The sequence below is a fragment of the Mastigoproctus giganteus genome, chromosome 5, assembly GCF_048544385.1.
Source record: "Mastigoproctus giganteus isolate SK-2022 chromosome 5, ASM4854438v1, whole genome shotgun sequence".
Lineage (NCBI taxonomy): Eukaryota > Metazoa > Arthropoda > Arachnida > Uropygi > Thelyphonidae > Mastigoproctus > Mastigoproctus giganteus.
In genome coordinates, this window is record NC_143579.1 from 17722750 (window position 1) to 17864398 (window position 141649).

The 141649-nt window shown below is 37.5% G+C and overlaps 1 protein-coding gene across 1 annotated transcript; it reads left to right on the forward strand.

Moving 5' to 3' along the window:
- The first annotated feature begins 21675 nt into the window (after positions 1-21675).
- Positions 21676-114316, forward strand: LOC150085211 (dnaJ homolog subfamily C member 1). Its single transcript, XM_090373100.1, has 11 exons — positions 21676-21870; positions 35581-35682; positions 52675-52721; positions 67101-67272; positions 76059-76177; positions 77994-78139; positions 79159-79304; positions 92135-92275; positions 98984-99047; positions 109304-109581; positions 114193-114316. Exons 1-11 carry the CDS (start codon positions 21718-21720, stop codon positions 114262-114264), a joined length of 1440 nt encoding a protein of 479 aa, XP_090229226.1. The 5' UTR covers positions 21676-21717; the 3' UTR covers positions 114265-114316.
- The last annotated feature ends 27333 nt before the right edge of the window (positions 114317-141649 follow it).

The following is a 141649-nucleotide window of genomic DNA, read 5'->3' on the forward strand; positions in this document are numbered from 1 at the left end:
ATTTTTCAAGGTTTAGGCCAAAATGGATGTCAGATGAACTAATGAGGCATATGGCACAGAAGAAAAATGCATGGGATACATACAAATTAACACATGACACAGAAGCCTATGATAGATACAAGTTGATATGCAACCAAGTTACAAAGGAGGTTAGGCAGGCGAAGGCAGATTACGAGAAATCCTTGGCAAGGGATGCAAAGAAAAACAGCAAAGAGTTCTTTACTTATGTAAACTCTAGAAGGAAGGGGATGAATCAGATTGGTCCACTTGATATTGATGGGTCAAGTGTTGATGATCCTGCTCAGGTAGCTAACAAACTAAATGAATATTTTGCATCGACATTCATACATGAGGAGTTATTCAGCGAGGGGAATGCCAGAGGTGTATTCAACTCTAGCAGTAAGCTACAGAATCTTGAAATAACTGGGAGTAAAGTGGAGGAGAAACTGTTGAAGATAAACACAAGAAAGGCACCCGGGGTGGATGGGATCTATCCAGTTATATTAAAGGAGGCAGCAAAGGAAGTAAGCAAACCCTTAGCCATAATTATGAGAGCTTCCTTGGACTCAGGGGAGGTACCCATAGACTGGAAATGTGCAAATGTGACCCCAATTCACAAAGGAGGATCAAAGGCTGACACAAGTAATTATAGACCTGTGAGCTTAACTTCTGTTCCAGGAAAATTAATGGAGGCACTGGTTAAAGAAGCACTGCAGGATCATTTAGACAAGACTTCAGTTATAGCTCAGACACAGCATGGTTTTGTTAAGGGGAAGTCTTGCCTGACCAACTTGATTGGATACTATGATGCAGTCACAAAAGAACTGGATGCAGGGAATAACTTTGATATTATATACTTGGATCTTAGAAAGGCTTTTGATACTGTTGCATATGGAAGACTGCTACACAAATTGGAGCAGTGTGACATTGGAGGCAAATTGCTGCTATGGATAAAGGGGTGGTTGAGGGGGAGAAGACAGAGAGTGGTAATCAATGGACACTGCTCATCATGGACTGATGTTATTAGTGGAGTCCCTCAGGGCTCAGTGTTGGGTCCATTATTGTTTTCTGTATTTATAAATGATATTGATGATGGTATATTGGGCTTAATGTCCAAGTTTGCAGACGATACAAAGGTTGGCAGGGTTGTCAAGGACACTACTGACACTATGCTGCTGCAACAGGATCTGGAAAGGTTGAGCAGATGGGCTGAGAGGTGGCAAATGAAGTTTAACATTGATAAATGTAAAGTACTATACATGGGAAAACAGCAACCCCAGAGCAACGTATCAACTCTGTGGTACTACACTGACAGTGGTAGAGAATGAAAGGGACTTGGGGGTGGTTGTGCAGGCAGATATGAAGTTCTCTGAGCAGTGCAGACGGGCTGCAAGAGTAGCTCATGGAGTATTGTCAATGATATACAGGAATTTTTCCAGCAGGGATAAGGAGGTGATTATTCCATTGTATAAGGCGATGGTCAGGCCACACCTAGAGTACTGTATACAGGTCTGGAGGCCTCATTTCAAGAAGGATGTAGAGCTGCTGGAACGAGTACAGAGAAGGGCAACAAGATTAATGAATGGAACAAAGGGGTGCTCTTATGAAGAAAGGCTTAAGTTTTGCAAATTACAGTGTCTGGAGACTAGGCACCAGCGAGGTGATCTGATAGAGGTGTATAAAGCCTTGAATGGTTTGAGCATGCTCAATGCTGATGGGATTCTTCCTCTAGCTCAGAAAAATCACCTGAGAGGGCATAAATTCAAATTGAGGAAAGACAGATGTAGGATAGACGTGCGGAAATTTGCCTTTAGCCAGCGGGTGGTTGGTTGGTGGAACAGACTTCCATCCCTTGTGGTGGAGGTTGATAGCCTAAATAAGTTTAAGGCTCAGCTGGACAGGTATTTTGAACAAACAGAGGGGTGAAGTGGAAGTGGGTTTTTTTTTTTTTTTTTTGGCTGATGCTGCATAAGCTTGCTTTCTTGCATCAAATGCCTCTACTAATGCTAATGCTAATACTTGGGTGAGGAGGGGGGGTTAATTTGCAGAGCTAAGGTTGACAGATTCCTTAGTTTCTTTTTTTACTTTTTATGATTTCATTTTATTTTGAATATTATGCTGGTAAAATTTCAGAAAAGAAAGTGACTTAAAAAATTAAATTCTCACATCACTAATTTGTTTGCTCTCATTCAGTTAGCATTAGTAGAGGCATATTCTGCAAGAAAGCAAGCTTATACAGCATCAAAAAAAAAAAAAAAAACTAAATTTCACCCATCCATTTGCTCCAAAAGTTTGTTCTGGTCTTCCTTGAAAATTATTTAAGCTATCAATTTCCACAATGACTGATGGAAGTTTGTTCCAGAGATCAACCACCTGCTAGCTAAAGGCAAATTTCCACACATCTATTTGACAACTGTCTTTCCTCAACTTGAATTTATGCTTCCTCAGGTGTGCAGGCTGGGCAAGAGAAGATTCCCATCAGCATTGAGCTTACTCAAACAATTCAAGGCCTTATACACCTCAATCAAATCACCTTGCTGGTGCCTAGTCTCCAGATGTTGCAATTTGCAGGACAAGTTGTTCTTGGTAAGAGAAACCCTTTGCTCACCAATGTTTTGCCCTTCTCTGTACCTGTTCCAGTAGTTGTACATCCTTCCTAAAATGATGCCTCCAGACCTGTATGCAGTATTCAAGGTGTGGCCAGACCATTGCCTTATAGAAGGGAATAATGACCGCCTTATCTCTTCTAGCAAAATTCCTGTATATCATTGAAAAAACCCCATGAGTTGCTCTGGAAACCTGTCTGCACTGCTCAGAAAATTTTATATCTGACTGCAAAATTACCCCCAGATCCTTTTCATTCTCCACTACCCTGAGTATAATACCACACAGTTACTCTGGGGTTACTGCTACCCATATGCAGTACTTTGTATTTGCATTTTTTATTTTACTCTGCCACAATTCAACTTAAACAATTTTAATATGTTAATGAATTGATGCATCTCCAAGTGAGATATTAATGCAATTGAACCGATGAGCTAGAAATTTATCATGTGTATCACTTAAATATGCTACTGTATATTGAAATCGCAGTTTTGTAAACTTGTATGCACTGGTGCTATGCCTTGCCTCAATGTTCAGCACTTTTTCAATCAGAAATTTGGTTATGGATTGTGATATAACCATTAGGCATAATTTGTACAGAAAAGTGAGAATTTCATTTCGGTTGCGTTAAAATCCCAATCTGCAAAATACATTATGTTATGAGGCAGAAGAAAAAAAAAAAAAAAGACTTTTTTTTACATATCATCATCATCAGCCATTTTCAATCCACTGCAGGATGAAGGCCTCTCCAGCAACTTTCCGGTTCCTTCTGTTTTGAGCATTGGCCATCCATTTACTACTCACAAACTCATGAATTTCATCTATCGATCTCTGCCTTTGTCTTGCAGATTTTCTTCTAGCTCCTGTTGGGTACAATTCTGTTATTTTCTTAGTCCATCTGTCATCATGTCTTCGAGCTATGTATCCTGCCCAAGACCATTTTAGTTCTTTAGTTTTGATAAGAATGTCCTTTACTTGAGTTTGCTGCCTAATCCATGTTTCTCTTCTTATCTAATAGTCTAATTCCCAATATAATTTGTTCCATTCTTCGCTGTGTAGTTCTCAGCTCTTCCATTCTTTTGGTGAATGCCCAAGTTTCACTTCCATAAGTCCTCGTGAGGAGTATACATTGGTTCATTATTTTGGATATTGCTCTTCAGTATGTGACTATATTTCCTGAATGCTATCCGTCCAAAATTTATTCTTCTCTTGACTTCCAGCCATTTATCATTATTACAGCTAATAACTTGTCCCAGATAAGTATATGACTCCACCTTTTCAATTACTGCTCCTTCAATCATTATTTCCCTTTCTGTGGCATACTTGTTCATCATTACTTCTATTTTAGCCATATTCATCTTTTGTCCAAAATCCTTACCAATTGTGCATAACTGATTAAGATTTTCTTCTAATTCTTTTGGATCGTGGCTTATGACCACAATGTCATCTGCAAATCGTAAATGGTTTAGGTACTCTCCGTTCACATTGACTCCTTTCTGCGACCAGTCTAATCTTCTGAAATCTTCCTCAAGGGCAGCAGTACACAGCTTCAGAGATATTGTATCTCCTTGTCGAACTCCTTTCTCGATTTTAAATTTCCTACTGTCTTTGTGTAGTCTAATAAAGGAGGTAGCATTCTCATATATTTTCTTCAAAATCATAATATGTGGGGTATCTATGCCCTGTCTTTCCAGTGCCCGAAACATTCCCTTATGCTGTATGGAGTCAAATGCCTTTTCATAATCCACAAGTGCCAGGCATAATGGTGTTTTATATTCATTTGCTTTCTCCATTAGCTGTGATATTACGTGAAGGTGATCCATAGTTGAGAATCCTGTCCTAAAGCCAGCTTGCTCTTTCGGTTGATTCTCATCAAGTATTCTTTCTAATCTGTTAGTAATGACCCTTGCGAACAACTTGTAGATGTGGGATAACAAGCTATTTGGTCTATAATTTACAATTTCTGATTTATCTCCTTTCTTATGCAGCAAAACTATGATTGCATTATTCCACTGCTTAGATGTCACACCTTTTCTAATGCACTTTGTGAAGAGCCTTGCCAGTTTTTGTGTTATGTCTCTTCCTCCCAATTTTAACAACTCTACAGTAACTTCATCTTTACCCCGGGCTTTCTGATTCTTCATTTTCTTCAGTGCATGTTCTATCTCACAGGTAGAATTTCGGATATGTCGTATGCGTTGCTAATTTGCAATCCATCTTCCCCCACTGCTGGCATCATTCCCTCACTCCTTGTATAATTCTCTGTAGTAGTCTTCTGCTATTTGAATTATGCCTTCTCTGCTGTTTATAAGTACACCATCGCTATTCTTCAGTTTCAGTATCATTTGTCTTTCAGCATTACTGCTCATTGCTGCTGATTTAAATCCTTTGTTTTCCCTTAATGCTTGTTCTACTTTTCTTGTGTTAAATCTTCTTATATCCTGTCTGAGTCTCTTTCTAATGGCTTTGCATAACTCAGTATACTCAATTTTCTCCATGTCAGTGTTTATCTTGCTCTTCGGTTCATCATAAGTTTTTTGCATAATGGTTGATCAACTTAAAGATTTTGTAAAATGAAATTTAACTTCCTGTGTGTGTGTGTGTGTAAAAGTTAATTTGAAAATATTGTTCTATAACATAAAAATTTGAAGAATAAGGCATTATTTGTGTTTTATAGAACCCTTATGCCTCTGCTAAGAAAGGTAAGCGGGTGGAAAAGATTAGGTTCGTAATCTGAACAAGTGGAAGGATCCCATCAGAATTCAACGTTCTCAACCCATTCAAGGCCTTATACACCTCAATCAGTCCATCGCGCAGGTGCCTAGTCTTCAGCCACTGCAGTTTGCAGAATTTAAGCCTCTCTTGGTAAGAGGATCCCTTCATTCCCCTCACCAATCTTGTTGCCCTTCTCTGTACACACGCTCAAGCAAATCTACATCCTAAAATGAGGCCACCAGACCTGTTCGCAGTACTCAAGGCTTGGCTGGACCATTTCCTTATACAGAGGGATAATCACCTCCTTTTCCCTGCTAGCAAAATGCCTATAAATCATTGCCAAAACCCCATGACCTGCCCTGGCAGCCTGTCTGCATTGCTCAGAAAACTTCATATATGACTGCACAATTACTCCCAGGTCTTTTTCATTTTCTACCACAAGTGTAGTACCTCACAGTTGGTACGTTTCTCTGTGGTTACTTCTATCCATATGAAGTACTTTGCATTTGTCAAGATTAAACTTTAGTTGCCACTTCTTAGCCCATCTGCCCAAATTATCTAGATCTTGTTGAAGTAGCACACTGCCATTACTGTCATTAACAACCCTGCCAACTTTTGTATCATCTGCAAACTTCGACACTAAGCCTGATATACCTTCATCAATATCATTGATAAATATACAAAATAACAGAGGACCCAACACCGAACCCTGTGGGACTCCACTAATAACATTACTCCATGAAGAGCAGCACCCATTAATTACCACCCTCTGTCTTCTCCCACTCAACCATCCTTTTATCCATTATAGCAACTTACCCTTAATACCATTCTACTCCAATTTGTACAATAGTGTTCCAAGTGCAACAGTGTCAAAAGTTTTCCTGAAATCGAAATATATAATATCAAAATTATTTTTTGCATCCAGTTCCTTTGTAACTACATCATAATATCCTATCAAATTTGTAAGACAAGACTTTCCCTTGACAAACCCATGCTGTGTCTGAATTTGTTGCAGTCTTGTCTAGATGATCCTGCAATGCATCTTTAACCAGTGACTCCATTATTTTACCCTGTATTTACAAGTAAATACATGAGCTGTGTTAGTGTAAGAGTAGGAAGACGTGCATGTATACTTGCAAGTACAGCAATGCTAGGTATATAGTTAAATTTGATGAGCTTGCAGTGCTAGTCAAGACATCAAAGGCATATATTGTTGGGATATCAGAGATGTAGTGTCACACAGATATAAGCAGTGCTAAATTGGAATTTGGGCATTACAATGTGTACAGGAAGGATACACAGGACAGGAAGGGAGGGGGAGTTATTCTGTTAGTTAAAAAAACACAAAATCTAATGAAGTGTATCCAGTTGATGTTAGTGGACAATGCAGTGTTCAGTCTGTTTGGTGTGAAATAAGCACTGGGAAGGGTAAAACGAGAGTAAGGGTGTGTTATAAGCCTAATGAATCTGATGAGTATAAATAGTAATTGTGGAGAGAAATAGAGTGGACCAGTAAATCAGAATGTCTTATAATGGGGGATTTTAACTTTCCAGATAATGACTGGAATTTTCGTTTGGTCACTTGCACAATAGCAAGACTTGTGGACTTATTGGATGACTGTTTTCTACCCTAACATGTTCGAGAGACAACCAGAGGAAGTAATCCTCTTGATCTGATTATCAGCAGTGTGATTATTCGTGCATTAAGAATTTGCAGATAAAGGAACCACTGGTGAGACTAATCACAATGTACTGATGTGGGAATTACTTAAAGATGTAACTACCATCAAGGCTAAAGGGAAGGGCTTTTGCTTTCGTAAAGGTGACTACAGAGGTATCAGACAGTTTTTAAATTCTGTACAGTGGGATCAACTGATGATGTTACCAACGTTGAATTCTAAATGAGAAGACTTCAGCGACTAAATTTCGGAGGCTACTAGGCTTTTCATTCCAAATATGAAACACTGTTCAAGGTTTAGGTTTAAATGGATGTCAGATGAATTATGAGGCTCGTGGCAAAGAAGAAGGGTGCATATGAAGTATCAGGTGACACAGAAGCTGATAGCAGGTATAAACTAGTCTATAATCAAGTCACAAATGTGATTAGGCAGGCGAAGGTAGATTATGAGAAATCTTTGGCAAAGGACGCAAAGAAAAACAGCAAAAAGTTCTTTACTTATGTAAACTCTAGAAGGAAAGGGATGAATCAGATTTTAACCACTTAACATAGATGGGTTGACTACTGATGATCATGCTCAGGTAGCTGATAAACTGAATGAGTATTTTGCATCTACATTAACACATAAGGAATTATTCAATGAGAGGAGTGCCAGAAGTTTATCCAACTCTAACAGGAAGTTAAGTGATTTTGTAATAATTGAGAGCAAAGTAGAAGAGAAATTGTTGAAGTTAACCATAACGAAGGCACCTGGGGTGGACGGGATCTATCCATTTATATTAAAGGAGGCAGCAAACCATTAGTCATAATTATGAGAGCTTCCTTGGTCTCGGCAGAGGTCCCCATAGACTGAAGGTGTGCAAATGTAACACCAATTGACAAAGGGGGTTCAAAAGGTGACACAAGTAACTACAGACCCATTAGTTTATTATTATTTTTTATTATTAGCTACATGGTGCAAGGAAACCTGAGGCTTCTGCTGCACCAGCCAAAAAAAATTTCTGAATTACCTGGGTGTGTGTGAGTGTGTGTGAGAGAGAGATAGATCCATACTCACGAGATGTGAGCCCATGGGGTTAAACTCGTGTTCCGGCGGGAAATAATGGAATCACTGGTTAAAGAAGCATTGCAGGATCATCTAGACAAGACTACAGTAATAGTTAGGACACAGCATGGGTTTGTTAAAGGGAGGTCTTGCCTGACCAATTTTTATTGGATACTATGATGTGGTCACAAAGGAATTGAATGTCAAAAATCATTTTGATAATATATACTTGGATTTCAGGAAAGTTTTGATACTGTTGCATATAAAAGACTGCTATACAAATTGGAGAGGTATGGCATTAAGGGTAACTTACTATAATGGATAACGGGATGGTTGAGTGGGAGACAACAGAGAGTGGTAATTAATGGACACTGCTCTTTGTGGACAAATGTTATTAGCGAAGTTCCCCAGGTTTCGGTGTTGGGTTCATTGCTGTTTTGTATATTTATCAATGATATTGATGAAGGTATATCAGGTTTAATGTCTAAGTTAGCAGATGATACAAAGGTTAGCAGGGTTGTTAACGACAGTAAAGACAGTATACTGCTCCAAATGCATCTAGATAAGTTTGGAAAATGGGCTGAGAAGTGGCAACTGAAGTTTAACATTGACAAATGCAAAGTACTGCATATGGGTAACAATAACCGAAGAGAAATGTACCAACAATGTGGTACTACACTCAGGGAAGTGGAAAGTGAAAGAGATCTGGGGATAACTGTGCATGCAAATATGTAGTTCGCTGAGCAGTGCAGACGGGTTGCCAGTGTAGGTCATGGAGCCTTGTCAATGATATATAGGAATTTTGCTACTAGGGACTGGGAGGTGATTATCCCGTTATACAAGGCAATGGTCAGGCCACACCTAGAGTACTATGCACAGATCTGGAGGCCTCATTTTAGGAAGCATGTAGAGTTGCTTGAACGAGTACAAAGAAGGGCAACAAGATTGGTAAGTGGAACAAAGGGGTGCTCTTACCAACAAAGGTTTAACTTCTGTAAATTGCAGCACCTGGAGAGTAGGCTGCTGTGAGATGATGTGATTGAAGTGTATAAGGCCTTGAATGGGTTGAGTAAGCTGAATGCTGATGGGATTTTTCCTCTAGCTCAGACTAAGAACCTGTGGGGCACAGTTTCAAATTGAGGAAAGATAGTTGTAGAAGAGGTGTGCGGAAGTTTGCCTTTAGCCAGCAGGTAGTTTTTTGGTGGAACAGGTTTCCATATTTTGTTGTGGAAGCTTATAACCTAAATAAATTTAAGCCTGAGCTAGACAGGTATTTGGAACGAATGGAGGGATGAAATTGGAGGGGGTTTTTTTGTCAGATGCTGCATAAGCTTGCTTTCTTGCATCGTATGCCTCTACTAATGCTAATGCATTACGTTTTTAACCATTGACTCCATCAGTGGCGTAATCAGGTAATCCAAGTATCATCGTAAGGGGGGGGGAGACATGGCGACCAGGTTTCTGAATTTTTCTTAGAATGCCTCCTGCGTTCTTCTTCTTTAATTTCAAAATTTTGGTTACTGGAGGGCCTTCTGCCCGCCCCTGAATACGTCCCTTGCCTCCTTGTGGCAGAAGTTAAGCTAACAGGTTCTTAATTAATCATGTCAATTTTTGATAGACTTTGTGAATTGGCAATACATGCGCATACCTCCAGTGCAGAAACTTCCCCTGAATCTAAGAATGCTGTCATAATTATTGCTAAGGGTTTCCTTATCTCCTTTTTTGCCTCTCTTATTATAATAGATAAATCCCAGCTACCCTAAATGATTATGGATTTTTATCGACACGTCTTCAATAGTGGAACAGGACTTATTGCATATGATAGGTTAGATAGGTTAGAATATTTGATGCTGTGGTTGCTTTTGTTGGACATCTGGTCATGCAGAAATAGCAATCATCAGTGTGGACGAGTGGTTCATGCTACACTACAGGAACAGCAATCTGTCCGCACACGTAGAAAATTGTTTGGTGTTTCATACACTTCCTTGGATTCTGCTTTGACATTTCACAATGTGATTCTAATCAAAACACTGACTAAACAAACAATATGCAAAAGATACACAGATAAACTGTGCATGTACGTATAGTAAAATTGTCTTTCTTTTATTGAGGAAGGAGGTTGAAGGCTCACAGATAAATTTGAACTTGTTAGCTTTCCACCATTTGTAACGTCTATGAATACCGTTACTGCAGTCTATGAGCACATGCAAACGTTATCACTTGCGGGTAATTCATTATATCAGTGTCGTATTCACTTTTCAGTAGATCAGTGTCGTACCTTCACTAAATTTTAGTAAGATAAAAGTTAGGGATAGCTCCATTAATATCCAGAAACTTTTGCTAGTTGACCATTTCCTAACTATACCTTGAACATTACTTCTTGTTGTAATAGGGGTTTTAGGAGCATCAGCAACTAATGCCATACTGCTCCGTATATACTGTCTGTAAATTGCGTGTGTTCTGTGGTCAATTTTCTGTTTTTATGGACGAAAAACCCAATATTCCGGGAGAAAAACTATGATTACCCTCGCCTGAGACCGATTAACTCAGCCACGTGGTGAAAAAGGCCCACAAAAATTCTTCGCATCATCGAAAGGACTTGAACTCAGGTTTTTTCCACGCAGTGTGGAGAGGACGGCGATTCTACCAACTGTGCTAACAACTAGAGTACTAATGTATCACGAGGGCTAGACAACTACTAATATTCTTTTAGGCTTTCGAGGAGGCAGTAGCACGATTATGAATGCAAGACGCGCGATCGATGGAATTAACGGTCTTCCAGTGCCAAATGATAATAGTGTGTCACATCTGGTGAGTATGGACTTGGCACACACAGGGTTCTGAGCTGGATATCATCATCATCATCATTTTTCTTTTTCTTGGTGATTCTCTCTCTCGATAATTCAGAAAAAAAATTTTTGGCTGGTGCACCATATGGCTAATAATAATATTAATATAATATAACATAAGCAATCAGTTTGTACGTGGCATTCAAAGGCACTGAAAATTGATAAGTCTACGTTTAGTTATTTGAACTGCAAATGGAAGAGGACTTGTGTTGAAACAGTTGCGAAATTACCCGGAAAAACCTCCAAGGCTGAAGAAAAGTGACAGGAAGGCACTGCTTAGTATCGCTCGTTAGAATGCAAGTCAACGTTGTCGCAGCACTCAAAAAAATTTCGTATTAGGGCTCCCCAAAAACTAAATCATCTGCCCATGTGTATTATGTCCCTGAATTACATGTATTTTTTTGTCGATTTGGCTGCTTTGCTGGATGAAATACCCGATTTTTCGGGTTATGTGAATCTTGCTAAGCACTTGAGACTGAACAACTGAGCCTGGAATGAAAAAAGCCCATAAAAATTCCATGTGCCATTAGCATTAGCATTAGTAAAGGCATATGATGCAAGAAAGCAAGTTTATGCAGCATCAGACAAAAAAAAAAAAAAACCGCTCCCATTTTACCCCTCCATTCGTTCCAAATACCTGTCCAGCTCAGCCTTAAATTAATTTAGGCTATCAACTTCCACAACAAAGGATGGAAGTCTATTCCACCAACCAACTACCCACTGGGTGAAGGCAAATTTCCGCACATCTATCCTACATCTGTCTTGAATTTATGCCCTCTCAGGTGATTATTCTGAGCAAAAAATTATCAAATTATTATTTTAGGGTTGCCGATAATTAAATACATTAACCCGTATTTGTGTCTATAAATTCCGCATGTTCTATGGTTGATTTGCCTGTTTTGCTGGACGAAAAAACCCCAGTTACCTGGGAGAAAAACCTTGCTATCTACACCTGAGACCAACTAACTCAGAGTGAAAAAAGCCTTAAAGTTCCTCGCGTCATGGACGAGATTCGAACGCAGGCCTTTTCCACCCGGTGTGGGGAGGACGGTGACGATACCACTGTGCTACCCGCGCAGACATTATTCTGAGCAAGCGGAAGAATCCTCTTGCTCAATACATCAGCATTGAGCATGCTCAAACCATTCAAGGCTTTATACACCTGAATCAGATCACCTCGCAGGTGCCTAGTCTCCAGACGCTATAAGTTACAAAATTTAAGCCTTTCTTCGTAAGAGCAACCCTTTGTTCCATTCACTAATCTTGTGGTCTTTCTCTGTACTCGTTCTAACAGCTCTACATCCCTCTTAAAATGAGGCCTCCAGACCTGTATACAATACTCAAGGTGTGGCCTGACCATTGCCTTATACAAGGGGACAATCACATCCCTGCTAGAAAAATTCCTGTATATCATTGACAAGACACTATGAGCTACTCTTGCAGACAGTCTGCACTGTTCACAAAACTTCATATCTGCCTGCACACTTACCCCCAGATCCTTTTCGTTCTGTACCACTGTCAGTGTAGTACCGAAGTGTCGCTGTGATCGCGGAAGTGTTCGGACGCATCTGCACGAAGCTCCACTTGATGTAAACGGCGGACGACATATTGCGCGATCTTCGATTTAGGCAAGTATTAGAACATGGATTTTTCAGGTTTGAAGAATATCACATATGAAGGTAAGTAAATTAAGTCGGGCAAGAATAGTTTTTGTGATTGTATTTGCCTATTTTTGCTCTTTTGAGAGTGATTTTGTCCAGCGCGATCGTTGCAGCTTCAACGGTAGTGAGCCCACTGGCATAGCCACTGATTTGAATACGTCTCAAAAGTTGAGAAATTTGAATATATTATACTTGAAACGGCTCGTGATAAGGTTATTTTGTATGGAAAATATAATACTCCCGATAGAATTAACTTATACTTAGTTTATAAAATAGTTTTCTTTGTCTACAGGCGTTTCCCGCCAAAACCTGAAAATCGCGATTTCTGATTTCTAGTGGGCCTACACTGGAAATAAGTACCTCAAACCACTACTTAAAACGTCAGAAAATTGCTAAAAGTGAATTTAATGCAGAAATTATGGCTGAAAAATCAAATAATGACAAAATTCTGGACAATGACCTAAAAGACTCCTCTGAAAATGAAGCTAGAGTGCTCAGGGAGAAAGCCCCTGTTAATGAGGAAAACGGTAACGAACTGGATAGCTGGCCTCCTGAACCCCTCAGTATTAAGAAGGGCAGGAAAGGAAAAAATCAAGAAACTATAGAAATTCCACAGATGCAACAAAAGACAGAAGAAGAACTAAAACTAGACTACCTAACAAATTTGACTGACCCTATCAAACAGGCAAAGGAAACCACAGTGTATCTAGAAGAATATATGCACAAGCAAACCAACAGGATTACTTCTGCAATGAGGCTGCAGATAGTGAACTGTTGGTCACTGCTTGAGCAGCGCCTGATTGAATTAAACACAGAGAACCAAGTGTTAAAATCAAAATTAGAGGTTACAACTGAGGAGAAGAACAACTATAAAACAATTAATACACTAACCTATGCCCAATGTGCAAAGGTTAATAGCAAACAGGACATAACTAAAGCAAAACAAATAGCTACTAAGCAACCTAATATAAACAAGGAAAGCAACATTGTTATTCTGAAAGCAAAAAGTGACTTTACCCATAAAACCAGTGAGGCAGTTAAGGACACAGTGGTAACAAAGCTGAGGCCTCATCTGAGAGAAATAAAGATAAACAACATGCGGAAAATCAGGAATAATGGAGTCCTGATCGAGGTAGCAAGCAAAGAAGATCTAAGAAAAATAGAAAACCATCCTGAAATTGAAAAACTGGGCTTGCTCCCTGAAAAACCAAAAGGGAAAAACCCTAATATTATAATCTTTGATGTACCTGTGTCAGTAATAGAAAAAGAATTCATGATGGATATCTACTTCAAAAACTTTAACAATGAAATGACAATAGATGAATTTGCTGCTGAATTCCTGCTGAAAAGAGCAACAAAAAACAAGAGGAATGGACAACTCAACATAATTGCAGAAATTACACCAAAAATTTGGAAGGTATTGCAGGGACAACAGAGAATCTATGCTGGCTGGACCAGTCATAGATTTAGAGAACATTTCCCTATCCAAAGTTGCTTTAACTGCCATAAATATGGTCACATTGCCAGAGACTGCACTCAGAAAGAACCTGTCTGTGGTCACTGTGCAGTCACTGGCCACGATTGCAAAAATAAGTCTCAGCAGCCAAAATGTGCTACCTGCAAGGCAGCACGGCTGACTTGTATAGGTTTTATAGTATCAGGGATGATAAATGCCCCAGTTATAAAAAAATGGCAAAACTTATACAATCTAGGACCAACTATGGGCCAGATTGAAAACATAAATGTGACTAGGGCTCTAAATCTTGTCCAATTGAATGCTCAAAGAGCAAGAGCCGTTGTAGATCAGATCAAACTCCAATTGGAAGAAAATAATATAGATATCTTGGTACTCCAGGAGCCCTACGCACATATGGGTAGAGTTCAGGGATACCCAAGAGACTATAAAATAATAGAATACACCTCAGGTCTCCCTTCCACAGCAATAGTAGTTAAAAATACTGACCTTACAGTCACAAAGGTGGGTCACCTCTGCTCCCCAGTGGGAGTGTGTGCCCATATTACCAGTGCTGTAGGACAGTTTTACATTATTTCACTATATTCCAGACCAGGTGAAGATATAAATCCAACTATTGAATACCTACAAGTAGTCACAAACTTGCTACCTACTGCAAATATCATAGTGTGTGCTGATGTCAACTGCCGGTCAGCCTTATGGCATAGCCGTACAGAAGACAGAGCAGGCACACACAACGGCCAGATACTTTCAGACTATATAGCCACCTCACCCTTTCAAGTGCTAAACCAACCAAATAACCTCCCAACTTTTAGCAGTACCATGTGGGATAGTGACATTGATATCACTCTTGCCACCAATTCAATAGCTCATAAAATCACAGACAGGTGTGTCCAGCCAGCCTGGACCACATCAGATCACAGAGCCATTTCCTTCAAACTAAACAGGCAATTACAAACAACCCAACACTCTCTGTTGGATATCAAAAGGTATAACCTTAAAAAGGCAAACTGGCAGATTTTTGCAGAACATACAGCAGCTGAGCTGCAAAAACAGGAAAATGAGTGGTCTAGATCAGGCAACTGTAGCCCGGACGAGCAAGCACTGACTATGACAAACATTTTAACAAAAACAGCAACCCTGTCTATCCCACGGAAAAAACCAAGGAAGCAGACAGTTCCCTGGTGGTGCCCCGAACTGACTATACTCAGAAGTAGGGTACACCAGGCACGGAGACATTTTCAAAGAGCCAGAACATCTTGGTCACAAAATGAGGTGGATGCACTGAGAGATTCTTATAAAACTCTCAGGAATCAGTATACAGCCCTCATAAGAGATAAGAAAAAGGAATGCTGGAAGCACTTGGTGGGAACTACTGGAAACAATAACCATTGGGGAGTTGTCTACAGAATAGTGACCAACAAGCTGCCAAGAGGAGATGTCTTAGAAACTACTGTCAAACCAGGTGGAACCCCAACCCTGTGTTGGGTGGATTCTGTAAATAACATCCTAAACAGTATCATTCAGACTGAAACTGGAAATCATTCCCCCACCCAGCTCGACATTATAAAAGAAAACACTGAATATGACAATGCCAATATTGAACCTCTGTTCACTATACAAGACTTAGAAATAGCACTATCTAAAACCAAAAACAATAAATGCCCAGGTTTTGACCTCTTAGAGGTTGAGATTATCAAAAAATTAGCAGAAATAGCACCAGATAAATTAATAGCACTATATAATAACTGTACGACAGAAGGTATATTCCCAAAAATATGGAAACAAGCTGTGTTAAGGTTAATCCTGAAAAACTCCCTACTGATCCCAAATCATATAGACCAATAGCCCTACTCCCTGTACTAGGGAAAATATACGAAAGATTAATATACAGCAGATTAGCTCAATATTACACAGAAGCAGGCTTGCATTCCAACAATCAGTATGGTTTTAAGCAGGGCAATTCTACGGAGGATGCCATGCACCACCTACTGACAACAGTTAAAAACACATGTGTTGTTGTGGCGGACCCCAGGGTTTCCCCCATTAGCCAGTTAAAAACACAGAGGAGAAATATATGCTGGCAATCTCCATTGACTTTGCTGGGGCATTTGACTCACTGTGGTGGCCTAGTGTCCTTAGGAGACTTCGCCAGGCAAATGCCCCACAAAACCTCTATAAGGTAATAAACAGCTACCTTACAGACAGAAGTGTCTCAGTACGCACAAGGTTCCAGGAATTGACACGCCCTGTGAATAAAGGCTGCCAGCAGGGATCAATCCTTGGCCCTTTCTTTTGGAACATTGTTCTGGATGAATTTCTGGGCCCCGTGGAAAGCCTGGCCTTTGCAGATGACATGATTTTCCTTGTAAAAGGCAACTCACGAGTGGTTGTAGAGCAAAGATCAAATGCCGCTCTCTTGCAGCTGCAGGAGTGGGCACAAATGCACATGCTCAAAATATCGCCTGAAAAAACCAAACAAATACTTCTAAAAGGTAATTTGGACATAAGAAGACGTCCACAAATCAAAATTAACACAATCACTATAAAAATGGTAACAGAACTAAAATATCTTGGAGTGGTCTTTGATTCAAAATTAACTTTTTACCCCCATTTGATCTACTTGGCGAAGAAAGTGTGAAATTATGCAGGTATGATTGCCAGGATCAGTCGAGCAGACTGGGGACTCAAAAGAAAGACCTTGGCAATCCTATACCGTGCAATGTTCCTACCTGTTATCACCTATGGAGCCGGTGCGTGGTTCATCCGCTCGGCCATAGTAAGAAATAGGAATAAATTAGAATCGATACAAAGGACAATACTACTCACTATTACCAGAGCATGTCGCACAGTAAGCACACCTGCACTACAGTTGCTGGCCGGAACTCTCCCACTTTACCTGGAAATAGCCAAAAGAGGCTTATATTATTAAAAAAAAGGGCATACCCACAGAATTTCTGGGGATAGCCCTTGATACAACCAATACCTTCAATGATGAAAGAAAAAGAATAGCCACAAAGCTCCACGAGTTATGGCAAACAAAGTGGGAGCAGGAAACCAGAGGTCAGGTCACCAAACGGTGTCAATAGTTAGCCCAAAGCCACCTAAGTGGTATGCCCCTGGACTTTTTACAACATTTATATTGACAGGGCACGGCTCCCTAAAGGCGAAACTAACCTCCATAGGCCTGACCGATGACCCAAACTGCACCTGTGGCGAAAGTGAAGACTGGGCACACATTCTCTATGAATGTATAATATATGACATCCCCAGAATAGAGCTAATAGCACAGATTGGTCCCCTTCCCAGGGGAGAAGAACATCTCTTCATCATAGAAGAGCAAAATTATAAAGCTTTTACATCTTTCACACAGAAAGTTTTCGAAATGCGCAGAGCAATGCAAAGAATGGCAATTCAGCCCCCCAGCAATTAAACAATTATCAATAGTAAAATTGCCCAAGTTTCCCACCACGCCCAGATGATGACTTAAAAACTGTTAGGATAGCAGTATTCTGCACCCTGACATAACAAAACTCCCCATGACTACCATGCCATGCGTAGGAACCTGGGGCCCCAAACCAATGTAGGGGAGGGGGATGGGAATGCATGCAGAGAAAGTGAATGGGAATGAGCAGAAGAGCAAATGTAATTGGCCGAAAGAATACAAAGTTAAAAATAACTTACATTACTTTATATATATTGCACCAACAAACATTTACAAACCACATAAACACTATCACTGCATTCTCCCCTGGCCTGCAAAAAAAAAAAAAAAAAAAAAACCCTTGCAGCTAGGCCTGCACCACAACTGAAGAATAACAGTAAGTTGCGGTGCCCAGAGAGTGCAGTGCAGAAAGAAAGAGTCAAATAAATGAGATGAGAGCTAGAAGAATGAATAAAAGTGCAAGCGTGAGAGAAAAGAACACAAACCACAAAAGCTAAGTACACACTGACCCTGGTTTCAATTAGTATTTAAATTTACGCTACCCATCATTGCATCCCCTCCTGGTGTGTGAGAAAAAGATGAATGAGTTGAGTGAAATAAAAAAAAAAAAAAAATATATATATATATATAAAAAATTATAAAATAAGAAAAAAAGTATAAAAAAATAAATAAATAAAAAAAATGCAAGTAGAGTGAGAATGCACATTACGAATGAAGTAAATGTGTGTGTCCCCCCCCCCTTCACCTGGTAGGTTCCCCACTGCCAGCTAACATATCCAACCCCCAAAGCGGGATGGGCAGCTTGACTTTCATACCGGATTCGACACTCCTTGGACATGACACCGACGAAGACATTCTGCGGCTTTGCTGCCAACACGCCATTGGCGATCCGAACTGGGTACTCTAACCTGGTTCCCTTTAAAACCCCAACCCCAGGCAGGGAATGGAGGAGACGGATCTCTGTCTCCTCTCCTCCCTGCCTATCCCCCATATTTCGCTTGGTGGGGCTCGTCTCCACTGACCTCTTTGGGGATGCCTACTCTATCCATCCCTATTCTTCTATCTGTTTGCTCCCCAGTCTTCAATCTCCCCCCCCTCTCTCACTAAATCGACCGAGTACACCCCTTAACAATGCCGCCAAATTATAACCAACGTCTAAATTCTACCGGTTTTGTGCAAATCTCTAAGATATCTAACACTATCAGCTTTTATCTAGCATTACATGTCTAAATTTAATAACATCAAAATTTTGCCCGACCTATTTGGCCTTTAACACATCTCTTTAGTGTTCAACCCTGACCAGCGATTTCCTAACAGCAATCCCATTAAGCATTAATGTCAAATGCATAAACTTTTTTTTTTTTTTTTTTTTAAATAGGCCCTAGCCACTGAAATCCCAGGAAACTAGGTGGCAGGACCTGCCAGAGCAAATTGTTGTGATACTGGATACACCCGGCTAGCCTCCACGTGGCAGGGTATGGGCAAGTCGGGCCCCACTGGGGGCCTGGCGGCCAATAAGCCGGATAAACAATGGGCACAACATATCACACTGCACAGACACGACCCACACACTTTCAAGTCTCTGGCTTGACAGTGTACTGTCCTCGATACAGCAAAACACACGCGGAGATGGGAGAAATCCCAGGTGCCGTCTGACACGAACATACCTTATACCTTGTCAGTGTAGTACCACAGAGTTGATACATCACTCTGGGGTTACTGCTTCCCATATGTAGCACTTTACATTTGTCAATGTTAAATTTGATTTGCCACCTCTCAGCCCATCTGCTCAACTTTTCTAGATCCTGTTGCAGCAGCATAGTGTTATTAGTGTCCTCATCAACCCTGCCACCCTTCGTATCGTCTGCAAACTTGGACATTAAGATTGATATACCATCATCAATATCATTTATAAATACAAAAAACGACAATGGACCCAACACTGAACACTGAGCAACTCCACTAATAACATTAGTCGACGATGAGCAGTGTCCATCGATTACCACTCTCTGTGTTCTCTCACTCAACCATCCCTTTATCCATAGCAGCAATTTGCCTCCAATGCCACACTGATCTAATTTGTTCAGCAGTCTTCCATGTGTAACAGTATGAAAATCTTTTCTAAGGTACAAATATATGATATCAAAGTTATTTCCTGCATCCAGTTGCTTTGTGACCACATCATAGTATCCAATCAAATTGGTCAGACAAGACTTTCCCTTAACAAAATCATTTTGTGTCCGAACTATAATTCAAGTCTTGTCTAGATGATCCTGCAGTGCTTCTTTAACCAGCGCCTCCATTAACTTTCCTGGAACAAAAGTTAAACTAGAGGTCTATAATTACTTGTGTTGTCCTTTAATCCTCCTTGGACCCTAGGAAAAAACCAAACCATTGATTGGTTTGGTTTTTTCTTAAGGTCCAAGAACGGCCTACCGTTCTTCGACCATAGAGCAACGTACGCTTTGCTTTGTAGTGAAGAGTCATGTTATGTGGTCTACCAGTCTGAGGATATGCCTGCCTGTGGCCGTTACTTGGAGAAAGCTAAGTGACGGTCTGTATCGTCCCAACAATCAAGTTTGTCAGTGGGAACGTGATGATGGTCTGTGGCTGTTTTTAATGTGGATGGAACCGGTTCCATTAGATGTTTTGGACAAAACTCTGAATGCTAAGATCTGGAAAATAATGTATTACCTATGTTGTGGCAGTACGTACTGGAATGCCCATACCTCAATCAGCTGGACAACTCTTCATGTCATACTCTCTTTGTGACTGACTGGCCTGAGAATATGAGCGTTGTAAGGATGGACTGGCAAGCTCAGATCCTTGATACGAATCTTAAAGAGAACCTCTGGGACAAATTGGATTTTTGGGTGCTTGTGAGCGGAGACTGTTCAAAGAACAGAGCGGAACTGGTCTCCGCTTTGAAGGCCGAATGCTGGAAAATATCGGACGGCATTTACAAAATCTAGTGAGAGTGTTTAAAGGAGACCAGATACACATTGTCATAAATGCTAAAGGCACACTTATTAGTTTTCCTGTAATTAAAGATTACTTTTTGATATGCAAGATATTAATGGTTGATCAATGTTCGTATTATGGATAAACACACAGTCCTGTATGTATTGAAATTGTGTGGTTAGATGAAATTTTGGGGATTATTTTCGAAAAGTATATATAAAAATTGATTAAAAACTGCTGATATATATATATATATATATATATATATATATATATATATATATATATATATATATATATATATATATATATATATATATATATATATATATATATGATATAATAAAATTATGTCGGCTTTTGGTATCATTCTTTAATTTGAATCTATGGTTGCTTGTTCTCAACGTTTCAGCTAGAGAAAATATTCCTTCATAGCTTTTGTTAGAGGTTCTGCTTATTGAGGAATGGAAGATGCCTTAATGGATCAATTTTATTTAGTGGCTCAGTATATTCAATATTATGTGAAGGTAGCACGCAGTCCTCTTCACCTGAATAGTAGTCTTCAATTTTGGAGAACTGCGGAAATGACTGAAGCCATTTTATCTACTTTTATTTTCGATATAATTGATTCCCTTCGACTTTTGACTCTCTCTCTCTCTCTCTCTCTCTCTCTCAGGGTAACTCGGGAATTTTTTTTTTTTTGGCTGGTGCAGCATAAGCCTCAGGCTTCCTTGCACCATGTAGTTAATAATAATAATAATAATAATAATAATAATAATAATAATAATAATAATAATACAATGGCCAACTTAGTCGGTTTCGGGAAAAATCACGGCTTTCTTCCCTTGAAATTCAACTTTTTATCCGGAAAACAATAAATTGATCACAATCTATATCCAGTTACAGACACAATACGCTAATGCCCGACAGGTTTATTCGCTTTGGCTCAAAAACAAACAAACGGCATCTTTTTTTGCACATGATGAATAAAGATTGTAACGACTGGGCTAGCCAGGAAGAATGTAGCTTTAAAAATTTAAAAATAATTTTAAAATGTAGCATAATGTCTTTCTTTGACTTAAAAATAATTCCTTTCTTTATATTTAAATATGTATTTAAAACGAAATTCTAATTTTTAATCTATAATCATTTGGATAGTTTTTTTATTTTATTTTTTTAACGTAGTGAGGGTTTGAATGGATGGTAGTGTCATTGACAACTGCAACCGTGTTTCCTGGTGATGTGCTGCACCCATCACCAGGTGTTTTCATGAATTAAGACAGTAATGTACATAATTTGTAACGTGCTGGTCGTTCAATATGTTATTATTTTGTGTACCTTTGGCTTTGCAGAATGTTGGGATAACGATGATCTAGAAATTTTTGATTTAGTAGAGGAAGTTAAACAAAATTTTTATGAACTTTTAGGATTGAATGAGGTAATGGAATAATCATTATTTTTTATTTATACATGATATGTGGTGAAGTCTAATGTATTACTATCTAAAATGTTTGTTTACAGTGAACAGGATGCTTCATTCGTTATTATGGAACGAACAGGTAAGGTATAGGTGGAATGCTTTTATATTTTCGGGCAGTGGTAAGCTGCTATTTTGTGACCAATGGATTTGCTAATATCTTCTTCGAGCAAAAAATGTCTGAATTAAGTAGGATATTTTATCAACGGGTTCTACCGAATCCTCTGCAGCTCAGCACTGTTATCATGTCTTTTACGTGCTCATTCATAAAATAAATGGTGCCTAATAATATTCATATTAGATCATAGGGCAAGTGTTGATTCGTGGGTACGCACATTGCGAGGTCCAGCCTGTTTGCTGAGCAGTAGGGGTTCAAGAATATTTTCTAACGCTGGCGAGGCATTGTTAGCGAATTCAGAAAATTTCGTGAGTAGGCAGGAGCGGTACTACGATTTTCCAAAAGAGAAAGGGGGACTAAAGCTTAGTGTTCTGGGGAGCAGCTTTAATCATTAGGTAGTAGTAAAAACAAAAACTACATTATGATTATAAGGGGAATGGGCTATTGACCTTTAGACCTACCTACAGTCACACCTGGTTAGGAGGAATATATAGGCAGTTAATTTAACAGAGTGCAGTTGATTCTTGCATTGTTTTTACTGGAATGTGCTGTGACCTGAAAAGCAGCAAGTAGGATTACAAGACCTGCCAGGGGAAGAGGGCAGTTCTTGTGGGACATGCAATTATATGGGCTGAGTTGAAGTTACTGAGGTAACTCCATCTGGGCCCATATAATACTTAATTCCAACTCAGCCCTTAGTACTTTTAAGTACAAACAATCGGATGCATACTTGGTTGTACCCTAATGCTAGGAGCATAGTAAATAAATTTGAAGTATTGGTCAAGTCATAAAATGCTGACATAATGATCATTTATGGATTTACTGTGATATTTGTGATACACAACTTGAATATGTGAGCAGGAACATTGGAAGAAAGGAAGCAGGCCAGTTATCCTGTCTATCCCAAACATTGCAGGGGGGGGAGCAGAATCAGTCTGGGTTCCCTGTGGGGAAAAGTAAGCTGGCTTACCCAGGCTATTTCCTCTGTGACCCATTATAGCTTTTAAAGCCCTTATATGTGAGTAAAACGTGTACAGAAAAGATAGATGTGACAGGAGAGATGGGGAGAAGTTATGTTTTGGTTAAGAAGTGCTTTGATTTTAAAACAGTACACTCAGTAGACATGAATTAATATAATACTGTTTGGTTGTGACATAAGCTTTTGGAAAATAAAAATGAGAGTAGGAGAATGTCATAGGCCAAATGACTGTGATGAATACAACAAACAGCTATAAATAATTAAAATAGGGTGTGGCAACAAATCCAAATGTCTTATTGTGAGGGATTTAGATTTTCCAGATGATTGGAACTTGTGGGATGGTTATTCATTTCAGCAGAATATTTCTGGATGGCTTCCTCCTGTCTGTTATTATTATTATTGTTATTAGCCATATGGTGCAAGGAAGCTTGCGGCTTTTGTAACAGCCAAAAAAAAAAAAAAAATTCTGAGTTACCCTGAGAGAGACAGGGGGACGAGAGAGAGAAAAAGGAAAAACGAGTCAGAAGTAGAAGGAAATCAACAAGAAAGAGAAGAATGATGATATTGAGCTCAGGATCCTGGGTGTGCCAAGCCCATACTTACCAGATATGAGCCCCTGGGGTCAATGTTCATATTCTAGAGAAGTTATGAGAGAAATAATTTTGATTTGGATATCAGCAGCATTTCATCATTTAGAATCTTCAGGTAAAGGAACCTAGGTAGTAGCCATTGATGTGGGATTTATTCAAAGAAATAATTACTGATAAGGGTTTGTTTTTATAAAAATTAGCATTAGTAGAGGCATTTGATGCAAGAAAGCAAGCTTATGCAGCATCAGCCAAAAAAAAAACAAAAAAAAAACCACTTACACTTCACCCCTCTGTTCGTTCGAAATACCTGTTCAACTGAGCCTTAAACTTATTTAGGCTATCAACTTCCACGACAAGGGATGGAAGTCTGTTCCACCAACCAATCACCCGCTGGCTAAAGGCAAATTTCCGCACGTCTATCCTACATCTGTCTTTCCTCAATTTGAATTTATGCCCTCTCAGGTGATTATTATGAGCAAGAGGAAGAATCCCATCAGCATTGAGCATGCTCAAACCATTCAAGGCTTTATACACCTCTATCAGATCACCTCGCTGATGCCTAGTCTCCAGACACTGTAATTTGCAAAACTTAAGCCTTTCTTCGCAAGAGCACCCCTTTGTTCCATTCACTAATCTTGTTGCCCTTCTCTGTACTCGTTCCAGCATCTCTACATCCTTCTTGAAATGAGGCTTCGAGACCTGTATACAGTACTCTAGGTGTGGCCTGACCATTGCCTTATACAAGGGAATAATCACCTCCTTATCCCTGCTAGAAAAATTCCTATATATCATTGACAATACACCATGAGCTACTCTTGCAACCCGTCTGCACTGCTCAGAGAACTTCATATCTGCCTGCACAACCACCCCCAGGTCCCTTTCATTCTCTACCACAGTCAGTGTAGTACCACAGAGTTGATACGTTGCTCTGGAATTGCTGTTGCCCATATATAGTACTTTACATTTGTCAATGTTAAACTTCATTTGCCACCTCTCAGCCCATCTGCTCAACCTTTCCAGATCCTGTTGCAGTAGCATAGTCTCAGTAGTGTCCTTGACAACCCTGCCAACCATTGTATCGCCTGCAGACTTGGACATTAAGCTTGATATACCATCATCAATATCATTTATAAATACAGAAAACAATAATGGACCCAATACTGAACCCTGAGGGACTCCACTAATAATATTAGTCCACGATGAGCAGTGTCCATTGATTACCACTCTCTGTCATCTCCCCCTCAACCACCCCTTTATCCATAGCAGTAATTTGCCTCCAATGCCACACTGCTCCAATTTGTGCAGCAGTCTTCCATGTGCAACAGTATCAAAAGCCTTTCTAAGATCCAAGTATATAATATCAAAGTTATTCCTTGCATCCAGTTCTTTTGTGACTGCATCATAGTATCCAATCAAATTGGTCAGGCAAGACTTCCCCTTAACAAAACCATGCTGTGTCTGAACTATAACTGAAGTCTTGTCTAGATGATCCTGCAGTGCTTCTTTAACCAGTGCCTCCATTAATTTTCCGGGAACAGAAGTTAAACTCACAGGTCTATAATTACTTGTGTCGCCCTTTGATCCTCCTTTGTGAATTGGGGTCACATTTGTGCATCTCCAGTCCATGGGTACTTCCCCTGAGTCCAAGGAAGCTCTCATAATTATGGCTAAGGGTTTGCTTACTTCTTTTGCTGCCTCCTTTAATATAACTGGATAGATCCCATCCACCCCAGGTGCCTTTCTTGTGTTTATCTTCAACAATTTCTCCTCAACTTTACTCTCAGTTATTACAAGATTATCTAGCTTACTGCCAGAGTTGAATACACTGCTGGCATTCCCCTCGCTGAATAACTCCTCATGTGTGAATGTCGATACAAAATATTCATTTAGTTTGTTAGCTACCTGAGCAGGATCATCAGCAGTTGACCCATCAATATCAAGTGGACCAATCTGATTCATCCCCTTCCTAGAGTTTACATAAGTAAAGAACTCTTTGCTGTTTTTCTTTGCATCCCTTGCCAGAGATTTCTCGTAATCTGCCTTCGCCTGCCTAACCTCCTTTGTAACTTGGTTACAGATCAAATTGTATCTATCATAGGCTTCTGTGTCACGTGTTAATTTGTATGTATCCCATGCATTTTTCTTCTCTGCCATATGTCTCATTAGTTCATCTGACATCCACTTAGGCCTAAACCTTGAACAATATTTCTTAGTTGGTATGTAAAACCTAGTAGCTTCCAATATAAGTTCTTTGAATGCTTCCCATTTTGAATTTGCTGTTGGTAACATCATAAGTTGGTCCCACTGTATAGAATTTAAATACTTTCTTAGTCCATCATAGTCACCTTTACGAAAGCAATAATCCTTCCCTTTACCCCTAATGGTAGTTACCTCTTTGAGTAAATCCCACTTCAGCACACTGTGATCACTGCCACCTAGTGGTTCATTTAACTGCAGATTCTTAATGCATGAAGAATCACTACTGATAATCAAATCAAGAGTATTGCCTCTAGTTGCCTCCCGAACAAGCTGATGTAGAAAACAATCATCCAATAAATTCACAAAAGCCTTGCTAGTGTGTGTGTGTGTGTGTGTGTGTGTGTGTGTGTGTGTGTGTGTGTGAGTGAGTGAGTGAGTGAGTGACCAGCCCCCAAATTCCAGTCAATATCTGGGAAAATAAAATCCAACATTATAAGACTCTCTGATTTACTGGCCCACTCTATTTCCCTGTACAGTTTCTTATTATACTCATCAGAGTCATTAGGCCTATAGCACACTCCTACTCTCAATTTTGATCTCCCAATGCTTATGTCACACCAAACTGACTCGACACTGCACTGTCCAGCGATGTCGACTGGCTTCACTTCCTTGGAGTTTATATATTTCTTAACTAATAGCATAACCCCTCCTCCCTTCCTATCCTTTCTATAGACATTGTACTCCCCAAAATCCAGTTCTGCATTCCTTAAAACTGTGTGACACCATCTCTCTGAAATACCCACAATATCTGCCTTTGATGTTTTGAGCAATACCTCAAATTCATCAAATTTATTTACTAAACTCCTAGCATTGGTGTACACGCAAGTATACATGCACCTGTTCTTTTTCTTAGCTACCCTAACACAACCCATGTGTTTACTTGTACCGCACTGACTCCCAGCAGTCTGAAATATCATGCATCTTATCTTCCAGTCTGCGGCTCATTCCAATAGAAGCAGTGCAAGAATCATTTTCACCTCTGCCAGTGGCTACTGTTAATCTATTATTCCTTGTATCCCCGCAATCTAGCAGTTTTCCGACCCACCAAACACTGCCTCGATAGCATCAGCAAACATTCTTGCAACCTTTCTATTTAAGTGTATCTCATCCCTGTAGAAACAGTCTCTCCTGTTAACAAGTACAGACCAGGCTGAAAAAAATTCTACCACTTGAGCCTTGCACAATCTTTCCAGGGCCGAATTGATCGACAGGGCTCTCATCATATACTCCCTCCTGTCGTGTCTGGGCAGAATTGCAGACTTTCAAATTCAACCCTAATTCACGGCTTTTTTTCAACAGTGACCTGTACTTGTTAAGTAATTCCGCCGGTCTCCTACTCTTAATATCATTAGTGCCAATGTGTACAACTATATCACCTTTTGTGTGCCCTTAAAAGATGATATCCGCTCTAAAACGTCATCAACCTTTGCCTCTGGCAGACATACCCTGGTCCTGTTCCACCTATCGATTATTCCACCACCACCACCAAATGATTACAGTGGTCTTAGACATTTTAAAATTCTTTTCTGTGGGACCATATAATGTTAATAAATATTATTGCCAAATGAGAAGTGCTCAGGGAAGTAATCATAGGAGCTACAAATTTTTTTATATCAATTATGATGGCACCTCCGTAGCCAGGTGTGCAGTAGCAGTGCATAGCACACGCTTTTTGATTAGACCAGGATTCGAGCTCGTGACCACCAAATACGGAAGATGCGGAGAGGTCAGGGAATGACCACCGCATATTTCCAGAGCAATATGGCCTTAGTTGCTAATGCTCCTAAAAAAAAACCCCAAATAATAAATATCAATTATGAGATGTTGAAGGTTTAGACCAAAGATGTAAGGTGACCTGATGAGACTTGTAGCAAGGAAGCCGACCGGGCTAGCCGAGTGGGTAAAGTACCTGCCCAGCAACCCAAAGGTCGCGGGTTAGATTCCCGCCTCGGGCTTGGATCAAAGTACTGCAAAAACCTTGGGAGGTGCAATATGGCCACAGAAGCCGATGCGCCAACAACTACCAAATCAAAAAAAAAAAAAAAAGTAGCAAGGAAGAAAAATGCATGGGATGATTACAAACTGTCGGAGATACAAAAGTCTACAGTAAATATAAATCTGTCTGTTACCAAGTTACTGAGGGTGTTAGGTATGCTAAGGATGCAAAGAAAAGTTACATAGAACTCTATGCTTATGTTAACAGCAGAAGGAAAGGGATGAACCATGTTGGTCCACTTAACATGAATGGTATAACTATTGATGAACCTGTACAAGCTGCTGACAAACCAAATAAGTACTTTGCATCTGAATTCACAGATGAAGTTTTAGAGTTAGGCATACCAGATGTCTGATTATGACTGGGAGTTAATTGGTCCAATGATAACTGAAAGAAAGCTGAAAGATAAATGTAGCTAAAGTAAACAACAATCCAAGTGCCAATAGAATCTGTCCAATTATATTTTAAAAAAAATACAGCAGGAGAAATGTTCAACCTTGGATTGGATACTATGATGTAGTCACAAAAGAACTGGATGCAGGGAATAACTTTGATATTATATATTTGGATCTTAGAAAGGCTTTTGATACTGTTGCACATGGAAGACTGCTGCACAAATTGGAGCAGTGTGGCATTGGAGGCAAATTGCTGCTATGGATAAGGGGATGGTTGAGTGGCAGAAGACAGAGAGTGGTAATCAATGGACACTGCTCAACGTGGACTAATGTTATTAGTGGAGTTCCTCAGGGTTCAGTGTTGGGTCCGTTGTTGTTTTCGGTGTTTATGAATGATATTGATGATGGGATATCAAGTTGTCTAAGTTTGCAGATGATACAAAGGTTGGCAGGGTCGTTAAGGACACTACTGACGCTATGCTGCTGCAACAGGATCTGGAAAGGTTGAACAGATGGGCTGAGAGGTGGCAAATGAAGTTTAACATTGACAAATGTAAAGTACTACATATGGGTAACAGTAACCCCAGAGCAATGTATCAACTCTGCGGTACTACACTGACAGTGGTGGAGAATGAAAAGGACCTGGGGGTAATTGTGCAGGCAGATATGAAGTTCTCTGAGCAGTGCAGACGAGCTGCAAGAGTAGCTCATGGTGTCTTGTCAATGATATACAGGAATTTTTCTAGCAGGGATAAGGAGGTGATTATTCCCTTGTATAAGGCAATGGTTAGGCCACATCTTGAGTACTGTATACAGGTCTGGAGGCCTCATTTCAAGAAGGATGTAGAGCTGCTGGAACGGGTACAGAGAAGGGCAACAAGATTAGTAAATGGAACAAAGGGTTGCTCTTACGAAGAAAGGCTTAAGTTTTGCAAATTACAGAGTCTGGAGACTAGGCACCGGCGAGGTGATCTGATAGAGGTGTATAAGGCTTTGAATGGTTTGAGCATGCTCAGTGCCAATGGGATTCTTCATCTTTCTCAGAATAATCACCTCAGAGGGCATAAATTCAAATTGAGGAAGGACGGATGTCGGATAGATGTGCGGAAATTTGCCTTTGGCCAGCGGGTGGTTGGTTGGTGGAACCGACTTCCATCACTTGTTGTTGAAGTTGATAGCCTAAACAAATTTAAAGCTCAACTGGATAGGTATTTCGAACGAACGGAGGGGTGAAATGGGAGAGGGTTTTTTTTTTTTTTTTTTTTTTTGGCTGATGCTGAATAAGCTTGCTTTCTTGCATCATATGCCTCTACTAATGCTAATGCTAACCCTTTATCTATAATAATAAGAGCAACTTTGAATTCAGGAAAAAGTCCCTTTAGATTGGAAATATCTCACCCATTCGATAAAGATGGTTTTAATTAGGTTATAAAGAATTTGAATATGAAAGTTGAAATAGTGAAACTGACTAATCTGGGTATACTACTTGACCATGATTTATATAAATTATTTGGACAGGCTGAAAAAAAGCCAGTGAGTTACAGAATTGCTTTCCTACACACACCAGACAGCATTTATTTTAATTTTTTCATTTCCTGTGTAATAAACTTTAATTATATTACCAATAGCATGGTTTGAGAGTTGAGAAGTGAGAGGTAACTTGTAGACACATAGGGTAGAAGTAAAGAAACTAAATTAAGACTGGGAAGTTAAAAGTGGTACAGGAGAAAGAATAAAGTTTAGCAATTACAGTAAAGTCAGACAAGACATTTACCACATAATGCAGACAGGCAGCCAAGAAAGCCTATAGTGCCCTATCAGAGTTTTATTGAACCATTTCAATGAAAAAAGAGGACATCATTATTCTTCCATATAGTATGCTGTGAGCTGCATTCAAAATATTTCATTCGTGCGTGGAGAGCACATATACAGATAGACCGGGGTTCAAGCCCATGAGTCACCAAATATGGAGGATGCGGAAAGGTCAGGGAATGACCACCGCATATCCCCGGAGCAATATGGCCTTAGTTGCTAATGCTCCTAAAAAAAAAAACCAAATAACAATAACACATATACAGAACCTTAGAACTTCTAGAGATTATTCAAATGTGTGTAACCAGATCAGAGAGCAGTACTAATCATTCTCCCTGTAAGGAATAGATTAGAACAGGAGTTCTCAGAATGGTCTATATGGATCCCCAGGGGTCGATTGCATTGTGCGGTGAGGGTCAATAATGATCTAGTGATTTGAAAGAGGGTTAATGGGCAATGATTCACAACTTAAGGTAAACTTATATTTGAGATGGTCAATTGACAAGCCATAGATCAACTTGAGAACTTGGATATAACTGTTTTCAACCTCCTCTATCCCTCATATTTTGCATCTATGACAGAACAAGTGTAGGCTGTCTGCATAACTTTTAATACTCCCATCATAGTGAAAATATCAGATCAGTGACTTCTGTCTTTCAGTGCTTGAAGAATGCTTTGTATTATAATAGATTTGCTTTCCTTGGGTGTAATTGATTAATACTTTTCTTAGCTCAAGGAGCAGTATAAATATTTTCTTTCTTGATGTGATCAAAGGACGTTCTTCAGCCTGAGAGTTTCCAAGTCCCTTTTAATTAGAAAGTAAGTAGATATATATTTTTTTATTGATTTAATTAATTTACATTCTGGTCCTTGATTTACATCAGGAATACTTTCCAGGAGACATAACGTTTCCATTATTCATAAAATTTTACTGTAAATATAATAGAGAAAGAATATATATATAATGTGATTCTTAATTACTGGCTACTTGATTAGGGTCAATGACACCTCAGTAACTTATGATTCTTATGAATTCTCAAGAACCTTGGATTAAAAGGTATTAGCAGTGCAACTTAGCCTTGTTGGAGATACCCATTTGAGGTATAAGGCTGTGAAAGGGGTCAGTAAAATGAACAAGGGAGATATATTCTTACTGTTAGGAGAGACATGAACCAAGAGACATGTTACACATTATTCCAGTTTAAAATCTGAGAAAAAACAGTAGGAGAATCACCTGCAGTTTGCCTTTTGGCAGTATACTGTAGATCATTGGAATAAGCTACTTCAAACATGGCTGAGGAAGAGAGCTTGATGAAGTTTAAAGTGGAATTGGTCACTTTTTGGCATGTGTGATTAGGTAATTTTCCCCCCCTTTGGCAGATGGAAAAAAAAGGACACTTCCTTCTGTCATTTAGCCATTCTGATATTAATGCTAAGATGAAAAAGTTAACTTATTTTTTTTAAGGAAGGTTGCTGAAAACTATGCTACTCAAATAGCATAGATTATTGAGGGTTGGGAATCCAGAAAAAACTTGTTAACAGGACACTAGGTGTAAGTGAAGACAATTACTGATTTCTTATGGAAAGCTGAAACTCCTGGTAGATTACCACCATGAATGACTTGAAGGATGGAAAGCTAGATTCAATTTCATTACAGACCACACATAAAATAAATGCAGTTACTTTTTTTTTTTGCTGCTCAACCTTCCGTGTTACCATAGTACTACTAGTTTTGAGACTCGCAGAGACCTATCTCTGTGTTGAATACCGAGACCATTTATGTTAAGGTGTAGTATAATGATGGATGAAATTGCCAGTACATCAAAACTACTTATATAGTAATCTTTATTTGTTACAATAGCATATATAAAGCAAGCAATAATCCTTGCCACAGCTTACAGAATTTAACATATGATAATAAAATAAGACATTTAGTAATATGTTAGTAAAGTAAACACATCTAAAGATATATTTATTTTAATGATATACTAGGGGGCTTTGCTCGCCAACCCCCACACAACTTTTCGACGTAAAATGTAGAGCAGCTTTTCTCAAATTGTGTGCCACAGCACATTAGTGTACCGCAAGTATGCTTCAGGTGTGCCGCGGAAAATGCAAATAAAAAAAATTAATAAATCCGAGTTTTATAATAAAAATTAATTCAAGTAAAAAAAATTTGTTTATTTACCCTGCACCAATCCCAGCCCCTTCCAGCGGTCAGTGTGACATGTTTTGATTGCTAGTACTAGATCTGTTCACCTTTTGATTCCTAGTAGTAGATCTGTTCACCTTTATTCAGCTATTCTTATAATTTCAGAGACTTTCCTAGACACCTTGCAGTTGTATAAGTGCAACTTGTAGCAGCATAGTAAGAAATTTCCTTTGTGTTTTTATATCTCTAAACCATCATATTCAGTTAATTCGTATAGAACAGGTACTTTTAATTAATTGTATTAGTACATTCTAGAAGTAACTTTAATTGTTTTAGAAAATATTAGCGATGGATAAATTTTTAGTGAAGGAAAATCAGAAGAGGCAACTTGATAACAATGAGCTTGGAGAAAATGACAAACAAAAATGATCAACATGAAAAAAGAAGAAAACATGTTGTCGTATATCACCCCAGGGACTCACATCTGGTGAGTATGGGCTTGGCACACCCAAGGTCCTGAGCTGGATATCATCATTCTTCACTTTCTTGTTGGACAGACAACTTGAGGAGCCAAGACCCACTAATCTCGACTACTCAAGTTGTCTGTCCAACTGTCTAATAAAGTTTCGAGACTTTAGGACCTCCACATATTTTTTTTCTCTTTCTTGGTGATTCCTTTCTACTTCTGACATTCTCTCTCTGTCTCTCAGGGTAACTTGGGAATTTTTTTTTTTTTTTTGCTGGTGCTGTATAAGCCTCAGGCTTCCTTGCACCATATGGCTAATAATAATAATAATAATAATAATGATAATAATAAATATGGTGATTATTTGGCAATGGGATTTTCATATACCGGTACCCAAGATTGTCCTCTACCTCTATGTGTGGTACATGGTTTAAAATTGTCGAATGAATCAATGGCACCAAGTAAATTGCAGCGTCATTTTTCTAAGAAACACGAGAATTTATCGTCCAAAACTGTGGAGTATTTTAAAAGACTGCTGGCCTTTACTAGAAAACGGGGCACAGAATTTTATAATATGGCTAAAATATCTGATAAAGTGCAAGAAGCCAGCTATTTAGTAGCCAAACTGATGGCAAAAAAAAAAAGAAAGACAGAAAGAAAGAAATCTCACCTGATTTCAGAAAGTCTGATTTTACCAGCATGTCGGGTAATTGTGAAAAGTATTTTGGGGGAGGAAGCTGGAATAAAAATAATGACCATACCATTCACGAAGAGCACAATTAGCAGGCGTATAAAAGAAATGTCCAATAATATTGAAGAATAAGTTGTTCAAAATATTAATAATTTGCAATTGTTAGCATTGCAAGTAGATAATTCTACAGATTTTAGGGGTAAAGCCCAATTAATAGCATTTGTCAGGTTTATTAAAAAAGACATAATTATTCTTTTTTATTTATTTATTTATTTTTTGTTGTAAAGAACTCGCCGAAAGAACAACCGGCCAAGTTATTTTCGAAGTAATGAATAATTATTTGCAAAAATGTGGTATGTTATGGAAGTCATTTGTTGGCATTTGTACCAAAGGTGCTCCCGCGATGACAGGAGCACTAAAAGGATTTGTAAACTTAGTCAAACAACACAATTCAAATATTATTACAACACACTGTTTTATACACAGAGAAGTTCTAGAAGCGAAGACAGTCGTACCCGATTTAAAACTTGTAATCGATCAAGTGGTTAAAATGGCCATTTATATCAAAACTAGACCACAAAAATTACGTATTTTCGGAAAATTATGCGAGTAACTGGAACCTGATTATTTCTGTTTAATAATGCAATCGGGCTTGGTGGCTATCAAAAACAAATGTAATTATGCGTATGTACTAATTGCTTGGGGAAATGCTCATTTTTTTTTTCATTGGAGCGATCAGAATTTTGTGATTATTAAAATTAAGATTTAAGATTTAAATTATAAAATTAAGAGAATTAGCTTATATCTGTTAAAATAAATCAGTTTGTCATACATTACTGGCTAGATTATTATTATTAGCTACATGGTGCAAGGAAGCCTGAGGCTTATGCTGCACCAGCCAAAAAAAAAAAAAAATTCCCGAGTTACCCTGAGAGAGAGAGAGAGAGAGAGAGAGAGAGAGAGAGAGAGAGAGAGAGAGAGAGAGAGAGAGAGTCAAAAGTAGAAGGGAATCACCAAGAAGAGAAGAATGATGATATCCAGCTCAGGACCCTGGGTGTGCCAAGCCCATACTCACCAGATGTGAGCCCCTGGGGTTGTGCGAAATTGCATATTTTGGGAAAATGTAACTCCCTCTATATTTAATAACTATGACATGATGTGAAACTATCATGGGGATTTTCAAAATCTACACATAAAAATTAGTTAAAAACAGCATTTAAGTTCTTGGAGGTAAATATCGTGTTGGCTAGTGTAGTTATGCCATTCATACCTAGTGGGCCAATGTGGTTCATCTCTTTCCTTCTAGTGTTAAAAAGCAAAGAATTTTTTGCCACTTTTCTTTGCATTTCTAGCCAAGGACTTCTCACAATATGCCTTAGCTTGCCTAACCTCCTTGGTATCTTGATTGCAGATTAGTTTGTACTTACTGGTAATGTAAGTTTGGCAAGTATAAACTTGAACTGTAAATGCAACTCAAAATTATTCAGATGATTTTAGAAGGTTATACTTTAATATTACAGTAAATAAATTTGATGAATTTGAAGTGCTGGACAAGATATCGAATGGAGACAGTGCAGAGATGCAGTGTCACTCAGATATAAGGAATGCAGAATTTGAATATGGGGAGTACATTTGTATACAGAAAGGGCAGACAGGAGAGGAGGAGAGAAGGGTAGTGCTTAAGAAGCACATAAAATCTAAGGCAGTGCATCCAGTTGATGTTGGTGGTCAGCACAATGTTGATTCAGTTTGGTGTGACAAAAATATAGGGAAAGCAAAAATGAGAGTTGGAGTGTGTTATAGGCCTAATGATGCTGATGAGTACCAACGAACAACAGTATAGAGAACTATAGAAGGCCAGTAAATCAGAATGTCTTATAATGAGCGATTTTATCTTTCCAGATATTGACTGAAACTTGTGGGTGTATGCCTGTATGTAAATTTTCTCCTAGTTGCATTCTTACTTCCACTGAGATATGGTACTGTTTTTATATTTTACATTTATTCCATTTAATATGAGAAATAAGAAGATAGTTCTTTATTAAGTGAACACTAGCAGTTTTTATTTTAAACTTTTTTTAAAAATTTATTAATATTTATTCTAAAAATGTCTGAATAAAATGGTTAGTTTTATTTAGAAATTAGATACATTTTTATTTGTTTATACATGCAAAAACAGTACTGAGAGATGTATAATTGTCATCTATTTTCAGAAAGCATCATCTAATGATGTACGAAAAGCTTATAGGCGACTTTCAGTACAATTCCATCCTGACAAAAATAAAGACCCTGGAGCTGAAGAAACATTTAGAAAGGTAGGTAACTTTTTTTTTTAAGTTGCTTCTAAGAATAATGTAGGATTGTGGGTGAAAATTGAAAGTAGGGGTCAAAATCAAACAATTTTGGGATGCATTGCTGCATTAGGTATATGATCACTGGGAACTTTCTGCTCCCTCAAAAGATTGATGCCCAGACGATGGTGCTAAGGCATGCTCTTATATCCAACTTAGGAACAAATACCCTTATTCATGGTTCTTGTCATCAATCTTTTGAGGGAGCAGAACATTTCCCATAATTGTATACAATTATGGGGAATGTTTTAACTAACACAATAATGACCTAAATTTTTTTGATTTTGACTTTTGCATTGCATTGAATTACCCCCTGCATTCCTATGTTATTATATACGCAGGGTTAGCACAGTTCAGTTTTGGGGAAATGCACATACGTGCACATGTGTGCGCGTGATGGTTGCTTTGTGTTTAAATGGAAGTTTTTTCTGTACTCTGCTTGGCTGCTCACTTGGACAAAGTACAGGTTGTCCTTTTTGAATATCCGTGATTTTAAAAGTTTATTAAAATTCTTGTGTTGTTAATATGGCAATGTAGTGAGAGCCAGTAGAGAAGGATATGATTAAGTTTCATTTTTTTTTTGAAATGCACTGCAACTGAGGCTGTGGTGCTGCTGTCTGTGTAAAAATGGAATCAGCACAAGAGAAGTGAAGGCACTGGTGTGCTTTGCAGAAAGCAAATCTGTTGTAATGGTTCAAAGGCAATTTAGACATATTTAACAAAGATGCAGCTGACCCAAAATCTATGCAGAGATGGTACAGAACATTTTTGAACACTGGTAGCATGCAAACGATCATCAAAGCATCTCAGAAGAGCAAGTTGCCTTTGTTCGTAGCATGCGAAAATCAGTCAGACAAGCATCAAGGTTGAACATGCCCTGTGCAACTCTTCACAGGGTCTTACTCAACAGCTGATTTTGTACGCCTATAAATTGCAAATAGTTCAAGAAATCAAGCCGAGTGACAAACCATAGCAACAAAACTTCACTATTGATTTTCTTGATTGCATCAACCAAAACCATGATTTCTTAAGTTGTGTTTTGCAACAAGGCAAAATTTAGCATTTTTGGGAAAGTTAACTGATACAATGTTTGAATATGGGGGTTCTGAAAGCCTGCACTGTATTCAAGAGCACATTCAAGACAGCCCAAAAGTGAATGTGTGGTGTGGTCTTACAAAGGACATGATTACCAGCCTGTTCTTCTTGGAGGATACCGTTACAGGAATCACCTACCTATACATGCCAGAACAATATGCATTTCCTCAGATTGCACACCTACAGCCTAGTATAATCTTTCAGCAAGATGAAGCATTGCCTCACTGGAGCTTGCTCTGATGCACAATAGTGGTGCACAATGGTGTACAACTGGTGCACAATGCTCTGAATGACATGTTCCTGGACCATTGGATTGGGCAAGGTGGACTGATACCATGGCACTGTTGTTCACCTGACATAACTAATTTAGATTTCTTCTTTTGGGGCTATGAAATAAACCCAAATAAATTTGGTGGAATAAACCATGAAAGATGTGATTTATTCCACCAAGGTTTCTAACATTGCCACCTTACATATATGCATTGTGCAAGCAATTGACACCATCGGTGTAGATATGTTGGAGCAAACCTTGTCTGAAATTGAATATCATTTGAACATTTTTCATTGCACCAAAGGAGTTCATGTATAAGTCTGCTGACTTTTTTATTATAAATTGTGTTTGAGTTTTCTTTCCCAATAAAAGTTATTAACATTTCCTAGTGCACTTGGTTTTCTTTTGCAAGACATTTAAAATTAGGGATGTTCAAAAGGGACACCTTCTATATTATTTATAAATAAATAAATAAATAAATAAATATTCATTTATTGCAAATACAGCAAGCCCATCACAGCACATGGCTAGGGGCCGGTAAAAATACAATGGGAATGAATAAAATAATCGAGTATATGTACATAGCAGATTTATACAATTTGGCATATGTTTACTTACAGAGGCTACCTGCCAGCTGATGAGAAGCTAGTAGCTAGAAACAGCTGTTCCAGTGAGGTTTTAGGTTATTAATGCATAGCAGATTTGCTTGTGATGCTACAATTCAAATGATGCGATACAATTCAAAAAGATACTAGCAACTTAGGTGGAACTGTGGATAATGGTATTTGTCTCTAAGTTGGATATAAGGAGAAACTTAGTATTGAGTTTTTGACATTGATATTTTGAGGGAGCAGAATGTTCCTTTTGATTGAATACCTAACACAGTAATGCATCCCAAATTTGCTATGCATTAACAACCTAAAACATCAATTCTTAGTTTGTTTCTAAGAATTTTGGTTCTGTGCAAATACATAATAGCAGAACATTTTCTTTGTTGACTTTTACTTACTATAGCAATTTTTTTAAATCTTGATGTTTCCAATGGAACTTTGTAATTATAATCATATTCAAAATATTGTAACAGTTAAATTCCTATTATACAACTTATACAATTATTATTACACAATTATTTTGTTTGACCAAGAAATGCCCCAGACTAGATAAACTCCCAATAAAGTTTAAAAAAAAATTTAGGCTGACTTTTATGTTCTTCAGACCTCCAAAATTCCTCCACAGTTGTTGCATGATCTGTGTTTCTGAAACTGCTCATTATATGGATCCTATGGAATATGATGCCTTTTTAGAGTCCTCCAAGAAATTATAGTGGTTTTAGCCACTCATCACTCATTCTGAGAGGTTTTTATTCAATTCCCATCATATACTTACAATCACTGTAGGTGACCACGCAGGTGTGAACCAATGTAAGCAGAGGTCGAGGCATGGCACCCACAACACATAGAGGAATGCCGCCCTTCTGTGTTACCAGGCAATTCTAGGTGGTAGATGACTCTCATCAACCAGTGCAATACCACCACTTTGCTTATTGGAGGCTTGAAATGGTGGAATCCATGTTTAGTCTCCAGAACTAAGTTCCTGTCAACCCTTTCCCATCTCTTCCATGATGCAGTATGACTGATGACTTTTGAGGTTATGACGGACATCACAACGAGATCCAATCTTCCTTACATTTCGAAAACGGTGTTCACAGGCTGGCAGCTAGTTAATACACCAGACTGAACCTATTGGTAATCTCTAGGAGACTTTCGGATCAGCCAGTTCACTCTGCCAGATAGTGACTGGTGGGAGTCCGAGTAGTGTGTATGCGGGGAGGCATTGTCGAGGCCACGTTATGTCAAGGACCTGGGTTTATTCTAACCATGTGTACGCCATATCCAAAAATTTCATTGCTTCATACAGCATGTCCCCCCCACTTTTCCTTACTATTGAATACACCATGAATTGTTAAACTAATAGAGCAAGCTTATCAGTGAAAAGATCTAAACCTCCCAAACACTTCCTAGTTCATTTCACAAATATATATGGTCTCAGTTCTAATCTCAATGATGTCCATTTTCACTTGCAGTCTGCCAAACCCCATGTACTTTTTCTGACAGAATCTCAGTTATCGGTTGATTCAACTACTGCTCATCTCAGTTGCCCAAATTATTCGCCGTATGATTCCTTTCACCTCAAAGATGGTACTTGTGCATATGTCTGTTCCGATATTCCCTGTCAGAGACTTGGTAATTTGGAATATCCTCATTTCGATCTTCTCTGGCTTAGAATCTCTCTACCTCATTCTGTCCAATTCATCTGTTGTCCTTACCGTTCTACCAACTCCACTATTCACTTGGAGAGCGCTTTGACTTCCTCTCTTTGCAACTTAACTTTCTCCAGTCTAACTTTCCTAACAGTGAGGTAATTTTCCTTGGTGATTTTAATGTTCACAGCTCCAGCTGGCTTCTGTTTTCTAGATCACACTGACCCAGCTGGTCAAGATTCTGAGGCTTTTGCAATTACTAATGACCTCACACAGATTGTTCATTTACCTACCAGAATACTGGACAATACTAACCATACAGCCAACAAGCTTGATCTTTTTCTCACAAACAACCTTTCTAAGTACATGGTTGAAGTGAGTGGTCCTTTAGGCACCTTAGATCAAAACTTGGTGATTGTCTCTTCCCCAATGGAGCCTTTATCTCATGGCTATTCCCAACCTCGTGTTGTTTGGCATTACAAGAATGCAAAATGGGATGACCTCCGAGATTTCCTTTCTTCTTTTCCTTGGTCAGATTACTGTTCTAAAACTTCTGATGTTAACGTTTGCTCAGATCGTGTCAGTGAAATTATTCTTTTAGGAATGGAATCCTTTATTCTACACTCCACTTTAAAATCTCGTCCTTTATCTAAACCTTGGTTTTCCAGTAAATGTGATATGGCTGTTCGTGGGAAGAATGTTGCATAATATAATTGGTTTGATTCCAATTCTTCAGTTTCATTTTCTGCCTACATCAAAGCTCGTTATTAATCAGTCCAAACTAGATTGCGAACAGGCTAAGAGTAGAAGACTTGCTTCTTGCCATAATGGTAGCCAAGCATTCTGGTCTCTTGCCAAAGCTATTGGCTGCAACTTTTGCCTATCTCTGCTCCCACCTCTGTCAAAACCAGATAGTTCTGTTGTTACTCTAGTCAAGGATAAAGCTGACCTGCTAGCATCCCATTTTTCTTCCAATTTGTGTATTAATCTTGGTAAAACACCTCCCACCATTCCCAACACACTGCATTCAATGCCTCCTGTGGTCTTCCATCAAAAGGATGTCAGAAGGATTTTGACAAATCTTGATGCTAAGAAAGCTCCAGGTCCTGATGGTATTTCTCCACTTGTTCTCAAAACCTATTCTCCTGAACTTACTCCTGTTCTTTGCCACCTTTTTTCACTTTCTTATTCCAAAGGTGTTTTTCCTTCTGCTTGGAAATTTGCTCATATCCAGCCATTTCCTAAAAAGGATGACAAATCCCGCCTATCCAGTTATCTTCCCATTGCAATTACTTCTACTCTTTCTAAAGTAATGGAGAAATCAATTAACTGCCAACTCAAGAAGAAACCTTCCTTCTGATCAACGATCACCAGTATGGATTCCATCAGTGTTGATCCACTGGTGTTATTGTGGCTTTTGTTACTCATTTATGGACAAATTCAATGTAAACGTTCGGTGAAACACAAGCAGTTGCTCTTGACATCTCAAAGGCTTTCGATCATGTTTGACTTAAAGTTCTTCTAAATAAGCTTCCATCTTATGGTTTGCCAACTGTTTTTTCTAATTGATTATCCAGCTTTCTCTCTGATTGCTCACTGAGGGTGATGGTAGATGGCTCTCTGTCTTCTAACTTCTCCATTAATGCTGGTGGCCCCCAAGGTTCAGTTCTTTCCCCCACTCTTTTCCTCTTATATATTAACAACCTTCCATTGACTGGAAATCCTATCCATAATTTTGCCGATGATAGCACATTGCATTCCACTTTCCATTTTGAGAAACCTTGCCCTGCTCAATCATCTTCAACTTCTCGAATATCCGCTACCAATTCCTTAAATGCCGATCTCCAGGTAATTCTCCAGTTGGGCAAAGACAACTTAGTTGATTTCAATCTTTCTAAAACTCAGTCTTGTTTTATATCTCGCAAAAAGGATTCTTCTGCTGCTATGCTCATCTTTGGTGACACTCCAATTTCTAGGCATGATGATATATCTCTTTTGGGGATTACCCTGACTTCTAATCTCTCTTGGCACAAGCACATTACAAATATTACTTCCTCTGTATCTAAAAAACTTGGTTTTCTCTTTCACTCTTGTCGTTACTTTTCTTCCAAACAGCTGTTCACTCTGTAGAAATTGCAAATCCACCCTACCACGGAATATTTTTCCCACATCTTGGGTGGTGCCCCCAAAACCTCTCTCAGGCTTCTAGATTCCATTCAGTAGAGGGCAATTAGGTTAATTAATGATTCATCTCTGGCAGTCTCTCAACACTCGCCGTCTCATAGATGTACTGTTTGTGCTGCATGCCTTTTCTACAGAAACTTCCATTGGCACCGTTCTTCTGAATTGGCTTCTATAATTCCTGCTCTCTCTCTTTCAAAACAGTTTGAACATGTGCTGCCACCAGACATTCATTTACTGTCCAACTTCAAACTCACAGAACCAACTTTTCATCTTCCTCGTTTATTCATTCAACTGCCTTTTTCTGGAACAACCTCCTTCATATGTATTTCCTGAAAATTACAGTCTACAGAAATTCACGTCTAATGTCATCAATAAATATCTTCTTTCGCATTCTCTCAACCTCCAACCCAAGCACAGTACTAAGTACTATAGGTTCTAATACCTCTCGTGTTTGGGGTTTTCATCAAAAAAAAAAAAATATATATATATATACTGGAGCAATTAGCATTAGTAGAGGCATATGATGCAAGAAAGCAAGCCTATGCAGCATCAGCCAGAAAAAAAAAAAAACTTCCCCTTCACCCCTCTGTTCGTTCGAAATACCTGTCCAGCTGAGCCTTAAATTTATTTTAGGCTATCAACTTCCACAACAAGGGATGGAAGTCTGTTCCACCAACCAACTACCTGCTGGCTAAAGGCAAATTTCCGCACATCTATCCTACATCTGTCTTTCCTCAATTTGAATTTATGCCCTCTCGGGTGGGCGCTTCCATAGCCAGGTGGGCAGGAGCAGCAGTGTGTTACACACGCTTCTTGATTAGACCGGGGTTCGAGCCTGTGACCACCAAATATGGAGGATGCGGAAAGGTCAGAAAATGACCACCGCATATCCCCGGAGCAATATGGCCTTAGTTGCTAATACTCCTAAAAACCAAATAAAAACAACAACAGCCCTCTCAGGTGATTATTCTGAGCAAGAGGAAGAATCCCATCAGCATTGAGCATGCTCAAACCATTCAAGGCTTTATACACCTCTGTCAGATCACCTTGCCAGTTCCTAGTCTCCAGACACTGTAATTTGCAAAACTTTAGCCTTTCTTTGTAAGAGCAACCCTTAAGCTTAAAGGCTTCTTCATTTGGGGCTGTTATTAGCCAATCTCAGGCAGGAGGAGGAGGGGTAGGGTTTTTGTGTTATTTCAGGCTGCAGAACATTGAAATCAGCCCGCAAACACACTTGCTTGTACGTAATACACATGGCACTATTTGGCCTAAGTTCTGACACACCTAAAAACCCAACAGTTGTATTATAAAGTAAATTTTTGAATTATGCATAATTTTCTTTATAATACAATTTAATAATTAAATGAATAGCTATCAGAGTGAACAGGTAATTCTTGCTGCTACTCTACTTCAAATCTCACTATACGTATCTGTTAATTGGCAAACATCATGGTATCTAACAAGCATGATATTAATAAATGGTGGCGGTATACACTCCTGCCTGTCTGTATATTTGCTTCAATTCTGAGCAAGTCGCACAGTCTAATGCAATCTGCTGATGGATGCAGTTCACTGTAGTTCTCTGCATACGTGCGTTACTTTCTAATTAAACATGTCAGCTAAAGTTATTTGATATTTTTCAGTAATATGTACCTTTGCAATATAATTATAAATATTATCTTCAAGTGTTCTCTAACAATTAATAAAAGGAAGTTAAATATGTTTTTATAATATTTATTTGATGTTTTATTAATTTTATCCCAATAAGGCTTCCAGACCACAATAAGTTTACAAATTTTTCTAATACAAACCACATAGAAATTTGTTACTCTGGCATGGATTAATAAAGCATCTTTTTATTGCAATATGTTATTAAAGTCATCCAAAAAAAAAGGCAGTAAAGTGCATAGCTTTTATTCCACAACTCTTGTTTGACACATTATAATGATGTAAAACATAATGTATAGTTGTCTCACAGAGTCCCCTATCGATCTTTAGGAATCTTTATTGCAGCAGAACAAAAATATATTGTACTGTTATAATTACCCCTTTACAGCATATGCTTCACATCTTCAGCCTTTGATCATCTTCTGTAAAGTAAAGGGGGAGACAAAGACTAATGGATTAACAGTAGCCACTGGCAGAGGTGAAAGAGATTCTTGCACTGCTTCTATTGGAATGAGCAGAAGCCTGAAAAACAAGATGCAGGATATTTCAGAGACTGCTGGAAGTCATTGTGGTACAAGTAAACACATGGGTTGTGTTAGGGTAGCTAAGAATAGAAACAGGTGCATGTATACTTGCGTGTACACCAATGCTAGGAGTTTAGTAAATAAATTTGATGAATTTGAGGTATTGCTCAAAACATCAAAGGCAGATATTGTTGGGATATCAGAGACGTGGTGTCACACAGATATAAGGAGTGCAGAACTGGAATTTGGGGAGTACAACGTGTATAGAAAGGATAGACAGGACAGGAGGGGAGGAGGGGTTATGCTATTAGTTAAAAAACACAAAATCCAAGGAAGTGAAGCCAGTCGACATTGATGGACAGGGCAGTGTCGAGCCAGTTTGGTGTGACATAAGCATAGGTAAATCAAAATTGAGAGTAGGAGTGTGCTATAAGCCTAATGACTCTGATGAGTATAATAAGATACTGTACAGGGAAATAGAATGGGCCAGTAAATCAGAGAGTCTTATAATGGGGGATTTTAATTTCCCAGATATTGACTGGAATTTGTGGGTTGGTCACTCACACACTAGCAAGGCTTTTGTGGATTTATTGGATGATTGTTTTCTACACCAGCATGTTCGGGAGGCAACTAGAGGGATTAATACTCTTGATCTGATTATCAGTAGTGATTCTTCATGCATTAGGAATCTGCAGATAAAGGAACCACTGGGTGGCAGTGATCACAGTGTGCTGAAGTGGGATTTACTCAAGGAGGTAACTACCATCAGAGGTAAAGGGAAGGGTTTTTGCTTTCGTAAAGGCGACTATGATGGTCTGAGACAGTATTTAAATTCTATACAGTGGGACCAACTGATGATGTTACCAACAGCAAATTCAAAATGGGAAGCATTCAAGGAACTAATCTTGGAAGCTACCAGGCTTTACATACCAACCAAGAAATATTGTTCAAGGTTCAGGCCTAAATGGTTGTCAGATGAACTAATGAGGCATATGGCAGAGAAGAAAAATGCATGGGATACATACAAATTAATGGGTAACATGGAAGCCTATGATAGATATAAGTTGGTCTGTAACCAAGTCACAAAGGAGATTAGGCAGGCAAAGGCAGATTATGAGAAATCCTTGGCAAAGGACGCAAAGAAAAACAGAAAAGAGTTCTTTACCTATTTAAACTCAAGAAGGAAAGGGATGAATCAGATTGGTCCACTGGATGTTGATGGTTCAACAGTTGAGGATCCAGCTCAGGTGGCTAACAATCTAAACGAGTATTTTGCATCTACATTCACACATGAGGAGTTATTCAGGAAGGGGAATGTCATAGGTGAAGTAAACATTGGCAGTGAGCTAGATTATTTTCTAATAACTGAGAGGAAAGTGGAGGAGAAATTGTTGAGGATAAACATAAAAAAGGCATCCGGGGTGGATGGGATCTATCCAGTTATATTAAAGGAGGCAGCAAAGGAAGTAAGCAAACCCCTAGCCATAATTATGAGAGCTTCTTTGGACTCAGGGGAGGTACCCATGGACTGGAGATGTGCAAATGTAACCCCAATTCACAAAGGAGGATCAAAGGCTGACACAAGTAATTATAGACCTGTTAGTTTAACTTCGGTTCCAGGAAAATTAATGGAGGCACTGGTTAAAGAAGCACTGCAGGATCATCTGGACAAGAATTCAGTTATAGCTCAGACACAGCATGGTTTTGTTAAGGGCAGGTCTTGTCTGACCAACTTGATTGGATACTATGATGTAGTCACAAAAGAACTGGATGCAGGGAATAACTTTGATATTATATATTTGGATCTTAGAAAGGCTTTTGATACTGTTGCGCATGGAAGACTGCTGCACAAATTGGAGAAGTGTGGCATTGGAGGCAAATTGCTGCTATGGATAAAGGGATGGTTGAGTGGCAGAAGACAGAGAGTCGTAATCAATGGACACTGCTCAACGTGGACTAATGTTATTAGTGGAGTTCCTCAGGGTTCAGTGTTGGGTCCATTGTTGTTTTCTGTATTTATAAATGATATTGATGATGGTGTATCAGGCTTAATGTCCAAGTTTGCAGACGATACCAAGGTTGGCAGGGTTGTTAAGGACACTACTGATACTATGCTGCTACAACAGGATCTGGAAAGGTTGAGCAGATGGGCTGAGAGGTGGCAAATGAAGTTTAACATTGACAAATGTAAAGTACTACATATGGGAAACAGTAACCCCAGATGAACGTATCAACTCTGTGGTATTACGCTGACAGTGGTAGAGAATGAAAAGGACCTGGGGGTAATTGTGCAGGCAGATATGAACTTCTCTGAGCAGTGCAGACGAGCTGCAAGAGTAGCTCATGGTGTCTTGTCAATGATATACAGGAATTTTTCTAGCAGGGACAGGGATGTGATTATTCCCTTGTATAAGGAATTGGTCAGGCCACACCTTGAGTACTGTATACAGGTCTGGAGGCCTCATTTCAAGAAGGATGTAGAGCTGCTGGAACGAGTACAGAGAAGGGCAACAAGATTAGTGAATGGAACAAAGGGGTGCTCTTACGAAGAAAGGCTTAAGTTTTGCAAATTACAGAGCCTGGAGACTAGGCATCGGCGAGGTGATCTGATAGAGGTGTATAAGGCTTTGAATGGCTTGAGCATGCTATGCTCAATGCCGATGGGATTCTTCCTCTTGCTCAGAATAATCAGCTGAGAGGGCATAAATTCAAATTGAGGAAGGACGGATGTCGGATAGATGTGCGGAAATTTGCCTTTAGCCAGCGGGCAGTTGGTTTGTGAAATAGACTCCCATCGCTTGTTGTTGAAGTTGATAGCCTAAACAAATTTAAGGCTCAGCTGGACAAGTATTTCGAACGAACGGAGGGGTGAAATGGGAGTAGTGGTTTTTTTTTTTTTTTTTTTTGGCTGATGCTGAATAAGCTTGCTTTCTTGCATCATATGCCTCTGCTAATGCTAAGTAGATGATCAAAAGCTGGAAACAGAATTTGCTAAGAAACATGGAACTGATATTTCACCTGTAGCTATCTTTACAGTTGCCCAGTCTCTCTTTTTCAGTTAAGATAGATAGACATTTTATCCCTACTATGGAGCTATGTCAGCAATCCATTGTTACAACTGGAGATGATGATTGTGGATAACAGTGTAAAGAAGCCAAAACTATGAAATTTTTACATTCATTTTTGCTGCCTAAATTTCTGCTGCATAGAGTAAACTAGTGTAGACAAACTAGCTATTTGTTTTAAATCATCAGGATGGAAGAGATGTTGCTTTAGTTCTAATGCTGCTTGACATGCTTTGCCAAGAGGATATTTGTTATGGTGTCTAAAGCTCAGTTTGGCATAAAACATAATTCCCAGATTTGTATGTTTTGCAGCAATTTGGATTGACACTTCATCCAGGCTTGGTTGGTGGATTTGATAGACAATATTATATAATCAGGTTGATTTTGAGGTTAAATTGAGGGAGATAGCTGGCAAGCCCAGCTAGTTTGGCATTGAATGATGCAACAATGTGGGTGCCATTGTCATATGCTAAAATCCTAGTTAAGAGTTTGGTATTGCCTACATTTGAGATTATAGCTTCCTTTTGATTCGTCATGCTTATAATAAAAAGGGGTGAAAAAATAATTGCCAACAAGAACAATTTATTCTTGCACCCCTGAATACCCACAGTCTGGCAAGAAAGACTGTTTCTCTAAATTTCAGTCTCTGGACTCTAGGCATGTGCATTGTTATTTTGGTTTTGAGGAGCATTAGCAACTAAGGCCATATTGCTCTGGGGATATGCGGTGGTCATTCCCTGACCTTTCCGCATCCTCCATATTTGGTGGTCACGGGCTTGAATCCCGGTCTAATCAAGAAGCATGTGCTATGCACTGCTCCTCCTGTCCACCTGGCTACGGAGGCGCCGCATGTGCATTGTGTCCTAATTGTGAGGTGTATAAAACTTTAAAAGGGTTAAGTAAACTAAATGCTGATGGCATTGTTACTCTTTTTTGGACAACATATGCACAAGGGAACATAAATTTAAATTGAAAAAGGATGGTTACAGAACAGATATGCAAAAATTCACATTCAGACAGAGAATAATTGATTGGTGGAATGAACTTCCACCTAGTGTAGTTTGAATAAATTCGATAGTTACTTTGAATAAATTTAAAATAGTTTCAATTCAGTGTAATTCAATTCAGTGTAGTTTGAATGAATTTAAAGTCTGGACAAATAATTAGAAGAAATAGACAAATAAAATAAATAAAAAAATAAATATTCATTTATTTCAAATACAGCAAGCCCATCACAGCACATGGCTAGGGGCAGGTAATAATACAAAGGGAATGACATAAAATAATCGAATATATGTACATAGCAGATTTCATATAGACATTAACAATGACTAGGAATTATAGTTATGAGTTAAAAAAGAATTTGCAGAACAGGACATTTGGCTTTCAGTTGCAATTACTAGGTTGGATTATTTTTCTTCATTTTATCAGAGATCTGACTCCTGTAGGCGTCAGAGTTGATTAATCTGTTGCAGTCAATGTTGTGATGATTTATGAGGTGAAGGGATGCATTGGGGAACATTCTATCCATTTTGTGCCTGAAGAGGTTGGATTTGAATGGAGTGGGTAAAAAGATTTTTTTAAAATTTTTTGCTGGTTCTTTCTAAGCTTTGCTTCCTGGCATCACTTTACTAATGCTGATATTAGTAACTGCAGTAAAAAGGAGTTCGGGTAATGTGGCATTCCTGCTTTTAGCTGCCTGTGAAAAATTCAGAGGTCAGTCATAAGCTGAATTTTGTTACATGGAGATATCAGGAAACTCAGTATGTTTCTTTCTATCAGTCTCATTATACATGTGAAGAAGCATTGAGTAGTGCATGTAATACAGTCAAAAGCAGCTTCCAGATCTACATAGATAATTTCAGGTTCTGTTTTTGATTTTAACACTACTAAAATGTAGTTATTGTTCATAAAACTGTGGGATGATTAAGTAGAGTGCAATGAACCTGTGATAGATATTGTAGGATTTACAAAGTTAATGATGGAAGTAAGGCGACTATCTTGAGTAAAAAATACTTGAAAAATAGTTTTATAATCACTGTCTTGCAAAGGTTGGGATTTCTTAGGGAATGATTTTACAGTATAGTGTTCCAGGATGTTAGGAAATATTGAGTAGCTAAGAATACATTATATATTCAGACAAGGGGATCAATGATAACTGACTAAGACCTTTAACAAGAAATTGCAGGATCCCTATCACCCAGCTCCCATGATTGAGGAGGGAGGCACCAAACCCATAGCAGGGATTACCTGCTGTTTAGTGATTACAGCTGAACTTTGATATCAGAAGTTATCATACCAGAAATACCCAGAGTTGCATATTAGAAATATGTAACTCTGGGTATTTCCAATATGATATTTAATGAAATAACTACCTTCTGGATAATTTGCACATAATGATGTTCCTGAAGACTGAATATATAGACTGAAGACTCTTGTTTTGACAGAATCAAACTTGTTCTTTCTTTTAGTCACAGTGAACAGAAGCTGGTAATGTCATTAAAATGTGCTCAAAGATCACCCATAACCATTTCTGACGTTGGGTTTGACAAATGACTATGCTGGTTTGTGTGTTATGCAGTAGATGTTCTTGGTCATTGAATGGAACTGATTATTAAGTAATAACTCTTGCTACTCAGGACATCATGCAGTGGCCCATATCTGATAGGGGTAGTGCTGCCATATTTCAAAATGCCTCACACTGTAAAAAGACATGCTATGAGCTGGGGCTTGGTTAACGTGTACAGCCACAAGTAAAGAGATTGTGCTTCAAGCCCATATGCTGCCATGAAAAATGCACAGCCCATTGTGAACTGTGGCAATGAAAACCTGGCTGCAATTAACAATTCAGTTTGTAATCACAATGAATATATAAGCTTTGGTCATATTGAGAATAAACGGATAGTTATTTACTAAATATTAAAATATATAAGTACTTAAATGAGTGTATATATAAATGAATATTAAATGTAACCTCTTAAAGGCAATGTTTAAAAAGTTACATATGATGAAGAGGTATTTTGTTGTTGCAATGGTTTCAATGAATAAAAGATTAATAAATCAGGTATGACAGTTCTCCCACTTTCTATTGGCTTGGTAATTCAGCCCATAATTCTCTTAATTCATCATAACCTTTAGGATATTAACATTCTTTCACCTTTCACAAATCTACTATACTTTTTCTACTTTCCACACCCTTCTAGTTACTGGCACTTTGTGTAACTTTCACATCCATTTATGCATACTTAATGTATATATATATATATATATATATTAGTATTTATATTTTAATATATACATATCAAAATATATAGAGCTGGTAGCTAAATGATTTTGTGATAAAAAAATAAAAAAAATGTTCTTATTTATACTCCGGCATGACCACCAAGTCAGTAGATTTTACAATAAATCATCAATACAAACATTAATCATATTTATCAGTCACAGGCTTGAATCTCGCTCCACTCAAAGCGCGCATGCTACTGCACTCTTGTTCTTGACCACTTGGCTATGTCATAACTGAGAAGAAAGAAAGTAGAAGAGAAATTGTGGAAGCCTAAGGTAAATAAGGCAGTTAGGTAAATAGAGATCAAATCATGAAGGAGTAATTACAGATCTGAAGGTTTGAGTGTGTTCCATCAAAAAATAATGAAGTCACTGGTTAAAAAAGGCCTGATGTAGCCGAGTGGTCAGGAGCGAGAGTGCATAGCATGCATTCCTTGAGTGGACCGGGGTTCAAGCCCGTGACTACTAAATACGATAAATATTTGTATTGCCGATTTATTGTAAACTCTACTGGCTTGGTTTTCGTGCCAGAGTATAAACAGAAAATTTAAAGAGTAATGCAGGACCATCTAGAGAGGAATGCAGTTATGTGATAATGACAGCTTTGATTTGTTAAGGGAGTTGATGGCAGTTTTGTTTGACCAGTCTGATTGGATATTATGATACAATAACAAAGGAACCAGATGCATTAAATAATTTTGACATTATATGCTTAGATTACTGAAAAGACTGCAATCATTTTACATGAAAAAATGTTGTGCATATTGGAGCAGTGTGGCATTAGGGGCAAGTCACTGTTGTGGATGAAAAGATGGCAGAGTGGGAGAAGACAGTGGTTATCAATGGGCACTACACCTCTTGAACTAATATTATTAAAGAAGCACCTGGGGTTCAGTGCTGGATCCATTGTTGTTTTTAGTATTTATTAATTATATAGATGAAAGTATATCAGGCTTAATGTTTAGTTTGCAGCTGATACAAAGGGTCGTTAATGGCATTCAAGATATGTTGCTGTGGCAAGATCTAGAAAATTTAGGGATGACTGAGAAGTGGCAGTTGAAGTTTAAAATTCACAAATGCAGGGTACTGCATATGGATACCAGTAATACCAGAATGTACTGACTGTGTAGTACCGCAGTCAAGGTTCTCTACTACATAAGGGTAATTGTATAGTCAGACATGAAGCTCTCTGTGAAGTTTTGTTAGTGATATACAGGAATTTTAGCAGTAGTGATAAGGAGTAATTATTCTGCTGTATAAGCCAATGGTAAGGCCACATCACAAGCACTGTCAACGGGTCTGGAGCTTCATGTTAGAAAGGATGTAGATCTGCTGGAATGGATGTAAAAAAGAGCATTGGGATTAGTGAGGGGAACAAAAGGGTGCTCTTACTATGAAAGGATTCAGTTTTGCAAATTGCAGCATCTGGAAACTAGGCATCTATGAGGAGATCTGATTTGAGGTATATAAGGCTTTGAATGAATTGAGTAAGGTAAATGTTGCTGGCATCCCTCTTGCTCAGATAGTATGCACTGGGTGGCATAAATTGAGGAAGGATGGATGCAAGATGGAGGTGGGGAAATTTGCTTTCAGCCAGAGGATATTGGATTGTTGGAACAAACTTTGATCTGGTATTGTGGAAGTAGATAATTTGAATAAATTTAGGGAGTAATCAAGCAAAAGCGGAGATGGACAGGTGATGTGGGAAGTGGTTCTTTTTTATTATTTTTTTATTTTTTGGCTGATGCTGTATAAGTTTGCTTTCTATCATTATGTCCATTATTAATACTAAAACTTGGGCTCCAGATGCATGCTGTATTACTTACACCACAAATCTGAGGATGTGGCTGACTAGGAAAATTTAAAGAATGCCCTTTACTGCTCATATGGTATGGTGAGAACTGTGCAGCCACATTGACGATTGCTATATCTGGATGAAAAATTATCAGGGATTTTGAGAAAATACTTCCTCAAATATCCCAACGTCATCTGCGATAAGGCCTATTCCACATTGTGAAGACCTGCTGATACAACACTCAGTGTAGTGGAGAATCAAAAAACTTAGAAGTGATTCTGCAGTCAGATATGAAGTTCTCTGAGCAGTGTAGATAATTTTCATCATCAAAAAAACCACATGTACAGGCCTGGCACAAGCTGCCAGGACAGCTCATAGAGTTTTCTTGATGATATATGGGAATTTTGCTAGCAGAGATAAGGAGGTGGGTATTCAGTTGTATAAGATAATGGTTAGGCCACAATTTCAGTACTACGTACAGGTCTGGAAGTCTTATTTTAGGAAGAATGTGGATACTTTCAAATGGATGCAAAGAAGGGAAATGAGATTACCGAGGGGGGGGAACAAAAGGGGGTGCTCTTACTAGGAAAGACTTTCAGTCTTTCTGCAGATTGCAGCACCTATGAGATCTGATGTGTGGTATATAAGCCTTTTAATGGAGTGAGTAAACTAAACGTTGATGGCATCTCTCTTGCTCATATAACATAAATTATGTTTTGTTTATACATATGTTATATATATTTATATAACATAAATTTGTTTTATTTATTTATATAAATTTTTCCCTGTATATCACTTAAATTTTCCAGATAGCAGCTGTTGCTGAAGTTTTGAAAACTGAAGAAAAGAGAAAGAAGTGAGTGTATTTATTTATATTTAATATATATATATATTTTTTATATATTTGTTTTGTATATAATATATTTAATATAATAAGAGATTGACTTGAGTATTAAAAACACACGCACGTGCACAGAACTCAACAAATTCTAGTCTTGCTTTCTTGCATCACATGCCACTACTACTAGTCAACAGTGGCACTTCAAAAATTTGTTATTCATTGTGGCAGCCATTATGTTACGATCTATTCCTGCTGCAGCAAGGCTAAATACAGAATTTATTGTTTTTGCAGTACTGTGCAGTAGATGCTAATACATTAGCAGCATTCTGTTAGAGTACGAATATTATTGGTTGAAGTTGCTGTTATGCATGACGAGGAATGAAAGCTCTGAAACTAGTCTAATTCAGCTTACATCATGGTCGCATGAAAATTAAAGTTATCCAATAAAAGATAACTAAAGCACTAATAAAGATAATTAAAGAGCTACAATTCTTTCAAGGATTGTGTTATAGACACACATGGTATAAATTAACTTGTAATATTAATATATGTATAAATTAACTCATAGCTATTGAGTATCATTTTGAAGTAGAAAACGACACTCAACAGCTATGCAAATTAGAGCAAAATTGTGAGTTCGCTGAGGCTTAATCATATTTTATGTAAATCACATTCATTAAGTATAACATAATTATATTAAGTAATATAGTTAAGTAATTAAGTAAAGTAATTACATTTAACTCTGTTACTTAATATACACTGTGCTGCCACTTTATTAGGTACACCCCTGCTGTGCACACAAATGATTTGTCCCACAAAGTTGTAAGTCACACGACCACAGTTGTGGATATAAATGCAGCAGAACAACCTTTCTAGTATCAGTTAAGCGTACAAACCGTAGTAAGAATGGGGAAAAGGAGTGATCTAACAGACTTTGAATGTGGCATGGTAATAGGTGCAAGACATGCTGGACAAAGCATCTCTGAAACTGCAGTTCTCCTGAACTTTTCACGCACCACAGTTTCAAAGGTATATCGAGAATGGTGCAACGAACAGAAAACATTCTCTCAATGGCACTCCTGTGAAAGAAAATCGCTTGTTGATGAGAGAGGTCAGAGGAGGATGGCTAGAATTGTGCAAGCAAACAGACGGGCCACAATGTTGCACATCATGTCAGAATACAACCTTGTTGCGCAGAACAAAATATCGCAAAGGACCACTAGTCGCACTTTGTCGCGAATGGGCTACAACAGCCGACAGCCACATCACGTTATCAATGAAGAACAAGAGAACATGCCTCCTGCGGGCACAGCAACACCAGCACTGGACTATCGAGGATCAGAAAACAGTTGCTTGGTCTGACGAGTCAAAATTCCTGGTGCATCATGTTGGTGGAAGGCTCAGAATTTGGCGAAAACAACATGAATCCATGGACCCGTCATGTCTGACAACTATTGTGCAAGGTGGTGGGGGCAGTGTTTTGGTGCGGGGAATGTTTTCTTGGCACACATTGGGTCCAGTGATACCCATAGATTCTCGTCTGAATGCCACATCGTACCTAAACATCGTTGCTGACCAAGTGCATCCATTCATGTTGACAGTTTATCCTCAGTCAGATAGTTATTTCTAGCAGGATAATGCACTGGTTCACAAAGCTCGAATCACTATGGTATGGTTCCAGGAACATGACAATGACTTTTCTTTGCTGCATTGGCCCGATCAGTCCGCAGATCTCAATCCTATTGAACATTTTTGGGATGAGCTGGATAGGGCTGTTTGCTGCAGGCCTACACCTCCGTCAAATCTCAAGGAACTGCATGACACACTCATGTCTGCATGGTATTCCGTTCCTGCACATTTTCAGAATCTTGTTCAAACCATGCCTAGACGAATTCGGGCTGTTTTGAAGGCTAAAGGAGGCTCAACAGGCTACTAGGTAGATGTACCTAATAAAGTGGCAGCACAGTGTAGCTAATCTATTAAATATAAATATAATATATTAAATTATGTTAGCTTATGATGGGACAGCCGAATACTTCACTTTCTGCTCTACTTTGATAGTTTCAGTTCTTCTTTTGGAATTTATTTCAAGTCAACAGAAAAAAAAATTGAAATGAGGTGTTACTGCAATTGTTAAAATGGAATTTTATCAACAGTGAACTTTACATTAAGGAAAATTTACAATGTATCTAAATCAATTTACATTTCAATATTTAATTGGTTATTTTGGTCCTAATGACATTTCCATGGCATTGTGGAAGCAATGTTGTATATTATTTCAAATTCCAATATTTATTTATATTATTTAAAGTTTGTTCGATGCAGGCATGGTATCTCTATGACTAAAAGAGATTTCCATTTTATCCTTATTTAAGAAGGGAAAGCAGATGTTAGAAGTCTATGGGGCCTTTAATAGAATACATGTCCTAGCTGAGTTATTTTAGACATATGTTATTACTAGCCATTGATTTCTTTGGTCTGTTTATAGTCATAGCTGTATTTCTATAAAATCTAAAATCTATAAAATTAGAAATTCGTTGGACTCTGATATAAGCATAGTCTGAATAATGGTCTGCACTGGATATCATTTTTCTAGATTTATCTAGACTTTCTGGCTATTTTGATCCCATTGCTGAGTTATATGGGAAATCAGTATATTATCAAGGACAAAGCTTTGAAATTACTTAAAGCCTCTTGGTAGGATTGTTAATCTGACTGACTGATTAGAAGTTACTTCATGAATTTTTATCTTGGGACTCATTATTTGGAGTCTATAATTGCTTTTTTGTGTGCGCACCCCATAAGCATTTGCAAATTTAAATATTTGAAGAAAATGAAGAAGATTAATTGTTGATTGGATCAGATGCAGTGGATTGTTGATAATTTATGATAAATATACTTATATTTTATGATAATTTATGATAAATATACTTATATTTTATGATAATTTATGATAATATATAATTTATGATAAATATACTAAATATAAATATAATTATAATTATGCATAAGGACTAGCATAAAATCAACTTTTTTTTTTTACCATTAATTATAAAGGTAATGGAACAATGATTTATAGGCCAAGGAATATTATTTATTTGGGAGGGTTTTTTTTGGAATATTTGATAATATAATGATCATTTAATAAAGGTAATTAAAAAATCTTCCTGGAAGTTGGGTATTATTAAAATAAGATTTTGTAATTTTAGTGATACATATATATATATATATATATCACTAAATATCACAGTGTATATTTGAACACTGGTGTTCAAAGAAAGTGCATTACCCCTTAAAATTGTAATTGTCATCCAATAACGTAAGTATATGGCAATATTTTTTACAGATTGCATCAGATAAGATTGACACGCATTACTTTCAGCTATATAAGCACGCTCTGCAAGAGTTGCAGTCATTCCTTGTGTCAGGATGGAGGGTTACGTGCAGTTGATGCCACGAAGAAAGAGTGCTATTGTTGCTTTATGTGAGGAAGGATGTTCTTCCCATCGTATTGCTTATAGTGTCTTGTAATCAGTCAACAGTGAGTAGATTTCTTTCCAAATTCAAGAATACTGGTTGTGCTGATAGTAAAAAAAGGAACCGGACACAAACGAGTCTCTACGCCAAAACAGGACCACGTTTTGAAGCGCTTATGCCTTAAAAACCATAAAGCTTCTTCATCCGAGCTGAAAAGAGAATGGGAAGGACATACAGGAGTGGTTGCAACTGCAGTAACAGTTAGTATTAGTATTAGTATTAGTAACGGCCGTATGGTGCAAGAAAGCCTATGGCTTATGCTGCACCAGCCAAAAAAAAAAAAATAAAAAAAATAAAAAAAATCCGAACAAAACAATGATATAAACAAAAATTAAATAAATAAATAATAATTAATAAATAAATAAAAATAATAAAATGAAATAAAAAATAAATAAAAAGGAAATTAATCCTATCATCCTATGCGCTTCCCTTACCCGAAAGTACTATCCAGATGACCTTTGAATTTCCCCAAACTGTCGGCCTCTACCACCCATGAAGGCAACTTATTCCAATAATTTATAACTCGCTGGCTAAAATAAAACTTCCTGCAGTCCAATCTAAACATTTCCCCCCATAACTTGAATTTATGTCCCCTAGTTCTAGCATCATTTATAATCTTGAAAATTTCATCCTCATTCATTTTACTGATGCCTCTCAGAGCCTTAAACACCTCAATCAAATCTCCTCTAAGGTGTCTAGTTTCCAAACTCTGCAACCCACATATTCGAAGTCTTTCTTCATAAGGACGCCCTTTTGCCGATCTCACCAGGCGAGTTACCCTTCTTTGCACCCTTTCAAGAAGCTCGATGTCTTTCTTTAGGTGCGGTCTCCATACTTGAACACAGTATTCCAAGTGTGGTCTAACATAAGCCTTATATAATGGGATTATCACGTCCCTATCTCTACTTGCAAAAGTTCGATAGATCATCGATAGGACACCATGGGCCTTCCTTGCAACCTGTTTACAATGCTCAGAGAATTTCATGTCTGACCGTATCGTAACACCCAAGTCCCTTTCCTCCAGTACTGGGTTTAGTTGAACTCCACCAAGTGAATAAGTTATTTTGGGATTACTGTTTCCCAGGTGTAATACCTTACACTTTGTTGGATTAAAGCACAGCTGCCATTTTTCTGACCATTCCTGAAGTCTATCTAGGTCTCTCTGAAGAAGCTCAGCTTGACAGTGATCATTAACTACTCTACCAATTTTAACATCATCTGCAAATTTAGACATCACGCCCTCTATCCCTTCATCAATGTCGTTTATGAAAATTAAAAACAACAGTGGTCCTAATACTGATCCTTGGGGAACCCCACTTCTTACATCAACCCAATCTGAGGAATAGCCATTTATCACAACCCTCTGCGTCCTGCCCTGAAGCCATCCTTCTATCCATCTAAGGATTTTCCCAGTGATTCCAACCTGTTCTAGCTTATAAAGCAACCGCTCATGTGGGACTGAGTCAAAAGCTTTGCTGAAATCTAAATAAACAATGTCGAAATTATTCCCTAAATCCAGCTCGTGAGTGACCCTTTCGAAATAGTGAACCAGATTTGTTAAACATGATTTTCCCTTTACAAAACCATGCTGAGTATCCTTGAGAATTTCAATTCGATCCAAATGATCCTGAATTCCACCCTTGATCATTGCCTCCATGATTTTCCCTACTACTGAAGTCAGACTGACAGGTCGATAATTTCCCACTTCACTTTTAGAGCCACCCTTATGTATGGGAGATACATTTGCACTTTTCCAATCCAAGGGAATCTCCCCAGAGTCTAGTGATGCTCGCATAACCAGCCTCAGTGGTTCAATGCACTCGCTTGCCGCCTCTCTCAAGATTATAGGGTATATTCCATCAACTCCAGGAGCCTTACTGGTCTGTAGGCTTGAAAGTTTTTTCATTAAATAATCTTGCGAAATTTCAATATCATTAATTACATATTTTTTAACTTCGCTCCCACAATTTCCCATTGCCACAAAAGGCTTTTCATTTGTAAATATCGATGCAAAATAACTGTTGAGTTCATCTGCAACGGCAGCTGGTGTATTTATTACTATCCCCTTTCCCTTACGTAAAGGTCCGATCTGGTTTGTCCTGCTCTTCTTGGCATTTATATATGTGAAGAATTCTTTATCCCCCCTCTTTGCTCTGTTTGCTAGTGATTTCTCATAAACTGCCTTTGCCTGTCGAACCTTTTCTGTGGCTCTATTACACATCACCTTGTAGCTGTTATAGGCTTCAGTACTTTTTATTGCTCTGTAACTTTTCCATGCCACCTTTTTCTGCTCAAGTAATGTGGCAACTTCTCTATTCATCCAACTTGGAACCCTTCTTGTGGAGTATTTTTTTAATGGTATATACGCATTCAAGGCATCTGTGATTAATGTTTTAAAAGCGTACCACAGTTCAATTGTATTCATTCTCTGCGCGTTATCTACCCAGTTAATAGAGGCCATGTAGTACCTTAAGGCATCATAATTTCCTTTTCTGAAATTAAAACCCATTCCTTTGCCTTTTACTTCTGCTACCTCTCTCGTCATCATCCACCGTAGAACTCCATGATCACTTCCTGCTACTGGTTCCTCTACTGTCAGCCCTGTTATGTCATCTGATTCATGTGTGACGATGAGGTCTAGGATATTCTTTTCTCTAGTACTTTCCCTGACATGTTGATACAAATAACAGTCATCTAGTTGATTTAAAAATTTTGTTCCCCATGTCGAGTTTCCTTCCCATTTACTCCAATCAATTAGAGGCAAATTGAAATCACCCATAATAAGACATTGACGCTTACTTGCCCATTCCATTTGCATGTAGAGGCTTTTGTCATAGTCTTCACAATCACCTGGTCTATAGATTACTCCTACTCGCATTGTACCTTTGTTTCCAACTATCTCACACCATACAGACTCTATACTAGCATGTGAAATGTCTGAATCCGGGAAAGCTATCGTCGCACTCAGGCTGCTTCTGATAAGAAGCATTACCCCACCACCCCTTCTATCCACTCTATCCTTCCTAAATACATTATACAAGCCGTACTGAAACTCATCATCCCCAATTTCCGGGTGGCACCACGTCTCTGTAAGCCCTATTATGTCCGCGTTACTTGTTTTAACCAGCAGTTAGAAGATGCCTCTTCAAAAATGGACTTGTAGCCTGTCTTCCTAAGAAGAAGCCCTCCTCACACAAAAAATGAAAAAGGCCTGATTAATTTGGTGTAAGGAGCATGTCAAATGGACCCCCGAGTAGTGGTAGTCAGTTATTTTCTCGGATGAGAATAAATTCAACCTGCATGACTCTGATGGGAGACAAACGATTCGCCGTAGATGTGGTGAAGAATAACATCCAGACTGTATGGTGTCTGCAGTGAAATTCCCTACCAGCCAAATGATATGGGAGTGCATTTCGTAGCACAGAGTAGATCACCTGCAGTTTATAAAAGGTTCCGTAAATGCCAGTGGATACTTGGCTATATTGGAAGGCAAATTGCTGCCAACCATTAGAGACCATTTCAACCTGCCAAGTAATTGCATCTTTCAGGACAACTCTGCTCCTTGTCATCAGGCAAAAAGCATAAGTGTGTACTTCTGTAGTTATTGTAGCTTCATTTCTGCATTAGAGGTTCGACAGTAATGTGTTTACATGTTACAGGCGAAAAAATGGTTGGAAGAACAGTCCATTGCAACTCTTAGCTTGCCAGGAAACAGCCCGGACCTGAATCTTATAGAGAACTGTTTGCATCGTGTGGAATCTGCAGTTGCCAGAAAGAAACCAAAGACGCTTCATGAACTTCAGGAAGTCATAATTTGTGTTTGGAATCATGAACTATCAGTTGATTATCTTCAGAAATTGATCTTGTCAATGCCTCGACAGTGAACTGCTGTCATCAGGGCCAGAGCAACTAAATATTAGTTTGCACCTGGTGAACTTTTCATTTTGTTTTCCATTTAAAGTGATAAACTGAATAAAATTGAGGGCTTCATCCATAATTGTCATGTTTACCAAAACTGTTGTATACAGGTTGCAAATGCTCATTTGAATATTTTGAGAGCACCTGTCAAATATTACTTAGCTTTTCCTTAACTATTAATAAATATCTTTTGTGTATACAGTAAACCCCCGCTATTCGCGGGGGTTATGTTCCTGAGAGATGTCGCAAATACTGAAAACGCGAATACTGAGTTATGGCTCCCATAGTAATAAAAGGGTTCCGTTCCAAAGTATGAAATATATAAGAAAAACTAGTCTGAAATTTTGTCTATGTATGTATTATATGTACCTTCATAATATGACTATGTACATAGTGAAATGCAAGCATATGGCATCGAAATGAAAATAAGAAACAATTTAATATTAAATGTAATATTTATTAGAAATTTCAAACAAATCTTTCAAACCAGTGCCTTTGCTAGCAAAAAAACACTTATCCCGCCAGTGCTATCACCAGTTTCGCTAGTGTTGATAAAGGAGTTTTGCCTTTTCACGAATGATGAGTGAACTTAACGGAATTTTATTTTGAGTTCGGTCTTCTATCCACAGATTTAAAGCATTTTTCCATTTTTTCTAATTTTAACATCACGAGTTACAGAGCAAATTTTTGAAGCAATTAGCGTGTTTTCATGGACACTATGGCGGATTTTTTCTTCCGATTTTTTGATTGATCGTACCGTTGACTCATTGATTATATAATGTTTTGCCACTGAGAAGACACTTTCACCATTATAAATTTTGTTTAATAACTCAATTTTATTCGCTAATGTCATCCCCCTTCTTTGATATTTTCACATTTCTCGTTATTCGTAGCCATATTTTTGTACGGGTTAGAAAGAATTGTCCACAATAAAGTCACTTTCGTCCGTTAACACACTTGGAAAAGTCTGTTTTACACTGCAAAACAGTAGATTTATCACTTTTGTAAGCATATCAATTTATAAATTGATATGCTTACATTTATCAATTTATAAATTGATATGATCAATTTATAAATTGATAAATTTATTCAATTTATAAGCATATAAATTAAAAGCAAACGACAAAAACTTCCATTACAAGTGCATAACACATACTGAACAAGGATTAGCGAAAAACATCCACGCTTGCGATTTTGTCACCCCTCTCCCCCACCCACTGAGTGCTGTTTTGACCGGGAAAGATAATTTTAGCCACTCCCATGTTTTTTTTATGGCGGATAATAGTCACGGCGCTTTAAAATTCACATTTTTTTAGGTTTCATTTTATACTAAATCAGCGATTGCGAATACGCGAAACAGCGAATACAGATACCGCGAATAGCGAGGGTTTACTGTATTTATATTTGTGATGCTAGTCATTAATATAACATACCATTGTGAAAAAGGGTTAGAAATGTGAAATTTCTAGGTGATTCACTTTCTTTGAACACCAGTGTATATATCAGGGCATGATTTTATTTTATTTTTGGTTTTACTTTTGTGGGCTATTTTTATTAAGTTCTGACAGTCTGTCTAGCAGTTGGTGTGCTTGCAAACACACCAACTGCTGGACAGACTATCAAGACTTAATGCCTGAAATGCCTCCCACCCAAATGAAAATCGCCCACCAACGCAAAACCAAAAATTAAATAAAATCATGCCCCAATACTAATTAACATGTGTATAGTGTATAATTGATTATTTCTACAATAGCATTAATGTCACATAACTACGACCACATTACAACTGAAAGATTACAAAGTATAAAACTTAAAATTAGCGATTAAGTATATATATATTATTGTTATTTTTTATTGTAGTATTAGGTTTATTTAAATGAGTACAAATATGAAAATATATTAATTTACTAAATAATAATCAACATTTGTAAATTTAAGAATCCTGTTTTTATCATTTAAAATCTTAATATCATCAGCTTTATATTCAACAAAATGTTGCAGAACATGACTTCAACTAAGTTAGCATATGTTGTTTGTTAGTTGGCCACCATAGTGTGAATCTACTTCAGTGAACAGTACCTGGAATTACCTTTTGTTTATAGTTTATAGTGTACAGAGAAGGGCAACAAGATTGGTGAGGGGAATGAAGGGATCCTCTTTCCTAGAAAGGCTTAAGTTCTGCAAATTGCAATGGCTGGAGACTTGGTATCTGCAAGGTGATCTGATTGAGGTGTATAAGGCCTTGAATGGGTTGAGCATGCTGCATTCTGATGGAATTCTTCCACTTGCTCAGATTACAAACCCGAGGAGGCCTAAATTCAAATTGAGGAAAGACAGTTGCAGAATGGATGTGTGGAAATTTGCCTTTAGCCAGCGGGTGGTTAATTGCTGGAACAAACTTCCTTCTGATGTTGTGGAAGTTGATAGCTTAAATAAATTCAAGGAGGAACTGGAAAAACTTTTAGAGGCAATGGATGTGTGAAATTTTTTTTTTTTTTTTTTATCTTGGGCTGATGCTACTTAAGTCATCCGCTTACTTTCTTGCATCACATACCTCCATTACTACTACCACCAATCAGAGAACATCTAATATATTTTTGGAAGATGACAGATACAAAACCAGCTCCTCGCCCCACCATAGAGGACACACAATCAGTTGTAATGGATACTGTGTTTGAGGTGTCTAATTATGCAGTCTTAACTATCTAAGGGGATGCACAAAAAAGCAATGATAATGGCATGCAATTTCTTGCCTTTATTTCACCAATAAGCTTTTGAGGTAAAAGGGAAAGGAGTAATTTAACATGGGCAAGTTTAAAATTTTATTTTTAATTCTGGGGACATTTGGCTATAATTCACGTTTCAAAACCGGGGTCCACATGGACTCCCAGGGGTCCATAGAAGCTTTGAGGGGGTCCACAAGAAAAAAATTGTATTTCAGGGGTCCATAATATGGGCTAAGGGGTTCATGATAAAATATTATAAATAAAATAATTTGTTAAATAAAAATAATAATAAAATAAACTAAAGTCATAGAAAAGTCCAGAAATTCGCAGTTAGAAGATACTCGTATTTTCTGGAACCTTCTTTAGTTGACGCAAAAAAAAATTTCTTTCCATAGAAAATTTTCAAAGAAGAAAACATTATTTAAGCACTGACTAATCTAGAAAGAGTCAGTCAGTCAGAGGCAGTCATTTCATTCCATAGTGAGTAATCGCCATCGTCGTGGTTTCACCATTGGTGGTGAAATCCATTGTTTGTGTTATTGAACGTTATTGTTCTAGTGAACTATATTTCCATTAGTACCTACAAGCATTTCCAACATTAAATGAGGTTAATAATACTATTATTGTTTTCAGATTACCCATGACTCATGCAAAGAAGAAAACAAGACAATATTCGGCCGAATATCTGTCGTATGGTTTTATTGAATCACCAGAGAATATCACAAAACTAATGTGTCTTATATGTATGACTGTGCTGTCTAATGATAGCATGAAGCCAAATAAGCTTCGTCACCATTTGGAGATAAGGCACAGCGAAAAGAAAAATAAATCAGTGGAGTATTTCCAAAAACTACAAGACAATTTTCAAGGAAGAAACAAATTGGATCAGATTTTTAGTAAACAAGATAAAGCTAATAAACTGCTAATAAACCGCTAATAAAGATACCGGTTTATTAGCATCATATGAAATCAGCAAAATAATAGCAAAATCTGGAAAGCCACATAGCATTGGTGAAACTGTCATCTTGCCTTCGATATCAGTTGTAATTTCAACAATGTTAAACAAAAATGCACGTGAAATTACCGATAACCTTCCTTTGAGCAATAATACAATATCCAGACGCATTGATGAAATGTCGGAAGATGTAGAAAATCAACTTATTGCTCAATTACGAGTGAAACAGTTTGCAATGCAACTCGATGAATCAACTTTGATGGGCAATGAAGCACTTTTATTGGCATATGTAAGATGTATGGATGATAATCAACTCAGAGAGGAAATGTTTTTTGCAAGATTCCTCAAAACAGATACTAAAGGTGAAACAATATTTAAGGGAGTCCAGTCTTATTTTAGAGAAAAAAATATTCCACTCAAAAATTTAATGACTTGTGCTACTGATGGCGCTCCTTCCATGGTCGGTAGGTACAGAGGGTTTATCACTCATTTAAAAAATGCATTGCCAAAAGTATTTTGCATACATTGCGTGATTCACTGCCAACATCTAGTGGCAAAGACATTGAGTGGACATCTTCATGAAGCCTTAACTCTTGTAATAAAAGCTGTCAACCTCATTAAGGCTAATGCTCTTCAAGATCGTATCTTTCGCAAATTTTGAGATGAAAATGAAGAAGGATTTGACCGTCTTGTACTGCATACAGAGGTGCGATGGTTGTCTAAAGGCAATTGTCTTCGTTGCTTCGTCGTCCTTTGGGACAGTATTGTATCATTTATAAACAAAAAGGAGATTGGAAAACAGTTGGTTGCCATGAAAACAGACATATTTTAGCTCTCAGATGTGTTTGAAAACTGCATTCTCTTAATAAGCTGCAGCAAGGACATAATTGTGATTTAATATCTAGCAAAGAAGCCATTAATGCATTCCTAGGAAAACTCAAATTGTACAATCTTAATATATCACGCCGTGCGTTTGACCAGTTTCCAAACCTTGCTTCAGTTAGCATTGATTTAAAAGATGATGATTGTGTTGTGTATGTTGATCATTAAAAAAAAAATTATGAAGACATGCAAGTTCGGCTCAAGGACCTACTAGAACTGAACATCCCAGATTGGGTGCTGATTCCATTTGAGATAAATGTTGCTGATGTTGAAATTGATTTACAAGAGGAACTTGTTGAATTGCGGTCTGATGAGACAGTCCGAAGTCTATTCAAAAAAAGGAAAGCATGATGTATGGAAGAATAGTGACATTGCATGTAAATATCCTCTCTTATAGGAGAAAACTAAAATGTATGTCATTGTTTTCCCATCATCTTATCTTGTGGAATCTGGCTTTAGTCGTGTAACACAGTTGTTAACAAAAAATCGTAATAGACTTGCTATAGTAAAAAGAGGTGATCTGCATCTGATTCACAAAATTGGAGCCAGATATTAAAATGCTAATATCAAAACATCAGCCACAAGGATCTCATTAGTAGGGCCTATTTAATGGGATCCTATTTAATAGCCTTAGGAATAAATTTATATATGTTGTTTGAAATAGTATTTTTTTAAAATTTTTTTTTTACTAATTCTGTCATTACAAGTAAAAATGTTTCAGTTTTATCAATTAAAATTTTCAAAATTTGTAATTTACATTTTTTATATTATATTGGAATTGTTTAATTATTAGCTTTTACTAACTACAAATAAATATTTCATTTAGGAATGTTACATATGTGTATATGGGGTCCACATACGTAAAGTTAGGACTCAGGGGGTCCACAAGCAAAAAAAAGGTTGGGAACCCTTGGGCTATATGGAAGTAAAATCATTCACAGTTTGTCATATGTTTGCTAATTAGAGACCACACTGCAAAAAAATCAGTAGCCTTGAAATAGCTGCCTTGGCAGTGTTTCAGATTTTTAAATGTATAGTGAATTCATCTGTTCAGGTAATGCTGCACAAGTTAAAAAGATATAAAAATATTAGCAACTTAAGCAGAACCGTGTAGAACTGTATTTGTCTTTAAGTTGAATTTAAGGGCAAGTCTTACCATCAAGTGCTTGGCATTGATCTTAAATGAGAGTGGAATGATTCCCATGATTGAAAATTGAATATGGCAAAGTCTGCAAATTCATTTGATTTGAACTTCTGCATTAAAAATATCTTCCAGAAATCCTGTAATAAGATCAAAATTCATCATTAAAAACAACAATTTTATCAAAAAAAAAAAAAGTCCCAACTACTGTAGCCAAAAATTGAGCAGAAAAGTGGGCAAAAAAAATAAAGGAAACCAAAACTCTATGGAAAGTTACCTTAGCAGTGGTCGGCAATTCATGCTTATGTGATTCTGATATACATATTCAAATTTAAAGTTTTACTTTTTTTTTTTTTTTTTCGTATATCTTGGACGAGCCCTTCTAGTTTTCAAAAAGTTACTTTCTACAAAGGTTTCTACTTAATCCTGACGTAGCCGAGTGATCAAGAGTGCAAGTGCAGTAACATACCCTCTTCAAATGGACCAGGGTTCAAGCCTGTGACTGCTAAATACAATTAATATTTGTATTGATTGTAAACTCCACTGACCTGGTGGTCATGCCGGAGTATAAACAAGAATATTTTTTTTTTTTTTTTTTTTTTAAATACACTTAACACACCAGCTAATAGGTTAAATTCATTTACAACTGCCTCAAGTATATTTTGATCCCTCTAGTATTTCATAATTAAATATTGTAATGCATAGTAATTGATTTTTCTTATTTATTTGTTTGATTTGTAAAATGTATGTATATTACTGGATGTCATAAATATTTCATTTTTAAAAATACAGCAAAAGCTTTATCTGCCATTTTATCCTTTTGAATGCCAAAGTAATTAATATATGTATTTGAACAGATACCTTGCTTGGCAAGATACTTTGAACTTTTGATAACACTTACATTGTAAATGTAGTTTTAAGTGCCACTGCAAGAAAGGCTATATTTTGTTCTTTGGATTTAAGACTTGTATTTTTATAAAATTTAATATATATATATTTTTTCCTGTGGGAATACTAGTGATCATGGATAATCTTAAGATGTTAACTTAAGAATTCTTTTGTGGATTATCACTGTTATTAAGTTTCCTGGCTGAAGTTTCAGTCAAGAGCAAATATAATTATAACATTTATTAGTTGATTGTTTAATTAATGATCAGATAGCCATTCACATAATTATGTGAATTGCTACTATGCATTTCTTAATATCTTTTAACCAGAATTACTTTCTTTTTTAGATATGATTTTATTCTCAAAAATGGATTGCCTGACTGGAGACAGCCAGTGTACTATTACAGGCACGTTCGAAAGATGGGAATATGGGAGAGCATCCTTTTTATTTTTGTTCTGGTTACATTAGGCCAATATCTTGTGGCATGGTCAATATATTTGGAAAGAAAATATGAGCTGGTAAATTTTTATATAATAAGATGTTTATAGCATAAATCTCTTTATTAATGTCAAAGTTTTCAAATATAAAATATATGGAACAGTATATGATACAGCCAAGGGAGATACCTTTGTGTTCAGTGCAGAGTGTGTGAAGAAATTAGGCAACAACTCAGCGTTCTGATGGGTGTTTATGAGAGCTTAAAAAGTAGGGTCGATGTTCTTGGTGTCTATTATTAGGGAAATGGGGAAATATATTGTACAAAAAGGATAGGTGGATACCAAGGTATGTCTATCAGGGAACAAAAGTTAATGACATTGTAAAGCAAATATCACCAATTAAGGGCACAAAAGATGATATTGTTGTACAGCACTAATGACATCAAGAATAGGAGGTTTGCAGACTTACTTACTTAACAAGTACAGGGCAATGTTGAAAAAAAAAGTTGAGTTGTGGTTAAATTTGGAAGTGTCTGCAATCTGCCCAGACACGATAGGAGTGGGAGTAAATGATGAGAGCCTAGCCAATCAATTCAATCTAGAGAGATTGTGCAAGGCTCATGGGGTAGAACTTTTCCCAGCATGGTCTGCAATTGTTAACAGGAAAGCTGCTTCTACAGGGATGGGATACACTTAAATAGAAAGGGTGCAAGAATATTTGCTGAAGCTATTGAGACTGTGTTAACTTGGTCAGAAAATTGCTAGCTTGGGGGGAGAACAAGGTCCTGGGGATTATGTGCGGATTAAAAGGTCTGTTGTAAGTCATCATAGAACAAGCAAATATATAGGCTGTGTTAGGATAACTAACAGTAAGACCAGATGCATGTATACTTGTGGTGCCTCTGTAGCCAGGTGGGCAGGCGCAGCAGTGCTATGCACTGCTGCTCCTGCAGTGTGTAGACCGAGTTTAACCCTCGAACCCCGGTCTAATTGATTAGACCAGGGTTCAAGCCCGTGACCACCAAATACAGAAGATGCAGAAAGGTCAGGGAATGACCACTGCATATCCCCGGAACAATATGGCCTTAGTTGCTAATGCTCCTAAAAACCAAATAATAATAATAATAATAATAATAATAATGTATACTTGTATAAACACTAATATTAGGAGCGTAGTAATAAATTTTATGAATTTGAAGGTTGTAAAGTCATCAAATACGGACATTGTTGAGATATCAGATATGGTGTTACTCAGATAGAAGGGATGTGAAATTCGAATATTTGAAATGACAGATGGGATAGGGGAGAGAGAAGTTATGTTCTTAGATAAGAAGCACATAAAATCTAAGGCAGTGCATCCAGTTGCCATGGGTTACCAGTGCAATATTGAGTTATTTTGGTGTGACATAAGCACTGGGAAAAATGAGAGTAGGAAAGTGCTATTGATTTAATGGCTGTGAGGAGTATACTAAACAGAGAAATAGAGTGGGCCAGTAGATCAGAATGTCTTATAATGAGAGATTTTAAATTTCCAGATATTGACTGCAACTTGTTGGTTAATCACTCACACACTCATCATCATCATCAGCCATTTTCAATTCACTGCAGGATGAAGGCCTCTCCAGCAACTTTCCAGTTCCTTCTGTTTTGAGCACTGGCCATCCATTTACTACTCAAAAACTCATGAATTTCATCTATCCATCTCCGCCTTTGTCTTCCAGGTTTTCTTCTAGCTCCTCTTGGGTACCATTCTGTTATTTTCTTAGTCCATCTGTCATCATGTCTTCGAGCTATGTGTCCTGCCCAAGACCATTTTAGTTCTTTAGTTTTGATAAGAATGTCCTTTACTTGAGTTTGCTGCCTAATCCATGTGTTTCTCTTCTTATCTAACAGTCTGATTCCCAATATAATTCGTTCCATTCTTCGCTGTGTAGTTCTTAGCTTCTGTTCCATTCTTTTGGTGAGTGCCCAAGTTTCACTTCCATAAGTCATGGTGGGGAGTATACATTGATTCATTATTTTACGTTTCAGACAAACTGGGATATTGCTCTTCAGTATGTGACTATATTTCCTGAATGCTATCCATCCAAAATTTATTCTTCTCTTGACTTCCAGCCATTTATCATTATTACAGCTAATAACTTGTCCCAGATAAGTATATGACTCCACCTTTTCAATTACTGCTCCTTCAATCATTATATCCCTTTCTGTGGCATACTTGTTCATCATTACTTTTGTTTTAGCCATATTCATCTTTAGTCCAAAATCCTTACTAACTCTGCATAACTGATTAAGATTTTCCTCTAATTCTTTGGGATCGTGGCTTATGACCACAATATCGTAAATGGTTAAGGTATTCTCCATTCACATTGACTCCTTTCTGCGACCAGTCTAATCTTCTGAAAGCTTCAAGGGCAGCAGTAAACAGCTTTGGAGATATTGTGTCTCCTTGTCGAACTCCTTTCTCAATTTTAAATTTGCTACTGTTTTTGTCTAGTCTAATAAAGGAGGTAGCGTTCTCATATATTTCCTTCAAAATCATAATATATGGGGTATCTATGCCTTGTCTTTCCAGTGCCCGAAACATTGCCTTATGCTGTATGGAGTCAAATGCCTTTTCATAATCCACAAATGCCAGGCATAATGGTGTTTTATATTCATTTGCTTTCTCCATTAGCTGTGATATTACGTGAAGGTGATCCATAGTTGAGAATCCTGTCCTAAAGCCAGCTTGCTCTTTCGGTTGATTCTCATCAAGTATTCTTTCTAATCTGTTAGTAATGACCCTTGTGAACAACTTGTAGATATGGGATAACAAGCTAATTGGTCTATAATTTCCAATTTCTGATTTATCTCCTTTCTTATGCAGCAAAACTATGATTGCATTATTCCACTGCTTAGGCATCACACCTTTTCTAATGCACTTTGTGAAGAGCCTTGCCAGTTTTTGTGTTATGTCTCTTCCTCCCAATTTTAACAACTCTACAGTAACTTCATCTTCCCCCGGGGCTTTCCGATTCTTCATTTTCTTCAATGCATGTTCTACCTCATCAGGAAGAATATCGGGTATGTCGTATGTGTTGCTACTTTGCAATCCATCTTCCCCACTGCTGGTATCATTCCCTTGTTCCTTGTATAATTCTCTATAGTAGTCTTCTGCTATTTGAATTATGCCTTCTCTGCTGTTTATAAGTACACCATCGCTATTCTTCAGTTTCAGTATCATTTGTCTTTCTGTATTACTGCTCATGGCTGCTGATTTAAATCCTTTGTTTTCCCTTAATGCTTGTTCTACTTTTCTTGTGTTAAATCTTCTTATGTCCTCTCTGAGTCTCTTTCTAATGGCTTTGCATAACTCAGTATACTCAATTTTCTCCCTGTCAGTGTTTTTCTTGCTCTTCATTTGTCGTCTTTGGTTCATCATGACAAGTGTTTCTTGACTAATTTTTTCTTCTTTGGATTTCTGTTTCCCTATAGGTTTCTTGGGCTTTATCACTTTCAGAAAGTTGTAATATTCCTCATCGATATCTTGGTCCTGAGCAGTCTGCAGAAGCTCAAACTTGTTCTTAAGTTCCAGTACATACTGCTTTTTCTCCTCCTCTGTTATTTCAAAGACCTTTGTATTATTTACTCGAGTCAGTTTTTTCCTTTCCTTTCCTACATCTATATCAAGTGTACATCTTACCATTCTGTAATCACTTCCAACATTTACCTTATTCAGGACTGTAACATCATTCACAATATATCTTCTGTTAGTGAGGATGAAGTCGATTTCATTAGTTGTTAATCCATTTGGACTCTTCCATGTCCACTTTCTGTTCACCCTTTTCTTGAAAAAAGTGTTCATTACTGACAGTCCCTGAGATTCTGCAAATTCCACAAGTCTTTCACCTCTTTTATTTCTTTCACCAATTCCAAAATTTCCTATAGTTCCTCTTTCTGCGCTGTTTTGCCTTTTTCCAACCTTAGCATTGAAGTCCCCCATAATAATAGTGTAGTGGGTTTTCTGCTCATCTAGAAGACTCTCAATTTCAGTGTACATTTCTTCAACCTCTTCATCATCATGGCTCGATGTTGGTGCATAAATCATTATAATCTTTAGCTTGTACCTCTTAGAAATCTTGAGTATTAATCTTGACACCCTTGGTGATGTACTTTTGAATTCCAAAATGTTGTTTTTAAAATCTTTATGGACCAGAAACCCAACTCCACCTTCACTCCTTTCACTGTTTCCATTGGTGTACTGCAGATTTCCACTTGATAAACTTATAAGTGATTCATTTCTTCTTCTTGTTTCAGCCAAACCGATGATATTCCAATTCACATTTTCTAATTCCTTTTCCAGCTCTAATATCCTGTCTTCACCGATGAGTGATCGTACGTTATAACAGGCCAAGTTCAATTTCCGTGCATGGCAGCCTGGTCGTACCCAGAGATTCTTAGCACCCTCTGCTTCCACTCTGATCCTCTCGCTGCCGTAAGAGGGAGAGTGAAAGCTGCTGGGGACTGAGGGCCATTTGTATTGTTGTGCTCTCATTGCTGGAGGGTTTGGTCTTTTCCTCTTCATGCTGACCAGGCATCTTGAAGAGAACCACTCTACATGTTCGTTGCCACCTACACTCACACACTAGCAAGACTTTTATGGATTTATTGGTTGACTGTTTTATCTGCGGGGATTCTTCATACATTAAGAATCTCTAGATAAAAGAACCGCTAAATGGTAGAGAACACAGTGTATTGATGTGGGATTTACTAAAGAAATAACTACCATCAAGGGTAAAGGGAAGAGTTTTTGATTTTGTAAAGGAGGTGGATGATGCCAGACAGTTTTTAAATTCTATACAGTGGAACCAACTAATACTGTTGCCAACAACAAATTATAAATAGGAAGCATTCAGGGAAATAATTATAGAAGCTACTAGGCTTTTCATGCCAACCAAGAAATACTCTTCAAGGCCTAGACCTAACTGGTTGTCAGATGAGCTAATAAGGCATGTGCCAGAGAAGAAAAATGCATGGGATGCATATAAATTATCAGGTGATACAGAAGCCTATGGTTGATATAAACTAGTCTGCACTCAAGTCACAAAGGAGTTTGGGTAGGCCAAAGCACATAATGAGAAATATTTGGAAAAGAATGCAAAGAAAAACAGCAAACACTTCTTTACTTATGTGAACACTAGAAGGAAGGGGATGCATCACATTGAACCACTGTTGTCCCAGGTTTGCTGAAAAATTTAATAAGTATTTTGCATCTACATTCACATGTGAAGAATCCTGTAGGGAAGTGGATGCCAGAAGTTTATTGAAGTTTAACAGGGAGCTAAATGATTTTTTTAATAACTGAGAGGAAATTGAAAGAGAAATTGTTGAAGTTAAACATAAGAAAGTCACTGGGAGTGGATAGGATCTATCAAATTATTTAAGGGAGACAACAGAGGAGGTAAGCAAACCCTTAGCCATAATTATGAGAGCATCTTTGGATTCAGGGGAATTCAAACTGCAGACTGGTGATGTGAAAATATATCCCCAGTTCACAAGGGGGGGGGGATCAAAGAGTGACATGAGTAATTACTGGCCAATTAGCTTAACTTCTGTTTTCCTGACTAAATATGGATTCACTTGTTAAAGAAGTAATGCAGGATCATCTAAACGGGAGCGCAGTTGTACTTCAGACACAGCTTGGGTTAGTTAAGGAGAAATCTTGTCAGAACAATTTGATTCGATACTATGATGCAGTCACAAAGCCAAAAGCCACTGGATGCAAAAAATAATTTTAATATCATATACTTGGATTTCAGGAAAGCTTATGATATTGTTGCATATAAAAGACTTGTACAAATTGGAGCGGTATGGCATTAAACGCAAGTTGCTGCTATGAATAAAGGGATGGTTGAGTGGAAGAAGAGTGGTAATCAATGGAAACTGTTCTTCGTGGACTAATGTTTTCCATTTTCCAAATCTTGTTACATGTAAAAGGAAGTTTCTGTTTTCATGTTACCGTTTTTTATTTTCAGGCTATATATATAAAAAATGCAAATTCCCAATACTTTTATCTGTAACAAATCTGTCACTAATTTATATTTTAGATTTTATTAAAATAATAAAAATCATTTTTGTTTTGTTTTTCAAAAAAAAAAAACCTTACTTTTGCCTTTAAATGCTCACTTTAGAAAATTTACAACCTGAAAGGATCACTGCTTAAGATGAATATAAGGTGAATAAATAAAAATAATGATGAACCTAAAATTGAAAATATTCGAAAATTTTATTAAGTACAATACAAGAGTACATTTACTAAACAAAACATTTAACAAGAATTTTTTTTTTTTTGATTAATAGCTAAATTTAAAATGCTGTATTCACTTTCTACGGGGGCCATAGGTTGGACACCAGTGTGAGTCAACTGTAAGTGCCCCTTTTGAGAATTAGGAGAGAGAGATTTAATTTTACTTCGACAAATAATCATCTGTTGTTTCGCGGAAGTGCGTTATCCATATTTTTCCATAAATTTTCCCTGTCTATGTTTACGTGGTCACAATAGCTGAATATCCGAATGACAAGACATTTTGGACAGCTAAAAAAAAATTTCAAATTTAAGAACTAGTGACAATATTGATGATGAGAGAAGGTAAATGAGGACGAAGAAGGTATTAAACTTTCTAAACATGAAATGTCGGCATTTGGTGAAAATGAAGTTAGAAAATTGTCAATTAGGCTTTAGTTAAATGAAAGAGATACAATTCGTGGATTTCAAGAATATCTAATCGAAAAGACGGTTTTGGAAAAATTGAAGGGCATTTGATGAACGCTCTGAGTACGATACCAATTTCATCAAGTGAATGAGGATTTTCACAAATGAATCTGATCGTCAGCCCCAACCAGAGCGTCGTTGATGACAAAAACAATTTCTTCACTATGATTTCTTAAAATTGTAGGCCCACCTGTTATCACTTCGATCCAGCAAACATGTCGATTCATGGCTGCTTTGGAAACGTCATTCAGCAACAGACACAAACAGAAAAGAAGTTGGCACAGTGTGTTGGATAAGAACTCAATAAAAATTTGGAATATTGTATAAAAACTTTATTATGAAAAAATTTTTACGTATTATTGTTTACTTATTACTTATTTTTTACACATTACTTATTTTTTATATACTTGAATAATAAATTTATGCTTAATAAACTCTGTTAATATACTTAATTTGTTGTTGTTATTCCAAAAACATTACTACTAAAGTAACAATATCAGGAAATACTTTTTTAGAGTACTGTACTTTTCATGTCCTTTTAATTTAAAATTTTTCCTCATAGCAAAGAATGAGTACTGGCACCTATGCTGTTTACAAAAAAAACACCGTATATTTCTATTGATGACAGAGATTCTCATTACCTGTCCTCTACCAAGTTGAGAAATAGATGCATAAAATAAACACAAACAGATTAGGCAAAAGAAAATATCAAATTTTATTTTTTTATGTGTATATCAGTTTTTTTTTTTCACAGCTTCTAATTACAGTCTGCATGTATTTCACTCTAAATTCTAAAAACAGCACCTGTAAATCCTTGTAAGTAAAAAAAAAATTAGTTAATTCTTTTTAGAAATTAAAGTAAAAAATTACTTTGTTTTCATTTCAAGAAATTTACATTTCCTGAATCTGCACCCTCCCCCCTACTAGTCTCCAAAAAAAAAAAAAAAAAAAATGCTATAATATTAACTCTGATTCTGAATCTACAAATGAGTGTCTTGAAACCATCTTAATGTGTAGCAGCTTACATAATGTTAGACCGGGGTTCGAGCCCGTGACCACCAAATACAGAGGATTCGGAAAGGTTAGGGAATGACAACCGCATATCCCCGGAGCAATATGGCCTTAGTTGCTAATGCTCCTAAAAACCAAATAACAAACAAACTTACATAATATTAATCTGAATGTTTTTGTTAGTTAGCTTTCTTTTTTGCATTTACATTATTGATATTATTTAATTGGAGTTTAAAATAGGAATAGCTTACAATATACAGGATGTTCCAAAAAGGTGTAACCAATTTTAAATGTTTGTAATAAATGTAATTTTAATGATTAAAACACAAAACCTGCACTAAATGTGAGAAAAACAGTTGAAGTTTTTACTGACATTCAACATGTGCACCACTTGTCACACGAACAATATCTAATTGGTAATAAAGTTCATCCCATGTTTTTTCAAGGATGTCACGCTTAATCATGGTAATTGCATTTGTAATCCTGCAACAGGGATCTTGTAGACTGTCTTTGATGAATCCCCATAAGAAGAAATCACAAGGGGATAAATGTGATGAACGTGATGGCTATGCAATGGGACCATCACGCCCAATCCAATGGCCAGGAAACTTGTCATCAAGAGACCTCCACACACTCAAAGCCCAATGTGGCGGTGCTCCATCCTGTTGGAAAATAACCCCATTTGGTAGTTCATCCAATTGAGGATACACATAAAGCTCAAGCATGTCCTGGTAATTATCCGCTCTCACAGTCGCTTCTTGCTTGTATTGTTCGTTTAAAATTGGTTACACCTTTTTTGTTCGTGTGACAAGTGGTGCACATGTTGAATGTCAGTAAAAACTTCAACTGTTTTTCTCACATTTAGTACAGGTTTTGTGTTTCTATCATTAAAATTACATTTGTTACAAACATTTAAAATTGATTACACCTTTTCGGAACACCCTGTATATAATTGTCTTGCAATATTTATAATTATATAACCTTACTGATATGCCTTTGTTCGTGATTTTAATATGTGCATTATAACTGTATTTTCATAAGCATAAAATGAATTTATTAATATTTATAAATCCTGTTATGATAATGTTTTTAATTATTTTAGGAAGAAGTCTTCCTACCAAAATTGAAGAAAAAAGATAAAAAGATGAGGAAAGGTAAACGTGCTGCAGAAGGAGAAAATACTGCAATTCCTGAACAAATAATTTATTTGCCAAAACCTAGGTCTGTAATGCCTTAATTTCTTTTCATAATTATTATTATTAGTTAACAAGAAAGAATAGTAATTTTTAATATAAAAAGCTATATTGTTTTGAAATAAATTAATAAATTGATCACTTCCTTTTCCTATGTATTTAGCAGCCAGTTGGTTGAGAATATTTTGGTGCCTTGACTAGTTTGGTCATAGTGCTCCAGTTCATTTGGTTTATTGTTTATTATATCTGTATGTTGGTGCTGTGTTTGCCAAAAATTCACCTTAGAAATATCTCTCTCATGTTCTAGGCATCCCTCAGATTGGCTAGCTCCAAATCAAATAGTTATGCCTATTTGCAATCCCTGACATTTGAAATGTTGCCTTATTGTCAGATACCTTTTTCCAGATAGTGGTAATCTTCGTACACACTGGCAAAGCAAACTCGAAAGCTCCTATTGCGTTTAAGTCAGACGATTGGGGTGGCCACCCCATAATTTTCAATACATCCTCCTGTTGTTTAGTTGTAAGAATGTCCCTGCACAGCTTAGACTTGTGCTTTGAGTCATTGTTTTGTTGTAATATAAAATTTCTTCCACAAAGTCAAAGTCCAGAGAATATTGCATTATGTTCAAGAATGTTTTTATAGCCTTCTTTTCTTAAAATTCCTTCAATTTTGACGATGTCACTTACTCCAGAAAAACATAAGCAACCCCAGATCATGATGTAACTGCCACTGTGCTTGACTGTAGGCACTAAGCAATGTGGCTCCATTTTTTTCTTCAGTCGATCATCTCACATAAACTCTGTGCTTGGATCCAAAAACTTCAAATTTGGATTCATCCATCCACAGCACGTGTATCCCCCTCTTCAGTTATCCAATGTTGATTGCCCTTAGCCCAAACCAGCCATTTCTTTCAATTTCATGGTTTTAATAAAGATTTTCAGACTGCTACACAACCATGAAGTCATGCTTATTTAAGACAAAGTTTTACAGTGAATGTAGACACGAGAATTTCTCTATTCCTATTGAACTCAACTCAACTTTAAAGTGCAGTAAGTCATCAAGTGCATTTAGAAATCAGTATTATGGTCTTATCCTGTGCTTCCATTGTTACATGCAGTTGTCGTGGTTGTGGTTTGTCCTTTAAAATGCCAATCTCCTTGAATGATTGAATTGTAGTTTGTACTCCTTTAAATGAAACACCTGGTGTTTTGCTAATACTTCTCATGAAATAATTTTCTTTATACAGAGTTATAAAAAGAAGTGCTATTTAAGCACTTCTTTTTTTCAACACTCAGTTCCTTATTTCTCACCATTTTTATCACAAAACACACAAAACTTACACTAAACCGTGATGGGCATTTGGTATTATTAGTTACAGTTCTTACTCCTCAGTTTGTGTTATTGCAAATCACTCTAGAATCATCTACAATCTTCAATAATATTGAAACAATACTCCCACTTTCTAGAATATTCTACAATCATCCACACTGTTCTACCACATTCATTCTTCTGCACCTTTCTCTAATATTCTAGAATTTTTTAAAATATTATTTTAGTTTTTTTTGATTTTTATACATAATAGAAAATATTTTAATAAAAATTGTAAACAAGTTGGTCCTATTTTAATAAAAACTTTGAAAATTAAGAAAAATGAAATGTGATTCGAAACTTTTAGGCAGATGTGTATGTATGCTTCTCATTCATTTATATATTTTTCATAGCTTGTGTATGTGTCTACCTTAATATGTTCAATAATTAAAGGGATAAAAATATTAAATTTAGCACAGTATATTATATAATGAATAAAGCCTACTTGATTCGTACTTTTGTTTCATTATTAGGTATCAGGATCTTCTTCTTATCAGATTAGGATATTTTCTTTTTTACATTGTAAAATCCATACCAGTTTATTATCAGCTATGGAAGGAATACAAGATTTGCTTACCATCATCTGAGGAAAAGGAAAGTTCATCTGATGAAGAAACAGGTGCATTTTTTTTTCATTTTTGTTCTTATAATAGCATTTTTTATTATTTTTTAATGAATAATTAAAAGCTTGATAACAATTTGTGAACATCCATTTCACTGCCTATTTCTACACATTTTCTGTCATAAAATGCACATAAATGACCATGTCTTTGGATGCTGAAGCTTCTCAGGAATTGTGAATGTCTTGTATCCTTTTAGGGTTATTTGGAGATTCATGATCAAGAGTTCCTAGTGTGGCTGAAACTGCATGTTAGGTGCTCTTCATTCAGTTCCTAGGGCATTTCTGTGATCCATTACAGCAGTAGGTCTAATTGAAAGACTTTCTAGAAGATTGGGACATTTGTTGAAGGATTTGGTGGTGTGGAAATAGGCAGAATTTTGGATATTTTTGGGTGATTGTAATTGGTTGGTAGGAGAGTTGGTTTCTTTGTACTGATTTATGTTTTAAATTTGGTTTAAACAAATTAGTTTTACATTGGTTTAAACAAATGTAATATTCTCAATTAAATTGAACTGCTTTGTTGCTATTAACAGTTGATTCAAAACATTAATGAAAGTGTTTCTTTGAAGGCACCCTAATTTCAGAAATTCATCATTGACACTTGAAAACCCCATGCAAGAGTGAATCCCACACGTGCCCCTAAAAGATTGCTACTCCTTTTTCTCAGAAGTATGGGATAAATCCTTTTTCTAAGAAGTGTGGGGTAATAATTAAATTTTCTGTTTATACTCCAGCACGACAACCAAGTCAGTAGAGTTTACAATAAATCGTCAATACAAATATTTATCATATTTAGTAGTCACAGGCTCGAACTCCGGTCCACACAAGGAACACGTGCTATGCACTCTCACTCCTGACAACTCGGCTATGTCAGGCCTGATGCTTCATACGACTAATATCCTTATTCTAAAGACTGTAACCCTTTATTTTATAAACTATAGATAAAAACCTGATAAAATGTTATTTATCAGGTTTATTCTAATTGAGTTTATTATTTTTTTTTTTTATTCTTATAGATAGGATAAGAAAACCATGCACAAAACCAAAACTTGATTATCCTGACTACTCCTCTGTTTTTCAACCCGCTGATGTCCCATTCAGTTGTTCTAACGAAGCTGAAGACAGTTATGTTTATGAAAATACAGAAAAATACTCACTTGAGGTATGTATGGGCATATAATATATAAAAAATCAACACTGTTGGTTTTTGCCTGTTTAGTATTTATACAAGTTTTTTTTTTTTTTTTTTTTTATGAAAACCTCAAACACGAGAGGTATTACAACCTATAGTACTTAGTACCGTGCTTGGGTTGGAGGTTGAAAAGAAGAGAGAAGATATTTGTTGACATTAGACTTGAACTTCTGTAGACTGTAATTTTCCGGAAATACGTATGAAGGAAGGTTGGTCCAGAAAATGGCAGTTGAATGAATAAACGAGGATGATGAAAAGTTGGTTCTGTGAGTTTGAAGTTGGACAGTAAATGGATGTTCTCTGGTGGCAGCATGTGTTCGGACTGTTTTGAAAGAAAGAGTGGGAATTTTAGAAGCCAATTCAGAAGAACAGGGCTATGGAAGTATCTGTAGTAAAGGCATGCAGCAGAAACAGTGTCTATGAAACAGGGAGTGGAGAGACTCTGTAAAAGATGAGTCATTAGTTAACTTTACTGCCCTCTACTGAATGGAATCTAGAAGCCTGAGAGAGGTTTTGGGGGCACCGCCCCAGATGTGGGAAAAATATTCCATGGTAGGGGGGATTTGCAATTTCTACAGAGTGAACAGTTGTTTGAAAGAAAAGCAACGCTGAGAGCGAAAGAGAAAACCAAGTTTTCTCTTTCACACTCGGCGAAATAGAAAGAAATATATCAACTTGCCTAGAAATTGGAGTGTCACCAAAGATAAGCATAGGAGCAGAAGAATCCTTTTGTGAGATATAAGAACAAGACTGAGTTTTAGAAGGATTGAAATCAACTAAGTTGTCTTTGCCCCACTGGAGAATTACCTGGAGATCAGCATTTAAGGAATTGGTAGCAGATATTCGAGAAGTTGAAGCTGATTGAGCAGGGCACGATTTCTCAAAATGGAAAGTGGAATGCAATATGCTATCATCAGCAAAACTATGGATAGGATTTCCAGTCAATGGAAGAAGGTCATTAATATATAAGAGGAAAAGAACTGAACCTTGGAGGATGCCAGCATTAGTGGAGAAGTTAGAAGGCAGAGAGCCATCTACCATCATCCTCAGTGAGCGATGAGAGAAAACTGGATAACCAATTACAAAAAACAGTTGGCAGACCATAAGATGGAAGCATGTTTAGAAGACCTTTATGCCAAACACAATTGAAAGTATTTGAGATGTCAAGAGCAACTGCTTGTGTTTCACCGAACTTTTCCATTGAATTTTTCTATAAATGGGCCAGAATATCACCAGTAGATCGACACTGATGGAATCCATAATGGCGATCATTGATCAGATGGAAGGTTTCTAGGTACTTTAAGAGTTGGCAGTTAATTGATTTCTCCATTACTTTATTAAAAAGAGTAGAAGTAATTGCAATGGACAATAATTGGATGGTAGGGATTTGTCACCCTTTTTACGAACTGGTTGGATATGAGCAAATTTCCAAGCAGAAGGAAAAACACCTTTGGAATAAGAAAGTGAAAAAAAGCAGCAAAGAACAGGAGTAAGTTCAGGAGCACAGGTTTTGAGAACAAGTGGAGAAATACCATCAGGACCCGGAGTTCTCTTCGGGGTTGACCCCAAGGAGGGTTGACTGGAACTTAACTCTGGAGACTAATCATGGGTTCCACCACTTCAAGCCTCCAATAAGCAAAGTGGTGGTATTGCACCGGTTGATGACAGTCATCTACCACCTAGTACTGCCTGGTAACATAGAGGGGCGGCATTCCTCCATGTGGTGTGGGCGCTACACCTCGACCCCTGCTTACATTGGTTCACACCTGGGTGGTCACCCACCATGTACTTGTGCATTGAGTTTATACCCAGGATTACTAACAGTCCCACCATCGTGAAGGTGCAAGCAGAGGATTTAGCCGTCACAGACCATCTGAACGTCACTGAAATTGGGTCCACTTGACTTTAATGTCACCCGAATATCAGTTCCATCAGCGTTTTAGACTCTCAGGTAGCAAGTATAGCTTGCTGGCATATCTGAGAGAATCTCTGTGACAACCTCAAGGACCACCTCAACCCCAAGGCTAATAGAACTGATATTAGAGTGTCACCCGAATATCAGTTCCATCAGCATTTTAGACTCCCAGGTAGCAAATACATCTTGTCTGGCATATCTGAGAGAACGTCTGTGACAATAATAACAAGGTAAAAGGATAAAGTAAGAAAGAAATAAAAATATAAAAATAAAAGCATTGAAATCCCCCCCCCCCCACACACACATAATTGGTGAGCCAGTGTGTAACATATATGTGATTCTGCAAGTGATCTCTAATTCTATTGTAATACAATTACAATTAAACATGATTGTTGATAAAACATAAACTAGTATAGCTGTCATTATACAATTATCTATATAAATAATAACATTCCAGCAGACCCTGTAAAAGCTAATGATGAAAGTTGGAAAAGAAATATCATGTTAATGAGAGGCAAAAAAAAAAAAAAAAGACACAAGTAATAAATGTTTAAACTATAAAGTGAAACAATAAAATTAATGAAAAAATAATAAAAGTACAAGTGAAATAATGAGATACAGTTACTTTTCTGCACAAAAATGGCTATGTCAATGTGCAAAGCAAAAAATGACCACTCATCAGCATGAAAATAGGAGTAATTAGTATGTATGTGACTAATATGTCAATAGTAACCTAAGAAATCACTTTGACTGTTGAGTGCGTGCCTAATTTACGATGTCCACAGACATTGAAAGTTAAACACACCACAGAGCTTTTAGGTGGATTAAGTTAAGTTATGCTACATACTCTATAATCAAATAATATATAGAAGATATATACTCAGTAAATATGTGGGAGAATTCAGTGACCAGGCAATATCTATAAAACATTAATACAGTAATAAAATATATTTTATACAAAAATATTTGGTATGCCACTGCCCCTTCTTTTCCATATAGTCCCTTAACATTGCCATTTGTTGATCTGCATTTTCAGGAGCATTAGCATTAGTAGAGGCACCCTATGCATGCAGCATCAGCCAAAAAAAAAAAAAAAAAAAAAAAGCTCTGATTTCACCCCTCCCTTCGTTCCAAATACCTGTCCAGCTCAGCCTTAAATTTATTTAGGCTATCAACTTCCACAACAAAATATGGAAATCTGTTCCACCAATCAAGTATCCACTGGCTAAAGACAAGCTTCTGCACATCTATCCTACAACTGTCTTTCCTCAATTTGAATTTATGTCCTCTCAGGTGATTATTCTGAGCAAGAGGAAGAATTCCATCAGCATTGAGCATGCTCAAACCATTCCATCCGGACCTGGAGTTCTCTTGGGTCTTCACCCCAAGAAGGGTTGACCGTAACTTAGCTCTGGAGACTAAACATGGGTTCCACTACTTCAAGCCTCCAGTAAGCAAAGTGGTGGTATTGCATTGGTTGATGAGAGTCATCTACCACCTAGTATTGCCTGGTAACACAGAGGGGCGGTATTCCTCCATGTGGTGTGAGTGCCACACATCGACCCTTTATGCACTTCTTTATACACCTCAATCAGATCACCTCGCAGGTGCCTATTCTCCAAACACTGTAATCTGCAAAACTTAAGCCTTTCTTCTTAAGAGCAACCCTTTGTTCCATTCACTAATCTTATTGCCCTTCTCTGTACCTGTTCCACGAGCTCTACATCCTTCTTAAAATGAAGCCTCCAGACCTGTATACAGTACTCAAGGTGTGGCCTGACCATCGCCTTATACAAGGGGATAATCACCTCCTTATCCCTGCTTGAAAAATTCCTGTATATCATTGACAAGACACCATGAGCTACTCTTGCAGACTGTCTGCACTGGTCAGAAAACTTCATATCTGCCTGCGCAATTACCCCCAGGTCCTTTTCATCCTCTACCACTTTCAGTGTAGTACTACAGAGTTGATACATTACTCTGGGGTTACTGCTTTCCATATGTAGTACTTTACATTTGTCAATGTTAAACTTCATTTGCCACCTCTCAGTCCATCTGCTCAACTTTTCTAGATCCTGTTGCAGCAGCGTACTGTCATTAGTGTCATTAACAACTCTGCCAACCTTTGTATCATCTGCAAACTTGGACATTAAGCCTGATATACCATCATCAGTATCATTTATAAATTCAGAAAACAACAATGGAACCAAACTGAACCCTGAGGGACTCCATTAATAACATTAGTCCACGAAGAACAGTGTCCATTGATTACCACTCTCTGTCTTCTCCCACTCAACCATCTCTTTATCCATAGCAGCAATTTGCCTCCAGTGCCGCACTGCTCCAATTTGTGCAGCAGTCTTCCATGCAACAGTATCTAAATCCCTTCTACGATCTAAATATATGATATCAAAGTTATTCCCTGCATCCAGTTGCTTTATGACCACATCGTAGTATCCAATCAAATTGGTCAGACAAGACTTCCCCTTAACAATCCCATGCTGTGTGCAAGCTATAACTGAAGTCTTGTCTAGATGATCCTGCAGTTCTTCTTTAACCAGCGCCTTCATTAATTTCCCTGGAACAGAAGTTAAACTAACGGGTCCATAATTACTTGTCGCCCTTTAATCCTCCTTTGTGAATTGGGGTCACATTTGCACATCTCCAGTCCACGAGTACCTCCTCTGAGTCCAAGAAAGCTCTCATAGTTATGGCTAAGGGTTTGCTTAATTCCTTTGCTGCCTCCTTTAATATAACTAGATAGATCCCATCCACCCCGGGTGCCTTTCTTATGTTTATCTTCAACAATTTATCCTCCACTTTCCTCTCAGTTATTACAAAATCATCTAGCTCACTGCCAGAGTTTAGTTCACCTTTGGCATTCCCTTCCCTGAATAACTCCTCATATGTGAATTTAGATGCAAAATACTCATTTAGTTTGTTAGCCACCCGAGCAGGATCATCAACAGTTGAACCATCGATATCAAGTGGACCAATCTGATTCATCCCTTTCCTTCTAGAGTTTACTTAGATAAAGAACTGTTTGCTGTTTTTCTTTGCATCCTTTGCCAAAAATTTTCTCATAATCTGCCTTTGCTTTCCTTACCTCCTTTATGACTTGGTTACAGACCAGCTTATATATATTGTAGGCTTCTATGTCACCCATTAATTTATATGTATCCCATGCATTTTTATCTGACATCCATTTAGGCCTAAACCTTGAACAATATTTCTTAGTTGGTATGTAAAGCCTAGTAGGTTCCAAGATTAATTCTTTGAATGCTTCCCATTTTGAATTTTCTGTTGATAACATCAACATAACCACATAACCCAACAAATGGCAAGATCTTACTGTGTATTGCTCCAAAGAGATCTGCATAAACTTTCAGCAGTGGTGGGGATCATTCAGTTTTGTTACAAATGAATATGTAGCTTGGTATCTACCATCTGCCTCAATATTTTAAGTTCTTATAGAGAGGTTTTTAATTTTTTTTTCTTTTTGTGCCAAGCTCCATAGACATTTTATAAATAAAATATTATATAAATAACATTAATACATTTAAAAGAAAAAAAAAAAAAAACCTTAGTCATAAAGACCAATTATTTTTTAATTCAGTCTACAGCAGAAATTACATTTTCTACAGCACTTTTGTATTTTTTATATTATTTTGATCAATCGAAGGTTATAAGGGTGTCTATAAGTTTCTGTGGCAACAAATACCATTGTTCTGCCAGTAAAATTGTAATTGCTTTCTGATATGGCAGTATATGGCAATATTTCTTACATATTACATCAGCTGAAGGATGAATGTAATAAAACCTCCAATATAATACTCTGTAGTCTACAATTAATTAAATGGTTGCAAAGTTGTCTGCCATATTTTCTGAGTAGTATTTTTAAAATTATTATATTGGAAATTATACTGAAGGAAAACTTCCAATATAATATTTTGTAGTCGTGTAAAGTCAATTAAATGAGTGTAACAGTTGCCTACTCTATTTTACTGAGCAATATTTTCCTGTTTTATTTTTCCCATCCCTTTATCAGTGTTAATTAACCATTGGGAAAGACATATTGGAACACCTTTAAAAGCCTATCTTTAATAAACATATTTTAGTTCCCCCACTCCCCACTGTATTTCAGTAGAATAACATAACCAATTAATTTATTTATTTATTTTTTTTACCACACTATACATTCTCTCCACTGAATGCTGTGGTCTTTTCAGGCAGGGCAGAGGTTTTTGAAAGTAGATATTCTTATCAGCATTGAGCAGCATACACTGCTTGACAAAATTAACAGAACACAGAAAACGTGGTGTAACTTGTGCAGCTTGCAGTGAAGCGAGACAAAATTTGGTTTAGTGGTGTACCATAGAATATCGATGAAATGAGGAGACAGTGAGAAACTTCAAACAGGTATAAGGGACATTTATAGGGGTTGTATAAGAATTACCAAAAAGGTCACATTAAGAATTTGATATAAGATGCTCGAAAATAAGGTCACAGGACATCAGTACAGTGTATGATCTCCTCCAATAGCTAAACAGGCTTGACAGTGAACCATGCTTGATATAAGGTGAACCATACTCAATATAAGGGTGTCTATAAGTTTCTGTGGCTACAAATCTCATTGTTCTGCCAGTACAGACCTTAGCTCACCAAGTGACTGAGGAGTTGGCTATCAGCATACAATACAATGCCTAAGTGTGCCCAACAGATGCTCAATTGGATTTAACTCTGGGGATCGTGTTGTCCACGGCAGTCATTGGATATCTTCAGTTTCAAGATATTCCTCCACCACTTGTGCTCTATGTGCAGTGCTGTTGTCGTGCATGAAAAAGAAAATCTATCTAACTGTACTCCTAAAACGTTGCACATAGGGTTCTAGGATCTCTGTGCAGTTACAGTACCCCTATCAAAAACAAAAAGAGAGATGCGGCCATTGATCGTTATTCTGCCTCACACGAGAACATCACCTTTATCATGTGTCCCTTTCTCTGATGTTGCAGGAATGGTACCACATTTCTCATTGTCTCCAGATGAAATAATGTCTGGAATCTGTATGTAGGCTAAAATGGGACTCATCAGAGAACAGAACTGTACCCCATTTGTCAGGGCTCCAAGTCACATGTTCATGGCACCAGTTTTAGTGAGCTCTGCAGTGGTTTGTGTTAATGGGATACAAATCACTGGCTTCCTTCCAATTGATTTGAGACTTCTTAACACAGTCTGGTTGGAAATGTTTTCACCTGTGGCTGCCACAACCTGAGGAGACAGTTGAGGATAGGACATTGTAGGGTTCTGGTTGATGCATCCCTTATGTGACCTTAGCCAGCTCTTCTTGTAATGGTTCCACTCTCCTGAAACTGCTTCCATGGTACCAAGACAACACTGCATGACAAATTAAGCCAATGTGCACCTCCTGCAAATGCCCAGCACTATGTCATCCAAGTACCATCTCAAAGAATCATCTAACTGACAATGACTTGCCGTCCCGAGTAGTGGAGATGTGGTTATCCCACTGAACAAGCTAAAAAATGGGAATGAAGTTATGTGGCCACAACCTGTGTTTTTATAGGCATGAATAATTTTTATACAGTGGTGTTCAAAGAAAGTGCATCACCCCTTAAAATGGTAATTGTTGTCTGAATAATGTAAGTATATGACAATATTTCTTACATATTGCATCAGATAAGATTGACGCATGTAGGTGATGACGTAATATTGCATCAGCTGTTACTTTCAGCTATACAGGGTGATTCACTACCAGTGCGACAAACTTGCAGGAGATGTAGGGGGCACAAAGACGAATCGGAATCACATAGCATTGCAGGGTCCGAAATGCCTTCATCATGCGGTAGAGGATGTTGAACGGGAGATCGCGTGAACAGCGATCCCGCTGGAAATCAGCATTTGCGAACCGGTTCCCGAGGCAGTAGGATGGACAAGTATTCAAACATTGAACTGGCCGACATGCACCTCGCATATTGAGCTGCGGACTGTAATGGGCACGCCGCTCTGCGCTTGTACCAGGAACGTTTTCCGCACAGGCGTGCTCCTCATCATACGATTTTCGCACGTGTGCACAGAAGGTTACGTGAGACTGGTTGTTTCACAAGAGGTACCATGAATGGAGAGCAAACGATGAGGACGCCAGACAATGAGGAGAATGTCCTACGTCTTGCAGAAGGCAATCCGAGTACAAGTACTCAAGCGATAGGCCAACGATTGGGTATTTCCCAATCCGCTGTATGGAGGATACTGTCAACAAACCAAATGAGTTCATACCATCTGCAACGCGTCCAATCATTGGAGCCTGCGGATTATCCACTCTGGAGGACTTTTGCTACTTGGTTTCTTTAACAGAGTGCGGCAGACAACGCATTTGCTGCGTCCATATTGTTCATGGATGAGGCAAGTTTCACAAGAGAGGGAACCTTCAATCAACATAACACCCATTTGTGGGCTTTGGAGAACCCCCATGGTACGCGAACACGTGCAACTCAACGCAGTTTCTCTGTCAATGTTTGGGCCGGCATTGTTGGAGACCACCTCGTTGGCCCGTACCTTCTGTCCCCTCGACTGGACGGTAGGGCATACTTGATCTTTCTACAGCAAGTTCTGCCCGAACTTATTGAAGAAGCAATGTTCCTCAGTCGCTGCGTCGCTCAATGTGGTTCCCACATGATGGGGCTCCCCCACATTACACCAATGACGTCCGCCAACACCTAAACGTTACATTTGGACAGCATTGGATAGGTCGTGGTGATCCGGTTCATTGGCCTGCTAGATTGCCGGACCTATCATGCCTGGACTTCTTCTGCTGGGGGGGTCAAATGAAGACGTTGGTGTACGAGACCCCCGTTATTCAGTTGAAGACCTCGTCGCTCGCATCTCTGTAGCTGCCGGGGAGATTCGAGACACGCCAGGAATCTTCCAGAACATTAGGGATTCCATACGGCAGTGCTGTGAAGCCTGTGTGACTGCTTCTGATCAAACTTTCGAACACCTTCTGGAGCATGGCTTTTTGCCAATGTAAAACTTGTTATTAAAATGATTTCTGTTACACTAACGAGTTGCTGTTTCTGTTATTTTTCTTTGCTTCTTTGTTCATGCGACCTCCTGTATGACGAAGGCATTTCGGACCCTGCAATGCTATGTGATTCCGATTCGTCTTTATGCCCCCTACACCTCCTAGAAGTTTGTCGCACTGGTAGTTAATCACCCTGTATAAGCACGCTCTGCAAAAGTTGCAGTCATTCCTTGCTTGTGTCAGGATGGCGAGTTACATGCAGTTGATGCTACGAAGAAAGAATGCTATTGTTGCTTTACATGAGGAAGGATGTTCTTCCCATTATATTGCTTATAGAGTGTCTTGTAATCAGTCAACAGTGAGTAGATTTCTTTCCAAACTCAAAAATACTGGTTCTGCTGATAGGAAAAAAGGAACCGGACGTACAGGAGCCTCTACGTGAAAACAGGACAGTGTTTTGAAGCACTTATGCCTTAAAAACCATAAAGCTTCTTCATTAGCTGAAAATAGAATGGGAAGAACATACAGGAGTGGTTGTAACAGTCAGAAGATGCCTCTTCTGACTGTTAGGATGACTTGTAGCCCATTGTCCTAAGAAGAAGCCCTCCTCACACAAAAAATGAAAAAGGCCTGATTAATTTAGTGTAAGGAGCATGTCAGATGGACCCCCGAGTAGTGGAAGTCAGTTATTTTCTCAGATGAGACGAAATTCAACCTGCATGTACTGATGGGAGACAAATGATTAGCCGTAGATGTGGTGAAGATTAACATCCAGACTGTATGGTGTCTGCAGTGAAATTCTCTACCAGCCAAATGATATGGGGGTGCATTTCGTATTGCAAAGTAGATCATCTGCAGTTTATAAAAGGTTCCGTAAATGTCAATGGATACCTGGCTATATTGGAAGGCAAATTGCTGCCAACCATTAGAGACCATTTCAACCTGCCAAGTAACTGCATCTTTCAGGACAACTCTGCTCCTTGTCATCAGGCAAAAAGCATAAGTGTGTACTTCTGTAGTTATTGTAGCTTCATTTCTGCATTAGAGGTTCGACAGTAATGTGTTTACATTTGTTACAGGTGAAAAAATGGTTGGAAGAATGGTCCATTGCAACTCTTAGCTTGCCAGGAAACAGCCCAGACCTGAATCTTATAGAGAACTGTTAGCATCGTGTGGAATCTGCAGTTGCCAGAAAGAAACCAAACACCTTTCGTGAACTTCAGGAAGCCATAATTCATGTTTGGAACAACGAACTATCAGTTGATTATCTTCAGAAATTGATCTTTTCAATGCCTCGATGGTGTGCTGTTATCATCAGGGCCACAGGTGGTTCAACTAAATATTTGTTTGCACTGGTGAACTTTTCATTTTGTTTTCTATTTAAAATGATAAACTGAAGCAAATTGAGGGCTTCTGATAACATTTCAGCCATAATTGTTGTGTTTACCAAAACTGTTGTATAAAGGTTGCAAATCCTCATTTTGGAGTATTTTGTGCTTTGCCTTAACTATTATTAAATATCTTTTGTTTATATTTCTATTTGTGATGCTAGTCATTAATGTAACATACCATCCCGAAAAAGGGTTAGAAATGTGAAATTCCTAGGTGATGCACTTTCTTTGAACACCTGTGTAATGTGCAGCTCTGTAAGGTGGTTGATAGAATTCTATTGGATACTCTACTCAGAATTTCATGCCAGAATGCCTATTATATCAAATATTCACCTCTAGTGACACTATCTACAATAAAATATTCATGAAAAACATTTTGTTCTATTAATTTTGTTGAACAGTATAGTTTATAAAATTGAATAGTTTTCAGTGTATCATAATTAACTACATCTATATGCATCACAAAATATAAACAACCAACCTGAGTCGGCTTCAGAATTTTTCATTTCTGTTAGGGTCATGAACTCCCTAACCTTTTCCTGCAACAACATGCAACCTTTAATGTCCAAAGCTCAATCATCCTGGAACTGCATGGTCACAGCTTCCTCAGTTTCTTGTTTGTCACACAAATCTCTCACTTCCAATGTGTGGCACAGTGAGGATCTCTCATGGAGTTCTCCAATTTTTTTCCTATTCTTGAGAATTGTAGCCACAATTGTAGGTGCAATTCCTAACTTTTATGTGATAAATGCTCGGGTTTTTTTTTTTTCCCCTGCCTTCAATGCATTTTAAAATTTTCCATGCTGATTAACCTTTTCGCTAAAATTATTAAAATCTTAATCAGTTCTAATCATTTCACTAATTAAAACAGCTATTAAAAATATCAGTTAAATTGAGTTAGCACTGTATACACACATGCTCAAGCAGTAAGAACACAACTAAATTTTACAGCGAAAATTTTTTCATTTGTTTAATTATAATTAAACATTTTAAAAGAGGTGAATTAAATAGGGGAGGGAGGGAAAAATGGAGGAAAAAAGGATGTGATTCAGAGGCAATTGCCCTCTGAATCACAGCCTTTTAAAATGCACTGCTTGCTTGATGTTTGTGGAGCAATCAGGTACGGGACATGATTTGCCAAGGTAGATGTCTTTGTGTGTACACGATGTAAGGAGTGTGAGGAAATGAGGCAACAATTCAGTGTTATGGACTTATATGAGAGTTGAAGGACAGGGTGGATGCCCTCGAAGGATCTAAATTGAGGGGCCCATCAAGCTCTCAGCTGCCCACATCAATGCCAGAGCTTGCACTTGATCATCACACAACACAGCGGCAGAATGCAAAGGTCCCACAAGGCACTAGTAGTTGTTGGTGACTCTATTGTCAGGGAAAGGGAGAACATCCTATGTAAAAAGCAAAGGTGGAACAGGACCAGGGTATGTCTGCCAGGGGCAAAGATTGATGACGTTGTAGAGAGGATATCATCTTTTAAGGGCACAAAAGGTGATATTGTTGTACACGTTGGCACTAATGATATTAAGAGTAGGAGACCGGCGGAATTACTTAACAAGTACAGGTCACTGATGAAAAAAAGCCGTGAATTAGGGTTGAATTTGAAAGTGTCTGCAATTCTGCCCAGACACGATAGGAGGGAGTATATGATGAGAGCCCTGTCGATCAATTCGGCCCTGGAAAGATTGTGCAGGGCTCAAGGGGTAGAATTTTTTTCAGCCTGGTCTGTACTTGTTAACAGGAGAGACAGCTTCTACAGGGATGGGATACACTTAAATAGAAAGGGTGCAAGAATGTTTGCTGATGCTATCGAGGCAGTGTTAGGTGGGTCGGAAAACTGCTGGATTGGGGGGATACAAGGATTAATAGATTAACAGTAGCCACTGGCAGAGGTGAAAGTGATTCTTGCACTGCTTCTATTGGAATGAGCCGCAGCCTGGAAAATAAGATGCAGGATATTTCAGAGACTGTTGGGAATCATTGGGGTACAAGTAAACACATGGGTTGTGTTAGGGTAGTTAAGAATAGGAACTAATGAGACATATGGCAGAGAAGAACTAATGAACTAATGAGACATATGGCAGAGAAGAACTAATGAACTAATCAGACATATGACAGAGAAGAAAAATGCATGGGATACATATAAATTAATGGGTGACATGGAACTCTATGATAGATATAAGCTGGTCTGTAACCAAGTCCCAAAGGAGATTAGGCAGGCAAAGGCAGATTATGAGAAATCCTTGGCAAAGGATGCAAAGAAAAACAACAGAGTTTTTTACCTATGTAAACTCTAGAAGGAAAGGGATGAATCAGATTTTTTACATAGAAGCTTATTAAATTTATATCTTATATGTCTGTATTCATAATAAAGCATTCATAGTCAACTTGATATTATTATCATATAACATCCAATTATATGTCTGTATTTATTTTTGCTTTCTAGGGTAAGGATGTTTCTTCCCAAATATTTAAATGGACAGATGCACAGCTTAATTCACTAGCAAAAGCAATGAAGAAATTTCCAGGTGGCACAGTTAATCGTTGGGAAAGGATAGCTCTTATATTAAACTGTTCAGTTCCAGAGGTATGAAAATAAGTTTTTAGTATTAGCATTTTAGTGGTGAATGATGCAAGAAAGCAAGCTTATACAACATCAGCCAAAAAATAAAAATTTGATTTGTTTTATTTTTTATTTGAGATATGAATGATATTTCTCTCCTGAATCCAAGAATGCTCTCATCCTTAGATTCAGGGGAAATCCCTATAGACTGGAGAAGTGTGAATATATTCTCAATTCACAAAAGGGAATCGATAGGCGATGTGAGTAATTACAGACCTGTCAGCTTAACATTTGTTCTCAGGAAAATAATGGAATCGCTGGTTAAAGAAGCAGTGCAGGACCATTTGGACAAGCATGCAATTATACTGTAAACAAAGCATGGATTTATCAAAGGGCGGTCATATTTTAACCAATCTGATAGGTTACCATAATGCAGTGACCAAGGAACTGGCTGAAAAAAATAATTTTGACATCATATACTTGAATTTCAGGAAGGCTTTTGATACTGTTGTGCATAAAAGACCTCTGAAACTGGAGCAATGTTGACATTGAGAGAAAGTTATTGCTATGGATAAAGGGATGGTTTAGTGGAAGGAAACAGTGTGGTTATCAATGGGCACTGCTCTTTGTGGTTTAATGTTATTAGTGGAGTTCCTCAGAGTTCATCAGTACTGGGTCCATTGTTGTTTTCAGTATTCATCAGAGATATTGATGAAGGTATATCAGCCTTAATGTCTAAGTTTGCAGATGGTACAAAGGTTCGCAGGGAGGTTAACAACATCATTGGGATGAGCTAATGCAACAAGATCTAGGCAACTTGGGTCAATGGGCTGAGAAATGGCAGTTGAAGTTTAATGTTGACAAATACAAGGTGCTGCACATGGATAGCAGTAATCCTAGAGTAACTTATCAACTGTGTGGTACTACACTCAGGGTATTGGAGAATGAAAAATTTCTGGAGGTAATTTTGCAGTCAGACATGAAATTCTTGGAACACATTAGCTGTCCTCAGGCATGCTCTGAGGACAGCTAATGTGGTTTTGTCAATAATATACAGAAACTTTGCTAGCAGAGATAAGGAAGTGATTATCCCTTTGTATAAGGCCATGGTTAGGCTGCATTTTAAGTACTATATGCAGGAATGTAGGCCTCACTTTAGGAAGGATGCAGGTCTGTTGGAATGGGTGCAGAGAAGGGCACCCGGATTGGTGAAGGGAACAAAAGGGTGCTCTTACTTAGAAAGGCTTCAGTTGTGCAAATTGCAGCATCTCGAGACCAGGCACCTGTGGGGATATCTGATTGAGATGTTTCCATATGTGGCATATGGAAACATATGCCACAATGTATTTTTTCCATATGCTACATTGTGGCATATGGGAAAAAAGTTTCATAAAACTTTTTTTTCCATATGCCACAATGTAGTGTAACATTTATAATGGAGATCATTCTCTATTTCAATTAAATTATAATTGATAATGTTGATAGTAAAATCACTATTTGATGAGTTTATTTAATTAAACAAATAATGTTTACAAATAGGAGTAAATGTAAACAGTATTGATTTTAAACTAGAAACCAATGTATTATATGCCAACTCACATCATGATTACCACCAAATACAGAGGATATGGAAAGGTCAGGGAATGACTACCACATATCCCCGGAGCAGTATGGCCTTAGTTGCTAATGCTCTTAAAATCCAAATAACAAAACAAACAAAAACAAACATCATGATTAGAGATGTTAGAGAATTATTCCAGATTACAACAATATAAGAGAACATTAACTGTAGTAATGAAAAAAAAAAAAAAAAATATATATATATATATAAGAAACCCAATGCATCAGAATTTGTCATGTATTTTATAGAACAAAGATATATCCAGTTTTTGATTAAATGATAATACTTGATAGGCTACAAATGAAAATGAAATTAACTTGTGCATTCTTTTACAAGTTCATTAATGCATTAACTTAATGATAACACCACCCCCAAATATATGTTTACTATTCAGGACCTCAATTATAAAGATGGGAAGTTGTGCACCCAGATTTCTAAGTGAATACTTTAATCTTGTCCTCAAAATCCTTTTCTCTTTTCTAAACTGTACAGTCTTTATCTTCCTTTGTTATTAGGATCCTAAGGACAAAGGAAGGTTCTGCTAATCTGTTTCTTTTCCCATTTTGCCTTCAGTCCTCAAAATTTCCCTCTTACCTGAAGTGATAATGTAGAATATCCCTTGGACATAAATTACGTGTGGGGCACTTCTATTTATTTCTTTGAAGATGATTTTTTCTGAAAAGCAGTTGTTACTTTGGATGGGTCCCTTATTTTTCCAGCCTCATGAAATGGAAGTTTTTCAGTGGCCTTAGTATTAATCATATGGTGTATGGAGGCCCCAGCTTTTTGCTGATTCAAAAAATAAATAAATAAATATACACTGAGTGATCACTGAATTATGACCACCTACCTAATACTTTGTAGGCCCTCCTTTTGCCCTTAGTACAGCAGCTATCTGATGTGGCATTGATTCAACAAGATGTCAGAAGCATACACCAATGCAGGAATGGAGGTGATTGGTGTATCCAGACACCTAATATGCCTTTCCATAGTGTCCCACAAGTGCTCTATGGGATTGATATTGGCGGAGTTCGGAGGCCAATCGATAAGCTGGAAGTCAGAACTACGTTACTCAAACCATTCCTGCACATCAAGTGCCCGATGGCTCGGCGCATTGTCATCTTGGAAAATACCATCGCCATTCGGGAAAAAGTGTAACATAGTGGGGTTTTCACAATCAGCAAGCAGTCTACGATAGCGGAGACCAGTGATACGTTCCACGTGCACCAGGGATCCAAGTTCCTGCCAGTGAAACATGCCCCATACCATGCAACCACCTCCACCGGCCTGCACTTTTGATACCATGCATGATGGATGAAGAGCCTCGTGTTGTTGATGCCAAATCCGTACACGACCATCCACGGTGTGGAGTAAATAACATGACTCATCTGACCAGCCCACCTTCTTCCAGTCTTCTAACATCCAACTTGCATGCTCTTTGCACCAGGCGAGTCGTTTATGCCGATGAATCTTGGTTAGGAGAAGATGCCGTAGGGTTCGTCTGCTGGTATATAGCCCATACGTGCGACGCATGGTCGTGCCAGATATTGTTCCTGGTGGGCCCATGTTGCATTGGGTAGTCAACTCTTCAACAGTGCTACACCTGTTCACCTGTATGAGTCCTCATGCCCAGCGCTCACCTCTAACATCAACCTTTTGCAGTTTTGCCACCAGGTCATTGTTTGACCATTTTGACACCAGTCCTGGTACACTTTAACAGTGGCGGCTCTCAAACACTCCATCAGTTCAGCCGTTTGGGAAATCGAGGCACCAGCTCATCGAACTCCCACAATCTGTCCTTTATCAAAGTCCAATAAATCCTTCCTTTTACCCATCACGCTCAGAATTTTACTGCCTACTGACCACTGACACCTTATCTATGCTACGTAGGTCGACTAACTGCATACTCTTGTACCTCACGTGGTCAGCGGGTCACATTTAGTTTTCATAGGGGTGGTAATAATTCTGTGATCACTCATTTATAATGGATAATAAATGAGTAAACTATCAATGTGGTTACCTCCTCACATGTAGGTGCCTATCCAAGTAACCATTGAATTTCCAAGCTCAACCTTCACCACCCATGGAGGCAACTTATTTTCCAGGAATTAACAATAACTTGCTGGCTAAAAAAAAAAAAAAACCTTCCTGCAATCTGGTCTAAACATCTTTTAATTTGAATTTATGGTTTGTAATTCTGTAATATTTTATTATGTGAAAATTTCACATTTTGTTCATTTTTGCTTTCCTGTTAGATCATTATACATCTCAATTAGGTTCCACTTTTGGTGAGATCACTTTAGTGCCTGAAGCTGATCTCACCAGGCATGTTGCCCATTTTTCTGTCCTTTCAAGAAACTAATTGTGTGGTACTACACTTAAGGTGGTAGAAAATGAAAAAGACCTGGGAGTAATTGTGCAGTCAGATAAAGTTTTCTGAGCAATGCAGACAGGCTGCCAGAGCAGGTCATGGGGTTTTGTCAATGATATATAAGAATTTTGCTAGCAGGGAAAAGGAGGTGATTGTCCCTCTGTATAAGGCAATGGTCAGGCCACGCCTTGAGTACTGCATACAGGTCTGGAGGCCTCATTTTAGGAAGGATGTAGATTTACTTGAGCATATACAGAGAAGGGCAACAAGATTGGTGAGGGGAATGAAGGGATCCTCTTACCAAGAGAGGCTTAAGTTCTGCAAATTGCAGTGGCTGGAGACTAGGCACCTGCGAGGTGATCTGATTGAGGTGTATAAGGCCTTGAATTGGTTAAGCACGCTGAATTCTGATGGGATCCTTCCACTTGTTCAGATTACGAACTTAAGAGGGCATAAATTCAAATTAAGAAAAGACAGATGTAGAATAGATGTGCGGAAATTTGCCTTTAGCCAGCGGGTGGTTAATTGCGGGAACAAACTTCCATCAGTCGTTGTGGAAGTTGATAGGTTGAATAAATTTAAGGAGGAACTGGACAGGCATTTGGAGTGAATGGTGTGATTTTTTTTTTTTTTTTTTTTTTTTGGCTGATGCTGCATAAGCTCATACACTTGCTTTCTTGCATCACATGCCACTACTACTACTACTACTAATTGTCTGTTATTTTTTAGGTGTGATTTTATGATATTTTGTTTAGTGAGATTATGTTGAACATAACATTCAAGTTCAAATTGATCCAATCTCATTCCTATGGTTTAATCCATATATTTGGAAAGGTTTCAAGGGTCCTTTCACAATTTGGGTGGATGTCACTTAGAAATCCAGGTATAATTTTGTCTTCTTTCTATTTAGAAAGAATTAATTACTTTAAGAGGTTTCAATTAAAGTAATGTGGTATTTTTTCCTTTAACATGGTTTATGTATTGCAAATTAGTGATTTTTTATGTATTAAATTGTATATATTCTTAATTTGCAGATTTCATGAGTTATGAAATATTTAGGTTTTATTCTAAGTTTTGTTAGTATAGTTTGAGAAATGGAAATGCTTATCACATCTGGTGAGTATGAGCTTGGCAGACCCAGGGTGCCTGAGCTGGATATCATCTTTCTTGGTGATTCCCTTCTAATTCTCTCTCTCTCTCTCTCTCTCTCTCTCTGGCACCTCCGTAGCCAGGTTTTGTCAGGAGCAGCAGTGCATAGCACATGCTTCTTGATTAGACCGGGATTTGAGCCTGTGCCCACTGAATACGGAGGATGCGGAAAGGTCAGGGAATGACCACTGCATATCCCCGGAGCAATATGGCCTTAGTTGCTAATGCTCCTAAAAACCAAATAACAAACAAAACTCTCTCTCTCTCACTCAGGGTAACTTTGAATTTTTTTTTGGCTGGTGCATCATGAGCCTCATGCTTCCTTGCACCATATGGCTAATAATAATAATAAAGGAAATGGCTTTCTGATACCTTAATATATGCATTTATATTGCACTGCATGTCTAGTGAGTCTCAGATGAGAACTTTTCTTAAGGTCATTAGGTGATTTATCAAGTTTATTAGATGATAGAAATTTATTCATAATTCGCATTTCTTTGTAAGTGTGTGTGCCATCTCATTCTCTAGCTACATCAATATATTCTGATGTAGATTTCTCAATCTTTCCAAATTAGAAATTTACAGTGTTTTGTCATCCTCATTCTTGTAGGTGGGTGGGGGAGATAAATATGCTCAAAATTACTGATAAAAGAAACTACAGAATTACTGGCCTTTTGCTGAAATTTCTTGTACATGTGGCTGACAGAAGTGACTGAATCCTACCTCCAAATTGACTGTGAAAGGTACTCAAGGTTACAGCAAGGTCATCACACTTCTGAGTGCAACAGATGTTTCATTGAATCTGAGATATGTTATCATCACTTTCATTTGCTGTGGAGTTTATAGTCTCTGCTCATGTCCAGTTTTGACTGTCACAAAAGATTTTGTCCTGCAGTTGGTTCAAAAATTGATTAAAGTTAACTAGAATTTAGAATTTTTCTCTGTATTATTTCAATGCATATTTAGTGTTAATAAGGGTAAGTAGACAGGGATTTAGATTTCTTGGAATTTTTAAAATTCTTATGACAAAATAAAAGTTGGTATTGCTTTACTCTGCATTTGCTATCACTTAATCACAAAATTTGAGGAGATAAGTGCGACACTTCCGTATATGTTGTAGTTACCTTAAGCAACTTGGAAAGGTCTCAGTTAGGTATTGAGGTTTAATAGAACTTGTACCATATGCTGAGAATCCCTCCCTCCTCTATCTCAGTGCAAAGTGTATAGCTTCAGACAAGAAATATGTGCCTAGTATAAACAGTCTAAATTTTAGTGGTCAGATACTAAGCAGACCCATTTCGCCATCTCAAATGAACTTTAAATTTATAGAAAATTTTCTCTACAGAGCCCCCTCCCCCAAGATTGTTTCTTCCTGAGATTGCTTTATATTTTTGTTATTCTTACAGATATTTATTCATTTGGTTTAGGCATTATTTTTTTTTTATATGTATAATTATGTTCTATTTCTTAATATTGCCATTATCTCTCTTTCTCTCTCTCTCTCTCTCTCCATGCTCTTTCATAGTTTTATAATATGTTTTAGAATTTAATAATAATTACAGTTATTAAGAACACTTTCATATGGTTGTAGGTTACAGCAATGGCGAAACAGCTGAGATCATCATTTGCCAGACAGATTCCTACATCACTACAAGGTATTTTGTTAGTTGTGTATTTTTCAAAATAAGTACTGATAATTAAATTTTGGCATTTTAATATGATTTCATGTGGGCAAAATTGAAATTGCGAAGGATAATTACTTAAATTTTACTTAAAAAATAAAAGATTTTTGCATTTACTTGACTCAGTGTATATGCTTATGAATATATACCTTGAATATTTGAGCCCCAGAATGGAATAGTGCTTACTGCTCTGGTTCAAGGGGGTTTAGTTTTATTGAGATTACTTTGTCAGAAAATGGGTATATAACTGTGTTGTATTACAGGTATCCAAAGGCATTTTTCTTATCCTTCTCTAAAGCAACCTTCTCATTATCCCTTGTGAAATACTAAGTGGAAAAATTGTATTTCTTGTGTAAATAATAAAAGTTTACTTTATAAGAAAGAAAAGAGGTACAGTCTGTCCTCGTATAACACGATAGTTGTGTTCCTAGAAACCCTCGTGCAATGCAAAATCGTGCAATATAAACAACAGGCCCTATGGGAAAAGTGGGGTTAGGTGCCGACCACCCAAGATTGAACACACATTTGGAACCAAAACATTACCAAACACAATAAATGATCGGGTAATTTTAATCGTTATTAAAATACGTAATAAAAAATATAATATATTTTTTATTATTTATTATATTATAATAAAGTATTTTTAGTATATTTAATACTAAAAAGTATTTTTACGAATAAAATACGTATTTTATTCGTAAAAAATTTATTATATTAAATAAAATAGTCATAATAAAATACTTACGTATTTTATAATATGTAATTATAATACATAAGTCGTAATAAAATGCTTACGTATTTAATTATGACTATTACGTAATAAAATATTGCTAACGCTTTTGCTTCTATCGTAAGCAAACTTGTTTTTTGTTTGATTTTCTATCAAAACAGATGACAGCCGTTCCATCTCTTCCAATTCTTGTGTCTTAATCTAATGGATTTTAATTACGCTTTGAGTTGTTCCAGCTATGAAAGTTGTTTTTATTTTCTCCGCATTCTTTCTAATTTCGGCGTTGCCTCATTTAGGTCTGTAGCACGTGCAATATCACATGGTCTTTCATTTTGCTCAAAGCGTTTCACAATTTCATATTTTTTCTCTATCGACAGAGGGGGACTGGCCATAAGCCTTACCAGGGAAACCCCGGTGGGCCAGAGGCCGGTGTGATTTTGGCCATAAACCGTAGTATGAGGCCACTATAAATTTTCCCGGGTAAGAATTTTTGACCCAGTCCGCCTCTGTTTATCTATATTGCTTTTTTTTTTCTCTCTCTGAATCTGCAGTGTCTTCACTAAGACGCGTCCTTTTCACACCTTTTAAGTATTTTATTAATTTTTAGGGAATAAAGTGCAATTACAAAACGAGAAGGCACACTTAAACATAAACAAATCTGCGCGCGTATAGCAACTGAATAAACAACACCGTAAAGGCCGAGATACACTATTAACACCCCACATTTTACTAAAGCAGATTTCTGAGCGTTACTACCATAAAACAATAAAAACAATTTCCAGTTTCGTTTCTGCTAGTGGAATCTGTTATAAACTGGTAGTAAACTCCATCTAATTGCATTTGCGATTATATCGATAGCTGGAATTGTGTTGGTTTTTACGTTATTATGGTGAAATGTGTTTCCCCTTCACTGATATAAAAAACCATAAATACATTTTCTGAATCTTCTCTTCATTCCTATCGTGTTGCGTTCGGTTGGGGTGATTCCGCGTTCGACTGCCATTTCTTGTAAACACAAAGGCGAATCGTGCATAAGCCCATTTGGTTCGTGTTATATAAGATAACGTTCACCTATTTATAAATCATGTATGATCGAATTCGTGTAATGTAAACACGTGTTATACGAGGACTGACTGTACTGACTTTTTATGTAAGCAGCGGCATCTCAGTGCCTTAACAAATTGAATACTTTGGAAGAATAATGCCAAATTCAAACTACCATCAGATGCTCACGGCAGTTGTGTATTTTGCAGCATGCTCGTATAAATGCTATGGTAAACATTTGCTAGTTAAAGTGTAACTGTATTAACTTAATATGAGTTGGCATTGTTGTCTTGTTTGTTAGTATGTTATAAACATGATACTTAATTCCTACAGAATCAAGTATTTTATGCCTGATGGCACACTAAATTTCCTTTTGGGACCATTGGAACCAGTAAGTAGTATTCATATTTCTAATGAAAATTTTCAATATTCAGGCAAAAAAATATATTGTAAACACTAATTTTGATGCATAGTAAGTTGCAAGATGTATCACTTTGGAAGTAAAACACTTAAGAAAATTGATGATGAAAATTATGAGGAGAGGAGAGGCCATGAAAATGAGCCTGAGCAGTATAAAATTAGCAGTATTGAGATTATAGAAGATTGTTGATTAGAAAAATCTTTCAAGCCTTAAGGCAATTAAAGCTCCTGGAGTTGATGGTATATATGCAGTAATTTTGAAGATGGTGGCAAGAGGGAGCATACATTGAACCATTAAGATTAATTATGAGGGCAGCATTACACTTTGGCAGTGATTATTATTATTAGTAGTAGTGGCATATGATGCAAAAAAGAAAGCTTATATAGCATCAGTCAAAAAAAAAAAAAAAAAAAAAACCCACATCACCTGGCCTCCACTACACCCCCTCCAAGAAATTGTCAGTTCTTCCCTGAATTTATTCAAACTGTCCACTTCCACAACAGCATGCAGAAATTTGTTCCAACAGTCAACTACCCACTGGTGAAAGCAAACCTCCATTCATATCTATCTGCAATCATCCTTACTCAATTTGAATTTATGCCCCCTCATGTGTAGTCTGAGCAGGAGGAAGAATGCTGTCATTATTGAGCTTGCTCAATCCATTCAAAACTTTAAACACTGCAATCATATCAATTTGTAGGTGTGTAGTCTCCAGGTGCTGCAATATGCAGAACCGAGGAATGTCTTTGTATGACCACCCTTTACTCTTCACCAGTCTTGTTGCCCTTCTCTGCACCCATTCCAGCAGATCGACATCCTTCCTAAAATGAAGCCTCCAGACCTGTATGCAGTACTCCTGTATTGCCACAGAAAAGGTTAGGCTGGCAAAGAGAGCAAAGAGTGGGGATAAGGAATTCTTGACATATATAAATGCAAAGAAGAGAAGGACAAACCAGATTGAACCTTTATGTAATGGCATCGGATAGTATGATACCCCAGCTGAAGTTATAGATGAACTCAACAGTTACTTTGCATTAATATTTACAGAAGAAAAACCCTTTTGTCAATGAGAAATTATGGGAGTGAAGTTGAAAAAAATGTAATTAATGATGCTGAAATTTCACATGTTTATTTAATGAAAAAATTTTCAAGCCTACAGGCAAGTAAGGCTCCTGGGGTTGATGGCATATACCCTATAATCATAAGGGAGGCAGCAAGTGAGTGCATTGAACCATTGAGGCTAATTATGAGAGCATCACTGGACTTGGGAGTAATTCTGTTGGATTGGAAAAGTGCCAATATATCTCTAATACATAAGGGCAGTTCTAAGAGAAGTGGGAAATTACCGGCCAGTCAGTCTAACTTCAGTAGTAGGGAAAATTATGGAGACAGTGATCAAGGGTGGAATTCAGGATATTTAGATAGAAATGGAATTCTGAAGGATACTCAGCATGGATTTGTAAAGGGAAAATCATGTTTAACTAAGCTGGTTAGCATTAGCTATTTTGACAGGTTCACTCAAGAGCTGGACTTAGGGAATAATTGCGACATTGTTTATTTGAATTTCAGTAATGCATTTGACTCAGTCCCACATGGATGGCTACTTTATAAGCTGGAACAGGTTGGAATCACAGAGAAAATCCTTAGATGGATGACTTCAGGGCAGGAGGCAGAGGGTTGTGATAAATGGTTATTCCTCAGATTGGGTTGATGTAAGAAGTTGACAGCTTAAATCATTGTAGAAGTTGATAGCTTAAATAAATTCAAGGCAGAACTAGACAAACATATGGAGTGAATGGATGGATGAAATGGGAAGGGTTTTTTTTTTTTTTTTTTTGGCTGATGCTGTATAAGCTTTCTTTCTTGCATCATATGCCTCTACTAATGCTAATGCTAAAAAAGTGGGGTTCCCCAAGAATCAGTATTAGGATCACTGTTGTTTTTGATTTTCATAAATGACTTCAGTGAAGGGATAGAGGGAGTGATGTCTAAATTTGCAGATGATGTATTAGTATTAGTAATGGCCGCATGGCGCAAGAAAGCCTATGGCTTATGCTGCACCGGCCAAAAAAAAAAAAAAACCCGAATAAAACAATGATAAAAAAATAATAAAATGAAATAAATAAATAATAATAATTAGTAAAAGAAAAGGAAATTAAACCTATCATCCTCTGCGCTTCCCTGACCTGAAGGTACTATCCAGATGACCTTTGAATTTCCCCAAACTGTCAGCCTCTACCACCCATGTAGGCAACTTATTCCAGTAATTTATAACTCGTTGGCTAAAATAAAACTTCCTGCAGTCCAATCTAAACATTTCTCCCCGTAACTTGAATTTATGTCCCCTAGTTCTAGCATCATTTATAACCTTGAAAATTCTGTCCTCATTCATTTTACTGATGCCTCTCACAGGCTTAAACACCTCAATCAATGTAAAGATTGGTAGAGTAGTTAATGATCACTGCTAAGCAGAGCTTCTTCAGAGTGACCTAAATAGACTTCAGGGATGGTCAGAAAAATTGCAGCTATGCTTTAATCCAGCAAAGTGTAAGTTATTGCACTTTGGGAACAATAACCCCAAAATAACTTTTGCACTTGGTTGGAGTTGAACTGAAGCTGGTAGTGAAGAATGGGACTTGGATGTTGTGATACAGTCGGGCATGAAGTTCTCCGAGCGTTGTAGACAGGTTGCAAGGAAGGCCCATGGTGTCCTATCAATGATTTATCAAACAGTTGCTAGTAGAGATAAGGATGTCATAATCCCATTATTATAAGGCTATTGTTAGACCTCACTTGGAATACTGTGTTCAAGTGTTCATTGGACATCTCCAGTCCATTAGGCTTCTTGAAAGGGTCCAAAGATGAGTAACTCGCCTGGTGAGATCGGCAAAAGGACATTCATACGAGGAAAGACGTTGGATATGTGGGTTGCAGAGCTTGGAAACTAGACACCTTAGAGGAGACTTGATTTAGGTGTTTAAGGCTCTGAGAGGCATAAGTAAAACGAATGAGAATGAAATTTTCATGGTTATAAATGATTCTAGAACAAGGGCCATAATTTCAAGTTACAAAAGGGGAGATGTTTCGGCTGAATTGCAGGAAGTTTTATTTTAGCCAGCAAGTTATAAATTACTGAAATAAGTTACCTACATGGGGGGTAGAGGTTGACAGTTTGGGGAAATTCAAAGGTCAGCTGGATACTTATACTGGAGGGAAATGCATAGGTTGTCTATTTCCTTTTCACTTATTAAATATTTATATTTTAAAATTTTCTTCTTATTATTATATTTTTATTTTAGTTTATTTTATTTATTGGGTTTTTTTTTTTTTTTTTGAAATATCCCATATCTTAAGATATATATCATTTAAAGGTCTTCATTCTTTATGAAATTCACAAGGGGAGGGGGAGGGATCAAAGGATGACATGAATAATTTAGACCTGTTAGCTTGATTTCTGCTTCAGGGAAGGCGCCTCCGTAGCCAGGTGGGAAGGAGCAGCAGTGCGTAGCACACGCTTCTTGATTAGACCGGGGTTCGAGCCCGTCACCACCAAATACGGAGGATGTGGAAAGGTCAGGGAATGACCACCGCATATCCCGGAGCAATATGGCCTTAGTTGCTAATGCTCCTAAAAACCAAATAACAAATAACAAATCTGCTTCAGGGAAAAATAATTGAAACTGGTTAAAGAATTCAAGGGTGTTAAACAACGTTAGCTACAAAATTGTATTTTCATTTTGCAATAACTTTAATTTTACTTTATACAAATAACAGTGCATATTGTGTCATAGAACTGTATCTCTCTAGTACTTTACAAGTTACCTTAGGCTGGAAGTACATTTCTGGTAAACCAAAAAAATGTTGACTTTTTTTGGGTAATTACAAAAACATAAACTACAAAATGATTTTGTAGTTAATGTTGTTTGACACTAAACCCTCAAATTAAAGGATCATCTAGAAAGGAATGCAGTTTTACTGCAGTAACAGCATGTATTTGTTAAGGTGCAGCCTTGTCTTACTAATCTGATTAAATACTAAGAAACTAGATGCATAAAATAATTTTGACATCATATACAGTCGGACCTCCATATAATGAAATCGATCATTCACTTGAAAAAATTCATTTTACAAAAATTTTGTTATAAAGAAATGTGACCTTTTCAACAATGAAAAATACTGTAATTCAACTCAGAAATACAGCAAAATATGAGAAATAAATCAGAAATAAGTGGGAATGAAAACTTTTTTTCTAACATTTTAAAACAATTAATTTATTAATACACACATTAAGAAATGACATGATGCACACAGTATATTAGTACACTTTTAAGAATTATATCATAAAATATTAGGTTATTTTTTGTTGTACACTGGATTTTACTGTACCTCATTCATAAAAATGTTCGCATTTGTTTAAGCACTTGAGTATATTTTCTGCCACATTTTCTTCACACTGAGGGCCTCAACACAAAGTTTCAAATGCTGCCAACATTTCATGTTTGGAAGGTATAATATTGCCTTCGTTGCCCTCAATTTCATACAACTCATCGTTGATATTCTCACTAGTTCTTTGAATACTCTCCAAAATGTTGGAGTCACTTGGATATTCAGTTACTATTACATTGTTATTAACTCCTAAAAATTCTTCAAGAACAATTTCTCCACTGATCAAACCTCTTGCTTGGAGTTCTTCCCAAGATTGCTCAATGTCTTGTAGCAGTTCATCCCTCTCATTGCTGTTAATTGACATTTTAGCAAAACCTGCTTTTGTGAAACAATTTTTAATCGTTGTTTCCATCACATCTTAACTTTTGCCAACTCTGATATGCACATCCACAGATCTATAGGTTGGTTGGTTTCTTCTATTCTCAGTATAATTTTTTTTTAGTATGCACCTTCGGTAGTGCATTTTCAAATTGATAATGCCTTGATCCATTGGCTGCAGTTTAGTCGATGTATTCAGAGGGAAGAAGACAACCTTCACACTTGTAAGTTTCGGAATTACCAAGGAAGGTGAGCAGGGCAGTTGTCGACAATCAAAGTGATTTTTCTGCTTTCTTTCATCATCTTTCTGTTGAATTTTAAAATCTATTGTTCAAAAATTTCACTTGTCATCCAAGCTTTTTTGTTGTAGTTATAATCCAATTCTAACAATTTTACTCCTTTGAAACATTGGGGTTGTTTACTTTTGCCTATTACCAAAAGCTTCAGTGTTTCATTACCAGCCATATTTGCACCAACCAAGACTAATTCTCTCCTTACTATTTTTACCACCTACACATTTATCACCTTTAAAAGTCAGTGTCTTGTTCGGCAAACATTTAAAAAATAGACCTGTTTCATCAACATTGAATATGTTTTTGGGCTTGTAGTCCTCCATAATTTTTTTCTAAACTGTTTCTTTCCAATGAGTACAGTCTTCTTCAATTACAACCCCCACTTTCACCAGAAATAACTTTTTTGAGTAAGCCATGGCACTTTTTAAATTTGTCCAGACAACCAGAACTAGTTTGGAAAGTTTTATGCCAGAGAAAATATGCGTACTCCATAGCCTTTTCTTTAATTAATGGCCCTGATATCGGCATATTTTGGTCTTGAATCAACTTCACCCACTTAAAAATGGCATCTTCATGATGCCATTTTTAAGTGGGTGAAGTTGATTTCAATTTCGCACGCTTCCGAATGGATCCCGTTTTCTCAAACAGTTTGAGAATCAAAGCATGGTTTTTCATAATGGTTGACACACTACTGGCAGGGACACTAAATTTTAAAGTGATTTCTTTTTTTTTTAAATGCCACAATCTACACTATTAAGCACTTCCACTTTTTCCACTACACTCCAGGATTTCCTCTTAGACATTGTAAGGTTACTTGCACAGCAGCTAAAACAAAATTGATTTAGTGGCAACTTGTACCTACCATACTCATTTCTGCGAAATAACAGATGAATTTCCGGGATAAAGAAAAATCACTCTCTCCTAATTCTCTAATAGGGTGCTTCTAATAGAAAACAGGTCGACCAGAGCCAATGTCTGTATCAGGATATTCCTTAATCTTTGCCAATGACTGTAGACACATAGATAGCAGTTAACCAGCACGACGTCTTGGTATAGTGAATGCTTTACGGGCAACATTAAATAGTGTAATTCTCTTAAGAATTAAACCCTTTAGCTATTAAAAGCAAAAGTGATTAATCCTTTTAGCTCTTAATTTGTGCTTTCTACATTGTCAGCTCTATTACCTAAAGGCCAGAGGTGTGAACAATGCATACCCAGGTCTCTTGAAATTAGTTTGTTATATGAAAATTTTCTTCATTATACGGAAACTGTTTTCAATATAATGACCAAGGGGAAATCAAAAAAGTTTGCTACATAGAAAAATTCACTATATGGAAGTTCATTAAAGAGGAGTCCGACTGTACTTAGATTTCAGAAAAGCTTTTGATACTGTTGAACCTAAAAGACTGCTGTGCAAATTGGTGAAATATGGCATTAAGGGCAAGTTAAGGCTATGGATAAAGAAATAGTTGATTGGGAGAAGACAGAGTTGTTATCAGTGGACTACTCTTGGAGAAATGTTAATGGAGTCCTCCCCCTTCCAGGTCCAGCTCTGAACACATTATTGTTTTCAATATTTATAATGATATTGATGAAGGCATATCAGACTTAATATTAAAGTTTTCAGATGATATGAAGATTGGCAGGGTGTGTTAACAATAGTAATCCACCTATAATAGAAACAAGTTTTAGAAATAAATAGATGGCCTGGGAAGTGGCAATTGAAGTTTAACATCAATATTTAAGCTAAAGCACATGGGTAGCAGTAATCCTGGTTTAATGTACCAACCATGTAGTACAACACTCAGGATAGTGGAGAAAGAAACTGACCTGGGGATAATTGTGCATCAGATACAAAGTCTTCGAGCAGTGCAAACATTCTGCCTGGCTAGCTCATAGGATTTTTGTCAAATACATGTGATTTTGCCAGCAGAGATAAGGAGGTGATTATCCTGTTTTACTAGGCAATGGTTAGGTAACATCTTGAATATTGCATATAGGTCTGGAGGCCTCATATTAGGAGGGATGTGGATCGTTTGGAATATGTGCAGAAAAGAGCAACTAGATTAGTGAGAGGAACAAAAGGGTACTCTTACCACGAAAGGTTTTGGTTCTGCAAACTGCAGCATGTTGAGACTAGGCACTTTCGAGAAGATCTGATTGCAGTATTTAAGGCTATGAGTGGATTGAGTGATTGACTCAGTGTCAGTGGAATCCTTCTCTTGCTCAGACTACACATGAGGGGGCATAAATTCAAATTAAGGAAGGATAATTGCAGGATAGATATGTGGAAACTTGTCATCAGCCAGTGAGTAGTTGATTGTTGGAACAAATTCCATCTAATGTTAGAAGTGGGTAGTTTGAATAAATTCAAGGAAGAATTAGACAAACTGTTAGAGGAGATAGACAGGTGATATGGGAAGGTGTTTTTTTTTTTTTTTGGTGGAAGTCTAAGCTTGTTTTCTTGCATTGTTTGCAGTACTAGTAACTATTATTAAGAACTTTTGAGTGATATCTGCTGCATCTTTGTAAGTGTTACTCAAAGGTAAGATGATGAACAAATTATATGTTCAGAAATAGTTTTGTTAATGTATAATAATTCTATAATTACTTAGTAATCGGCAGTCTTTATTAATTTAAAGATTTAATTTCTCTTATTAAATTGAATTTCTTTTCATGTGTTTTCTTCATATATAATATTAAAAATATGTGGTTATTTTAACTTTTCACTTATATCTAGTTATGTGTAGGACACCTGATACTTTATCATTAAAGAAGTATAAGCGTGAATGAAATAGCAACAATAAATGATTAGTTTTGTTACTTGGGGGAGCAGTTAATTATGAGAGTTAAAAGATTAACAAAGCCATGTAAATGATTTCTTTTACAGAATCAAGATTACAAACAATCTTAGATATTTAATTTTTGCTTAAACAAAGTTGTACTAGTTTTAATGGATAAAATTAATATTTTATAGGGTTAACAGGGTCACCAGAAGACAGTTCAAATCACCAGAATTCCTTAAAAGGTGCAAATGATGAGCTAACACTTGAAAAGAGCGAAAAACTTCAGCCATCAGAAAGATCATTAGTTTTAACTAATAGTAGCAAATCTACAGGAAATGAGAAGCAGCCAGTTGATGATGGCTGGAGTCAGTATCAACAGAGAGCATTGGAATTAGCCTTACAACAATTTCAAAAAGGCATTGAGGACCGCTGGGATAAAATAGCACACTGTGTTCCAGGAAAAACTAAGGTATAAAGAAAGAATACTTATGTATATATTTTATTGTTTTTTAATGCATGATTCACAAGTGATATAGCTTTACATAGGATATGTATACTGGAAGAAATCTGTCCCCCCCCCCCCACAGAGAGAGTGAGAGCAATTTATTCATTATTGTGATTACTGACTACTGTAGTTATTCATTTAGTATTGCTATGCACTCCCATTAATGAACTTTAAAAAAAAAAAAAATTGGAATTTTCTTTTTATAGTCTCATTGATTTGGTATTCAATGAACATATTAAACTTATTTATATCCTCTTACCCTATTACAGGGGCTTAGGGGAGAACAGGCATTCTGTTGAGTGTGTTATCAGAGACTGTCTAAAACACTGATGGATCCAATATTTTTCTATTTTAATTAGAATATTTAGGAGAAGTCCAGTTGGCCTGCCTCCCTAAAATCCACTCATGCATACCTTCTCAATGATAAGCCCTATTACATCACTTTGGTTCTCTTCAAGACACCTGGTCGTGTGAAGAGGAAAAGACCAAACTCTCCAACACTTTATTAAAGATGACAACATGACAAACCAAATGGCCCTCAGTTCCCAACAGCTTTCACTCTCCCTCTTATGACAGCGAAAGGATAAGAGTGGAAGCAGAGGGTACTAAGAATCTCTTTGGTACGACCAGGCTGCCATGCACAGAAACTGAACTTGGCCTGTTACAATGTAAGATTGCTCATCGGTGAAGACAGGATATTATTGCTGGAAAAGGAATTAGAAAATGTGAATTGGAATATCATTGGCTTGGCTGAAACAAGAAGGAATGAATCACTTATAAATTTATCAAGTGGAAATCTGCTATACACCAATGGAAACAGTGAAAAGAGTGAAAATGGAATTGGCTTACTGGTCCATAAAGATATAAAAAAAAAAAAACATTCTGGAATTCAAAAGCATCACCAAGGGTGTTGAGACTAGTACTCAGGATTTCTAAGAGGTACAAACTAAAGGTTAAAATGATAAATGCACCAACATCGAACAATGATGATAAAAGGTTGAAGAAATGTACACCGAAATTGAGAGACTTCTAGATGAACAGAAAACTCACTACCGCCATCACTATGGGGGACTTTAATGCTAAGATCAGAAAGAGACAGAACAGCACAGAAAAGGAAACTATAGGAAATTTTGGAATTGGTGAAAGAAATGAAAAATGTGGAATTTGAAGAATCTCAAGGAATGTCAAGAAAAGGGTGAACAGAAAGTGGACATGGAAGAGCCCAAACAGATTAACAACTAATGAAATTGACTTCACTCTCACTAACAGAAGATATATTGTGAACAAAGTTACCATCCTGAACAAGGTTAGAACAAGAGGAAAAGACCAAACTCTCCAACACTTTATTAAAGATGACAACATGACAAAACAAATGGCCCTCAGTTGGAAGTGATTATAGAATAGTAAGATGCACACCTGATATAGATGTAAGAAAAGAAAGAAAATAAACTGACTCGAGTAAATAATAAAAAGGTCTTTGAGATAACAGAAGAGGAGAAAAAAACAATATGTATTGGAACTTAAGAACATGTGTGAGCTTCTGTAGACCTTTCAGGACCAAGATATCAACGAGGAATACTACCACTTTCTGAAAGTGATAAAGCATGAGAAACCTATAGGTAAAAAGAAATTCAAAGAAGAAAAAATTAGTCAAGAAACACTTGTCATGGTGAACCAAAGACGACAAATGAAGAGCAAGATAAACACTTAAAAGGACAAAATTGAGTATACCGAGTTATGCAGAGTCATTAGAAAGAGACTCAGAGAGGACATAAAAAGATTTAACAGAAGAAAAGTAGAACAATCATTAAGGGAAAACAAAAGATTTAAATGAGTAGTAATACAGAAAGACAAATGATACTGAACCTGAAGAATAGTGATGGTGTACTTATAAATAGCAGAGAAGGCATAATTCAAATAGCAGAAGATTACTATAAAGTATTATATAAGGAGCAAGGGAATGATGCTAGCTGTGAGGAAGATGGATCGCAAATTAGCAACACATATGACATAACCGATATCCTTCCTGATGAGGTGGAACATGCATCGAAGAAAATGAAAAATCAAAAAGCTCCAGGTGAAGTTACTGTAGAGTTGTTGAAATTGGGAGGAAGAGACATGACAGAAACTGGAAAGTCTCTTCACAACATGCCTTAGGAATGGAATAATGCAGTCATAGTCTTGCTGCATAAGAAAGGTGATAAACAGAAATTGGAAATGACCCATTAGCTTCTTGTTCCACATCTACAAGTTGTTCACTAGGGTCATTATTAACAGATTAGAAAGAATACTTGATGAGAATCAACCAAAAGAGCAAGCTGGATTTAGGACAGGATTCTCAACTATAGATCACCATCACGTAATATCACAGCTAATGGAGAAAGCAAATGAATATAAAACACCATTATGGTTAGCATTTGTAGACTATGAAAAGGCATTTTACTCCACACAGCATAAAGCAATGTTTCAGGCATTGGAAAGACAGGGCATAGACACCTATACATTATAATTTTGAAGAAAATACATGAGAACACTACCTCCTTTATTAGACTAGACAAAAACAGTAGCAAAATTAAAATGGAAAAGGGAGTTCAACAAGGAGGCACAGTATCTCCGAAGTTGTTTACTCCTGCCCTTGAGTAAGCTTTCAGAAGATTGGACTGGTCACAAAAAGGAGTCAATGTGAATGGAGAGTACCTAAATCATTTATGATTTGCAGGCAACATTATGATCATAAGCCATGATCCAGAAAATTTAGAGGAAAATCTTAATCAATTATGCAGAGTTCGTAAGGATTTTGGACTAAAGATGAATGTGGCTAAAACAAAGTAATGATGAACAAGTATGCCACAAAAAGGAATACAAAAAGGAATATAATATTGAAGGAGCAGAAATTGAAAAGGTAGATTCGTATACTTATCTTGGACAAGTCATTAGCTGTAATAATGATAAATGGCTAGAAGTCAAGAGAAGAATAAATTTTGGATGGATAGCATACAGAAAATATAGTCTCGTACTGAGGAGCAATATCCCACCTAGTCTGAAAATTAAAATAATGAACCAATGTATACTCCCCACCATGACTTATGGAAGTGAAACTTGGGCACTCACCGAAAGAATGGAAGAGAAGCTGAAAACTACACAGCAAAGAATGGGGCGAATTATATTAGGAATCAGACTGTTGGTTAAGAAGGGAAACACATGGATTAGGCATCAAACACAAGTAAAGGACATTCTTATCAAAACTAAAGAACTGAAATGGACTTGGACAGGACACATAACTCAAAGACATGATGACAGATGGACTAAGAAAATAAGAGAATGGTACCCAAGAGGAGCTAAAAGAAAACCTGGAAGATAACAATGGAGATGGACAGATGAAATTCAAAAGTTTGTGCATAGTAAATGGATGGCCATTGCACAAAACAGAAGAAACTTGAAAGTTGCTGGAGAGGCCATCATCCTGCAGTGGATTGAAAATGGCTGACGATGATAATCCTATTACAGGGCATGGACCTGTAGTTAATAAACTGATTCAGTAATAATATTTTATTTTCATATATACAGTGTGTTCATAAATCTCCTTTACAAAACTAAATGTTACTGTATGAATAGGGTTAATGATCCAACCTGAAACTACTTCCAGGTAGTAGAAGATATCTTAGTTTTTATTCCCCAACCAGAAAATTTGTGTGCTGCAATAGATGATGACAGCATAATTGTAAAAACTATAATGGTAGCAGAATTTACTAACCCTGAGAAGGTGCCATGCATACTTTTGTTCAATGAGCTGCAGTCTGTCACCACTGTTATGCATAAATTTTGAATGTGGTTTTAAAAGAAGCCACTGAACAGACCTATAGTTCTGCAAAGATATGGAGAATTCGTAAAGGATGCCTATTTGTGCAGTCATTCTGGATGAGTTGTTGGCTGAACAATGTTAGTGATTGTGCAATGGAGCTGGTTTCAGAAAGTTTTATGCAAAGCCCTTGAAATCCATACATGCCAGTCATGAGCTTAACATGTCACAATGTAACATGTCATGTTGCTGTCAGAGGATGAAGCTGTACAGGTTACAGCTTGTACAAAAGCTGTCAGTCAACAACAAACCAAAAAGATGGAATCTCTCTCTCTCTCTCTCTCTCACACACACACACACACACACACACACACACACACACACACACACACACACACACACACACACACACACACACACACACACACCAGCTAACTACTATGGTTTTAATTGAAGAGGCCATTAGAAATTCCTCCAGTCACCAATGTGTGCTTGAACCCAGACTTCTCCGACTGAGTGACAACTGGTGAATCAGGTAGGACTAAAACTATGTTCATAGTATTTGGTAAAATATATACCACTAGAGTTTTTTTCAATTCTGGCTTTGAAATATAACCCTGCATCCTTTACTACTTTGCTGGAATTTTTGAATATTTTTTGTAGTTATAGAAATAGTTGATACATAATATCATTTAATGTAAAATTTTGCATTATTATATTGTTATAAATTTAATATTATGATTATTTATGAATGTTTTTCTATATCTATTCAACAGGAGGAATGTATGCTCAGATACAAAATTTTGGTGGAGGTAGTTAAGAGAAAAAGACTGGCCAAGGTGTCATGACAATTTTTTTAAATATAAACTTAATTATATGTAAATATACCAGAAGGTAAACTTTATATTTTGTTGGAACAGTTGTATACCAAAAGGTATTTGTTGATACTTTTCTTGTTTTGCTCTGTGTATTATTTATCTGTTGAGATATTTAGTACTGAATCTGTTGTCTGTATTTATTTTTATTAACTAATAAGTAAAAACTTGTATTTTCAGTTAATACCGGAACTTTTCCTATCACAGCAAATCAGTTTTTAGCAGTACAGAAAACTGATTTGCTGTGATAGGAAAAGTTTTACTTATTAAGTGCATTTTAAACAAATTTGGCCCTCTTTCTAAAGCATTATCCCTGATAAACCACCAACTGAAATTGAAGTATAGTTCTTATTCTACTTATATAGAATATAAATAGTAAATACATTATAACTGAATATAATTAAACATTTGAATTTGCAATAGAAATGTATTTGTAATATGAAAGTAGTATACTTGGTATTGTCCAGTTGTACTCTGATTTATGCTTGCAGGTTCTTGAAATTTTAGGTAAAATATGGTTTCCTTTAATTTTGTAATACTATTTATGGCTTCTTGGATTCATTGTTGAAAGATTCATAGCCTATTTGCCCATATATAATGAACAAATGAGTAGACAGAATAGGCATACACAAATATAAAAGGTCATTGGACAAAAAAATTAGATTAATTGGGCAGTTATATTAAATTAGTGAAATACAGAATAAATATATATATCATTAAATTGTTTACATATAAATAGTAAATTAAAAGAAATATACTGGTAATCAGCAAATATATATTTTTTTGAAAATTATATTTGGTTGAATGCAAAAATGAATTTAAATCCCATTGTAAAATTTTTTTTAAATTTAAAATTTATTCACTAAGTATTTATTTTAAGCCATTTCCTTTGATTCATTGTGGTACTCATACTTTCATTATATTTTTGATTGATGCTAATTATACAACTATAATATTAGAATTACAAATATTAAACTTGGATGAAAGTTCTCGACATTTTATTCAGCTAACTGCATTAAATCAACAATCAAAATCAGAATGGTCTTAATACCTTTTCATATTAATACCGTATTTATTTCATGATGATTTTATACCAAATTTTGAAGTTACGTTCAAAAGCTCTAAATGTTTACAAATGCGAATATCAAAATATATGATATTAAAAGTATGTCTCTTCTCCAAAGTTAAATTTCTTACTTATGACATTTATTTTTGCTAAAATTAATTTTTTAAGCAGAATTCTCAGATTATTCTTTAAGTTTAAGAAGATGAAATCACATATTTGAACGTACTATATTTTTGACCTGTTGGCTCTATCTTGATTGAAATTTTTTGCTGTAGGAACAGAACTTAAGTGTTTTTAAATATCTGTATAAGAATTAAATTTGATATTCGTTACATATTTTCATTAATAATTTGCAACATTATTGCAAATAATTTATAAAATATGTTTACATGCTACAGTATTATAAAATAAAGAAGAATTTAACTGCTGCTAATACAGCATTACTTGCAAACTTAATTAGTTTAGTTTATGTATACTTTTAGAGAGGTTACAAATTCACCTAGACCAATGCAATCAGTGAACTAAATTAAATAGATAAGTGATTTTTCTGGATTTCTTTTGGAATTCTATCAGGCCAGGAAAGGGAGAAACATTAGAAGTCCAGTTTTCTGGCATCTATAGGAATTGGGAGTTATTGTTTGGATGAGTGTTATTCTTGGTGCCAACACAATTAAATGTTTTAATGTGAAATTATACCACTGTATATACCATACTTTTTTTTTTTTTCTTTTGGTATAATTATAAAATATTTCTTTTCAAATTTTTATTTTATCATTGAAAACTTATCGTCAATTGTGTTTTTATTTATCATAAATTTTTGAAGAGTTGTCATATACAATATCATGCTCCTACATAAGTATACATTATAGTTTTCACCTTTTTCTTTCTTTTAAAAATATCCATAGTCTGTTTTAAGGTAACCACAATGCTCTGTTTTTCACTAACTTTTGATCTTTTTGTGGATACCATAATAGATGAATGGGTTACAGATATTGTAAAATAAATACTTACCCAACTAACCAATATTTTAATGGCAGCAGCTGGACAAAGAAGGGCAAATTGTCAGTGCTTCTGGTGGTAAGAATTTAACTGCAGCTAATACAGCATACCTTTGATGTAAACAGTACATTCAGTATTTTCCATCTTCCTAAAAATTTTCTTACAGCCAATTTTTAATACAGATTGTTGTGTGGTTAAATATTATTTTTATTTAATGCATTTTTGTAATGTTTAATTGTTTGGTTCACAGGTCTCTTTGCAACTGGGTTTGTTAATGGTGAAACTGTTTTAATTTTGATATATAATTTTTAAAATATGCTGGTTACATGAACTTCTGGGTGGATGCATGCATGCTAGATAGCTGGATTTTTATTGTATTTTGTATTTACATTATTATCTATTATTATTTTAAAATTATAATCTTTTAATGCATCTGAATTCATATCCAGGGTTACTTTTCATAACTTTAACAATAGGTTTCATGTAATTTTGATATCAAAAAGTTAATTTTATGAAATGACTTCTTGATTATATTAACAAAAATGAAATTATTAATCTATTGTTAAAAATAAATGCACATTAAACAAGTGTTAAAATTTTTTAATATATATATATATTTAACTAATCATGCAGCTGGTAATCACAGTTAATTTACTATTTAAATTAATAATTTGCAAAAATTACAAAAAGTATAAAATTTGCCAGTCAAGTGATACATTTGACTGGCAAATGTACAATATCTGAGGTCAGATACTGTAAATGCAAAATTAAAGAACATTGAGTAGAATATATTATGACATCATTAGCAATACTTAAACTTGAAGACTACTTGCCAGCAACCAATGCCCTCATCTGTGGCATGGTGATTTCAGAATCCTCCACTTTATCAGTTGATTCACACCAGATGTTATACTTTTGAACAAATGCTACTGATTAACTAAGTCTGAATTTATTATCATTGCTCTTAGTTGACTGTTTCTTATTATATTGCCAGAGTTAATGTCCTGTTGAGATCTATCCTGCACTTAATAAAGAGGGGTCCCTAGTAGATGTATAAACTGGAAGCTCTAGTCATGGGTCATTAGCATTTTCTTGAGTATAGACAGATATACACACTGTGATCACTGAATTATGACCACCTACCTAATACTGTGTTGGGTCACTGTTCACATGGATAACAGCTGCTATTCATCTAGGGCACTAGCTCTACTAGATATCTGCAACCATGATGCCTGCAAAGTTTCCATATTGTCAGAATAGATGACGGATGTGTATCCATATGTCTCACTTCCCATTCCCCAAAACATCCCACAGGTGTTCAATTGGATTGAGATTAGGTGAAGTTGGAGACCAATCAAGGTGGATTATATTTTCACTGTGCTCCTTGAACCACTCATGAACAGTGAAGGCTTGATGACACAGCGCTTTATCGTCTTGGAAGATCCTGTTTCTGTCTGGAGAAAAAATGACCAGGTTGCACATGGTCTTCCAAAAGCTGTTGGTAGACCTCACCAGTGAAATGTTCCACATGCACCAGGGATCCTAATTCTTACCAGTTTAACATGCCCCATGTTAAGGAACCACCACCACCACCACCACCACCTGCCTGGATAGTGGGCACCATGCATGATGGGTTTCCGTGGGCCCATCATGCATGGTGCCCACTATCCAGGTTGTTGCTTGTGCCACAACATAAACGCATCTGTCAGCATGTTGCACCAGATATTTGGACTCATTTGACCAACACACTTATTTCCAGCCCTCCAGTGTCCAACCAGCATGTTGTTGACACCACAGCATTTGCCATCAACAATGATTGGCAGTGAGGAGAGGGTGTCACTTGAGTCATCTGCTGTAGAACCCCATATGTCTGAATGTGTGGTGCATCGTCTTATCATTCCTCATATTGTATTACAGAGTCAACTGTCACACAGTGACCTGCTGTTAAGCCTGTACAATTCTGTGCACCCTTCTCTCACCATGAGCATTTGCCTTGCATAATCCTTTACAGTTCTGTCAGTGGAAGGCAGTTATGTGGCTTAATGCTATTGTAGGATTAAACAATTAAACATACGTGTGGTGGTGCATCATCTTATCATTCCTCATATTGTATTACAGAGTCAACTGTCACACAGTGACCTGCTGTTAAGCCTGTACAATTCTGTGCACCCTTCTCTCACCATGAGCATTTGCCTTGCATAATCCTTTACAGTTCTGTCAGTGGAAGGCGATTATGCGGTTTAATGCTATTGTAGGATTAAACAATTAAACATACGTGCATTGATATATTAGGTCAAAGTCCTGGTTGAATTTTGTTTTGTGGGTGGTGGTGGTGGTGGTGGTGGTGGTGAAATTTTTTATTGTTTTGGGCAGATGGCTAGCCAGTTAGTTAGGCCTTAATTACCCGTAATGCTTCCTGCCCAAAACAATAAAAAATTTCACCACCACCACCCGCAAAACAAAAATCAATTGGGTCTTTGACCTAATATATTTATATACGTGCACTCACACACACACACACACACGCATATTATTGTATTAGGCACCTATTAAACTGATCCAGTGTGTTTTGATAACTTCATTTCTGTTAAAATTATCAACAATACCATATGATAAAATTTACTTTACAATATCATAATTATTTGAAACTATAACTATTGTTGGGTAAACTCTTAAAAAATTGCCTTGGATGTGAATATGAATTAAAAAATATATTATGGTAACAAAGGTAAAGTAAATATAAAATTATTTATATATTTTCAGAGTATTAACAAATTTCTCCCTTTTTTGGTTTGATGAGAGGGTGGTTTCAAAGAAAATTCGTAAACATTGCTTATCTATTTAGTTGGTATATTTAATTGTACCAGGGATGAATACGTAAACTTTCTGAACGTATACACAAAATACACTAATTAAAATTCAGAAATAATGTGGTGCTAGTGTTTTGTTTCTTATTCATAGTATATATTTGTACAAGCAATAGAATGCCCATAGAAATGCTTTCTATACATAATATACTTGGCCAGTCAGATAGTACCATTATCAGTATTAGTGTTGTTTTTGTGACTACTGTGGAGTCATATTGCCATGACTCTTAGCTGCACAATTTGCTTCTCCAGGGCCAGCGATGTTATTTGATCATGTTGCTCTCATCCCATGATAGATGTAATTGTGAAAGAAGAAGAGAACCAGTCAGTGGTGCTTGCTCTGCTTTCTCTTACACCCATGTACCATGACTATAATCTTTTTTGAAATAGGGTTATCAGTTTTATGGATATTTTATCAGTATTATTGCTGCAGCAACAAGTTTATAATCTATACAAATAGCAAAAACTGACTATGTTTTTTTATTCTAATGATCCATAAACATATTTTATTCTGATGATTCATAAAGAACATCAGTGAGTGTACATATTCATTGTATGTTCTGTTGGCTTCCACTGCTTCAGAAAATCACTGTTTGTACTCTGTGATTATAGCTGAAGTTGAGTGCTGATCACAAGGACTGATTTCTCTAAAATGAAATGTAGTTACCTCCATGTAATTAATATTTTTAATTAGTAATTTTTATTTTGTAATGGAACTTTGTAAACAGTGTTTACATATATAAAACTACAAAATGGTTATCTGTATGCTGTATAGATACTGTGTGTAGAAGGTCATTGTGTGTATCTGCCCTATTTCACACAAATTTTTCCAAAAAAAAGACAAAAAAATTACTTCAGCTGGATACAGGATGTGAAAAATACTGAGAATAAGTTCTGAAGTCTCTCTCACTTCATAGCAGTTCATGACTTGGTTTTTTTAGCTGTAACCCCCTTTTTTAAGTCACTCCCATTACTATCTGTATATATACTGTTTTTTGTACTAATGAAAAATATAAAAAGAAATACAAGTTTCAATAGAAACACTAGAATTATTTTATAAGTTATGTTAATTGTATTGACAGGTATTTAATAAAATTAATTTAACAAAATAAATTTAACGTAGGTTTTTATTATAAATTTCTTCAGCAAAAATTACAAAAATAAAGTGAAAAAATTCAGTGCAGCATGGAATGGAAGATTTCTATGATCTTTCAGTGACCAAAAAACTCAGGATGAACACTAGTGGGTTATTATATTATGAGTTAAAAAATTGGCATTGTTCTAAGTCAGAATTAATTATTATGGTAGTTAATGGAAACTAGTGATGACATCTATAAGAAACCAAAAATAGCATCTCAGTAAAATTCAGGCTTCCAAATAAATAAACTGAAAAGAAATAGCCTGAATTAAAAAAAAAAAAAAAAAAAAATTTTAAATCTTGTATGGAGACACTTAATGATTAATGGATTCTTTTTGATTTCTTGTTGTCTTCCAAGAGTACATTGTAATTCTTTAGTTTACTGTGTTGCAAAGCTGCTGTTGCAGAATGACTTACATGTTATATAAGCTGACTATATTCTAAAATATGTCAGAAAAATAGTGGTGGATTGAAAAAAAAAGTTCACTCAAGTCTCAGGTAACCTTTATTTTCAGAAATAGTGTGAAAAAAAAGACAGAAGGGAAAACAAAGATGAGGGATTAAAAAAATTTACTGTTAGAATAAGGTTTATAAGGTCCATGCCAATTAGTACAGCATCTAGCTACTATTTATATTTGTATTTTTGCATTTCACCTACGAAAAATTTCACGATGTTTATAAAATCACTTGGCAAGGCACATTTATAGCTTGATTGGAAGTATGTATAGCCAAAATTTCTAATATGAACTTGGTTGCTTGTTAGAAAAGGTAAATTAAACTGGATTATGGGTTGTGTCATAGTAACTTCTGTATCACAAGTAAATAGGTCCCAATGCTAGTTTTCACTCAATCAATCAGTTGGTTTTTTTGTCAAGAATATGAAAGAAATAACCTGAATTGGAAGAAGGAGAAGAATTCAATGTGGGTTATACCTGAGAAACAGAATCAACAACAAACTTAGCGAAAGTAGTTGAACTATTTGATATTGATAAACAGCAACATGGTGCACTGAAACAACGAATGAAGTACATACCATTAGGCATAATAAAAACAATAACAACACATTGTATTAGCTGGTTAGAAGGAGAAGACAAAAGGAGGATAAATACCAAAATCAGGAGATAATAGGATTGCAGTAACGTGACTCTCACCACCAAAAAAAAAATAAATAAAACTTCTAGCACCATAGCACCCTCTCTTTTTATGAGAATTGCTTTTAAATTACTTCTGTGAGTAATTCTTTCAAACTCATAATTGTGGGCGATAGGAATCTTGGCAATATATATATATTTTATAAACTATTCCCACTATTATATGGCTGTGGTAGCCTAACAATACAGCCGTGAACGAATAACATAACAGCTGATCGCTTGACTATGGGGATCAAGTCACATGCTGGTGGATCCTCCAGCACGTGTGAGTCCCTTGTAATGCGTGGATGGCGAGGATTTTAATATCCGAGGCGGAGAACCCCATCCGAGACAGGAACTGGGCGGAAGACGGGCTCCAGACGCCACGGAAGGAGATGGTTATGGCTGAGACTGCGGGACGGTTGGATGTATATTTTTCTTGAACTGCATTTAGGAGGCTGGTGTTTGAAGCATATTTGCGGATCTTGCTGCGGTGGCTAACGTCGGGCGGGTACCCATGTCCCACGACTTGGGCATCCAGAATGACAAGCTCGGCACCTTTTTGGCAGATAAGGTCCGGTTTGTGCTGCCCCTCTGATGTTTCAAAAGGAGGCTCGTGAGTGACAGCCCACCCTTTCTTCTCCAGCCGATCTTTCACGATGTTGACGACCGCATCATGTCTTTTGACTCGCATACCATGTGTGCGGTGACAACGCTGGGCAACGTGGGCGAGGGATTCTACTGAAGCACATCCACCATGGCAGTTCCGGGAACCAGAATGCCCTTGGGTGGTCCTTAATAGAGTTTGCAGGGCGTTCAGCCGAGTGTGCAGCAGATCCAGAAACTCATATCCGGAGAGCAGGCGTGTTCCGTCGCTTATCCACCGATGCTGGGAACGGATTTTGTGCGACCCAAGGAAAGCCGTACCATCGACAGCAGAATACAGCAGCGAAGACCAGCGTTTGCGAAGGCAATTTATGGATGTGAGGAAAGTGGGACCATCCTTGAGGAGAGTCGAGGCTTTGTTTAACTCGGTTTTAATTGATGGGACTTTCAGAAGTGAGCTGATGAAATTGGGATCTGGAGAACTTTTGGAGGCGAAGCTTCTTGTACAAAGGAATGCACCATCTTAGGGAGGGAATTCTGAGGTCCCCGTCCACTACGTCAGCATGGAAGAAGGCCGTAGGGACATCATGGGGGAGGTGGAGCCAGGAGCGGACGGCGGACCAGACTTGAACATCAAACCTGTTAAGAAGGCCAGCAGTGATCCTCCCGAGGGTAAGGTGGTGGTAGAATTTTGGGAGGAGGAAGGACTTCAAGATGAAGAGCCTTTGCTGGGGTTTGAGAGGTGCACTCCTCAGATAATCCAAGTAGAGTTGAAGGGTACTACCAGGAGAGCACCGTCCGTCAGGAGTGAAATGGACTCGAAGATATTTGCATAAGGTGGTGACATCCTGAGAGGGAAACGGAGTACCAGAGATGGAGAACTGGGATTGTACCACTTTGGTTTTCTTATCTCTACCTGATGGAATGAGAGAGAGGGTCCAGGACTTGGAGAAATTGATGCAGAGGCCTCGAGAAGAAAAAAAGTTGGCTGCAAGATGGAGGAGGTGAGAAAGTCCAGAGGAGGTGGAGGCAACCAGGAGGAGATCATCGGCGAGGCAAGACCGTTAACCTGATGACCCCGGAGCTTGAATCCGATGTGGGAGGGGAGATCATGGAGTAGACCGTCGAGAACGCCGTTGAATAAGAAGGGAGAGAGGGGGTCACCCTGGCGGATGCCCCGGGACGGAAAGAGATGTGACGAGCGACTCCGTACCGCAGGTCAGTGAAGGCAGAGTCGTGGAGAGATTTCAGATAGTCGAGGAAAGAAGGTGGGAAGCCTTTAGAACGGAGGGCCTGAAGAATAGCCTTAAAGGAGACCATGTCAAAAGCCTTCTGGAGGTCCAGGGAGGCCAGAAAGAGGTTGAGAGTCAGCGCGATTCGGCCAACAGAGCAGAGAGGAGAAAGATGTTCTCCGTGCACCCATCCACTGGTCGGAAAGCTCTTTGCTGGTAGTCAAAAGCGAGGATGGTCTGAATCCGGTGAGCCAGATGCTTGTGGAAAGTTCTCAGCACGACAGATGCAACGGTAATTGGCCTGTAGTCACTCGGGGAGTCGGTCTTGGGGATGAGGATGGTGTAGGTCCCAAGTAGCGTGTTCGGAAGGCGATCAATCCAGAGAAGCAGGTGAAGGTGGTCAGTCCATACTTCCACAGGAATGCTGCGAATATATCGTGCACCGATGCCATCTGGTCCGGTACTGGTGGAGAGAGTAGGAAATGCTGCACAAAGTTCGGAGGCGGAAATAGGCCGGTAGAGAGCATCGGTGAGTTCTGGGCATATTGAGGAAAGTTCATTGGCTGGGGTAGAAGAATAATCAGCATTGACATCATCGTCCATGAAGATACCCGACCAGAAGGCCTCCACTTCAGAGAAGGAAGTGGGGCAGAAGAATCGTTGGCGCCGTTCAGGATGTCTTGGGCACAGCGGCGGCGATTCCTAAGGTAGAGATTCTGGGTACGGGCGTACTCAGCCTTGCGGCGAGCTTTCTTTTTAAGCGGAACAGATGGAGTAGGTCGAGGAGGAGCAGAATGGTGATGAGGACGGGGCCTATGGATGGCAACATCAGCTTTGAAGAAAGAGGTCCGGAGGTAGCGGTCAAGGTCAAGGAGATCAAGACACTGGTCTATGGCATCGGCAAGCAGAGATTTAAGAGAAGAGTGACTGTGAGTGGGAGCTGGATTAGCGGAGAGGCTCTGGACCATAGATTCGAGCAGAGCAGTTTTGTATCCCAGGCAGGAACTGTTGTCAACCTCGGGAATGGGAGGAAGAGGCTGGAAGGAGAAGCTCTGAGAAGCAGTCGGGAAGAGATCAATGCTAGGGTTGATGATCGGAGAGGAGCAGATCGAGTCAACATGAGAATGATTGGGAGAGTCCGGAGGACACGGAACCAGAAGATGAAAGAGGCAGAATGGGAGACCACAGGGATGTGGCCGAAGCTTGACTATCCTGTTGAGATAAAGGCGAAGGCAATGACAGACAAGTGGGAGAAAAGAGCTTCAGAAAAGAGTCACGGGCACAAGCATTGTTGCTCTTGAGAGGAAGAGGACTAGAGAAGAGGTGCACGGGCCTGCCCCGCCACGGAGGGTCTTGAGAAAACAAGGAACCCGGAAACTGGGGGCTAGGCTCGAGTTCATGGGGGAGCACAGAGATTGATGGAGAAAGGTTAAACTGAAAGGTCGGGTGAGAACAGTCGTCAAATGTAAAAGCCGGAGAGAGCTCGTGGTGGAGCGTTGAGGCAGACGGGGAAGAGGAGATCCCTGGAGAAAGTTGATGTAACAGAGCAGAGATGCTTGGAGAGAAATGTGGAGAGAGAGTATGGAGGATTTCCGAGAGGTTTGGTGAGCTGATGGAAGGAGACAGTTGGTGGAGAAGAGTAGAAACATTGGAAGACCAGGCCCAGCTGCATTGAGAGGGGGACACCTGGTGAAGCAGAACAGAGAGGTTTGGACTAGGTTGGAGACGAGGAGAGTGAGTTGGCATAGTTGAATGTATAGCAGGTAGAGAGGCATCAGGAGAGTAATTGTGAGTTTTTATCAGAGATGGCTGAACAGGTTGAGCTGGAAGTGGCAAGGGTGGTTGAACTGGTTGAGTTGGAGGAAGCGGATGACTGGAGCTAGAGCGGATGGGAGCCAAGGAGTTGTTAAGAGAGAGAACCAAACTGGAGAGAGATCTCCATCACAAGGGAATGGTAAGAACTCGTCTTTCTCCGGCCCTTGATGGCCTCGACAGAATGGTGAGGGAAGACAATGTGGAGCTGCTGGTTGATGTTTCTTTCGTTATGGTCGCGCTTCAGCTTGACCTTAGCATGCGCAAGGCACATCACTTCTTCCTCGGTCCATTGAGCCTTCGCTCGGTCGACCACGATGTTCTGGTTGAATTCTACAAGGTGGGCACGTTTCATGTGCAGGCCATAGCCTGATTTGGTGGAGAATTGTCTGGCACAGACCACACAGGTCCATGCAGTAGAAGGGTTACCACACGTCGGAGGACCACCGACACTGCCAGAGGTTACCCGCCCCAACTGCGTGGGCACAGGATATCCAAGGGTAGGTGACCCGAGGACTTCCTCTATATCTTTAGAATTGTTGAAACCGTGATCCTTGTAACACCTATCAGGGGTGGTAGATAGGTGTTACAAGGATCCTCGCCCTGATAGGCGAGTCTAGCATATGCCCATTAGCCAGTTGGCGAGGGAGCTGCCCAGTTAAGGTCACATCTCACCGGGTCAGTGGCACTTGATTGCCAGCAGCTCAGGGACAAGGTCTTTGGGACAGCCAAGTGCCCTTCCACTGTACAGCTTCAAGGGAACCCAGCTGTGTCTTTGGGGCCCTTGTGTTTGGGTCCCTCCGACGCTCCCGACAGACAACCTGCAATTAGGTCTCCCCTTGCTGCTGGGTCTCTCAAGTGGCGACACACCGTACCTCTGCCAACCATTTCCGGCCCGCACCATGAGGAGGTCAAGCATGCCGCACTTGCTCACTGGGCGCTTGGGGGACACAAGGGCCTAGCACTCCCAGATCGCTTTGCGAGCCAAGTATACCGCTCCTACTTCAGTCATATTACTCTTGTAGGATATTAGGAGATGTTTTTAAGAATATTGCATAATTTTATTACTTGAAATTAAGACCAGTATTACATTAGTATTTCTAACTATTCTAATACTGTTCATATCAGAATGTGTTCAAATTATGAAACATTTAGTAACGTAATTCAAGTTTGAGATATCAAATTCTTTTCCACCTTATTGCTTGCATAATTACCGCTTTACTCATTAAATAATTTGTATAACCCCTATTACAAAATTTTGCATAAATTAGCAACAATTCATCTCAGTCTTCTTGAAGGGGTGTTTTCATGGTTTGTATTATGCAGTAACTAAATAACAGCCTTTTTTATGACAAAAAAGTCTAATATTTGTTAATACTCTCAGTAGTAATATGTTGAGCAGTAGGAGTAGTATGTTTAATACCCCATCAAGAAAGTTGTGGGATTATTTATAAAACAACCAAATCATTTATATGTGATAAATGATTTTAAAAGTGAGAGGCAAATCATAAGCCACAGGTTTGATTGAGCTTTTCCAATAATTAACTTTATGTTGGAGTTTCCTGAAATTGATTATTTGCACATCCAATCAAGCTTGAGTGGGCATCCCCAATAGCTTTATCAACACTTTGTAATCTTTCAAAGACCTTCACCAAGCAGAGCAGTAGATACTACAACACAGGTCTGTACATATTATGTTTGAAAGAGTCTGTTTGAGCCAGTTGATTATTTACAGAGTAAAAAAAAACTGGACTCTCTCACATGGCAGAACTGTAAATCTTCACCTAACATCAGCTGACTTAATTTCCAAGTGAAAAGGCATTTAAAACATTCCGTAAGCCATCAATGAGATTGAAAAGGAATTTATACGTATAAAAACCAAGACCTTTCCAGAACAAGTAATAGGCAGCAAAATGGTTGCACCAAGTGGGAACTCTGAGTGAAGAATTTTATCTTGATTCCTTATGTTTCCCCCCCCCCTGGTTACTGGTTACTTCTTTCAAATCTAACCATCAAATTCCATTAATTTCTATTACTTATTTTTTCTAACCTAATTCAAATTTTTTCATGAGATTTTTCATGTAATGTAATAAACCGTCTTCCTTTCATTTATAAATGGCATTTATTCAAATAAGTAGCATGATTATTTTTATGTTACTGTAGGAAAATGTCATTCATCTTTTTAATGGAGATCAAAATAAAATTGAAGAAAATCATTTTTTTTTCCCATTTCTAAGTACTGTAATTTATTTTTTCCCTGGAAATAGTTTTCTACATTTCCTGAATGTATCTATATCTGGTGGAATGAAACCCACCAGCAAATATAAAATGATATAAAATATCATTTAATAAAAGATTAATTACCTAGGTTTCTTATAAAACACATTTCAATAACTTAATTCCCTTGTTTGTTTCAAAAAGTTGCCTTTCCAATTCAGTATTATATGGTGTTTCCAAGACCACGTATTATTCAGCTATAGACATTAAAATCAGTGCCAGTTAAGCATATATCAATATGTTATGGTTATAAAGTAGAATAACAACTGAAGAAGAAGAATCTTTGCTAGTTTTAAGAGTTCTTTTGGGATTCTAATGCCCCCACCACTAACAAGCATCAATTTTAGGGATTACATTTTCTTGTGTGCATCTGAGTGCTTAAAAGTTTTGACTCGGCCTTCGTCAGTTCTGTGTGCCCTGACAATATTGGGTTGGTATATATCTGTTCTTTGTGAAGTCCTGTTGTGGTAGCTCTCTGTTCCCTTTTTGCTGATTGGAACCACCCTTTTACATTCATTGTTGGAAGGACAAAAATTACATCCCTAATTTTTCTGCTGTACTGTATATGTAGATAAATAGTTAATTTTCGATCCATTCTGATAAATTGCTAGCTGGATATCATTTGAAAGAAAAATGACTTCGAGGAAATAAGGAACTTATCCATGTTAAGCCTTCAAAACTAAGAGGGGAAAAGGATAGAAATCAGTAAAAATTCACATGCCCTTGATATTTATCAAAGCTTTTTTTGAGCCCAATTATTTTGAAGGATAACTATTGAAGAGGCTGTTCTTCTCGTAGTTGAGTTTCAAAATTCTTAATAATCTTTTGCTTTTTTTATTATTATTATTATTATTAATTAACTAATACAACAGAAACATTTATGGAACAATTGGTCTTGGTCACTGTGTATTGTTATAGCATAAATATCGTCATTGAAAAAATCTTTCAAAATTGCATCTCTTGTTTTATATTTTTTCCATACAGTTGATTGCTTCAGAGCCAAATAGGTTCTATATACCTTTGATAAATGTACATAAAATTGTAAATTGAAGTTGGGTTTCCTTTTTCTTGTTTAATTTTTTTACTTTATTTTCAGTCCTTATAATGAAAGTTTTAAGTTGAAATGCAAATATATAAATTTATATATATATTTTTTGCTTGTGTTTATATAAATATAATTTAATAAAAATGTTTATACAATATTTGTGTGATTGACTTAATTCAGTAAATCATACACAGACCGAATAGTATTCTCAAGAAATATAACACATACTGCTGTGGTGGTATATCAGACATTAGTTATTAGCAAATATCTGGTACTGTTTATTGGTCTTAGATTGAATTGTATATGCTTATCTACTGTAAAACAGTTTCCATTCTATAAAACATCATTCAGAGCATCAGTTTTCATATATAATGTACTAATGCATCATATAGTTGCCATGATAAATAAATCAATTTATTAAATTTTAAATGTTGAAAACAAAACATGTATATTTTTATAAATTACTATTAGTATGTCAATGATGCAAGGAGGTTGGTCCTGTGGGTGGCACAGTTGGTATAATTACCACCATCCTCCCCACAGCGGGTGGAAAAGACCAAATTTCATCAGTTATGAATGTAATTTTTGTGCTCTTTTCACAGTGTGGCTGAGTTAACTAGTCTCTGACAAGGACAGCATTGTTTTTCTCCCAGAAACTCAGGTTCTTTGTCCAGCAAATCAACCACAGAAAACATGCAGTTTACAGACATTATATATGACCCAAGTTGCTGATGTACCGAAAACCCTTGACAACAAGGAAGTGGACTTCTACGTCTGCCAAAAAATGAAATTAAATAAAAATCTCAATCAGTCATACTTTAACTATCACCAAGGAACTGCTGACCAATTCCACCTTGAATTTTACAAAACTTGCCATCTCAAACACTGGGGGGGGAGCTATTATTCCATTGACCTGCACTAAGAGGGGATAAACCCCAGGGGCTCACATCTGGTATGGGCTTGGCACACCCAGGATCCTGAGCTGGATATCATCATTCTTCTCTTTCCTTGGTGATTCCCTTCTACTTCTTACTCTTGTTTGTTCTCTCTCTAAGGGTAACAGTAATTTTTTTGGGCTGGTGCAGCAAAAGTTTCAGGCTTCCTTGCACCATATGGCTAATAATAATAACTTCCTGAGCTCCAGCCTTCTGTAGCTCCCTATGACTTTTTTTAGTTGTCTTGTTCTTATCTCATCCACCATTGAAGATATATCTCTCTCATTCATTTTATTCAATCCGTCAGTGCTTTATAAGCCTCAATCATCCCCCCTCCCCCCAAGGTGCCTAGCCAACAAGCTTTGCCATCTGCACATTCTAAGCTGTTCTTTGCAATGATGATGATGATGATTAGTATCCCTTACCTATATAGTTGCCCTTCTTTGACTCCTTTCTAGATATTTTTTTAGTTATGGTTTCCAGACCTGTGTATATACAGTATTTCAAATGGAGTCTCACCATTTCCATAAATAATGCATCCTTTCCCCTACCTACAAAGGTTTAAAAACTCATTGTGCACATACTGCGTGTATTTCTAGCCACCTGTTTACACTGCATGGAAATTTTCATATTTGATTATATCATAATCACTAGATCATTTTCATCCTCGCCCAATTTATAACTCCCCCCCTGCATATCCTAAGTTACTCCTGTATTTCTGTTCCTCAGATACTAGACTACATTTCAATTAATTTAAACCTTATCAATTTTCATATTTCATGTTACTGCCTGGCTTCTTGCCATCACAAATACTATATACCTTTCATTTGTTTCTTCTTAGCTATAATACATTCAGTAAAGATTATTTTTATAACCATATTTGTAACCTGTCAGGTTAAACCATTCCAAGAGTAGCTCATGGTGTCTTGTCAATGATATACAGGAATTTTTCTAGCAGAGATAAGGAGGTGATTATTCCATTGTATAAGGCAATGATCAGGCCACACCTTGAGTACTGTATACAGGTCTGGAGGCCTCATTTCAAGAAGGATGTAGAGCTGCTGGAATAAGTACAGAGAAGGGCAACAAGATTAGTGAATGGAACAAAGGGGGTGCTCTTACGAAGAAAGGCTTAAGTTTTGCAAATTACAGTGTCTGGAGACTAGGCACCAGCGAGGTGATCTGATAGAGGTGTATAAAGCCTTGAATGGTTTAAGCATGCTCAATGCTGATGGGATTTTTCCTCTAGCTCTGAAAAATCACCTGAGAGGGCATAAATTCAAATTGAGGAAAGACAGATGTAGGATAGACGTGCGGAAATTTGCCTTTAGCCAGCGGGTGGTTGGTTGGTGGAACAGACTGCCATCCCTTGTGGTGGAGGTTGATAGCCTAAATAAGTTTAAGGCTCAGCTGGACAGGTATTTTGAACGAACAGAGGGGTGAAGTGGAAGTGGGTTTTTTTTCTTTTTTTTTTTTTTTTTTTTTTTTTGGCTGATGCTGCATAAGCTTGCTTTCTTGCATCAAATGCCTCTACTAATGCTAACAACATGCAGGTCAAGTGGTATAGTGCCTGCAAGAGTCTGTAGAGGTGGAGTTGTTACTGTTCGGCAAATGTGAAGTAGGCTAAGGAGAAAACGTTGAATAGTGGATAACTTAGTTTGTTCAGTTTTAAGTGCAGTACGTCTAAACCAAAGGCTGGCAGCATAGGTTGTAATTGGGATAATGGCAGCATTATAAAAAAGATGTAGGGTTTTAGTGTTCAATCCCCAGTCTTGTCTGGTAATTTGGAGCAGCATTGCGGTAAAACTTAACTTTGACGGAGAGATGTTGAATATGCGCAGTAAAGGAAAAGCGGTCGTCAATGATAACTCCTAAAAATTTGGTACTTCAGACAAGTGGAAGTGATTTCTTGTCAAGTCATCATATACGTTTTGTCACTACCGTACTTGTAGTGTTTTAACCGATAGAAGCATTGGAAACTCTTTAGAGTTTACAATGCTTCTATTGGTTAAAACACTAAAACAACACTCTAAAGAGTTTCCAATGAGTTTCAATGAGAAACTCTAAAGAGTTTCTTGTATTGGTTAAAACACTAATTTCGTGGGGGGACAAAAATATATATTCAGATCAGAGACAAAAAAAAGGGAAAAGAACGGAAAACGACGGAGAGAGACAGAAGGAGACAAAGAGAGTCTTGTCCTGTGCGAAGCACTTCTCTTTTCTTGAGGCTATCTCGTCAAAAACGTCTTGAGAATCTTTTGCTGCTGGCTCTTGTTCCTGAATATAGCATAGATTATTGTGGCAAGTCTCACCCTATATTTACGACACAATAGTTTAATAGAATGAAAGTGTCGGACGTTCATATCTGACTCTTTATTTAATAGAGTCTACTGAAGAACATCCCTCCTCATAGGAGCATTCACTATGATAGCATCAATCTCATAACACTTAGAGTATAAGATTCGCAAGATCCATTTGTATTAATATAACACAAGTTATGACTGTTAAGTCTAGTAGATAAGATGGGGGTTCTAACAGAGTATGGCTCTATGAATTTTGGCATCAATTTTCGTCTGTGCTGCCGCCTCAGTCGCCGTCTTGGTTTTGAGCGTGTGCTGGCGAGGCGAGCCGAGGTATAGGCTTAGCTGTTTAGGCGAGGCTTAGTTGTCGAGTCAGGAGGAAAAAATATTTTAGTTCTTATTTCGCTCGCTAGATGGCGTCACTTTTTCGACTTTTATTTAGTTAAATAAATTTTCTTTTTCTGAGGCTCGAACCCATGTCGTTACTGGTGGTCCGGTGCTTATCCCCACGGCTACACTTTCAGTTATAACATCAATCTGTGTAATATGTGTAAATGTACATGTTATAGTTAAGAGTGTGACGTAGGAAGATTGTATTTTGCATACGAGCTTTGTTCTGATTGGAGGGGGGTATGAACCGGTGTGCTGATTGGTTGTGGGGTATAAACCGAGTACAGCTATGAGTTTGCCGATGATTTCTGGTCGGGTTGATGCCGTAGAAATCGTCTGTTTTTTGCTGTGTTGGTTTTCAAGCTAGTGTCGGAGGGTTCGCAATGAATTGTGGGTTCGCACGCACGCACGCACACACACACACACAAACAAAATTTAACAGCAGACATACTGTCTTCCTCAAGATCTAAAACAAAGGATTTGGCAGGAAAAACGTGGATGCTGTAGACCTCGACTAACATACTGGTACCAGGGGCCACAACAGTTCACGCATGGAGATTGCCATGACAACAGAAACATCGGAAGACCCAGATATTGTGGCGCCATCTGTTGAGCCATTCTGAAAGTTGAAAATTTGAAATTAAGGATTTTATTTAAGGTGTTTAGATGCTTAAATATATTTTTACCCAATAGCTATGACTTTGACGCTTAAATATATATCCATAGCTTTGCAAGATAGTATCGTGGCGCCATCTTTAGTTTCTATCTGCAAGCTGAGAATCTGAAAATAATGATTTTTATTTCATTTTATGTCCTTTTGTTTAATGTTATGTGTGTATTTTTTTTTTTTGATGGCTAAATTTATATGTATATATTTTTACCCATAACTATTTATGATGGCTCCATTTACCTCTGCAAGTTGAATTTGTATCCTGATGTTTAGAGACTTTCTATCTTGGGAAAAACCGGAAAAGTAAATGTTTTGATGTGTATATATATTTATTTACCGTCGTCTTCGTGAAACGCTGGCTCCATCTATCGTTCCAATCTGCAACTTTCAATTTTTAATCTATATTTGAAATCATTTTATGTCTTTTTCATTCCTAAAAGTAACTTCTCAATTTTTTTTTTTAAAAAGGTTATTGATTAATGGAAAATTAAAACTTAATTTCTACTTTCTAAGAAAAAAAGACAGACAATATTTTTTCAAATAGATATGCTTTTATTGGTAAATAACAAAAATAAATAAAAATTACAAGCTGGGGGTTATTGTTAGGTTTACCCCTGAAATGAACTCTTCAACGTGTACCGTCATCACCCCTTCTTTGGACAACAGCATCATCAGCTCGCATACGGCACAAAGAAAAACTATTATAAGAGCCACAAGTACTCCTGGTTGTCGTATATTAAGTGAAGACTCTCCGTCTGGAAAAGAACAAAAAAAAAAGAAATGTTAGAAGATTACAATGATCCACATGTCGTGGGAAGTTTCAGTGGTGTTAATGCATTACAAAAACATACAAAATTACCCAGACGTATCGTGAAAGAATACTTGTCGTCTCAGCCTGCCTATGCGAGACACAAACCTCAAAGAGTTAACTTTCCTAGAAACCAAATAATAGTGCCAGGACTACACCATACGTTTCAGTGTGACTTAGCAGAAGTTTCCAATCTGTCTGAAGATAATGGTGGAGTGTGCTATTTGCTTCTCTGTATAGATGCCTTTTCAAGATACGCTTGGGTGAGAACACTTAGAAATAAAAAATCAAAGCAGATGGTAAAGGCATTCAAATCAATTTTCGAGGAAGAAACGCCATTCAGTCTTAACAGTGACCAAGGCAAAGAATTTACAAACAAAGATGTGAGGGCACTATTTAAGTCTCTTAACATTAATTTCTGTACTACTAGATCGGAAAAAAGGCTGCCATAGCTGAACGTTTCATCCGAACTCTGAAAGAAAAAATATTTAAATGGATAACTTATTCTGAAAGTAAGAAATATGTGCATGTTCTTCCCGACATTGTTGCTACTTATAATCGAACGCCACATCGAACCATAGGAATGCCACCAGTTGATGTCACTTTGCATAATGAAGAAGACGTCTACAGGAAATTGTACTTGAAAAAAACCAAAGAACGGATTCCTAAATTTAAACTGGGGGATCGTGTCATTCTAAGTACAGTTTCACATCTTTTCCGCAAAGGATTCTGGGGTAGTTGGAGTCGTGAGATTTTTACTATATCTCAAGTATTGAAACGAAGAAAGCCAGTTATGTACAGAGTACAAGACAAAACAGGTGATACGATCAAAGGTACCTTTTATGAACAACAGCTACAGCTTGTTAACATCCACGACACGCTGCCACTCGACATCTATCTTATTGAAAAAGTACTTAAGGAACGATGTGTGGGTGGAGAACATCAATTGCGTGTTAAGTGGTTAGGATATCCAGCTTCCTACAACAGTTGGGTTTCGGCTAAAGATGTTCTTCTTAACCCTACCGAGTAATGCGTGTATGGATTTCCATCCCCAGAATATGCAATCTAATTTTACTATCGTCTTACCTGACACTATAGCTCTCAAAGGCAAGTGGGAAGTTGCACTGGCAGAAATACACGTACCTAAGTCCTGGGACAATATTTCTGAAGGCTGGGCAGAGTTTGCAACTCTGCAGAAAGAACCGACAGTTAGGAACCCCAAGGTTTACATATTGCACGACGAGTACGAAAATTCGACTAAATTGATTGAACATATGTGTAGTCTTAATGCCAATTTAGAGTTTAAAGTAGTAGAGGCAGAATTCAGAGAGATTCACAATTCGATTTAAAAACGGCTGTGAGCTGTGTATGGCTTTCAGAACTGCCGAAATTCTAGAGTTAGTCCATAAAGCAGGGAGTGATGTTGGTGTTATAGACAAACCTAGAACTTTCAAAGGGGGGTACATCGGAAAGTGGATACCTAAAGGTAAAATAGTGTTACCAGCAATAAAGACTAACAGTGTTGATGTTGATAGGAGGCTTGTGCTCGTACAACCGCCGACTTGTGATGTTCGCGAGCATAAAATTCCTTATGGTCATTACAATAGCATCTCTGAAATTCTAAAGGTTGTCTTTTATAGCTCCCGAAGTTAAAGGTTCTGTTAATACCCATGGTTTTGTTTCTTTCGAAAGAAATAGAAAGCGGTGTGTGTCTTCGTTTCCCTGAGGCAGGACTAGGTGAATTACTCGGTTTTGAGCGTATGCACGATGATTTCGAAGGAACTGCGAGATCGAAATTTCCGTGCGATATAAATAGAGATGTCGGATCTTACTTCGTTTATAGGAACGTGATCGAAGATCAGATTGTGGGTGATACCAGAGCACCTATTTTGCGAGTAGTACCGTTCGGAAGCAGAGGTGAATTCTTGCATTTGGATTATTATCCTGTGCTTCTCTCAAACATTCAATCCGTTGCTATTCAAATTCGCACAGACAGCAGTCAGTTATTTCCTTTCAGAGGAGGTAAAACTCTAATTAAGTTGCATTTTCGACCCCAATGAACGCTTACGTGGAATACTACACAGTGCAGGTGGGGGGGAAGTCCCTACTTTGCAGGAACAGCGATCCAGAGGGGTCAGGGTTTAGGCAGTATATTGAGATCTGCATTTACATTTCTCTCACCACTTCTGAAGCCCGCTGCTAAGTTCATCGGTCACCAAGTGTTGTCCGCAGGTCGTAATATGATCGATGATGTCATTTCGGGAGCACCAGTGAAATGATCATTTATAAATCAAGCTTTGAAGTGGGACAGGCCATTAAGCAAAAAGTCCGTAGTCAGAGTGGAGGCAAGCGTCGAAAAAAATATCGGCATATTTCAATGATGGAGGTAATGATGTCGGAATTAGATCTGTTCGAACAGCCTGCTACTAATCTGTGCATCGAGCGATCTTCCTATGTTACTTTCTTGCCATTAGCATCTGTGGACACACTGGGGCCAATAGAATTTTCCCTTCCAGGAACATCGGAAGAATATCTGGACCTGGGAAAAACTTATTTGCAACTCAAAGTACAGTTAACCCAAAGCGAAGGAAAAGAACTGATGTCGAGTGTCGCGTTGTCAACAACTTTTTCCACTCCATGTTTAAACCTGTGGATCTTTTCGTTCAAGACAAATTAATAAATCCAAGCAGTGACACTTACGCCTATAGAGCTTATTTAGAAACGCTTTTGAATTTTGACCACGGAGCAAAAAGATCCCAACTCAGTACAGAACTGTTCGTAAAAGACAATGTTTGCGATGTTTCGCAAATGTTTTCTCAACCCGACAGCGGTATGAATCAACGTATGAAGTTTTTTTCGAAAACCAAAACTGGAACTTCTGGGTCGTCTCAGACTAGATTTGTGCCATCAGGCCAAATATATTAACAACGTATCACTCCATCTGAGAATGGTTCGCAGTTCGCCCGAGTTCTGTCTGCTATCTCTCAACATTACAGCGAAGATTCACATACGCGAAGCCTGTCTTTTTGTGCGTAAAGTTAAGCTTAATCCCAACATACAGCTAGCCCACATGAACGTTCTTGAAAAGCACCCACTTGTCTATCCCATTAACAGAGTTAACGTTACTTACTTCTCAGTTCCCAAAGGCATGTCCGACTCTACCAGAGACAATATATATCTAGGCCAAATCCCCGCTCGTTTAATAGTCGGTATTGTGTCCAGTGATAGTTTCAACGGTTCCTTCAAAACAAACCCATTTAATTTTACCCACTACAACCTGTGCTATTTACTTCTGACAGCTGATGGTGTCCAGTATCCTTCCATACTGCTCACACCCGATTATAAGAACGGACATTATACCAAATCCTACCTGTCTCTTTTTACATCACTAAACAAGTGGAATTCAGACTGTGGAAATGACATATAACTCTTGGATTATACTGATGGAAATGTGCTTTATGGTTTTGATTTGACTCCAGACCAAAATTCAGTCGGTCAACACATTCGCTCACTACGTCGAGGAGGAGTTCGACTTGAACTGAAATTCACAGAACCTCTTCCCGAAAACATAACAGTGATCTTGTATGCTGATTTCGAAAACTTTCTTTCTGTGATTAAAGACCGATCAATTCTCATAAATTATGAACACTGAACAGATTTTGAAAGTTTTAGAAGCAGACAGTGAATCGAGAAAACTTCTGATCGGTGTCTGTGCCAGGGATGAATTACCGTTAAGAATACAGAGAAAACCGGCTCTTCTAGTCGTCAGGGTAATTCGCCTGGTGAGATCGGCAAAAGGGCGTCCTTATGAAGAAAGACTTCGAATATGTGGGTTGCAGAGTTTGGAAACTAGACACCTTAGAGGAGATTTGATTGAGGTGTTTAAGGCTCTGAGAGGCATCAGTAAACTGAATGAGGACAAAATTTTCAAGATTATAAATGATGCTAGAACTAGGGGACATAAATTCAAGTTACGCGGGGAAATGTTTAGATTGGACTGCAGGAAGTTTTATTTTAGCCAGCGAGTTATAAATTACTGGAATAAGTTGCCTTCATGGGTGGTAGAGGCCGACAGTTTGGGGAAATTCAAAGGTCATCTGGATAGTACTTTCGGGTAAGGGAAGCGCATAGGATGATAGGATTAATTTCCTTTTTATTTAATTTTTAATTTCATTTTATTATTTTTATTTCTTTATTAATTATTATTATTTATTTATTTAATTTTTGTTTTTATCATTGTTTTGTTCAGATTTTTTTTTTTTTCTTGGCTGGTGCAGCATAAGCCATAGGCTTTCTTGCACCATACGGCCGTTACTAATACTAAATACTAATACTAATACTGACTTTTCACACATGCCTGGTACCCATTGGGTATGTATTTTCCTAGGAAAAAGCGAAAGTCAATATTTCGACAGCTTTGCAAGACCGCCGACACCAGACATTGCAGAGTTCCTTAACCAGAAGAGTAAGAAATGGACTTATAACAAAGTGCTAATTCAACATCCAGAATCTATAGCGTGTGGACTGCACTGCATTTTTTTCCTAACTCATAGATGTAGAGGCATTTCTATGCCAAAGATTGTAAACAAATATTATTGTAAAGATTTGTGGGCAAATGATGTAATTGCCACATTAGTTGTAATTCAGCATTTACTTCCAAAATAAAATTTATTTATTTTTAAAAAAGTGTCTGTTTTATTGAAAAAATACTCACCATAACGATAATCACTTATGTTTGTGTCTCAGATGGCGAGGAGAAATCAAAGCAGTATATCTTCGCTTGACCAGTTTACGGGATTTTATGACTCTGCCCTCGGGCTACTGTTGCTGCGCTTCAGAGGGAATGCTGGGTATCGATGCGGCGGAGCTTGATACGGCAGCCTCGCTGTCACTTGATGCCGTTGAACTTGCTTGTTTTGCGGCATTAGTTTTCAAACCTAAATATGACTGCAGTATCTGAAGATACATTTTAACTTTAGACTCGGCCGGTAAATCCTGTCTTTTTAAGATTGCAGACATTTGTTCGTCTAAAGATACTAGCTGTTTTTGTTCTGGCGGTGCAGCTACAAGCAAGAATTTGCGGAAAGATTCGCTCATCTTCTTCTGATCAAACTTATAATGAGAGGAGCTATGATGCTTGCTATCAGGGGGAACAAAGTGCCTCCTTGCTGATGTATTAATTTCCACCTGGTTTTAAATGCTACTTTTTTACGGCAAAACAAGCGACCGAGGCGGCAGCACGGACGAAAATTGACGCCAAAATTCATAGAGCCGTACTCGGTTAGAACCCCCATCTTATCTACTAAGTCTGTATAGTACACTTACATATACACCCAGATACTCAAACTGGATAATGATTGTTGGCTCCGAGAGTACGAGCAGTGCCAATTGAAGACCACAGGCAGAACACAGACATGTTTGTACACATGTATCATTAGCCTTATAGTATATCGTTTTATCCTCTTTGATAAGAAATAGAGCTCTTATATAATCAGTATTCTACACCAGTTTTATATGCTAGAATTAATAAACCATGTTTTGTTTAATCATCCTTTTCTCTTAGCCATTCTCTTGCTCCACGTTATCCATAGCACAAGTTTTATAGTAAAAGGATTATAGTTTTGTGGCATTCTGAGTTCTAACTTATGGGAGGATTTCAGAATGAAAAACACAATGCCAATTTTGTTGTTGCGAGTCTATTCTCCACGTTTCAGAATATGTCTTGAGAACACAAGATTGTTGTCCTAGTATATAAACCACTAGTCAATCATATAAGACATTGGCGTTTTCTGGAACTTGCCCAGAAATCTTGTTATTCACATTTCATCTTGAATAATATTAAGGGTTGAATGTGTTAATGTCCATTTGAAGAATGATGGCCAGAAAACCCCTGTGGAACACTTGGAAAGGGGTATGTATGTATAGTATACCATCCGTGTAGAAGAAGTCTCTCCTGTTAATTAGCACAATCCATGTTGAGAATAATTCTACCCCATGATCCTTGCACAATCTCTCCAGGGGCGAATTGATTGAGAAGGCAACATATATTCCGTGATATCGTCTGTGGGCAGAATTGCAATCACTTTCAAATTTAACACCATTTCGCGGTTTTTTTTTTTTTCTACATTGACCTGGACTTTTTAAGTAAGTCCGCAGATCTCCCACTCTTAATACCATTAATGCCAACGTGTATAACAGTGTCATCTTTTGTGCCCTTAAAAGATGATATCTGCTCTACACATCATAAACATTTGCCACTGTCAGACAATTCTGGTTGTATTCCGTCAGTCCTTTTTTTCACAATATATATCTCTTTTCCTGTACAATTGAGTCACTGACAATGACTAGCTCCTGTGGAACCAATGCATTCTGCCTTGAAGATCGCAGCTGTGTTGCATGATGTACATGAAATGAGCTCTGGCGTTGAATTGAGCAGCTGAGATCTTGTAGGGGTTCCATTTCTTTCCGTTAAGGGCATCTACCCTACTCTTCAAACTCATAGATGCCCCATCAGAATTCTGAGTTGGTGCCTAATTTCTTGACACTCTCTGCACCTAGCACATACAAAGACATCCTCCTTGGCTAGATCGTGCCTATTCCTGAATGTTCGGAAACGTTTTACAAGGTGCACATTTTTTGGACTGTGATGCATTAGAATCGCCTCCTTCGGTTCTCTCCCGAGCCACAGCACTCCTGCTACTTTGTGCCTTTTCCTTTACTACTGTAGTCTGGGGCATGATTGCATTAGAATCGCCTCCTTCGGTTCTCTCCCGAGCCACAGCACTCCTGCTACTTTGTGCCTTTTCCTTTACTGCTGTAGTCTGGGGCATGATTGCCATTTGAATACAATTTAATTGATTAGCAATGAAAATTAATAAGTTTGATAACTTGCTGCATTGTTGCCTGCACTTGTGCAAACACAGGTGCAGGCATTACTGCAGCAAACCCCGACGCAAGAGCTTACACTTGTGCTTTCACAAGCCGAGCTCTCTCGTTGAGTTGGGCATCTGAGAGTTCGATGTGCCTTATTTAAATTCCTTCGAAGACATCCATCCCGTTCTTCAAGCTGTCATAAATGCTCCATCAGAAAGCCAAGTTCGCTCCTAATTTCCGCACTCTCCTTGCACCGAACAGACGCAAAGTCTGTATAATGTTCCCTTCAGATATATAGAGGAAGACGAAGGGAAAGGTATAGCACTACAGGAATAGGAAAGTACACAGTCGATTTTAACGATGCCAACGATAATCAGAAACGTTTGCAAGTGGATTGCAACATTTAACATGACACGAAAAGACTGGAAATGTATTCTTGGCTCGCATAGTGACTGTAAATGAAATTTGATGTAGACACTGTAGACTAGAAAGCAAGAGATGATGATGCATATGAAACATCAGGCACGACTACGCCTGTAAAAAAATCACGATTTTCGATCTATAGTGTCTTTTGCTGCTGAGTTGAAATAATACGCTTTTATACAAGATTCCTCATAGTTGATCTACAACAAATCAGGAGAAACCAAGAGTCCTGGCCCTGACGGATGATGTCTTTTTTTTTTTTTTGTAATGCAATGGTCGATCACACACGGCTGTTTGGAGTGTTCAATTAACAGTCTGGGGGCCACCTCTGCCTTGAGAGACCATTTCTTCTAACTTACGCCTTAACCTGAGAGAATTTTAAAGTGTGGGCAAAAATCAGATTATAATTCTATATTAGTACTATAAATTTTGCTGCTTTGTGTCTTGTTACCGTGTAATGCTAATATTCAGGGCCACCACATGGGTGTCAGCCGCCCGTGCGCTAAATTTCATAAGACTGCCCGCTACTAGAAAGGGGTAGCAAAAATAATTAAAAAATTTATTATATATTTATTATTCTAATCACAGTACAACTAGTTCAAAGTATTGTTAAATATATCATAAAAACAGAAAAAATATAAATAGGTCATTAAATAAATATTCGGCATAAAAAAAAGATTACATAGTGTAATAATCAGTTCAGCTTGTTAATAATAAGAATCACTAAAGAAGAATTTAAAATTCTTTATTATTATTTTAGTAATCAAAGTACATTGAGTTCAACTTA

Bases quoted from the DNA above. Each gene is read 5' to 3' on its own strand.
- LOC150085211 (XM_090373100.1), top strand. From the start codon at position 21,718: ATGTACATAATTTGTAACGTGCTGGTCGTTCAATATGTTATTATTTTG. The intron at 35,683-52,674 runs GTAGGTAACTTT...TAAATTTTCCAG, and splicing joins CTGAAGAAACATTTAGAAAG to ATAGCAGCTGTTGCTGAAGT. The intron at 92,276-98,983 runs GTATGAAAATAA...ATATGGTTGTAG, and splicing joins TAAACTGTTCAGTTCCAGAG to GTTACAGCAATGGCGAAACA.